The sequence below is a fragment of the Glandiceps talaboti genome, chromosome 15 (assembly GCF_964340395.1).
Source record: "Glandiceps talaboti chromosome 15, keGlaTala1.1, whole genome shotgun sequence".
Classification (NCBI taxonomy): Eukaryota; Metazoa; Hemichordata; class Enteropneusta; family Spengelidae; genus Glandiceps; species Glandiceps talaboti.
The window spans coordinates 1,745,998-1,890,176 of record NC_135563.1 but is presented as its reverse complement, the minus strand read 5'-3'; the positions used below and the strand labels follow the sequence as shown (position 1 = coordinate 1,890,176).

Sequence of the window (144,179 nt, the reverse complement as noted above, 5' to 3'; positions counted from 1 at the left end):
TGAAAGTCTTGAAATGTTTTGCTCTTTATTCGGGATTTTTTTGAACCAAATTAAACTTCAGGAGAAGTCATTTACCATGTGCACATCCGCATATAAATATCTTTAAGCTTTGCCACAACAAAATACACTTCCAAATAATATGTAATGCATAGCATAATTGTTTCAATTCTGGTATTTTATTATGTCTATGGTTTGACATTTTATGCTTCTAAATGGCCTCCTACACTGTCTTATTTTCAATTTTTTCACCTTTGCAGTTGTCTCCTTCCAATGCATCATTGTACCATATGATATTTATATCTCCACTGTAGTGTAGGTGACAGAAGGGGTGGCTAAAATAATGCTTGAGTTTCAATTTGCGGGGCTTAACATTTTTTGAGAAGAGAGGGTGAGAGGAACTACACCATTTGTTTAACCGTAAATTTTGTACATTTCCTAACTGTAGCTATGCAGACAAATTGCATGAGATAGTATCAAGATGACTGAATAACTTCTATCTAAACTCGACCTGAAATATTTTGCTATCATTCATGATTATATATGGTTTGTTTTATCCTTGTCAAACATTGTGAAAAAAAATGAAATCGACCTACTTACCCAATGTGATGGGGTTAGGTTACCCGTTGACCAGCATTTTTTTTATTTTTTCTGACCTTACATATGCTAAAATATATATTGTGTAAATTGAATGCAAATTTATTTACATTAGCACTTTTCTAAAGTAAGATTGCACCAAGACAATGTTCTGCCCCCCCCCCCCCCGGCATATTGGTCAGGCTACGGCCCTGCAGTGGGATAGAGTCATTACCATTGAATCTCATACCTATTATATTTCTTTTTTCATTTCTGACTGTATCTCAACCCAGAAACTGAAAAGAAATTGTGGGCTTGCCACTTTTCGGAAAATAGAATTGGGGAAGGGTGACGTTTAAACGACGGGCCGCTCCTTGTACTTACTGAAGCTCCCTTACAGATCACACCACTAAGTGGTCTGAGTTTACAGATATATTTCATGAGCCTCTATGTTAAAGTAAGGCCCACCTTTAATATGTATCGGAATTAAATCAATAGCATATTATAATGAAATCAAAATCGATATTTACATTTCATATTGAATTTAATTTTTTAAATTTATTTTATTTATTTATTATTTCCTTCAAATGACATAAATGTGAATTCAGATTACATTGAACTACGATTGCATACAGCATAAAGGAGAAACCCATTAAAAGTGGATTCTTTGATCCACGTGGCACAAAATACCCCCCCCCCCCCATTTCATTATTTCAAGCGAAAGCTCATCTCCCTTTTCCATGTCTAGTATAGCTGTATTTGATGCAGTCTCGTAGGCGTCGTTAGCACAGCATTATACACATTTATTATTTCTCTTTAAGTACACGATGGGAGCTTATTGCTTCTTCTCCTTTATGTACATTTTGATATTGATGTAATAAAAACCACTAACTGGTGAGATAAACGTTAAAATGATCCCAAATATTAGCGAAAGCTCACTGAAAAGGAACCCTCCGACTTTCATTTCCAATTGGTCCGAAGAGGGTTGTGCGAGTGATGGAATATGCTACATTTTGTGTAGGTGTAACTTGGTTTTCTTCCCAGCCTGACGATGGTCCACAGACTCGGGATGGCGATGGTTTCAAGTCACCCTCTTTCAAGGGAAATAGCTCGACACATAGTATCAAACCATCGACACACATGATTATTACTAGACTGTCGACAGTCGTTCGTGCCTTTTTTGCTACGTTTCATCTGAAACAAAGTCGTCGCCTCACTCCGTAGCACTGAATACTAATGCGTACTGATAGGAACTGCGAGTGCCGAAGGCACGAACTGTGAGTGCTCGCGCATCCGTCACTCGCTGTTCAATCAGTACGCGGTTATAATATTGCTCCGGATCGGAGCGAGGCAAGGCTTTAGTTTTAGGTAAAACGTAGCAAAAAAGGCACGAACGACTGTCGACAGTCTAGATTATTATCACGCCTTTGAGTATATTAAATATGGTAATGCCATTTGCGGTAGATCCTTAGTATGTTAACTAGTCTCTCTGCTCTTTCTATAGTGGTGTAAGGTTACTACAACTACAATTTGATGTGGAGTGAAAATATAAAAACCCTGCTTACTCTCCTTGACAAGTCATTAATGTCCAAACTTTACTCATTATGCTAATGAGATACTATAATATACACTTTACTCATTATGCTAATGAGACACTATAATATACATAGTACATGTATTACGTTTTACAAGACCTTAGGCAATGTGTTAACATTTGATAATTACAGTTGCCATTGTTTTCCATTAAACATTTGGTATATTAATTAATTAATTGATTATTAGATGAATGTCCACCTTCTGGTTATTTTTGTAATCAGTCGCGTTTGTAACAGTAAACGGACTTGAAGGTTGTCAACTATCCGAGTAATTTGATATAAGGCGTAGGCTGACCAAAATAAATGGCTATTACGTAATTTATCAGTAGATATCGTTATCATGGCAACTAATATTCATGAAATGACTGCTTTTTTAAAACTCAGAATAACAAATTATCATTAAAACCAAAATAATCATTTTTTTTTCAAACATTGTACACTGGCCTGATAATTTGCCATATGGTCACTTTAAGACAAGACAGTGTAGGACAATTTAAACCATACCTTCCGTAAGGGTAGTCTTACAATTTCATGATTTATGCAAGAAATTTATCTCTACATCTGTGATTTTTTCAAGTCCCAGTGAAAGTTAGTTGTCAAAAACGTTGTTCAAATGCCAGGAAAGCTGGCGATCCTCGACTGCACTCGGCTTTCGTGATCCTCTACATACCCGGGATATGTACACCCGTTTCCACGGCAAATAATAAACGAAATTGAAACCCGTCTATCATTGCTATTACGCATCAGAAGTTTACAACATACTTCATGGTACACATCCTAACAGTTGAACAACTTTAATATAATGAAGTGATACAGTATTATTGCCCTACTTCGTCCCTGGGTATTTAGTGTATACATTCTTGTTTCTATCGAAATTGACAGACGCTTACTCGACGCACCATCTGCTCCAAATCGTATACATGCGTGAAAGGTGTGAAGTGAGCAGATGATCGTTACTGTACATTTTTGCAATAAAGCTTACCGATGATGTGTATTTTCAATGCTCACCTCCTTGCTTTGATGTAATAATCTTCAGATTCAATGAAAATGTCAATACAAACACTTGAGACCCCTGAAAACATAGTCTTTCTCAGTTTAGAACAGCGTGTATATCCGTACCCTAGCTTCCTGGTTTATAATATTAACTCCCAAAGACGAGATGAGTACATTCTCGACGTTGTCGGGACGGAGGTCAACATCTCAACAACGTTATCCCTAATATCTTTAATACCCAACTGTTTCCTTTTTACTTTTGTGAGACACATATCTCCTCACATCACAACTGACAAGTAATTCACTACATAACCCTAACCCTAACCCCTGATCCTAAGAACCCCAAGACTAAATCTTACACTAATCCTAAACCCTAACTCTAACCTAACCCTAACCCTAACCCTAACCCGAACTGATGTTGTCGCGATGGGATGCCGCAAAATCATAAAATTAGTGAAATGTGACACCCCCCCCCCCTTATCACATTTTCTAAAATATGACACTCCCCCAAGAACCGATTTGTGAAAAAGTGATCACAAATCAACCCTCTCCCTTACATCAGACAGATATGGTCAGAGTGGATATGACGTGATATCATTAGTATTATTCATAAGGTCTGGGTAAATTCTAAATTTGTGTTAATGGTGTCCTTGAATGGTAAATCATTTTAAGTCACATATTATGAAAAGTAGAAATGATCTAAAACAACAAACAGAATAAAAATGAATGAATATATAGGATCATGATTAAACTGAAATTTGTCAGAATCTCACCATTCCAACGAAAATGTTCGCGGCTGCACAGAGCGCCTCAATGCCCGATACTCCCGTAGTGTACTGCATAACTCATGCACACACCCGGATGATCCATTGCATAACACCTATATACTGTAATAGTCCGATGACGTAGCTACAGAATATAATGACTGGCAGAACCTGAAAGGTAAAATAGGAGGGAAGTCGTGTCTGAAAGTAGGTAATCACGTTGTTGTGTATGTGTTGAGAACATTTCCAATAATTTTTCCCGCCCTTGCCCTTCCACACTCAATGTTTATCAATTGTTTTCTGTTTTTGTTTTCTCAGCTCACCCCACCTCTCTTGATTGATTGATTGATTGATTGATTGATTGATTGATTGATTGATTGATTGATTGATTGATTGATTGATTGATTGATTGATTGATTGATTGATTGATTGATTGATTGATTGATCGATCGGTGGGTGGGCGGGCGGATGGATGGATGGATGGATGGATGGATGGAAATGTACAGTTTTCCATTGCACCTACAAGTAAACAACATACATGTATAATGACGTCACTTTGACCAGAGCAATAGAATCATGTGACAACATAGTTTGGACTCTGTATATTAGAGTCCTTGTTAAGGGATAATTTCTTGTAAAATTAAAAGGGTATATGATATGTGCAGGATATAAACATATTTTCTGCCTTATTTTTGTATCATGCGAAGATTTATTGATGTTATAGCACTCACTACAAGATGTCTGATTATCACTAGTAGTAGTACCCTCAGATATGTGGCAGAGTAATGCACCCGTCGACCTAAGAGTTGTAATATAAATTCACATGTATAAAAATGTCTGTCGATTCTGTGCTCTTTTCCGTCAAAATGACGGGGTAATGCACCCGTCGACCTAATAGGGTTGTAATATAAATTCACATGTATAAAATGTCTGTCGATTCTGTGCTCTCTTCCGTGAATATGATACAAGCTGGTTTTAAAATATTTGATAATTCTGTAGAAAAATTTTGGCTCGGTTTGACCCACATAATGTTATTGACAGTTTCTTCGTCCAAGTAATAGCAATAGTTTCAGATTTTTATTTTAAAGGCACATTCGAGGTTTTCATTATTTGCGGACACTTCATAGTCGTAAATCACTAGCCTCATTACGGCAGCTCTTAACAGTCTATAAATATTCAATCATGTACAAGTTTTAATGCTGTCATCCTAGTGTTATTTCAAAATGTTTCGCCGCTGGTGGCGCACTCACGCTAGAGAGGTTGTATACGGCTACTTGACTTGTATGATGTGTTCATATATTGTTTGAATATTATTGTGTGCATACCTTGATGACGTTGTTTTACATTGTATACAAATCGACAGATTATGCCAGACCCCATGTCATCACATGGCAATCAAGGTTTTCACACGGTCTGTCATCCAGTCTGTATCTAAATGATAGGATGCTAGTGTAGATCACCATGGAAACCCTAAGTATTAAGTTTAAACTTCTAAACGTTGTCAACTTACTTTCATACATGAGAAGTGTCGTCAGAGTAGTACTGGTAGTCAGCCATGTAGATTTGTAACGCAAAATACGTTTTGCATTTAATGTTTTATTTCGTTACCAAGGGGATGTAGCTCAGCGGTAGAGCGCATGCTTTGCATGTATGAGGCCCCGGGTTCGAACCCCGGCATCTCCATTAACTTTTATTAATTTTATACATTATCAATGCATAATTTTATAATTCAATAAAGGCCCAAGATTCAATCCTCAGATTCTAACATGAGTGTTATCTTATCAATGTGCCATAACGATGACAACTTTTTCTATAGCTCTGTTAGACAACTGTTTTTACAATTTCTCGTAAACCAGAGCATACATTTTTTTAGCTGACACAACGGAAAATGTAGAAAATAAAGTGCAGATGCACTTCTCGGAGACCCGTTTTGAACTGTGGTGTAAAGAGGTATGTAATTTTACAATGATAGTTTTTCAGAACTAAGGGACCGGTCAGTTTCTTCGGCCTGGGGGGGGGTCGATTTGTAGGGGGCGTCACCCTGTTTTTGAAATTGGCAGGGGGGGTCATGCTGTTTTGAAAATTGTGGATGGGAGGTCAGCAGTGAAAAAACTAGGTGGTGTCGTGTAACCCACAATCTGATTAAATCTGATGTGGTGAAAGTGGCTACATGCTGTATTTACCTCTATTTTCATCGTTTTGTCAGTTTCCGCATCCACTATTTCTTGCGAGACTTCACAATTTTGGCGATTTTATTATTATTTTTCTCGAATACGTAAAATAGTTTAGGGTCGGCAGTGAAAAACTAGGTGGGGTTGGGTAACCGGAACCAAACAATTATATTGTTCAGGCCTTATCATACTATATATGTATTGTTTCAAGTATTAAAGACAAAACAGTGTTTTCAAAGTTTGTTTCCGATAACACGACTTCAGAAAATATGAGGTAAGTAGATGTTTTTGGGGACAAGCATGTCTTGCTTTTAATTTTCAGTGGTCCAGAACTGGGTAGTTTTAGCCATTCTCGCTTTGGTTTACTCACAGTTACTTGTCTGTGGTTTGCTAAATTAAATACACAGCAAAACTACCAGAATTACGATATTTAATAAGAACTAAACTAAAGCTGGAAAATGGTAATGATGATACTCGTGTGCTTACCTTCATATTCAATCTGTGGCTAATACCAGTAAGTTCACCATAGTCGACTAGTCTGTACAACGTGAGCAGTCTGGACGTACTGGATGGACACTGTCAACAGTGTTATTATGTGATACACATTGTTAGTTGGATATCTAATTGCTCCTTTTATGTTTCATACTTTCATATTAACTTCCATATTCATTGGAAATACCGTGTAATTTTTATGCATTTATTTCTTTTAAATTTGAAAACTATTTTGACGTTGATATCAAATCTTTAAGATCAGCACCTGTAGTTGTGGGATAAACTGCATGTGTGGTATACACTGGAACCATAGACTTTATTTATCAAGGCCATGGGGACTTCGGCCTAAGGCCTCAGTCCAAGGCCAGGGCCAGGAGTCGAGTATGCTACGTATAAAACCGTCCATGCTTGGTGCGTGGTCTTCCGTATACATGGTGACATTAAAAAGTATTTCCTCTTCATCAATGAAAACAAAGCACTGTCAAATGAGACAATGATTAGCGACAAGAAGCAAAGGAATTTTCACCACACGGTAAGTATACTTTGATTGCTCGTATCTGATGCACACTTGAATCTAAGAAGTGGGGAAATCAACAGAATGATTTATAAAGCTGTCCATCATTGAGATGTTTACGTTCTAACAAAATCCAAGATATGTCTCTAGAACTACGAAACTAGGCAGAAATTTACTCATAGTAGAACTTTCCTTAAGCCAAGTCGTGACTTCCGTACTGTCTCATTAATATTCATAAGTTCAGAAAATCTCCAACTTTGGAGAGATTTTTTCCTCCCTATTTAGTATGGTGTTGAACTGCTAATACAACTGTCAACTGTCAGGCTAGCGCTAGCGCTGACGGGCAGAAGAGCGCCACCATATACAGTCTCTCTGCCTCGGCTCCTGGGTCCATTTCTATATGACTGTTTGCTTAGCATCCTCTACTCAACAAGGACCTGATAGCATAAGTACATTTAAATCCACGGCGGTGTATATATACGCACGGATATATCGGCGGAGTGTGGACTTACGCGATCCCAGAAACCTGGGTTTTTTTTTTTACTGCTTTCATATATTATCGGTCAAGTATCTCAATATTACCGGTACTTTATTATATTCTGAAACACATCTCAGGAAAAAAGTGATTAATACATGTAGACTACATGTCCCTGTGTGTCTACATTCCAGGGTCTACAATATATCACAGACACGTAATCTTACTTATCTGTGAATATTCAAGTTTAATACATGTATATGGTAGCACTTAAAGAAAGACTACATGTCCCTGTGTGTCTATCCCAGGGTCTACAATATATGTATAAATTGTAATACATGCATTACTCAGTGAAACATAATTAGTGTGAAAGTTAGTAATGGTTTGTTTGTACATATACAATCATAGCATATAATATAAAGGACGTTTTAAAGACTCAACTTCAGGCCTGGTATCAATGCAAGAAAAACATCAACAAAATATCAAAAAAGTGTAACGAAATAAGAAATGCAAAATAGATCAGAAGATGTTAATAATGGAAGGATGGTAATATTTATGACATCTATTCTGAGAATGACTGAGTTCGTACTTCTACTATTTTGAACTTGAATCACAATTTCTAATTAAGATAAACTCATCGCTGATAGGAAATATCGACATGTGCATGTATTTCAGTTTAGGCTGGAGTCAGAATTTACGGCGGTGGGGGGGAGGGCGACCTGGGGAGAAGTTATTTTGGTCAAAAAGTTTCTAAGCCCCTCGAGCCCCCCCCCCCCCCCACTCCCGGATACACATATTTCAATGTGTAATGATACAGTACGCCCCCCTCGGCTTCAGAGTTTTACAGTATGGTGCACTGTTAAACTAACAGTAGAAATCAACTTCAGCGTCCATACATAACAATGAGAGATTTCTTTACAGATATATGTCTCACATTGGGCTGTACTTTGAGATACTGAGTCAGCAGGGGTTTACCTTTCAATTTTGATTCTGGGCAGAAAAAACATCCCTCATGATAGCTAGTGGGGAGGGTGTGTAAGTAAGAACTTCAAAAAAAGAAGGACATGTAGTAGGTCATTTAATGGCATAAAATTTCAAACCACACACATTATCGAAAGCCATAGAGTACAAGATATGCATTGCAACGTTACGAAAAATAGACACTGTATAGAACGACATTAAATTGAATAGGAAGAGAGTGCACGTGTGTGTGAGAGAGAGAGAGAGAGAGAGAGAGAGAGAGAGAGAGAGAGAGAGAGAGAGAGAGAGAGAGAGAGAGAGAGAGATAGAGAGAGAGAGAGAGAGAGAGTGAGAGAGAGAGAGAGTGAGAGAGAGAGGGGGGAGAGAGAGAGAGGGGGGGGGGAGAGAGACAGAGGGAGAGACAGACAGACAGAGGCAGAGACATACTTAGACTATATATATATATATATATATATATATATATATATATAGGAAGGCATTCACAAAAACATTCACATGGCTGTCACCCAACTCATAACTAAATATAGGTGTTAGAAGGTATTGTGGTGAAGCTGCGAGAATTTTATTTTTATTTACTCGCTAAACGACCGCTCCTGAGGTTTAATTTGGTTGACAAAATATTTCGGGGGTCCCCCTTTCAACCCACCATCAATTTTTGTCATGCCCCCCCCCCAATTTCTCCCCATCCCACACCCCTCCCCACCGTAAATTCTGACCCCAGCCTTACGTTGCAAGGTATATATTTATATAATACTATTTTGGCATTTACAAATAAAATTTCAATAAATGATGTAAATTTAAATTAAACATGATAAAAACTTGTAAATAAACAAGTCATATTGGAAAATTATGTCTCGGTTTTGATTCGAGCCGGCTAAACAATTGGATTTTGGCGATAAAAGCTTAAAAAAAGTAAAAAATAATTCAAGTTAATGCAACACTGACAAGTAGCATTATAAGCTACTTTATGGTTTTGGTTTTCTTTTTCGTTGTTTGATAAGTTTTTTCTACACTTAAAACTTTTTATTACACTTATCCTTGATGACCTTCCAAGCTGGGAAACATGTACACCTAGCGGCTTTCCAGTAACAATCAAATAAAAGTAACGTTTTACATTTTAACCTTCAAGTCAAGACTTTTTACAATTGTTTTATCTTTACTGAATAGTGATTATTGTTCGACTGTGTGTGGTATATTTGCTCCAGTGTCCTTTCAAATCGAATAGAAAGACTTCAGAAACATGTAGCTAGAACACTTTTAGATTCTGACTTTAATACACCTAGTTTACCTCCGTTTACATCTTTGAACTGGCCTACTTTTAGACAGAACGTTATTTATCATGAATCAGTATCGATCTGATTAAAATCCGATGTAGATGTCGGCTAATCGTTCATTGCTATTTTACCTTCGTTATTTTGCCTGAATTGACCTTCTTGGTACATGTTTACATTTTTTAGCCTGATCGCCTCCTCTCCTCTCTAGAGATGGCGATCAGACTAAAAAATGTAAACATGTACCAAGAAGGTCAATTCAGGCAAAATAACGAAGGCAAAATAGCAATGAACGATTAGCCGACATCTACATTGGATTTTAATCAGATTGGAATCAGTATTAATGTATAACGTTTTGAGCTATTTGTAGCGAGTGTACATAGCTATCAAACGAGATCAAGTCTAGATATGATTTCTATACACCCATTATATATTTTGAAGAAAAATTTTATCTTCAATGGTGTTAAATTTTGGAGCAGTCTTCCCAATAGATGTAAAGTCATGTTCATTTTTGAAATCTTTTAAAACAAAACGTAAGTTTTATCTTTCAAACCAGATTTTCTGTCAACTTCTCTTTTCAGTGTTTTATTTTGTAACTCTTGTTTTTTATCGTCGTCGTCGTCGTCGTCGTCGTCGTCGTCGTCGTTGTTGTTCAATCTGTTTCTGATTTTAATGTGTGTAAGTTTATTTTAATGTAAATACTGTATATTTTCCTTTCTCGATATTTTGTAAGAAGATTCTATGGCTCAACAATTTATCGAAAGTCAATAATGATAATAATAATAATTTTAATAATATAAACCTAAGTTTTCCATGTTATAAAAGTGGGCCTGTAACATTGGTATAGGGGCATTGATATTGCATGTATAGTAAAGTTACTGATGTGTTAGAGCACTTTAGGAGGTCATACCTAGTGTACAATAGAAACTTGAATTTGAGTTGTGGTGTCGATACATGTAGTGTCTGAAATAGGAAGTATAGCATCCCTTTTGACAAATTCATACTGAAGAGACTAGAACAATTTAGATTAAGTTCTTTTATAAACTATCCAATAGTATGAAGGTTACCATTACAAAACCTTCAAGTTCACTTTTGCCCCAAAGTGTAAGATAAGTGAAGCACTGATTGTGAAACAGCCAAACACTTACATGGCATGTTCTGTAACTAGTGTGGTAGCTAGGTAATACATGTATTATATGTATAATGTTATGTATAGTTATTTATGAACCCTTACATGAAGTAATATTTAAACCATTTACGAAAGAAACAGAGAAAAGAACAAATATATATATATATATATGTACCACATGCTAACGAAACTGACTGGTACCTGACATGTGTTTGAAACTGTTTGTCATGATTTGACAAGTGTCCTGGTTGGAGAGGTACGAGCAAGTTGAACAGTATACTCGAACCTGTGCATCATTTCCCTGCCAAGACATTTTTTTTCTAGCAGTAGTGGTCCGTCTTTTTTTCCATCACCCTCTCATATCCGGATTTTTTTTCAAGCAAATCCATTTGGCATCTTTTTTTCCCCGAAATCTTCCAAGCCCCCCCCCCCCCCCGGATATCAAATGGTCCACCTCTTACCACGTGCAACGGTGCAACATGCTGAGGAGTACTCCCTAGCCTGTTTCATATCAATACTCGTATTATGCGTATTGAATAATCTACGAATGGCATAACGTCATTACAAAATCGCCGCATATCATGTCATCATCTCGCATCGCAGTATTGCATATAGTCATCTCATGTAGTCATATCGCATGTAGTCATCTCATGTAGTCATATCGCATGTAGTCATATCGCATGTAGTCACCTCATGTAGTCATATCGCATGTAGTCATCTCATGTAGTCATATCGCATGTAGTCATCTCATGTAGTCATATCGCATGTAGTCACCTCATGTAGTCATATCGCATGTAGTCATCTCATGTAGTCATATCGCATGTAGTCATCTCATGTAGTCACATCGCATGTAGTCATATCGCATGTAGTCACCTCATGTAGTCATATCGCATATAGTCATCTCATGTAGTCATATCGCATATAGTCATTGCAGTATTGCATATAGTCATTGCAGTATTGCATATAGTCATTGCAGTATTGCATATAGTCATTGCAGTATTGTATTTTCGAATATTGGCAGGCATTCTACGCTATAGTATGTGTACGTTACAGAATGACTGGTACAGTGATGTCAATGAATGTCTTCAACATTTGTGCAGAAGTCACCAAAGTATTAATGTAAGAATCTCTAGTTAATCGATTCATTTTTTCTTGTTCAGCACATATTCAAGTCTTTATTCAGACGTGAGGTATATTTGTTTACTTGATAAATGTAGTAAGAACAGTTTGAATTCTAAAGGTACTAGCATTAATATTCCATTTTATGTTAGCTCAGAAGAAAAAACAATTATACATTTGCATGTACCAAAATAAAATGACACTGCCAAACATGGTTTGTACTTTTGACTTCCTTTATCAGGACGTATCTGGACTTTATATGCGTATAAAGATACTTCTGTGTGTCCCACTTGGATGTAGCACAGGGGCGGGTCAGTGTCTCAATGAAATTATATTTTCATTTACCAAAGCAATCAGTTCACGTGACACGTTTGATTGACAGTTGTCATTGGTATATATTGTTGGATTGATAGTTATATGTTTACTCGAGAGTGCTATCTTCATAAAAATCGTCTTAAACACTTCTAAATTAAATCCTCCTCACATAAAGAAAGAAGCGACCAAAAATTTGACTGCTCATATCGTAATTGAATCCCGAGAAATCAACTGTCTTATGAAGCTTTCAACAGTTAATAAACTAGTTGTCTTGCCATTTCTTGCCCTAATATGTGGATAATGTTGTTCCACCTATTTTAGACAGAGAGTATATCTGGCCTGAATTACATTTCCGCGCAAATGCAAACCGAGGGAACGAACAGCACTTAGGGAAGGGGTGGGGGCTGATGAGAAAATATTTTGTACAAATTGTTTCCCAGTTCCCTCTTCCCTTCAAGCTCACAAAAAAACGTTGTCGCTGATTTTCATTTGTGCAGTTATATGGCATACTTCCCGTATTCTGGAGATGTGCAAATGTATGATACACTAGTATAAAATAACAGTGGTAATCGACTTCAGTGTTCATACATAATAAGAGATTTCTTTATAAGTGTGGGATTTGAGGTTGGAGGTTGGATCGTAATCTATATTTGGAGATACTTAGCCAACCCCATTCAATTGTGGTTTGGCGCAGGAACAGCATACCTTGATCACCCATGGGGAGTATTCTGGAATAGGGCTCAATCATTTGGTAACCTTGCCAAAATAAACCACAGGCTAGCATTGAAAGGGTTCTGGAAAATTCATTAAACGGAATAATTTTTAACCGACACAATATGCACATTATGCAAGTTTTTCGATTTGCCAATCCCCTCTCAGCGCAACGGAGGATGTTTTTAGACATGGTATTTTTTACAAGTGTGTAAGTAATGTTTATGATAGTCCATATATGCTTTTCAAGTTACATTTTAAAGTTCCACAGATGCCGGATCGGAGAACTAGAAAGTTTACAAACCTGATGCCAGTAAATTTAATGTTTTTAAACACTGTGCCGTTCACAGATGTACATGTATAACAACGTATAGTGGTCTTTGTTGTAGTATTTTGAATATTGACTTTAATTTATCAAATTTAATTTTCCAGATTGTCCACCTGACAATATTGATTTTATATATTTGCCTCATAATGTATTTTAGATATAGTATTTTATTTGCCACAAACTCAAAATCATATCAACATAACAAGAGAGAAAGTACAAAAGACAGTGGAATAAATATTACAATTAAACTGATGGATGGATACAGAGTTTATGGCTGGACCACAGAAATAGTTTGAAACAAACTAGTCAAGTTTGTGGCCCATACTACAATTGATTAAACAAATAAAATAATCAAAGCAAAAACAAAAACAAATTTGAAATTAAAACAAAAACAAACAAAAAACAAACAAAACAAAACGCGTTCTCATCAAAAAAAATATATAACAACTGGCATTAAATGCAATGTAAGGTAGAAAAAGCTGAATTAATTTTGTAACAAATACTGTTTTAACTGAGATTTAAAAGTAGTCCTGGATTGTATTTTTTTCAATTCTTCAGGTAAGGAGTTCCAATGTTTTGCAGCTGCATACTGAAAATTGTGTTGCGTCAAAGTAAGATTTACTTTTGGAATGTAAAAGTTATCTCTCGTTGTATTCCGAGTGTGATACGTATTTGGTGGTGTGTTGAAATAGTCGTTAACTGTTTGCGGGAAGTGACCGGCCCTCAAATCAAAAATAAATAAAAAAGTATTAAATTTGCATTGCTGGTGGACACTTAGAATTCCTAGTTGCTGAAAAAGAGGGGAGGAGGGAGCACCAATATTTGAAAAAGTTATAAAGCGAATAACTTTCTTTTGAAGGTTTAAGATAGGCTTGAGAAATGTATTGTATGTATTGCCCCATATCTCTATACAATATGAGATATGGGGCAAGATCATAGAGTTATACAGCAGAAGAAGAGTAGATTTAGGTACGTAATAGCGAATTTTGGAAATTATGCCATTAATTGGAGAAATTGCTTTCCTAACGTTTTCAATGTGTGATGTCCAAAGCATATTTTGATCTAAACACACGCCAAGATAATTGGTTGACGTTACTTGTGAAATTTGTGAGCGATTGATGCCCAGACTTCCCTCCGTTTTCACCAATCTTTGCGAAGTCTTAATAATCATGAAATTCGTTTTTTCTACATTGATAGTGAGCCTATTGGCGTCGCACCAGTCACAGACTTTCCTGAAGTCGAAATGGAGTTGATCAAGCTGAATTATATTTGAGGGATTGTTGATAAATTGAAACAAGTTTGTGTCGTCGGCAAATAATCGAAATTCAAATGCATCAGTAGCGTTCACAATATCATTGATGTAAATCAGAAAGAGAAGGGGGCCTAAAATTGAGCCTTGTGGTACTCCACATTGTATTTCGCTATATGGCGAGGTAACATTATTTATACAGACACACTGCTTACGCTGGGAGAGATAACTTTTAAACCAAAGTAAAGGCAAGCCTCTGACACTGTAGAAGAATACTATGGTCTATTGTGTCAAAGGCTTTCCGCAAATCAATGAATATACCACATGTCAGATATCCATTGTCCAGCTTATTAGCAATACCAGTGATCAGGTCAACCAGGGCAAGCTTAGTACTGTGTTTTTTCCTGAAACCAAACTGAGTTTTGATGAGGATGTTGTATTTTTCAAAATATATAACAAGTTGATGATTGACAATAGATTCAAACACTTTACTGATTACGGGCAAAATTGAAATGGGGCGATAATTGCCAACATCGCATGGCGAACCTTTTTTATAAATAGGTATTACCTTGGCAATCTTAAGTAGACTTGGAAAAATACCATTGTTGAGAGAACAGTTAATTATATGTGTGAGAGGGCATGCAATAATGTGAGCAGCGTGTATAACTAAGAGGGGATTAATTGTGTCCTGACCGGTAGCTTTGCGGGGATCAAGCTTGAATATTTCTCCAAGGACGTCTTCTTCAGACACGGGGTGAAAGAAAAAGGAGTTGAGGTAGTTCCCATCCAGGTATTGTCTAAAGTCTTTGTTGCTTGTAATCTTTTGAGCAAGATTGGGCCCAATACCAGTGAAATAATTATTGAATTCTTGAGTAATATCTCTTGTATCTGTTAAGCATGTGTTTCCAGGGTTGTTTGTAGTTAATTTATCGGGAGAACATTTGGTATGTGTTTTGTTCAACATCTCTTTAATAATAAGCCAAGTTTTGTTGGTGTTGCCAGAGTCATTTGAAATTTTATTGGTGTAGTAGTTTTTCTTAGCCAACCTAAGGAGCTTCGTCAATGTATTCCTGTACCTAGTATACATATTTTTAATTTGGTTATTCCTTGGGTGATTTTTCATTTTCGAGAAAAGTTTATGTTTTGTATGTATGTATGTATGTATGTATGTATGTATGTATGTATGGATGTATGGATGTAAATAAGCCCTTTGTGATCCAGGGTCTTTTTAATTGACTTTTGTGTTCTTGTAAATGTTTTTATTCGAAGATGTCTTCTGATAACAGTATGAAATAAATCATTAAAAATATTGTATGCTTCAGACGGATCTTCGCACATGTGGACTGGTTGCCAGGATACATTGCTTAGGTCAGCTAAGAAGGCCTCTTTGTTGTAATTCCAGAAATCGTAGGTGTGTGTTTTGGTACTGTTTTCAAAAACGTGATGCAGACTTTTAATAATGCCGAAAATTGGATAGTGGTCTGAAATGTCTGTTTCAATTGTACCGGACTCAATAAAGTGGTCAGTAATATTTGTGAGGTGTTAGTAACTCTGGTAGGGGTGTTAATTAATTGTGTCATATTGTATGTATTCAGGAGAGTATTGTAATGAGTAACGGATGGGCTATCTAAAGATGTGTCAATATTCATATCGCCAAGGAGAATACAATCACGCCCGTTCACTGACACCTGATCAAGGCATGCTTCTAAACTGTCAATGAATTCATTAAAAGGTGTGTTGGGTCTTCTGTAGATAACGCCTATAACAATATTTTTGTTGTTGATCATAGTTTCCCCAAAGATGGATTCGCAGTGATTAATTTTACATGTGTTAATGCGAGAGAAGGACAACGAGTTGTGAAAATACAGAGCGACTCCACCACCTTGTGAGGCTTCACGATTACAAGTAACGAAAGTATAGGAAGGCAAATCATAAAGACAGCAATTTGAATCGGGATGTAACCATGTTTCCGTTAGAGCTATAAAAAGAAAATTTTGATCTAACATGCTTAGAAAGTTAACAAAGCTATCAAAGTTTTTTGTAAGGGATCTGACATTGCAATGTAGGAAAGAACATGAACTGTTTAAAAGATTTCTATCAGAATTGAACTGGTTGACTGTGCAAGACTTGCAGCTGTATTTGACTATGACTTCTTCGTTCATCATGAAATGACTGACATACTTAGAGAATAAGTAATCGAAAAATGTGTTTTTAATGTGCATTAAGTTAGTTTTGTTTGTTTGATATGCTTGTGTGTTTTGTATTCTTGAATTTTTCATTTTTAGGAGCCTGTAAATGGGACTTGCCGGCCTTCCGTGAAATAAATAAATAAACTGTATGTCAACGAGTTGAGTAATTGGTAACAAAATACAACACCTTATTATTCCAAGACAATAGCCCCCGTCACCACGTCCTGGTTTTCACATAATTTTATACATTACACTTTCATTCAAACGGGGGTCGACACATACATTCATAATTCATCAACAATACCGGTGCTTATCCGTCATTGCACGCATTTAGCGAGGAACGCTAGCCTATACCTTCATTACACAGTGTTCACCCCTGTGCACGTTACATAAGTTTGTATTCCTGTAAAATAAAAGAATGTGGAGAAATCAACTCCGGACTTTTGATTGGTTGTTTGTCAAATGTAACACGTGTACTCCCTGTCAAGTGATTGACCAATTTGAAACAAACAACACCTAACTAGTCTTACAAACACAATAGTTTTCCCTGCCACCACCTTTAAAGTGCACCTGGAGGGGTAGAGGAAAATTTTGATCCTCTAGGTCTGATTGGTTCATGGTTCTCGACAGGAATCTAACATCTTGGGTTGGGTATATAAATGACGCGTGATACATTTTCAAACTGTCTTTGCGACTCCAGCAAACGATAAACAAAGATGGATACTGGTATTGTGCTGCTCACCCTGGTCTATGTCGTCATAGTATATGTCCGAAGCCTTGTACTGCTGAGAGTGGATGATAGAAGAATATTCCGATGTTTGGTATGGGTTCTGGATGCTGTATGCTGTCTACTTCGCTCACTGGTCGAAAAGAGGAAGTTGGAAGGAAAAATTGCAATGTGTATCACCGTATGGATGCTGTGTTTGCTTCAGATGTTTGTTCGCTGTACAATAGAGACTGTTCGAGAATGGAAGTCAATGGTTTGCGTATTGGTTCGTCAATTTATCATGGTTTGGTCCCTGCGAGAACGTCGAAGGATGGTATATGAGATAAGTCGGTTTGCTATGTTTGTTCTTTCTGCTGCATTTGGGCCCGTTGTATGGGAATGGGGGCCATGGTGGCAATTTTGGCGCGGTACCTTTTTTGGCGGGAAGGTGGCGGCCCGGGTTGACAGGTTAGGATTTAGACGGTTTTGTCAGGAGGAAAGTTTGTCATTGGTTGTTCAAGTGGCACAGACTGTAATATTCCCCATTTTCGAAAACATTAAGAACGCAAAATACATATCAAAATTTATCTACGAATAAAAAATACAAATCAAAATTTATCGACAAACAAATTTGAATAGATACGTCATACATAGTCATGTACACAAAGTTGTTCTCGGGTACCCAGATTCCTATCAATTCAGCCACCTCCGGTATACACATTTCTTTCACAACCGAAACAATTGTATTTTGCCATGTTCAAATGAAAAATCATTGATGTTTATATTAGACTATTTACGAAACACAAACTTGAAAACCATAATTGCCTATAACCACAGAAAACCACTTCTATTTAGGGTCCCATACTAAAGTTACCCCAAAACTAGTAAACCAAATGTAAACTTAAAATAGGTTGTTCCTAGAAATACAGACTGTGCCACTTCTAATTAGGGTTCCCATTCTAAAATTAAAAACTTTCGCAAAAACTAGTTAACTAAATGTAAACTTAAAATAGATTGTTTCTAGAAATACTGACTGTGCCACTTCTAATTAGGGTTAAAGTTTTCGCAAAATCTAGTTAGTTATTTTTTTTTCAAGAAATACAAAGTTGAATCGAAATATTTCTTTCATTAAAATGCTAATCATACAAAATTAAAACCCGTGTATTTTGCTCTGCAGCGCATATTTTTTTCATTCATGTTACAAATTTAAGAGTTATTTCCGTAAAGACATTCTTCTTTGAAGATGATGAAAAAGATAAGTTTGTTTACAATATTACAAATATAGCTAATAACCACATAACAACCAACAATGTGAACCAAATTTATTTTTCGTTTTGTGATGGTCAGAACATTCATAAATTACAATACAAAATAATGTCACCGCTTCAGTTATACCCATGGTATAGTGATCAAATATATGTGTCTCAAAACCAAATTAAGGCTTATGATCTCATCTTTTTGGTCAAAGATCTATCATTAGATTAAGATGTATTCTGGATGTGTTTATCTCATCAGTGATATGCAAATTAGGGCTAAAAAGACTCAAAGTAAAAGAAAGTCTATAACAAGATGATCCAATCAGTAATATGCAAATTAGTGCCTAATAATATGTCTTTTTGGTCAAAATTCTATCATTAGATTAAGATGTATTCTTGATGTGTTTATCTCATTAGTGATATGCAAATTAGGGCTAAAAAGACTAAAACTAAGTCTATATTTACAAAGTCTATAACAAGATGATCCAATCAGTAATATGCAAATTAGTGCCTAATAACGTGTCTTTTTGGTAAAAAGTCTATCATTAGATTAAGATGTATTCTTGATGTGTTTATCTCATCAGTAATATGCAAATTAGTGCCTAATAATGTGTCTTTTTGGTCAAAAATCTATCATTAGATTTAGATGTACTCTTGATGTGTTTATCTCATCAGTGATATGCAAATTAGAGCTAAAAAGACTAAGACTAAAAGTCTATATTTACAAAATGTCTAAGATAATCCAATCAGTAATATGCAAATTAGTGCCTAATGTGTCTTTTTGGTCAAAAATCTATTATTAGATTAAGATGTATTCTTGATGTGTTTATCTCATCAGTGATATGCAAATTAGGGCTAAAAAGACTCAAAGTAAAAGAAAGTCTATAACAAGATGATCCAATCAGTAATATGCAAATTAGTGCCTAATAATATGTCTTTTTGGTCAAAATTCTATCATTAGATTAAGCTGTATTCTTGATGTGTTTATCTCATTAGTGATATGCAAATTAGGGCTAAAAAGACTAAAACTAAGTCTATATTTACAAAGTCTATAACAAGATGATCCAATCAGTAATATGCAAATTAGTGCCTAATAACGTGTCTTTTTGATCAAAAGTCTATCATTAGATTCAGATGTATTCTGGATGTGTTTATCTCATCAGTGATATGCAAATTAGAGCTAAAAAGACTAAGACTAAAAGTCTATATTAACAAAATGTCTAAGATAATCCAATCAGTAATATGCAAATTAGTGCCTAATAATGTGTCTTTTTGGTCAAAAATCTATTATTAGATTAAGATGTATTCTTGATGTGTTTATCTCATCAGTGATATTCAAATTAGGGCTTAAAAGACTAAAAATAAAGGAAAGTCTATAACAAGATGATCCAATCAGTAATATGCAAATTAGTGCCTAAAATGTGTCTTTTTGGTCAAAAATCTATCATTAGATTAATATGCATTCTTGATGTGTTTATCTCATCAGTGATATGCAAATTAAGGCTAAAAGGACTAAAACTAAGTCTATATTTACAAAAAGTCTATAACAAGATGATCTAATCAGTAATATGCAAATTAGTGCCTAATAATGTGTCTTTTTGATCAAAAATCTATCATTAGATTAAGATGTATTCTGGATGTGTTTATCTCATCAGTGATATGCAAATTAGGGCTAAAAAGACTCAAAGTAAAAGAAAGTCTATAACAAGATGATCCAATCAGTAATATGCAAATTAGTGCCTAATAATATGTCTTTTTGGTCAAAATTCTATCATTAGATTAAGCTGTATTCTTGATGTGTTTATCTCATTAGTGATATGCAAATTAGGGCTAAAAAGACTAAAACTAAGTCTATATTTACAAAGTCTATAACAAGATGATCCAATCAGTAATATGCAAATTAGTGCCTAATAACGTGTCTTTTTGGTCAAAAGTCTATCATTAGATTTAGATGTATTCTTGATGTGTTTATCTCATCAGTAATATGCAAATTAGTGCCTAATAATGTGTCTTTTTGGTCAAAAATCTATTATTAGATTAAGATGTATTCTTGATGTGTTTATCTCATCAGTGATATTCAAATTAGGGCTTAAAAGACTAAAAATAAAGGAAAGTCTATAACAAGATGATCCAATCAGTAATATGCAAATTAGTGCCTAAAATGTGTCTTTTTGGTCAAAATTCTATCATTAGATTCAGATGTATTCTTGATGTGTTTATCTCATCACTTATATGCAAATTAGGGCTAAAAAGACTAAAACTAAAAGTCTATATTTACAAAAAGTCTATAACAAGATGATCCAATCAGTAATATGCAAATTAGTGCCTAATAATGAGTCTTTTTGATCAAAAATCTATCATTAAATTAAGATGTATTCTTGATGTGTTTATCTCATCAGTGATATGCAAATTAGGGCTAAAAAGACTAACAATAAAATAGTCTATAACAAGATGATCCAATCAGTAATATGCAAATTAGTGCCTAATAATGTGTCTTTTTGGTCAAAAGTCTATCATTAGATTAAGATGTATTCTTGATGTGTTTATCTCATCACTGATATGCAAATTAGGGCTAAAAAGACTAAAACTAAGTCTATATTTACAAAAGGTCTATAACACGATCCAATCAGTGATATGTAAATTATGATCTAAAAATGTCTTTTTGGTTGTCTATAATTAGATTAAGATGTATTCTTGATATGATAATTTCATCAGTGATATGCAAATTAGGGCTAAAAAGACTACAACTAAAAATCTGTAATTACAAAAAGTCTATAACATGATGATCCCCGAGCACTGAGCAAGGACCATTAGTTTTTCACCATTAGAGTAGTTTTTGTTACATGGGAGGAGTTTTAAAAAAAAAGTTTTTATAAGAGAACTACCGTCTCCCTCATTAACCTCTGTAAAAAATAAATAAAATAAAAGCTGTAAAAATATAACTGGTGTAAACCAAAATGCTCCTGTAGGTTGCAATTGGTTTTGCTAAATTAAAACTGAATCATAAAAGTTTGATTCAATATTTATCAATTGAAATTTTGAACAAAAATATTATGGTTTACCACACTTGTGTTTCTCTCTCAATCAGAGATCACAATGTTTAGAAAAGGGAATAGAATTCATCCAGCAAAAGCACTTTTAGTCCCCCAAAGTGAGTGACTATTACAGTGGGCTCAGACTTCCAATATCTGATTTCTTTCAAAACTGGCACAAAGGTGACATGTCATTCGGAAAATATGCCATATTTGTCATCAAAAATCAATATTTTCTGCATAATTAATCATAAAACAAGCTTTATTTTGAAACCTGGCCTTGAGCTCCCATGGACTATACGGGGAAGGTCTGCTGTAAAGTCTGTATGCATATGTCATAAGGTACATGTACATGTATGATATAGGGTATATACTTTTCTAGGCGAGAAGATTTTGGATAACCCTGCCCATCTAGACTGGTTGATTTTATTTTAATTGTAGTTCAAAATATTGATATATTTTTCAAAATAATTCTTACAATTGCTAAAAGTAAGATTTCATTTCTCAAAAAATTAATTATTTTTGATCAGTTTTTAGGTATTACATCATATGAACTACCGTCTGCATGTATTATAGACCTGTATAGTATGTATTTTGAGTGATACAGTTGGTATAAGAAAGAGTCAGACCATTTTTAGGGTGTGTAGTATGACAACAGTTTGGTTTTTGGGGGTTTCAACATAGCCTCCCTATGTCATTTCACAAAGAGTTGCCCACCTCATCCTGGGATATATGGTCATGTGAACAAAATTAATGAAAGTGGTTTATTTTGCCAATACTAGTTCAAAGAAGCACACTTTAGATAAATTTTCTTTGCCGGCCCTACTATTAAATTCTATCTTAATAACAATAATGATAATAATAATAATAATAATAATAACTTTAGGGTAATAATAATAACATATAATAAATAATCACTAATAAGTAATAAGTACTAATATAATAAATACTAATGTATGATAAATACTAATATATAATAAATACTAATATATAGTAAATAAGCACATAATTAGGCACCAATGACTGTTAATTTCTAATTCTCCTTTCATAATTAATTGCACTTAAAGTTGAAATAGTATTGGCATTATGGATTACTCTCATTAAACATGTTCATATGACAGGACAACTCTGTGTGAAATGATACTAGGAGGCTTTGCTAAGATTACCAAGCCCTTACTGTTGTCATACTACATACCCAAAAATGGAGACACTTTCTAATACCAACTTTATAGCACAAAATAGATACTCTACAGATCTATGATAGATACAGGCAGCAGTTTGTACAATGAAATAGCTAAAAACTGACCAAATTAATTGTCATTTGGAAAATGAAATCTCACTTTTAAGAATTGTAATAATGTTTTGAAATTTATAGATTTATTCTAAGCTGCAACTGAAGCAAAATCTATCAGTCCAGCTGAGCAGGGTTTTCCAAAGTTTTCCAGCCCAGAAAAGTATACAAAAAAACACTGCTTTCCAGCAGACCTTTCCCACCTATGGGAGTTGTGCACCCCCCCCCCTCCCATATTACTTCTGCAAAAAAAATTTAATTCTCTGAGATAGGACAAAAATACACATTTTGATAACACATACAAATTCTACCCACTTTATGCAACTTTAGTCAGTTATTATTTCATAATCAATTTAATAGTATAAAATGTTTTTGCTTGACTTATTCTCATTGGCTTTTCTAACCATTGGGGTCGATTTTTCAGGGAGAAACAGTAGAACAATAAAAAATCAATTAATTATACTGTATTTGCAAATTTATACACACAGTTCTTTCTTTATAGTGGTTTCCCAAACCTGGGCAAGTTTACCTTCGTCAAGATTTGATTTCTTCCTTTCACCCCATTTCATAAAAAAATATTGTCTACAAATTATAACCTTGAAAATTTAATATCAACCATATGGGAGCACTTTGGTAAATGTAATTTATATTGAATGTATTTTTTCATTATTTTATTAAATAAAACACAATATATTAACCAAACTGTATTAATACAATTTCCATGCAAGTTTATTTTCAGGAAGCCAGGCTCGACAAAGATGGACAAATGATGGAAAATGTGAGTCGAAAAACTGTCTTTTTAATATTTAATATGTTTATACATTGAAAGTTAGATTTAGAAACTTTATTTCTATTTGATTGTCATGTCTGCAATATAAAATAAATTTAGAAAATAATATAATTGCATTGTGAGTGAATACTTCAATTCTTATACTATTTCTTAAATTTCTTTCTTTTAGCCTGTGGTGATAAGAAGACCCAAGACTGATCGATGTATTTGATTATTACGATACTGATGTGTATTTTGCATTTATGTATATCTATTAAAATGTAATTTATGTATTGAAATGTATTTTTAAGTTATTTTATTAGTAGAACTTTTGGAGGAGTTTAGAAGAACAGAAAAACAGTTTCAGACATCAGCACCAAGTAAGTTTTTTGAGTTTTTTTTAGTTTGTATGGCTGCATGAATGATTGCTCTTTTAACTATCCCACCTCACCCCTTCCAACATACGTACATCAAATACACTATCATTTTTGCGTCTCCGGCACCAATTGTCATATCTGCGCCATCATCTACCTCGCGTTTCGGTCCGCAGTCTTCGCTGCACATGATCATATATTACATATTGACATACACAAACAGCACTCCTCGATTTTTGTTATCCCTTTCCGTACGTCTGGTTTCTTGTGGATTTTGGTTTTCTCTGACTAGGTGGGTCTCTAGGGTTGATTACTTTGTTGTTTGGTTGGTTGGCGTTGGTTGGTTGGTTGGTCGGTTGGTTGGTTGGTTGGTTGGTTGGTTGGCAATGGTTCGTTGGTTAGTCCTTTGTAGGTTTTACATATTTTTCACTTGCTGTCTATGGCCTTAATCTCTCATACCAACACACATAAACCTCACAAACCTCCGCCGTGTCGCCATCTTTATTTGCCATCACCGTTGTGCGTCATATTCATTACAACAATACAATAAAGTCCCCCATTCATTTTAACTTTCTGTATGTATGTTTGTATGGTTTAGAGTTATAATGGCACATTCCATTACAACTCTTCATATTCGCAGTCAAGCATGTGCATGTATGTTAACCCTCTCCCCCCAAAAAAAACAAAAAGTATGTGTCCTTGAATGGTGATTCAAATTGGCAACAAAGAATTGCTTGGCAGCGATGACACCCCTAGCATTGACTAGATAATATGGATTTTAGAGTAATCAATTTCCAATGCGGCCTAAATTCAACTGCATACAGAGCTCAGTAGAGCTATCAAACATTTAATCCTCTTTTTATCAGGGGGGTGGGTTGGTCAATTTCACTACAAACATTCAAATTAAACTCTCAAATCCAGGGGACCATATAGCCAGAATTACCATACGAGTATGACTACATTCTCAGTCTAAATAATTGTTGGCATAAAAATGCTACTAATGACTGAGTGAATTTAAGGTACTGTCGTCTTTAGTGTATCCATGGCAGTGTATTTCAAGGCAATATCTATTATATGGTACGTCTACACAATATCAAGTATACATCACTTACACCTAAAAGCTATGAATGGTAAGCGTCATCTAGAAGTTCTTTACTTATCTTTGCTGTTCATCTACAATTGATCTGTGCTGTCATGAACACAGATGAAAAGTGATGTAGCCTCAAATATTCATCTGAAAGTTGTTCATAAACTGATAAATTTTCATCAAGTCTTCATCAAAGACAGTCTTCAATATTTCAACTTACTAGCCAAGTCAAATTCAGAATTTTTTATGACAAATATGGCCAATATTTTGTCATCATTGCAAAGGTCACAAAACAAAGCAATGACAAGGTCTCAAAGCTCATTATAAATAAAATGGGTATTAAGTCATTTAATTTAGGTTTCTATGTATTAAGCTACCAGACTGAGCTTGTGCACAAAATGTGAAGTTTGACATTTGTGCCAGGCTTGGTTGAAATTGGTCTATGCATCTCTGCTGTATACTGTGCACTATGATTAATGTTTGGCTATTTGACCTTGAAGATACAGGTCGAGGTCAAAGGTCTCAGTCTCAGAAAGACCATTATCAATAATATGGATATGGATAATATAACACTCAAAGTGGGTCACTATTACACACTTCAATAATAGCACTCGGTATTAAATAGCACTATTGCAAGAAATGTGGGAATTGAATACTAGCATCCATTATTAAATAGCACTATTGCAAGACATGTGGGAATTGAATACTAGCACTCGGTATTAAATAGCACTATTGCAAGAAATGTGGGAATTGAATACTAGCACTCGGTATTAAATAGCACTATTGCAAGACATGTGGGAATTGAATACCAGTACCTGGTATTAAATAGCACTATTGCAAGACATGTGGGAATTGAATAATAGCACCCGGTATTAAATAGCACTATTGCAAGAAATGTGGGAATTGAATACTAGCAACCGGTATTAAATAGCACTATTGCAAGAAATGTGGGAATTGAATACTAGCACCCGGTATTAAATAGCACTATTGCAAGAAATGTGGGAATTGAATACTAGCACCCGGTATTAAATAGCACTATTGCAAGAAATGTGGGAATTGAATACTAGCACCCGGTATTAAATAGCACTATTGCAAGAAATGTGGGAATTGAATACCAGCAACCGGTATTAAATAGCACTATTGCAAGACATGTGGGAATTGAATACTAGCACCAAGTATTAAATAGCACTATTGCAAGAAATGTGGGAATTGAATACTAGCACCCGGTATTAAATAGCACTATTGCAAGAAATGTGGGAATAGAATACTAGCAACCGGTATTAAATAGCACTATTGCAAGAAATGTGGGAATTGAATACTAGCACCCGGTATTAAATAGCACTATTGCAAGAAATGTGGGAATTGAATACTAGCAACCGGTATTAAATAGCACTATTGCAAGAAATGTGGGAATTGAATACTAGCAACCGTTCATGTTGTACTTAAAAATAGTGACCCCCCCTGCAATTCATCCACAAAACAATCCCCCCCCCCCTGACAAATATAAAAACACAATGTCCTGCCCATCTGTTGACAGGAAACACTCTTTTTGTTCACGCACACTGCATATATAGTTAATTTTACATGTTACATTTTCAGTAATTTTAATTTTTATACTATTTTTTTATAACATTAGCATGGAACTATAACAAAACAATAGATGGTTACAAAGGCCAAAGAAAATGATTATCAAAATCTTGTGAAATTAAAATGCTTTTACTTTTCTAAGTATGAATGAATGAATGAGTGACTGTTGTTCTTATAACCCCCTCTCCAACCTACACATTTCAAATACTACCCGTATTTTCATCATCATCGCCATAAACTACCTCACGCCTCGGTCCTTTTTTGCCATCACTACGCATGACCACATATTACATATACACAAACGGTTCATCTTTTTTCTTTTTCTTCTCATTTTGGGTTGTCCTCAGGTTAGGTTAGGTCAGAGGGTCGGTAGTTTGGATTATTTTCACTTGCCTGGCTATGGACTTTCTCTCATACTTAACATCCACAGACACAAATTTTGCACTTCCACCACTGTCACCAATTTCACCACGTCTCCGTTTGCATTTATCATCTTCGCTGCGTCTTCATCTGCATTCGCCATCCTTCCCGCGTCTCCACCTGTATTCGTCATGTTCGCCCTGTGTCATATTCAAGTTATTTTTACACCAACACCAACACAAACTATAGGTTTTCATGTTTGAGAGTTATAATGGCACCATACCCTCATAACTCCTCACTATTGGCTGTCAAGCATTGTGAGTGTGTGTATTAAACTTGCCCCCCCCAAAAAAAAAAAAAAAAAAATTAAATAAATAAATAAATAAAAGTAATAAATAAAAATAAAGGAAAAACTGTGGCCTATTGTATATAAAAGGGTATGTATGGCAACTCAAAGGAAGCGACAAAGAATTGCTTGGCAGCAATGATACCCCTAGCATTGACTAGATAATATGGACGTTAGATTCAATATTTCATGCGCCACATTTCAACAGAGCTCAGTGAAGTTCTACCAACCCTGTACATCATATCATTGGGATTAGGAATGGACAATAAAAATATCAAGGATCTAACGTTCAGGGGACTTTTTTGCCCGACTTGCCATATCATAACGGTACTCGGTATATACCAGTTAATCTAGATGACTGAAATAAATGAAATAAAATATACCATAAGTTCTATAAATAGTCTATACATATAATGACCAACTGAAAGTACTATCGTCTGGCTTTTGTGGCTGTCATTCAAGGCAATTTCTATTACATCTACAAGATATCAAGTGTACATCACCTACATCTGACGGCTTAGAGTGTTAAGTGTCTTCTCTAGGGTACTTACTTTTTATTATTCGTCTACATTTGATCATGATGTGTGATGATGATGAACGTAAGTGTAGTCTGTAAGGTACGCCGTGATGGGGCGCCCTCACACTTCAGCCAACCCCTCCCACGCCGGTGAGGGCGGAACGTCAGGACGTATCTTACAGTCTAACGTAAGTGACACACAAAATTAATTATGTATGCGTAAGAGCAAATGACACACATCTTATGGCAAATGACTAGCGTATGGAAATAAATGACACACATAAGGCAAGTAATGTACGTATGACCACAGGGGCGTGTAATATTTCTTAGATTGTTGTTTTCCTGGTCTACAGACTAGATATAACAACCTTTTGACTATATATTCCTACCTGTAAGTAAGGAAAAAACATTTCCGCTACTTTAGAGATTGACACATTTGTAGCAGCAGGATTCGTACGATATTTTCCTAAGAAAACGGCGATCCAGGGCGGCAATCTAAGCAATAATACGTGCCCTGTGCTCGTGACTATAAATGACGCACACACAAGGCGAATGATGCACACATGACAATAAATCTAAATGACACGCATGACTACATGAGATGACTACATGCGATATGACTACATGAGATGACTACATACGATATGACTACATGAGGTGACTACATGCGATGTGACTACATGAGATGACTACATGCGATATGACTACATTAGATGACTACATGCAATACTGCGATGCGAGATGATGACATGATATGCGGCGATTTTGTAATGACGTTATGCCATTCGTAGATTATTCAATATGCATAAGGGGTAGACCATTCGATATCCTGGGGGGCTTGGAAGATTGGTGGAGAGTCATTTTTTTTTTCCCACCTGCTTGCCTGAGAATTATTTTTTTCTCCTTTTCCTATGCTGGCAACTTTTTTTTTCTTTGCTTCTTTGAGATATCCGGATTTTTTTTACGTCAATGTTGAACACCTACATTTGTTGCCACAATTTTCTGTTTGGTTTTGGCACACGGTAATAGAGAGAGTAAAAAGATGCTGTTCTATCACACACATATTATATTTAAAAAACTACATATTTCATACATGGTGACACACTGAAAATACAAATCGGAAACTTGATTGGTGAGCTCAAACATTCAGATAGACCGGTCAGTTTCTCCAGATTGGTGGATGGGGGGGGGGGGGGTGTCAGTGTTTTTTTTCCCATTGGGCCGACAAAAAGTCACTGACCCCCCCCCCCCCCTGAATAAAGTTTCATAGCATCTGACAGTAAGTTGTAGAGGGAAGAGCTTTGAGACTGGGATATGTCCACCTCTTGTGCGAGTGTCTGTGAATGGGGGGGGGGGGGTTCTAGCCGGTCTCCCCCTAGAAAACGGCCTGGATGATTTTTACTTCTAAAGGCAATGTTTAGGCTATTCACAGACACTTTCAGACAATAATTTACAAATTTTACAAGACAGCTCTAACATGTAAAAAGCAACTCTGTGAGGTTGAAACATTTTTGAAATAAAGTTTCATAGCATCTTGACAGTAAGAGTTGGAGGAAAGAACTTTGATTTGAGACTGGAACATGTCTACCTCTTACGGGGGGTTCTCGGGGGTCCCCCTAGAAGCCCTCGAGGTTTTTTACTTCTCAAGCAATGTTTAGGCTATTCACAGACACTTTCAGACAATAATTTGCAAGCTTTACAAGACAGCTCTAACATGTAAAAAGCAACTACACATGGTTGAAACATTTTTGAAATAAAATTTCATAGCATCTTGACAGTAAGAGGTGGAGGGAAGAACTTTGATTTGAGGCTTGGACATGTCTACCTCTTATGGGGGGGGGGGGGTCCTAGGGGATCTCCCCTAGAAGCTTTTTAAGTTTTTTTTTTACCAATTTTGGTGAATCTTATTGTTGGTTTAACGAATGAGTGGCCTCTGGGGTGATGGAGTCCAAGGCCCCCCCCCCCCGCCGCCAGATCTGCAGTTTTTTGTTTCTATTTAGGCGATTTTTAGGTTATTCATAGCCTCTGAGATATATATTGCCAAACATCGAAAAGCTAAAGTAAATATAACTTTTTACATAAGTTTTCCATGTTATAAAAGTGGGCCTGTAACATTGGTATAGGGTCATTGATATTGCATTTATAGTAAAGTTACTGATGTGTTAGAGCACTTTAGGAGGTCATACCTAGTGTACAATAGAAACTTGAATTTGAGTTGTGGTGTCGATACATGTAGTGTCTGAAATAGGAAGTATAGCATCCCTTTGACAAATTCATACTGAAGAGACTAGAACAATTTAGATTAAGTTCTTTTATAAACTATCCAATAGTATGAAGGTTACCATTACAAAACCTTCAAGTTCACTTTTGCCCCAAAGTGTAAGATAAGTGAAGCACTGATTGTGAAACAGCCAAACACTTACATGGCATGTTCTGTAACTAGTGTTGTAGCTAGGTAATACATGTATTATATGTATATTTTTTATGTATAGTTATGTTTGAACCCTTACATGAAGTAATATTTAAACCATTTATGAAAGAAACAGAGACAATAACAAATATTATATGTACCACAGGCTAACGAAACTGACTGGTCCCTGATATGTGTTTGAAACTGTTTGTCATGATTTGACAAGTGTCCTGGTTGGAGAGGTACGAGCAAGTTGAACAGTATACTCGAACCTGTGCATCATTTCCCTGCCAAGACATTTTTTTTCTAGCAGCAGTGGTCCATCTTTTTTTTTCCATAACCCTCTCATATCCGGATTTTTTTTTCAAGCAAATCCATTTGGCATCTTTTTTCCCCCAAAATCTTCCAAGCCCTCCCCCCCCCCAGGATATCAAATGGTCCACCTCTTACCACGTGCAACATGCTGAGGAGTACTCCCTAGCCTGTTTCATATTATTACTCGTATTATGCGTATTGAATAATCTACGAATGGCATAACGTCATTACAAAATCGCCGCATATCATGTCATCATCGCAGTATTGCATATAGTCATCTCATGTAGTCATGTCGCATGTAGTCATCTCATGTAGTCATATCGCATGTAGTCATCTCATGTAGTCATATCGCATGTAGTCATCTCATGTAGTCACATCGCATGTAGTCACCTCATGTAGTCATATCGCATGTAGTCATCTCATGTAGTCATATCGCATGTAGTCATCTCATGTAGTCACATCGCATGTAGTCATATCGCATGTAGTCACCTCATGTAGTCATATCGCATATAGTCATCTCATGTAGTCACATCGCATGTAGTCATCTCATGTAGTCATATCGCATGTAGTCACCTCATGTAGTCACATCGCATGTAGTCATCTCATGTAGTCACATCGCATGTAGTCATATCGCATGTAGTCACCTCATGTAGTCATATCGCATATAGTCATCTCATGTAGTCACATCGCATGTAGTCATCTCATGTAGTCATATCGCATGTAGTCATCTCATGTAGTCACATCGCATGTAGTCATATCGCATGTAGTCACCTCATGTAGTCATATCGCATATAGTCATATCGCATATAGTCATTGCAGTATTGCATATATTCATTGTAGTATTGCATATAGTCATTGCAGTATTGCATATAGTCATTGCAGTATTGCATATAGTCATTGCAGTATTGTATTTTCGAATATTGGCAGGCATTCTACGCCATACACATACCTTTATAAATCTGTTTTAGGTTTAATATTATTTTCAGCTTTGTAAAGGAAAAATGTCCATATTTTCCATGATCCTTATAAAAAAAATATAAGCTTATTTCCATAAGCTCAAACGGATATATTTTATTGACAAAAGGACCAAAAGGCACAAGTCCTCTAAATTGTCTTTCACACAATGCTGTATTATTGTATAATATTAAACCCCTTTATAACTTGTAATAATAGTAGTAATAATAATAATTGATAATAATAACAGCAACAACAAATGTTGACATGAGTCACCATACTAATAAATCTTGTATCTATAATCTAATACATATGGCATTGACGCTGTGCTAGCTACAGACTAGAGGGCGTCTGTTTTCTGACACTTCTTTGAGACAGTTTACAGTGGGATAATGCTAGCATATCGTGGCCGTGAAAAGGTAATTAGGTGTTTTACGCGTGTCTTGAAAATGGCCTGCATTCTGTCACGCAAACATTTCCCTCCCCGTCTGTCAAATAGTTTGCACCAAGTACTTTTCTATTATGAAATTAATTAGCATAACAACGGTAATGTCGAAGGATTGTATGGCAGCAAATTCCTGAGTTTTTCACCAATCAATTACGAGCTACGAATCACGTGGTACAACCGTTGTCGTCCATGTTTAAGTGCTTCAACAATATCTGATAAATTTCTGAGTTATTTCTGTTCTTAGTCAGTGGAGTATGGATTATGATCAGCGCTAAATAATGCGGCGAGACTGTCAACGATTTCTTGGAGACAAGTACAGCATTCATTTTATCGAACCAACCCACTCTGATTATCGGGAAACCCTGTGTTGACACCACGTACGCCAACTGCGATCATCGATGTGTGTCACTGTTAGTTGGTAAGCACAAGTTGTTGTCATCTACTAATTTGCTGCAATTTGCCATGACGCAAGTCGTTTCCTGAATCAAGAACGCCGTGTTTTCTGTATCAACGTGAATATTTACACTGTCGATACGATTCAATCAGTATCAGTGTTGTTTAGCGAACAGGGAAAAATTCAAACTACTACAACGGCAGGCGTTACACCAACGGGGTGCCAATGCTCTAGCAAGGTAAATGTACGCACCTCAAACAACTCTTACATCGATCGATTAACTGGTCGCAACTTCTAAGATGCACCAAACGAGGCGGAAGAAAAAACGGCCCGTCATGGCGAAGTTAAAAACTGTTGAAGTCCCCCGTGGACGTAATGGGTATGGATTTACATTAACAGGCCAATCTCCTTGTAAATTGAGCGCTATAGTAAGGGGCACGCCAGCCGAAATGGCAGGTTTAAAATCCGGTGATTACGTTATGGCTGTCAACGGGGAAAATGTCGCAAAGCTGTCACATGAACAAGTAGTAAAACTTATTGGTGTGTCAACGTCGATCCTTAGGTTGACAATCGCGGAAAAACCACGTCATGATACTGATTCATCGGACGATGAATATGTTGTGAACAGGCCTAGACCAAGATCACACCCACGAATGAAAACCCGAACACCCCCTACACCAACGAATGACCAACTAAGTGGCATAGCTAGGGTAGATAAAGTCGTTGAGGATCTTTTCAGAGGAACATTATTTGGAAACCCTAAGAAGGTTGCAGAGGCTGTCGAAGAAACGGACGAGGATGAAGAAAGTGACAAATGTGATGTAGATTGTAGACTTGCACCCGGACACCTCAGCCCTTTTAACAAGTCGGGCAAATTCGAGGTTTTCTTGAAGAAACCTCAGAAAGTGTATGAACGTTCAGTGTGGACTGGAGACGCGTTTGATGATGAGTTGATGACAAAATCAAGAAAAAACAAGCACAAATATTCAGAAAGGCATCATTTACCTAAACCACAAAAACATGTGTATCACCATCAACAACTTCAAATAGAACAACAACAACAACAACAACAACAACAACATTATTCAAGACATTACATGTCCACTCCAGACCCAGCAATGATTAATCGGCCTATGTCACCATTAGAAGTATCCAGTATTTTGTATCCATCACTCCAGCCACATGTTAGTGCTGCAGTACCTTTAGACATTGACAATGAACTTGATGAGGATGATTTATATTTACGTGTTGTTGTTGGATATTTGGGGTCAATCGAAATCCCAGCAGATGCTAATCTTCAGACTGCCAGTTTGCAAGCTATCCGTAGATGTGTTCGACGACTGAGAATGGAACAGCGTGTACACACACTGGTAATGATGGAAATCACATTAGAAGATGTAAGGCTTGTTACTCCAAACAGTGGAATTGTGGTGGTGTACCCGGCAGAGAAGTTGGCATTCAGTGGAGTATGTCCAGACGATAAACGCTTTTTTGGACTCGTGACTATGCATGGACTTGAAGAGAATCCTGAAATGGGGCATGTTGACACGGACAGTTATGGTAGTTCATGTCATGTTTTTATTGTGGATCCAGACATTAGTCAGCATCATATTCACGCCAAGAAAGCTGTCAAATTTGGCATCCCATGTACAGTTGATCTTGAAACTAATGGATGTGTTGAATTTCCACAGTCATCGAAACCAATTCTCCGAACACTGGCAAAATTGTACCAGGACCGACACAATGGATTGTACGTGAATGAATTACAACGAGCTCAAGTTTATATGGGAGGAGAGTACCAACATGATGCAAGGAGGAGTAATAGCAACAGTAGCAATAGTGACAGTGGCATTGGATACTGTCGAGATTCAGAGGGTATGAACGGATCCGGTTCTGGTGACCGTGTTATGGTTGTTGATGTCCCCAAGAATGGCAGTGGCAATTACAGTGCTGAAGACGGTATTACACCAAATAGATTGGTTGTAAAGGCTGATGTCATGTCACACCCATCCAGTGATCCATACTCAACAGCTTCCTCAGCAGACAGATCAGCTTTCAATACACTCCAAAATGATGCAACAATTGATATCACATCACGCCTCACGCTCCGTGCGCGCCCTGATCCAAAAGGCATAGAGCGGCCCATCTCAAGGATGAGTATGTATTCCAATATGGATTCCAATGATTCCAGCAATAATCAAGAAACAATGCCGAGAACGAAACAGAAATCTAAAGTTCATGAGCTGCAAACTGCTAGTGGAGACATCATCACCAAAGCAGAACCTGCTGGTTTACCTCCTAGTGGAAACAACAGATTCTCTATGTATGCAAGGGTGGATAACACAGCACATAGAGGAGAACTTGCAAATGCACACGGCACACTTCAGAAGGAAACACAACGTGTTGATCCAAGGAGATATTCAGATGGACGTATGCTACTGACAAGACAGGTGAGATACTACTATCAATTGTAACATACATGTACTATGTAGGTATTTGTGGACATACATGTATAAGGGCTAAAAAAAATAATTGTTTGGTTCCGGTTACCCAACCCCACCTAGTTTTTCACTGCCGACCCTAAACTTTTTTTTTACGTATTTGAGAAAAAAATAATAATATCACAAAAATTGTGATGCGGAAACTGACATCAACTTAAAAAAGAAAATATAAAACTCTTCTTCCAATCTGTAATGGCCGAATATCTGATAGGAATAAATAAATAACACAGAGACCATTTGGAAAACAATGGAAAACCGGAACTTGACACTCACACATGAAAAAATATATATAATAAAATAAAATAAAAAATCTACACGTACCTCCCTACTTATTCTAAAATTAATGGATTGCAAACATGTAGTATTTAATTGATGGAGCCTAAATGAAAATAATAAAATGAACTTAATGAAGTTCAGCACACCCACTCTAAATAAATTTGTTGTTTGCATTCATGTTCCCATAATCAGAAACTAAGTTACAAGTAGTGAATATATCAAAGAGTTTGGTGATATTTTGATATAATTTTCATCCCAAGAAACCTACAGAGCAAATTTTCAACTCTATTGGCCCAGAAGTTTTGGAGAGGAAGATTTTTGAAGCATTTTTACTGAACATTATATTTTTAGACCTGATTTGGATATGAATGACCTTGTCAATTTGCCTTGGAGAAACATACATTAAGTTGTACATGTACATCTGTTTCTGCTCATCCCAAGACACCTACACAACAAATTTCAACTCACTGTGAAACTTGTATTAAATTTATTTAATAATGCACAAAATGGTTTGAAATGTAGTGGAATATAGGCTACATGTAATTGATAGGGAAGGTGAACACCATGTCAATGTATATTAATGAACTCCTTGGCCTTCTTTCTACCAGGGATAACTGTTTGTACACACAAACTTTACAAGTTGGCAGGAAATACAGGATTTGTGCTCCCCTTCCCTCATTTTTCCCCTCTTGCATACACTCATACAGAGGGAGACTCTGGTCATTTTCCCTCTGTGCATACACTCATACTGAAGGAGAGAATATTTCATGCTGTGATTCATAATCGGTTATAACTTTTGAATATCAGATCTTTATCGATAAATATGATTTGGTAGTGGATAACTGCTGAGTGTGCAATTTAACTACTGTATTTTGACATAGACTTGATACATGTATGTACTATCATTTGATAGTGTGACTGAAGTACAATAAATATACTACCAGAACAAACAAACAAGTCAGCAAGTAAGGAAATAAACAAAAAAAAATTGTCACAATCAGTTTGACTATAAAACTGAATAGACAGTTATAATTTAATACCTAGTATAATCTTAAGATAGCTACTATTATATAGCAATAAATGTAATATATTATACATGACATGTAATTGATTTACATGATGCTTGGTATTTAGTACATTTAAACCAAACTTTTAAGTACTTCAACTATGAAGGAAAATATTTGAGGGCTAATTTATTCATACTGTGATACTGGTAATTCCACAAATATTTAAAAATATTTATTTCCAATACATGTTTCCAAGAATCCTCTTTACAGGGGTAAAAGCTTCAGTTTATATGTTTTTGGGGTGTATTTTTTACTGCATATAAAAGGGTATTCAAAGTATTCAACTTACATCTAGTATACTTAACTATCACTTAAAAATGTAATAAATAAACTCAAACCTGGTATTAGGATAACTTGTAAATGATCCAATGATGTCATTTATTATATGTTGGGTGTACACTAGTAGTACTAGTAGTTGTCCATTCTATTTACAAACTGTCTTTTGTGATTTTTTGTATTTTTATTGTTTGTTTGTCACAAGTGTTTTGGGTATATATACAGTCTTTCTGACCTGTCTTTTCTGACTGAAGTGTGCTTCTGCCTTCATGATGATACTACATAATTGACAAATCATGATAATAATGATATTAAAGATACAGACTATTGCCGTCTCTTGATTTCTGAAATGTTGGTGAAACTTGTATATGCTATTATATATTCATTGTGTTGCTACTGTTCACATATTACATGTGAACTAAAATAGTTGTTATTTGATATACACATACATCCTGTATATCTCATGTTGTGAATTGATTTTGAATTAGTTGCTGTACAGTGTACATGCTAGAAGTTGTCTAGGGTCAAATGTTATTCTAAGGGTATGGCAGATATTTAACACAACCAAGATATCCCTCCTTAAGGGGGCTGTCTGTTTGACTACATGTACATGTGTAGACAATAGCCATCTTGGTCTCTATCCAAAATTCCAGTCATTGTTGTCCAATGTGACCATCGTTAGACAATAGTCAATTTTATGAAGGTCCTGCCTCCAGCGTTTCATAAAAAAGGAAAAGTTTTGTTTTTTTCATTCTGTTATTTCAGGTCAGTTTACTATGACATATTTTTTGTATAGAAACAGAGATGTCTTTGTGAGTTGTTAGCTTATCAATATGATAGCTGGTACTGTGTGATAGTCCATTTAGAGGGTTAACGACCCTAACTAAGTTCCCTATAGACACCAAAATACTCATATAGTTCAGTATAAAGTCATACTGACATCAACTGTTGGAAGTACTACGCTTCTAAAAAGATAAACAACTGTCTTGTTTCTCGCGGTTCCTTTCGGTGATCTCCATTGCTGAGCTGCGTTTTTCAGGCCATCTTGAACTCAATCGTCAAAACCTGATAAAAGATGGTAGGTTGTCCAACATCGTCGTTTTTTCTACGAGTCATAGATTTTATTGCCTGTAAATGGGGAGTCATTGTTTTCATACTTCCCTGAGGACAATTCTAAAGGTTATCATTTCAATACTGACATTCTTGATGATTCTTTTTATGTGTCAAGTACTTTGTTTCAAAACAACAACTCTTCAAATGTTTTACTGGTACCTAGTAGTAGAAGAGTCAGGCCTTTGTTTTCACTATTGATCTGTTGTTGAATTCCCTGCTTTGTACTTTTACCTTAGTGTCAACTGTATGGCCTTCCAGTGTAAATACTTTGTACTTTGTCCAAAAACACATTCAGTTTGACAAAATCTGTAATGACAGGTTGATACATATAGATAAGTAACACCAAGTTATTTTAGTATTTATTTTAATATCCTTAATTACATATGTAGCTAACATTTTAACAGTTTGTATCTTGCTAAATCAAATATGTCTGTAATACAATGTAGGTGACATCCACATTTTTGTGATTGTCTGGCCTAGCTATTCATGATTGTCTTGTTCCTATAGATTTCAAAATCAGCAAAACCAAATACTTTGAAACAAGACACTTTGAGCAATGAGTCATTAAGTCTCACCAAAAGAAAATGGGTGACAATGTTCACATTTTTTTTGTTTACCATAAAGTATTTCCAATATGTTCAGTTCTGTTATTTAGTGTGGTTACGTGCATGAAGACATGTTTTTAGCAGTCCCTCACTTTCCTGCAACATAAAATTAATTGGTAAAAGTTTTCAGTACAATAGATAGTACCCTGTCCTGAGTGAAAGTAGGACTGGCCTAGTGATTGAAATGAATCAGTTACTTCACAATAAACCATTTTGAGAAAACTGAGGGAAATCCAAATATGAGTTATTCATGTTATTCATATGCAAGAAACTACATGGTAACGGTTTTTCATTTCCAAATTTTATAGTGTTTTCTGTTAAACTATGAAAAACATAGCTGTTGTTTGTCTTTTGTGATGTGTTTTTAAGCATCTAACCAAGGGCTATAAAACTGGGAGTGATTTACAGTCGGTGTTGGCATCTCAAATTGACTATTGATGAGTACCAAGGGACAAAGGGCAGTACCTTAACACAATTCTGTGCATACCAGTGATGCAGAAACCATGATATACTCAAGTTTCCCTTAAGGTGGGTGGGTACTATCAACAAATAAAACAGCTATGTTGGCACTGGTAGTATCTTTTAAGTAGGTTTATGTAAATAAACCAATTAGGTCAATTACTTGTCAAAACAATAGAACTGTTTTAGTGAACTTTAACTTGTTGGCAAGTTTATAGCTTTATAACAGTATTGGCTCATTACATCATAGACCCTTTGGTGTAGGGGTTAGGGCTATGATTACATGTCAGATGAACTACACAACATGTAATGCCTGTCACATTATGTCTAGCCTTTGGTTACTTGTGATAACAAATAAATTATGCTATTAAATGCTATCAGCTGTGAAGGGAGAAATTAAGTGATCCGTATTCTAATTATCCAAGTATTATTACTTTAATACATGTCTTTTCAGTTTGAAATGTTAAACTTTATAGTATGTATATCTAATCCAAAGTAGTAATCTATACTGATAAATTCACACTTTACCCTTCCCTTTAAGAAAACAAGTTGTACATGTAGTCAATAAGATCTAGCCATAAACTTTTAGAATTCCTGAATTGAATTCATACATTTCCTTATTCTTGATCATTATATTGGGTGGGTAACTCCAGTAAAACACCAGGAGACCTCAATTTGATTTAACCAACTTACTGCCCTTAACAATTCTGACAATCCCAGGATGTGAGATGGCATCTTGTAGTCTGCAGTTACAACTGTACATGCAAACTCAACTGGGGGTGGGGTGGGGATGCCGGCAAGGGAGAGCAGTTAGAACAATGTCTACTAGAAGGGAGGGGGTAAGAACAATGTCTACGAGAAGTGAAGTCACATCAATTAATGTAGTCATTACAGTGAAGTCACATCAATTAATGTAGTCAGGACAGTGAAGTCACATCAATTAATGTAGTCAGGACAGTGAAGTCACATCAATTAATGTAGTCAGGACAGTGAAGTCACATCAATTAATGTAGTCAGGACAGTGAAGTCACATCAATTAATGTAGTCAGGACAGTGAAGTCACATCAATTAATGTAGTCAGGACAGTGAAGTCACATCAATTAATGTAGTCAGGACAGTGAAGTCACATCAATTAATGTAGTCAGGACAGTGAAGTCACATTCACATGTACATGTTTATTGCCAAAGTAAACCGAGGTGCTCCTACCTGCTCAGAATTATTTGTCCCGAAATAAATAGCAATACTATCAGCTGTTGTTTATTTGCTAGTATAATGTTGTCATTTTTCATATTGTGTGTCTTATATTGATGATATGGTAAATTTTGAAATGGTAATGGTGAATTATCTGTTATAGTTTTTCAAGGGACAAAATAAGTTGATAAAATCTCCATGAGTTCCCTCAGTTATTTCCCAACAAACTAAGTTACGGTACTTACTTACCCAGTGGTACTAAGTAAGGAAATTTTGTCAAGTTTTATCAGATTTCCTACCTTTGTTACCAGGGTTCAAAGACCGTCACAAACACAAACTATAAATGTCTTGTAATCAAGTACAAAAATAGTGAGACTTTCCCACCTGTAGTACAGAACAGCTTAGATTGTAAGGAAAAGTTTTGTAGTTTTTGACATAAAAAGAATTTGAACTTGAACTACAATGAGTAACTGATTGGCAATAGGGTCAAGGGTCTGGCCACAGTATTTGCAGGGTACAATAAAATGTGCTTGTGTGTTTTGTGATATATATTCCAAACATTTAAAGACCGTATTTAATTGACTATTGAGGAACTACCATTTATGTGACAAGGTGGTGTATTTTGTAATTATTCCCTTCAAACATTTAAAATGTTTGCTCTCAGAAGTACTGGCTATACATGTGAAGTATTGTAAGTCAATTAGTTAGTAGTGTGTAATGGGTGGCAATAATAATTGTTTGTGTTAGCAATTAGGAATCACTTTTTGTCAAGGTTTGAAAACCCATTGTAACTTATAGAATAATTTTGTAAATTTTACACAGTATATTCAATGAAACTCAGGAGTGGAAACGCAGGCTTTGGCCCATACAGTGTTGTTGACTCTTAGTGTTTTACTAGTCTACCATTACGAGGAGATACTATACAAACAGTTTACTACTAGTGTATAAATGCACATATTTGACAGCATAGGTCATGATCTTGGGATTAGGAGTAGCTTGAAAAGAAAAATAAAGGTTGGAGAGATAAGTATACAAACAATTTGACATTGTCAACCAATGTCTAAATGTACTGTCCATAGTTTGACAGTGTCTGACACCATGGCATACAAACCTTTATTGTTTGTTGTGTATACAGACATTGTCAAGAACAATGTTATACTTTGAACTACAACTAGTACAAGTAGAACTTTGAGTCGTAGTACTTGGGTAGCCTTACGATGTCTCATTGGAGTAGTACTTGGGTAGCCTTACCATGTATCATTGGAGTAGTACTTGGGTAGCCTTACCATGTATCATTGGAGTAGTACTAGGGTAGCCTTACCATGTATCATTGGAGTAGTACTTGGGTAGCCTTACCATGTATCATTGGAGTAGTACTTGGGTAGCCTTACCATGTATCATTGGAGTAGTACTTGGGTAGCCTTACCATGTATCATTGGAGTAGTACTTGGGTAGCCTTACCATGTATCATTGGAGTAGTACTTGAATAGCCTTACCATGTGTCATTGGAGTAGTACTTGGGTAGCCTTACCATGTATTATTGGAGTAGTACTTGGGTAGCCTTACGATGTCACATTGGAGTAGTACTTGGGTAGCCTTACCATGTATCATTGGAGTAGTACTTGGGTAGCCTTACCATGTATCATTGGAGTAGTACTTGGGTAGCCTTACCATGTATCATTGGAGTAGTACTTGGGTAGCCTTACCATGTATCATTGGAGTAGTACTTGGGTAGCCTTACGATGTCTCATTGGAGTAGTACTTGGGTAGCCTTACCATGTATCATTGGAGTAGTACTTGGGTAGCCTTACCATGTCTCATTGGAGTAGTACTTGGGTAGCCTTACCATGTATCATTGGAGTAGTACTTGGGTAGCCTTACCATGTATCATTGGAGTAGTACTTGTGTAGCCTTACCATGTATCATTGGAGTAGTACTTGGGTAGCCTTACCATGTATCATTGGAGTAGTACTTGGGTAGCCTTACCATGTATCATTGGAGTACATGTGAGACATTGGTTTGATCTGTCGTTGTGAAAAATTCTCCTGTCATTAGTAAACTTGTCAGTCTTTGTTTAGCCTCAGGTTAATACTCTAAGCATTCAAATCAAATCAAACACAAATAAATATACTCAAATGTAATCATAAATTTTACTACCAGGTGAAATACAGATGTATTTATACAGAAATATAATTTAAAGCTATCCAATGCTGATATACTACAATTGTTGAATAGTTGCAGTAAAGGAAAAATGCAGTGACCAGCAAATCTGAACATTTATGATTTTTTTTTTTTAAAGATTTCAATAAGTTGGTGCATGCATTCCTTTTAAGACAGGATTCTAAATGCATAGGCATTTCTGAGTGAGAAATTGTTGTTACTGTTGAACACTGCCCAAAAAGAATGTTGGTAATTCTTTGTCTAGGCAGTCAAGGTGTATAGGGGTTAGCGTAACAATGGAACGTGAATGCTTTGCAATCTACTGAACAGTGTTATGCTTTCAACAAGTGTCTGTCACTTGTCGTACACTAGGATATGCTGAATAGAATTTAGTATGATTCAGTAAACCATGGACACATTCCTAGTAGATCCCAGCAGAGATATTTGCCATGGTTCTGTGACTGGTGTATAAACTGTCATCATTAGCAAGACAAAGATGTCTGTGGCTTTGCAGTGTACAAGTAAATCAGCCAATCACCTAACCAATTTACTTCTGAAAGTCTTACTTTTACATAACCTACTCCACCCGTATTGTACCAACAAGCTAGCCACAATGGCTGTTATCAAAACATGCAAGAAACCTAACTGTTATCTGGCTTTGTAATGGCACAGGTACATATGCATTGTTCTCCTCGGCAAGGAAACCATTCATTTACTATTTGTATGTAGGTTTTTGGACAACTGGTTTTTGTCAGTGGTTGGGGTGTTTTGAACATTATCATTGTGTGGGTGTTCAAGTCATGAATACAGGATAACACGACAGGTCACACTGTGTTGCTGACATCACTGTTTACGTGTTATTGTGTATTATAAATGTGATGGGTAGTATTATATTACAGCCATAGCTACATGTCATTGTACATGTATTAATTAATGACATGACTTTAAAAATGAGAAATAAGAAATGTGAAAAAACAGACTGATCTTTTGTTAATTTCTAACACGCCAAGTTTTGTGTATTTGTTTTGTGCACTTTTTGTATATCACATGTATAGACAAATGTTCACACTCATTACTATTTCCACTCTACTCATTTTAATAACAGAATCTGCTGAATGTCATCAAATTTCTATGTATCAGTCATAAAAACATATAATTCCAGTCACTCTGGTGATCTGGGTCAAATTAAGAGGTCATGTAAGGTGGCTGTCAGGGACATAGTGTACATAGAGTAGTGTTGTGTAGTCTGATTGTGAAACCTGTGTATGTCATATAAGGTGGCTGTCAGGGACATAGTGTACATAGAGTAGTGTTGTGTAGTCTGATTGTGAAACCTGTGTATGTCATATAAGGTGGCTGTCAGGGACATAGTGTACATAGAGTAGTGTTGTGTAGTCTGATTGTGAAACCTGTGTATGTCATATAAGGTGGCTGTCAGGGACATAGTGTACATAGAGTAGTGTTGTGTAGTCTGATTGTGAAACCTGTGTATGTCATGTAAGGTGGCTGTCAGGGACATAGTGTACATAGAGTAGTGTTGTGTAGTCTGATTGTGAAACCTGTGTATGTCATATAAGGTGGCTGTCAGGGACATAGTGTACATAGAGTAGTGTTGTGTAGTCTGATTGTGAAACCTGTGTATGTCATGTAAGGTGGCTGTCAGGGACATAGTGTACATAGAGTAGTGTTGTGTAGTCTGATTGTGAAACCTGTGTATGTCATATAAGGTGGCTGTCAGGGACATAGTGTACATAGAGTAGTGTTGTGTAGTCTGATTGTGAAACCTGTGTATGTCATGTAAGGTGGCTGTCAGGGACATAGTGTACATAGAGTAGTGTTGTGTAGTCTGATTGTGAAACCTGTGTATGTCATATAAGGTGGCTGTCAGGGACATAGTGTACATAGAGTAGTGTTGTGTAGTCTGATTGTGAAACCTGTGTATGTCATGTAAGGTGGCTGTCAGGGACATAGTGTACATAGAGTAGTGTTGTGTAGTCTGATTGTGAAACCTGTGTATGTCATGTAAGGTGGCTGTCAGGGACATAGTGTACATAGAGTAGTGTTGTGTAGTCTGATTGTGAAACCTGTGTATGTCATGTATTGTGTGAATAAATGTACTCATACCTCTCACATACCATTTGTATGTATACATAAAGGAATTAGGGTGTAGGCTACAATTAAGAATGGTACTATGCTTTAAATCTAATGGAATAATGATAACACAGTTTCTCTACTCAATTCTTGTCTGACTATGAATACTACTGGAATTCATAGCATAACATTTATACCAGAATATTTGCATAATACTATAAGTATAATATTTGGCATGATAAAATACAATATTGAATCATTGATATTGACTAGTGACATACATACATGTTTTGAAGTCATGTGTTAAAATTCAAGATATGAAGTTTTGTAATTGTTTACAACAGCAAGGAGTATCTGAGTTTAGGAAACAAATTATTGGCTAAAATGTATTGCTAAGTAGTTAAAGTTTTAGGTTATGTTTTATTACAAAGAAAAAATTCCCCTTAACCCAGTCATTAGCCAGTTGTACTACTGGAAGAGATGATGGTAGAAAAATACAACTTGTAGAATATGAATTTTTTGAATTTAATTTTGACTTGACATTACATTAATTGCATGTCTTTGTTGTGGCTATATACTAAATATACTAGAGATATTGTGTATTTGACTGAAACAAGCCACCAATGTATAATATAACAATGGATGTCATCAAACTTTAGAGTGAGTGATTTAGTATGCATGACAAAGTGTTCATCAATGCTACTTGGCTAATATCAAGATTTACATTTAGTATTGGAATTGATTGTAGAAACTGTATGAATCCATGTTTCTAGGGACATTCTCAAAGATTGATGTTGATATTATGCATCATAACTGTACTACTACTACTACTAGTCCCAGCTAAGCAGTGGACAGTGTTACCACTGTTTACATGACCTTTAACCTCCAAGTTCATCTAGATATGCAATGCATACAGGTATAGGTACAGGTACAAAGGTCATTACAATCTGACTTTGTTAGTTTGTCTGGTTCTCAGCCTGTATTTCTGTTTAGATTGAACTGCCTGTCAGATCCGTTCAAAATTCTTAATTTACAGGCTACAGACAAAAAAGACAGACTCATAAGTTTTGTATGGAATCTACCACTACCAGTCATCCCCTTTACCCAAAGATTCATGTAGCTCTGTTGTGGGTACACTGTAAGGTAGAGTTTTAATAAATGCACAAATCTAGATGAGTTAAAGTTTACCAAACCAAATGTCACTTCTTGTTTTTACTACACCAACTGTTTCTAATATGGCTAAAACATACAGACCACATTCATTAACCGTGCCATAGAATTTACACGTACATCTACCACAAATGAAAATTCAGAAATCAGATTTGACTGTTAAATAGTGAATTGTAAATATAGCCTTGAAATGGTTGTTAATTGGTGATTACTGTAAGTAAGTAGTTGACTTGTAGATCTTGTCATTGTATACAGTCACCATGTCATCCTAATTTACACTGACTATAGTAGCTAAGATTCTATATTCTTATTATCCCCTACTTTTTACTTTGTAGCATAAGGAAAGGAAATAAGATTTAAACAGGTGTAAACAGGTAACAAAATGAGGAATCCTTTCAGAGAGGGATTCCTTATTGTTTACATGTAGTCCAAAAATTACTCTACTTTGGGAAACCTAGATTAGAGAAAACAAATTTCAACAAGATTCCTTGAATTCAGAAAATTTTTGTGTGGATTATGACATTGTCAGATTAAAATACCAAGTAAATATACAATATGGTGTATGGGATTTTTTGTTTTGTTTTTCTGTGAAGATCTTGGTCACGCCCATTGCTGTAAATTTGCTGATGCCTGGAGGCAAAGATCTGTGTTGTTTGGCTTTTAGCTATTTGAATGCAAAATGAGATGAGAACGGTTGTATGGTTGGGTTTTGTAGTTGTTTGCCCTGGAGGTTGTTACCAGTTTCTAGCTATCATTCTCAAGGTTTGTGTCTTTACACAAGGATGATTTAAACTTCAAACTTGTTTCAATATGTGAAGAGTTATATTGTTTTTTTCCAAGTGGAATAAAATTTGCCATATTTTCCAGTAAATCATTAGACCCATGATAGGAAGAACTTTGCCAAATGTTTTTATAATTATGTAAATTTTAATGTGTTACTGTATTTGACATTTCAGGAACACTGAACAAAAAGTAGAGAAGTACATTTCACCTACATGTACCTACTATCACTTGAAAGTTGACAACACAAACAAAAGTAATAAGTTTGTTAAGTTGCTTCCAAAACAACAAATGATAAATAGACGGTGTTTATTTGTGTCTAAGGGTGACTTGCATATTTTAGCAATCTCAGGTACGAATGGCAATGTCACACCCTGTACTTACATGTACATGTAATCCCCAGATTAGACCTGCTCCGTTGCAAGCCTTCTTCCAGTATAACTAACTACTAGGTTTTTTCACTGCTATATCTATTGTGGTCCGTGGAACTCATAGAAACAATTGACCAAATGTTAGTCAGGCATAAAACCCCAAATAGCCAAATGTGTCTAGTAGTAAAGAAACAATTACTCTGTAAGAACTGGATATGATACCCTACACCTGAGTGCTGAAATGCACACTGTAATTTGCATAAAATAAATAACTTTAAAAAGCGACCAAAGTTCGTAAAATGAACAAGTCAGATGTGTTTAGCCATACTGAATGTCATATTGATGTCACTGTGTTTCATTTTGATGACTAACTTAGCATTAGCACCACTTTATTTCTCAAAAGTTCTACATTTTGCAACAAATTTGTTTTGCCAATATTTTGTTGTTGCTGTACCTCTTTGGTCTGTGTCTAGATATATCTGAGAATATAACAAATTAGCAAGTAAACAGCATTTTAACTTTTAAATTGTTTGTTTGTAGATATCACTAAAGTTGGAAGTCGTAGGAAATCATGCAAGCAATCATTATTGAAAACAAATAAGACGTGGACTTGTGTGAGATGTAAAAAAAAGGAGAAAACATATGCCTTTGTTTTTTATTTGTTCACCAACCAATACATTGATTAACACTGTCTATAATTAGTTCACCAACCAATACATTGATTAACACTGTCTATAATTAGTTCACCAACCAATACATCGATTAACACTGTCTATAACTTGTTCACCAACCAATACATTGATTAACACTGTCTATAACTTGTTCACCAACCAATACATTGATTAACACTGTCTATAACTTGTTCACCAACCAATACATTGATTAACACTGTCTATAATTAGTTCACCAACCAATACATTGATTAACACTGTCTATAACTTGTTCACCAACCAATACATTGATTAACACTGTCTATATTTATTTCACCAACTAATACATTGATTAACACTGTCTATAACTTGTTCACCAACCAATACATTGATTAACACTGTCTATAATTAGTTCACCAACCAATACATTGATTAACACTGTCTATAATTAGTTCACCAACCAATACATCGATTAACACTGTCTATAACTTGTTCACCAACCAATACATTGATTAACACTGTCTATAACTTGTTCACCAACCAATACATTGATTAACACTGTCTATAATTAGTTCACCAACTAATACATTGATTAACACTGTCTATAATTAGTTCACCAACCAATACATTGATTAACACTGTCTATAATTTGTTCACCAACTAATACATTGATTAACACTGTCTATAATTAGTTCACCAACCAATACATTAACACTGTCTATAACTTGTTCACCAACCAATACATTGATTAACACTGTCTATAATTAGTTCACCAACCAATACATTAACACTGTCTATAACTTGTTCACCAACCAATACATTGATTAACACTGTCTATAACTTGTTCACCAACCAATACATTGATTAACACTGTCTATAATTAGTTCACCAACTAATACATTGATTAACACTGTCTATAACTTGTTCACCAACCAATACATTGATTAACACTGTCTATAATTAGTTCACCAACCAATACATTGATTAACACTGTCTATAATTAGTTCACCAACCAATATATTGATTAACACTGTCTATAATTATTGTATAAACACATGACAAGGTGGCCTTTTTCAGGTTCTAATCCTGTCTGCAAAAAATAATACAATCAACAAATTCTGAACAATTTGACAAAACAAAAACAATTCATTAATCAACATAAATTTCAAAGTAAATAAGGTCCGCCTGTTTATAAAAACCAACTTGTTGTTAGTCAGTTTTGATAACAAATTACATAGTATACATGCAGATATTTTATTTGACTTTATTACTAGCATGAATACAGTCAGTTCAAACGTGATGGAATAGCACAGTGTTTTATAATATGACCTCTATAGATCACTAAACCCAATGTAAACCATTGCTGGTAAAAAATCAATAAAATGCCTGGAACTGTCATCAAATAGTAATGAGTCATCTGTAGTGTAGAAATGAACAATACAGACATCTTATTGTTTATGTATGAGGTAGATTAGTATATAGATGTATTATACTAGGTACATTACATATTGGGGTATACTATCACCAGTATACATGTATTATAGGTACATTACATATTGGGATGTACTATCACCAGTATACATGTATTATAGGTACATTACATATTGGGGTGTACTATCACCATTATACATGTATTATAGGTACATTACATATTGGGGTGTACTATCACCATTATACATGTATTATAGGTACATTACATATTGGGGTATACTATCACCAGTATACATGTATTATAGGTACATTACATATTGGGGTGTACTATCACCATTATACATGTATTATAGGTACATTACATATTGGGGTGTACTATCACCAGTATACATGTATTATAGGTACATTACATATTGGGGTATACTATCACCAGTATACATGTATTATAGGTACATTACATATTGGGATGTACTATCACCAGTATACATGTATTATAGGTACATTACATATTGGGATGTACTATCACCAGTATACATGTATTATAGGTACATTACATATTGGGATGTACTATCACCAGTATACCGTACATATATTATAGGTACATTACATATTGGGATGTACTATCACCAGTATAGATGTATTATAGGTACATTACATATTGGGATGTACTATCACCATTATACATGTATTATAGGTACATTACATATTGGGATGTACTATCACCAGTATACATGTATTATAGGTACATTACATATTGGGGTGTACTATCACCAGTATACATGTATTATAGGTACATTACATATTGGGATGTACTATCACCAGTATAGATGTATTATAGGTACATTACATATTGGGATGTACTATCACCAGTATACATGTATTATAGGTACATTACATATTGGGATGTACTATCACCAGTATACATGTATTATAGGTACATTACATATTGGGATGCAGTGTTCTCCCCAGGATTTTGTCACAAGAGGGGGGAATTGTTGCTGAGTGGAGCGAAGCACTGCGTGCGCTGGGGGGTGGTCAGGAGGGGGGTTTCCCCCCCTCCTGCCTAGGAGCTTTTGCAATTTGCATCTTGAAATGGTGGCTTTTGGTGGCACTTTATTTAGCCATTTTAACCCACTTTAATCATGTGAATTTCAACACAATTGAAGTGTCAAAGTGAGTTTTGATATCTTAATGTTTAAATAGTGACAGAATTTATCCAAATTTACCTGTGTCAAAAAAAATAGTTTTTTAATAGTTTGTCCTAAATTGTTACTCAAATAGCTCTTTTTAACACAAATGCTGAAAGAGTGTAACAAAACAAAATCTTCAACTTTCTGTAAAAAAATTGCAGCAAATTTCAAGATGTTTCAGGACAGCTCGACAGTTGTAGTGTTTACTACAAAACGAAATCCATTTTCAAGAGCTTCATTGCATCATCACCATACCACTACCAAAACAAACAAAAGTCAAACACATAAGGGTGAAGATAACTTTGCCTTTATGCATAACAGCTGAGTAACTTGTCTCACTTCTGTGAGAATTCTCCTGTCTTTGTAATTTCCCCATTGGTGACTGCTTGTTCAAAGTAAACAGTGTCAGATTTGGTCCATCTATTGATATTCCCATAGTGATTCAATTCGTCTAAATGTACTGTTTTCTAGTTGACTTCTCATTAAATTTATCATTTAATTCCCGGACTTGAGAACTGCTCAGAATGACGGACCAGTATTTGCGGTGACGCAAAACCATGCGTATTATACCGTACGCAATGGAAATTAATTTTATGCATATTTGATCGAACGATCCGTATCCTATACGCAACGAATTTTGTTACATTTGCCATACCCCTCGACTGACGATCGTACTATACTGAGTGAGAGTCGATTGTTTTTATTTTGATACATAATATTATTATAGACCACTAACGAACTTGTACCCTGGCCCTGTTACAGTCAATGTAAAAAAGACGCAACACTAATGTTGCAATTTTTGTTGCCATTGTTGTGTCTAACTGGAAAATTAATAGTACATGCCAAACACAGCTGCACATGTTCAAATGGACAGTCAATACGTCACGCTCCCACGTCAAAAAAAACCTCACACTGTAAGACATGCCTAGCCATGATATAGTTCTCTTCAGCATGTTCAGTTTTTTTTACGAAAACAAAAATAGTCGGTGACAATACGTCATGGCAGTTTCAGTTAGCACAGGTCTTTTTTGAAAGAAGGCGAAACCGCTTCGTGTCACTATGGGTGGTAATGAAGTCAATCAAAAGAAAATGAAATAAAACGAATCGGAATACATAGTTTTCAAGTGGGACAGGTATCCGACAAAACTTTCTGCTACGACGACTCACAAGATTGTGAAAGGTCAAAGATTGTACTATGATGACACACGCAACGTCCGAACTATTAAACTAAAGGGAAGGGACAGAGGGGAACTTAGCGTTCAACTTCAATACTGACGTAGCCATGGAAAATCTTACTTGCGTGTTTTTATATTAAGAGAAGCAATTCATAGACACAGCGACTCTGGAAACCATAGATTTTGTAGTACATTTAGTGTACACGTAAAAACAGACCGTTCCGAGACTTTTGTCACGGCCCACCTATCCATGAACAATGGAATCGCCCACATTGACACCACGTGTTTATCTGTGTTGAGGCCATCGCATCTCACCCGATATCTCCGTAAGTTCGATCGTGGTTCGATGGGTACGAAAATATTAGCCCATTTTCGTTTCGATTACAATTCAATAAATAGTTAAGGAACTAGAATGTACCATTTTGTTCATTTTAGTGACATATTATTTAGTATCATCTAAGTAGTGTCGGTGAACAACACAAGCCTTTCAAAGTTTCGCATTTCATTTTGTTTTTGTACCATAAACTCGAGACAGTGTGTGTTTACATGCAAACAATCCCACGATCTGAGTTCAAGTTCGCCCTGAAAAGGGCCGACGTGTAAAATATTCCGTGTACCTCCTGATCTTCATTGAGCTAAATGACGGAGGAAAGACATGTTGACTGTTTGAAAGCAAAAGAATGAATGATAAGTTTGATGAAAGTATGCGTGAATGTGATTCGCACGAAGTTTGACATCAGTGACAGTAGCCTCTTTACCGAGATATTTGACTTTCCAAAATGGCGACCATGAGATCGTAGCGAAACCGCGAGAGAAGTAAATCGTTTTGCCCCGTTTGTTGAAAAAATATTCAATTCATTTTTTTTTTCGTCAAAACTTACAAGGGGGCGCCAAGAATTTACAAGAGGGCGCGGCGCCCCTGTTACCTTGTTCAGGGAGAACACTGGGATGTACTATCACCAGTATACATGTATTATAGGTACATTACATATTGGGGTGTACTATCACCAGTATAGATGTATTATAGGTACATTACATATTGGGATGTACTATCACCATTTTACATGTATTATAGGTACATTACATATTGGGGTGTACTATCACCAGTATAGATGTATTATAGGTACATTACATATTGGGGTGTACTATCACCAGTATACATGTATTATAGGTACATTACATATTGGGATGTACTATCACCAGTATACATGTATTATAGGTACATTACATATTGGGGTGTACTATAACCAGTATACATGTGTTTTTTTCTTCCCTTCCTTTATTTGTAGAAGCTTTACAAATATTAGAAATCCTAAGGAATGGTGAAAATGCCCAGATAATATTTGTATTCTGATTATTATCACATGTATTGATGGGGTTGAACTAGATTAGTTGGCAGACAACTATTTGATCCCCTTTCCCATATATTTATTTATGTTAACATACTCTTCACGGACCTGTATTATCATTATTTTGTATCTGGGAATAAAGTCATATATTTATATATATATCAACATAAAGTGACATTAGCCACTTATTCCCCTATTGTTTACATGTATACTGGTGATAGTATACCCCAACATGTACTGTAGCTACTACAACAAAACAAAACAAAACAAAACAAAACAAAACAAAAAGTGAATACTTAAAGATTTTGACTCAAAAAAGAAGAAAAACAGAGACAAAGACAAAACATTATCTCTCTCCCATAAACACAAACACCCATACATGTACATGTACACAAATATATACAACAAATCAAATTGTCATAAAAAGTATTTTTACCTAGTGGACTGTAAGTATTGCTTGTATTCTAATTTAAATTCACACCTGCTGTACAGGTGTATAGATTGATAGCAACCCTTACATCAAGTTGTCAAAACCTATGGCATGAAGGAAAAAATGAATGAATGTAAATACATGTAGTTCAAAGTAGGCACTGTTTTTGCCAAGGGTTGAGAAACTCTGTAACAGATGTTACACAAAGGGAAATAAATGATTTATAATACCTGACAAACTCTGGTAAAATATGTGAGGAACTAGGATGGATTTTACTTATATTGTAACTGACCTTAAGTTAAATTTCATTACAGAACACACCGTTAGATGTGTTTTCATGTCTGTTGTATAAGTTTCTTCATTCAACAAACATTATCACTTTGTTTTCATCATTCAACAAACATTATCACTTTGTTTTCTTCACAAACATTATCACTTTGTTTTCATCATTCAACAAACATTATCACTTTGTTTTCTTCATTCAACAAACATTATCACTTTGTTTTCTTCACAAACATTATCACTTTGTTTTCATCATTCAACAAACATTATCACTTTGTTTTCATCATTCAACAAACATTATCACTTTGTTTTCTTCATTCAACAAACATTATCACTTTGTTTTCTTCATTCAACAAACATTATCACTTTGTTTTCATCATTCAACAAACATTATCACTTTGTTTTCATCATTCAACAAACATTATCACTTTGTTTTCATCATTCAACAAACATTATCACTTTGTTTTCATCATTCAACAAACATTATCACTTTGTTTTCATCATTTAACAACCATTATCACTTTGTTTTCATCATTCAACAAACATCACTTTGTTTTCATCATTTAACAAACATTTTGTTTTCCTCATTCAACAAACATTATCACTTTGTTTTCTTCATTCAACAAACATTATCACTTTGTTTTCATCATTCAACAAACATTATCACTTTGTTTTCATCATTCAACAAACATTATCACTTTGTTTTCCTCATTCAACAAACATTATCACTTTGTTTTCATCATTTAACAAACATCACTGTTTTCATCATTCAACAAACATCACTTTGTTTTCTTCATTCAACAAACATTATCACTTTGTTTTCATCATTCAACAAACATTATCACTTTGTTTTCCTCATTCAACAAACATTATCACTTTGTTTTCATCATTCAACAAACATTATCACTTTGTTTTCCTCATTCAACAAACATTATCACTTTGTTTTCTTCTTTTAACAAATGTTATCACATTGTTGTTGTTTTATGTAGGATGCAAAGGATGTGACAGGAAAAGGATTGAAAAGAAGTAAAAACAAGAAGATTTCTGATTTGATGAAAAGTCAGTCAATTGAGGTAAGTTTTATATGATTGTACATGTAGGTCTTATGTCTGCAAAGGGCTCAAAAGTGTAATCAGTGTTTTATTTAAGGGCGGTAAGTACGTAAAATCTACCGGGGTTCCCACATCATTTTACCGGGGTTCCCCACCAAAATTATGATACATTGCGTGGGAAGCACTACCAGTTTTACCCTTTTCCCCCTTTCTGTTACCGGGGTTCCCAAACCTTAGCAAAAACACTGGTAATGGTAGTCCAATGTCCACAGAATACCAATTCTTGCCATAGGACTACCAACCTTTGTAGTTGGTAGCCCACTTAGGCTGCTGCTTAAACTTAAAAGACAAGTTAATATTTACAGATATGAAAGTGTTTAATAACACACACATTTCCAATGGAATACATGTACATATGTATGGAACTAGGAAGTCTACTTGTTACCAATACTTTGGCTACAAATTTCAGAACGTGGTAGTCCACTGGGACTATGAAAAGAAAAACTTAATTTCAGGCCCTATTATGTATGTGATTATAAAGTTAGTATTTATATGTTGTATATTGTTTGCATAGAAATGTGTTGTTATGTAGTCATGTTGATGAGAAATGTGTTGTTATGTAGTCATGTTGATGGGAAATGTGTTGTTATGTAGTCATGTTGATGGGAAATGTGTTGTTATGTAGTCATGTTGATGAGAAATGTGTTGTTATGTAGTCATGTTGATGGGAAATGTGTTGTTATGTAGTCATGTTGATGAGAAATGTGTTGTTATGTAGTCATGTTGATGAGAAATGTGTTGTTATGTAGTCATGTTGATGAGAAATGTGTTGTTATGTAGTCATGTTGATGAGAAATGTGTTGTTATGTAGTCATGTTGATGAGAAATGTGTTGTTATGTAGTCATGTTGATGAGAAATGTGTTGTTATGTAGTCATGTTGATGAGTATTTCTATAAGAAATGTCACAGTATTCTTGCTTACTAGGGATAGGATTTTAGCTGAAATGGCTAGTGATAAAATACACCAAAAGTTTTGGTAGGACTACAAAGATATCAAACCAAAACTTTGAACAATAAAACTGGAAACTTCCCCTGAAAACTTAATTTTGCTTGAAAACAAATCATGAAAGTAAGTTGTGGCTAAAATGCCACCTTGTATATAATTGAAATGCACCTGGTTTAGAAATGTCTAAACATTTGGTAGGGAGTTGAAGATTGTAAAGTTGCAGAATTTTTTATTGGATGAATATATCTAAGTTTACAATATTACACAGTACAATGTTTATGGAGAGTTTTTTTTTAAATACTCACAACCAGTAATTTAGATTATGTGATATAACTTTTATTCAATGTGCTTTGTTCAGAAGTCTTGTGCTATTGTGTGTATTTACAAAATGTACTCATACCACTAATGAACAGACTAGAAACACCTATAGTATTAGGTGTGAATGGGGCTCTTAATCCCTCTTCCTACTGTCACTATCTTCCTTCAACATTATAGTACATACACAGGAACAAGTATTTCGTCTGACAGACTATCAACATCCAGTTGGGACATATCTCTTGCCCTAGCTGAGTGTAGGATTTGCTGTGATTTTGAGAGCTTTTTTAGCTCCGCTGTCAGCGAAAGCTGAAAGCGTAGCTTTAGGTATAGGTGGGTATTGAGGTATAGAGAGTAGAGTGAATCATATGTGTCCGTCAAACTTTTATATTTTCACTATCTACTCTGAAAGTGACAGTCGGAATTCTTCGATATTTGGTGTGCATGTTCCCTGGGGGGAGGCTATTCAGATTTGTTCATGCCAAGTTGATCTGTGCCATTTTCAATTTTTTATGATTTTTTTTCCAAAAATGACATTTTCATCAACTCCTCATAAACTTCAAATCAGATTGCTTTGATATCTGGTGTGTTGATGCACAGGGGGTAGCTTACTTAGATTTGTTAATTTCAAGTCAGCACGTCTTCTCTTCTATTTTTTATGATTTTTTTTTTGAAATTTGAAAAAAAAAATGAATATGTTAATGAGTATTATGACCGACGCCATATTGGAAATCAGTCCGCGAGACTTTAGGTAAAGTGTAACTTTTCAAAAGACACTATTGACGTCAAACAAGCAATGTAATATGTGCTATAGTCTTAATTCTACGCATTGTGCGCCCAAATGACAAATATTTGTTCGAAAAAGGGTTGTAAACTTCAAATCCAATTCTCCACCCACCCCTCCTACAGAATGGTTCATTCCAGTATATGCACCTCATTATCATTGTGAGAAGTCTTCCATGCCTGAACTGAAGTGTATCGAACGATTTTTGACAGAGTCAGTCGTCAATAAAAACGATAATACTCTTTCTAAAATTACCACATTTTGAAAGGGAAAGTACTTTGTGGTTCATTTATGGAGTTTTGTTTTTGTACGATAATATTGGTGGCAAAATTACAGCGTCAAAATTGCCGATGTGGTAATGCAGAACAATCCCAAGTACCCGGATGCACGAGGGACTAACCCAGAAGCAAGTCGTTGTCAGCCATACGTTACAGTGCAGTGGTAACATCGTCCGAGAAATCGCTGCGTTCAGTGTCATTATTCACAGAATTGTTGTTTTCGAGTGAAAACCCGTCTTGAATTGTATAACTCTAACATGTCAAGTTATATTTTGAAAGTTGTATCGCTAGTTTGAGACGATTTTCTCACGTACTATCGGGGCTTACTTGGACCATGGAAGTAGAACCCCTCTACTTCCATGCTTGGACTTGGACCTTACTCTAGTTCATCGGGAAGTTTAGCCAGCCCGATAATTCTTTCTGGTTTAGTTTACAACACTTTTGATTCGCAGATTTTGTTGTTGTGATGAAAAGAAATTAAAAATTAAAAAAAAGATCACTTCAACCATTTCGTTGTGTTTTCTTTATGAAAGGTAATCGAACATGAACGAGTGTTACCACTGTAACCAGGAGGGTCTATGCTGTAACGTATGGCAAGGGTTCGACATACACGTACATGCTGGTCCGCTATCCCGCGAGTCTAGTAACTTTCTGTAAGGACCAGTAAAGGTTACTAAAATGCATCCGACGGGATAGTGACTTTTCGATAGGTATATTAGGGAGCTCAGAATTCAAACCACCGGCTATATGATGAATTCACGGTCATAGTAAAATTCATTTGATTTTTAATTTGCTATTTTGACCAACTCTGGTTGTCTATTCGCGATAAAATTACGATTAGTTTGGAAACGGGGTAGATTTTCTATGATTCCGTGTCATAAAAGCATGTGTTGTGTAGTTTTCGAAAAGCACACCCGGTGGGAAAGTCGCCCAACAGGCGATCTCGCGCCATTGCTGTACTACGTGGCACTTTATTCTGGCGGGGTGTCTCTTGAAAACGGGAATAGCGAAGGATGAGCCAATCAAGTGAGACCTTTCAAATGTAGCTAATATTATAGCCAATAAAATTAGTTGTACGATGATATGTGTATAATAAGGGTAAGGCTGGCCTCAACACTGTAACAAGTAAATAGTAAAGTTGAAATCTTTGTCGCATGAATTCGTATTTATGTACGGATGCGTAGTCTTTCTGAACAGTAATTTTTAGATCAGTTAGTATTTAAACTACGTTTCTGAGTTAATTATTCGGTAGGTTATTGACGAGCTCCCTTTGTAAAAACGCTGTACAAATTGGATGTAAGTGAAGCTCAATCATAACAATGGTGGCTGTCAAAATCGAAGACGCAATTTGACCGTGTTGTTATTTCAGTGAGTTTATTCAGCAAGAAAACAACGTGTTCTATGTTTTTGTACTTCCTACATGATGTGATGATCGTTTTTTTTACCGGTACAACTTACAGCCTACAATGAAACCGCTAACTTAGTAACAGTGTACTAACACTGACATGATTCCGTGTTCCGTGTTCCGTGTTCATGTTTTGGGGCACATTTCTAAATACGCGAAACCAGTTATTGAATGTGTAGTGGATATTGATGTTCAGTTTGAAAAATTAAAATCCTGAACTTTATTTTGCGAACGGTTTTGTCATTTCTTAGTAATTATAGGGCCGACTGTATCACGTTTAACGTTTATGTCAACCCGGAAGTACATAGACACGAAAATAGACGAAGTGACTTGTACATGTAATTAGTAACAAAATTTTGCTGTAACTGCTGGTAACCTTCAAATTTATTTATTTTTATGTTGTAAATACATTCTAATATGCGCTAAGGACAACACTATAAAGACTTGCTCCATGGGAAGGTAATTTTTTGTCTTTTAAAAATGCGATAGTTAGATCAATGTGTACCAGAAATGTTATGTAGTATTTAAGCTAGAAATAAGACCACGTAACATCTTATTACTCCCCCCCCCCCCCCCCCCCCCCCCCAATTAAGACAAACTACTCACAGAAAGCAACAAAAAAAGAGAAGAAGCTCCAAAACATAAAAAAGAATAAAATTACAGTAAGGAGTTGATGATGCACAAACAACTACAAAGAAATAGACAGTTCAATTACAACACACGGTTTGAAATAAATATGGGGTTTGGAAAAGTGAATTAGAAGTAGAGCAAAAACTAAGAGAGATGAAGAGCCTAAGTGAACAAGCGAAAGCACTTAAAAATAGGACCACCAAATTTTTTGCAGGACTACTACGTTATCAATTTTACTAGTCCTGTGGGATAGTGACTTTTTTACTCCAGTGTCGAACCCTGTTGGCTGAGAATGACTCTCTTTCGGGTACTTGGGGATTGTCGCCGTACGGAAACTAAGATGGCGATTAATACATTTCTTCCCTATATATATATATCTACTACAACTAGTACAAGTTGAATGTTGTTGACTTGGTAAATTTGTTAGAAAATTGAAATTCAAATTGCCTCAAAATTATTTTAGATCCCTAGTTTATTTCATTCATCATTAAAATTTTCCAGGGTTAAAGCTGTAAGACACTGGAATTATTTATAGCCAACCTCAAAATCTTCTCTTTTTTTTCTTTTTCTTGTGTGCATTTCCCAGTCATTTTTTTTCTGAGATTTTGTGCAATTTTTCATAACAGTAGATTTTTGTTATAAAATGGTGACTATGGTATAAAAGTACAATACATTACCAACTTCTGTGTAAAATGTGTTTTATAGTGAGACATCATATGAAACCACTAACCACTTTATTGCATCGCTAAAACAAAACTGCATAGTGAAGAGCTGAAGAACTGAACCACTTCTACATGTCACCAAAATAAAAAATAAAATTTAAAAAAAAACAGCGGAGCTATTCTGACCGATAGGTCGCTTGTCTTGTTTTTATGCCCATTTCTTCATTCTGATGTTTAATGGAAAGCAAACGCTACAAATTCCTGTAACGTTAACCCAAATAGATGAAAACATGAGCAATATGTCAGTGCACTGCCCACCGCATCATGTGTTGCTACATTTGCTGGACGGAAATTGGGGTGCTACATTTGCCGATTTTGACAGAAATTGGGGTACCTCTGAACACTTCTTGGGTCTTGAAGGCTCCGTAATTAATGTTGGCGTTAGGAAATGTCTGAATTTTTGGCAGGCAAGGTGTAATTTAACAGAATAATCCACCCAACCACAGTCCCTCTATCACTCAACTTTGCGATTCAGATCTGAATGGCTTCCGTCTATTTACGTTTACGTTTAATGCAGGAAATGTAGCTTTGCTTCCAGTTAAACATCGGAATGAAAAAAATTACAAACACTGAACAAAGTCTTCAAAATTACATTAAACACTACAATTATGGCAGTTACTCATGCCCAAATATCGCGTTACTTTAAGTGATAAAAGTTAAAACGTAACATCGCAACTTCATACCTAAACAACGGCCACTAATTAGGATTAAAAGATTATTGCTACAGCAAATAAGTGACAGCATCACATCAAGGGAAACGCTGCGTTTCTAGTCTGTCTAGTAGTGGTCTGACGTATTTATCATGACTTTCCTGAAAAAAATCTAATGTAAGAGTTCACTATAATACTATAATAGTTTGTCCAACAATATTAGTTGACTATAATAGTGTCTAAGTAGACATACCTTGTTCAATTATACTATAGAGTCAAATCAGTAATCAAGTTGACAAGTTTTAAGATGTAGTACTTATCTAATTTTGAATGGGGATTTTGTTGGGTCATTGAAACTGAACAGTACTTGGTGAAAATCATTAGGAATTGTATTGCCATGACAATGCTTTGGTATGTATGTATAAGACAGGTATCAAGGCAACCTGCTAGAGTCAACCTGTCTCTCAACATTAGACATACTGTTCATAAGAGGATTGTGGCGCCTGTGTGGACTGCAGTTCATTTACATAAATTTATCTATGTCTGATAGGATATGAAATGAGTGTATTTATTGGAAATTGTTTTACTAACAAAGATAATGAACTCAGTAACTAAATTATTTATACATTTAGGAGAAAATACTTGAGATTAGCAAGATAAAGTGACTGATTGTTTTAGTTCAGATTTATGGTGCCAATATTAGTGGCACAATTACTAAAAGGTCAACAATGTATACATATTGGATGCTAAATTCCATAGCACTGGTGTATTTGATGATATCTAGTAAAGGTTATTTCTTATGTAGGCAACAATCGGTCTCTTTCAGTATTTATTTCTCTTCTTCTTCTCTTTACAGCAGAATTGAGGTTGTAAGGTTCAAAACAAGATGACCTTTATATATTGATATACAAATTAAAAATGTAAGTTTTGGTCAAAAGGCTTGAAATAAAAAATTACAGGGCAAATTAGTGTTTTAGTTTTTAGTGATGAATCTAGGGATGTCTTGATGAAGACAACTTCAAGAAAAATAATGCCATCATGATATGCAAATTATGTCAAAGAGTTGTGATTTTTATATGATCTGAAATACAATGAAACATTTGTAATTGTAGGAGTGTCTAGGTGACCCAATTGTTATTTTGCAAATTTCATCAGAGAAATATTAGCCCTTTTTCATATGAATTGATTTCGAACTGAATTAAAATGAATCGTTTCAGTTAAACTGGTTTGAAATCAGTTTATGTTCCAACATGAAATGTTAGCAATGGATTTGAATTGGTTCACTTTAATCGTGTACTCTTCCCAACATGTCAAATATGATCCTGTTTACTTGATTTGATGACATGGTCACAAAGCATTGTAGATCATTGCTATGACGACACGCAATTCAACATGGAGTATTTCATGGGAAATAACCTCGTCAAAGTTATCCATCAAGCGAGGGCTGCCACAGCTCAACAGTTATTTCTCACTTGATGAAGGGCATTTGGATAGACGAATAAGAGTTAATCATGATTGTGTTGACTGATATACTATGGCAGGGTTCGCACGGTCCTGGAAAACCCTGGAATTTCAAACCCTCCTTGGAAAACCCTGGAAAAATGTGCCCTACCCCTGGAAAACCCTGGAAAATGATCATGATCAATTGATCGATTAATATTGACGATCGTCATGTCTGTGCTCGAGCCACCCATTCATATGATTTTGAATCTCGTAAATGTGAAATGGCGAAAATATTTTCAAAGTCTTTCGCCACGGTGGTGAATCAAAATTCACGCCGATTAAACCCAGACAGTCAAACGATCGTTCCACAAGACATTTTGCCCCACAGACCGTGCCTATGTGTAGTTGAATGGGCGCTGCAGTGTTTGTTTCGATCTTGCGTATATTGCTACTCCATCTCCCAGTCGTCATTTCAGGGACATGATATTGTAACAGTCCCGCCGGGGGTAACAGTAGGTCTGTTAACAAGATTATCGTAACATTGTAGCAAGTATCAAAGCATCATCAACCACGATTAGAAATTGTTACAAGTTCGGTGCAAGAGTCGACATACTACAAGCTCAGACATGGCAATACTAGGGCTAGGGCCTAGGGAAGTGGAATTGAAATTCCGGGTTGTGGATGTACGGTTGTGACTTTTATGTCGTCGATAAATGGGTATTTGTGTTACATGTTCTAAAAGAATAAACTACTGTTTTATGTTGTCGGTTCAATAACATTCGTCAATGGTCAAGTTGAGTTGAGAAATCGCGATGTTCCGCAACTCGTGGCATCCATACATAAACATCGAGACGCAAGCGATGAATGTATTCAGTTATTCATAGCTCGAAATTTCGTTACGTAAATGACATTTTTATTCAAAATTTGAAGAAAAAAATTATTTTAGGTGACTTATAAATCTAGTAACATCAAACCATACAATAATGAGGACAAACTTTAGTGTTTAATTTATTTTTCTGGATGTGTCTGAATTAGACTGACGAATGCTGCGACTCAATCTTACACAATCAATGCACCAGCTTGACAAAACGACTACTTAGGGGATAGGACAGATGTTTCTCCGTTAATCTTAGCGTGCAAACATGGTTTTGAAACCAACATCTTGCAAAGTGTCGATTGTCTTTAAAATGTTTTGTGACATATGGGAACTGTTGTTAATTTTTTCTCGTCCACATCAGACAATTAGATGTCATTCAAAAAATATACTTTAGTGTCAACACCCCTGGAAAATGGCCAAAATCAATATGAATACCCCTGGAAAACTGACGAAAAACCCCTGGAAAGTCCTGGAATTTTGTTTTGCTTTAAGTGTACGAACCCTGTATGGGTGAAGCAATGCCACGATCAATTTGGGCCAAGTGATATAATATTGACCTTAATTTTACCTATATATGATTGAACTTTGGGATGATCGAGAATAGCTTACAACTATATACAGACTTTGATAAATACTTGATGTACTCATTTGCCAACACCTTCGCCACCTCTTAGGAGGTCGTGTCATCTAAAAAGCTGACAAACAAGACACATAATTCTTTTGTTTTTGATTCGTAATAGGAAATGGGAAAATTCGATTCGGATTGAAACAGGTTCAGTATTTAGATGATGACAGGGCTATTATTTCAAACCAAACATATAAGACAATGTGATTTGAGACCAGATGTCTTCAACACAGACCAGATGAGATATTTAAGTTTAATGACAGCAACATATGTCAATAGATAATTTATCATGGTTAACAGGGTGGTCTTGTACACAAGTAATAGAGTTATTGTCAACACCTTTGCACTTTAAACTTCAACATTGATAAGTAACTGGTATTAGTGGTAAACATTCTTTGGTGATGGAGGCATTTAGAATTCCTATGTAGCCCATAAGTTGGAGCCACATGTCTAGATAGGTGTACTTGAGAGATGGAAATCATATCCTACAAAGGTGTATGTTGTTACAAAAACAAAAGTTAACAAAAAAGAACAAAAAAAACCCAGTGAAACTGTTCTGAGGGATAGGGACTTCTTTATATATTTGTCTGACTGTGACACAGGAAGTAATTTTGCTAAAAACCAGATGAATTCCCAATACCAATGTACAAACTTATGACAAGAGGACATGCTTGGCAATTTACACTTTAAAGCTCTTGTTCTTTTTAGCTCAATTGAACTGATAAGGTTCAGTAGTACTATAGGCATGGTGTGGTGTCTGTCCATCTGTGTGTGTGTGTGTGTGGGGGGGGGGACAACTTAAACTCAAAAACCACCAGACTGATTGCCTTGGTATTTGGTGGGGACAATACTTTTGGTGTCTAGTTGGGAAATTGTTCAAATCAAAATGATCGCATCACAGGTGTGTGATTTGGGTAAAAAAATGCCATTTTTGGTCAAAAAAGTTAAACTCAAAAACTACAAGGTAGATTGGCTGAAGTTTAGTGAGGGTGCATTTGGGGGTGTATAGATGAAGAAATATTAAGCATATAATGAGGATTTTGGTCAAAAACTTATATATCAAAAGAAGTACTTGGCCAATGAGACAGAAACTTAGTGGTTTGTTTCAAGAAGTGTTATTCTGCAGATTTTCTTCAAAACATTTTGATACAACTGGCCCTAGCAACCAAGACCATACCCTTGGCAATATCCAAATGCCAAATATTTTGTTAAAATAACGACATCTGGTACGCAAGTGAGTAAACATTAAAAAAATGTATGCAGATATCCTTAGCAACCAAGACCATGCCCATAGCAACAGCCAACTGATAGTGTATTTCACACAAAGATAACGGATTCACAAGTAAGCAAACATTCAAAAGTGTATGTAAATGTGCCTAGCAGCAAGACCGTGCCCATAGCAACAGCCAAATGATCGGCTTTATTGCAAAGATAACAACAGGGATTAATAGACACGTGAATAAACATTAAACATTCAAAAATGTATGTAAATATGCCTAGCAACAAGACCATGCCCATAGCAACAGCCAAATGATCACATATATTGCAAAGATAACAACAGGGATTAATACTAATAGACAAGTGAATAAACATTAAACATTCAAAAATGTATGTAAATATGCCTAGCAACAAGACAATGTCTATAGAAACAGCCATATGATGATGTATATTGCAAAGATAACATCAGGGATTCATAGACAAGTGAACGAGCATTCAAAAAAATGTATGTCTAGCAACATGACCACACCCATAGCAATAGCCAAACATCATGTATATTGCAAAGATAACAACATTACTGGATAGGCAACTGGATAATCATTCAGCAAATGGACACCTATACCTAGCATGGATCAGCATGTGGGTAAATATTTTTTAAAAACTTTATACAGTTGTGCCACAACGCCATTGGCACAATTTTTGAAAATTGTCATACAGAAACATATATTGCTCCATGTATACAAGACTACATAAACAGCATACTTGTAGATATAATGGTGTCAGCAATGATATAAAGATGTGGTAATTAATGTCAAATAATAAACTTGGCATTTGGGAATGAACTACATAATATGTTTTTGTGTTTGCCAACACTTCAAGTTTATGGTGGGACTCATTAGTAGGTGCAGTCAACTATAAACCATGACATGATGGTATAGTATAGCTTACTGAAATGGATCATTTAAGACACATAGGATGGGCTGTCTGCATAACTAAACAGGTATCAGGTTGACCACATGGTTTACTTGGTGGATATAACATATGACCTACACTAACAGTTATCAGGTCTTTTGGATATGGACAAAATAATATTCTTATAACAGGGTCATATTATAATAACTTGATTATAGAAGGCTAGTTTTGTGCTTTTCTCATGCTAGTATCATTCTAAATATTGCTGACAAGTTGAAGCAAAGAATCATGTATTGACTTCGAATATTTCTTGACAAAATCCTGATGGATTTTTTCATATTTTTTAGTCATATTTTGTTCTTTGTGGGAGATAATTTATTAGATACAGTACAGATTTTAAATGTTTTTAAAAATATTTAGGAAAAAGCCTGGCTGTAAAATGCTTAAGTATTGATATGATCTATAAATTGATGCAGTGATAAATAAACTTACTGACAGCGTGAATTTTTTGAACAAATAACAATGACGTCAGTAAAAGTGATGGAACAGAAAGATAGTGTATTTATTGTATAATACAGATTATTTGATATACTGATAGATAATACTGAACAGTAGGATCTGAATAGTTGAGACTACACATTGTAAACTGCATACTTGTGGTAAGTAGCACCACACAGTGCTAGATGTTGTTAGTAGCACCACACAGTACTAGATGTTACTGCTATAGTTGTAAGTACTTCATATCTACTAGAGTTTCCTAGTTTTTAGTACAACTGAACTGATAATGTTCAGTAGCGCTATAGGCATGGCAAAGTGTCTGTCTGTCTGTCTGTCTATCTGTCTGTCTGTCTGTCTGTCTGTCTGTCTGTGTGTGTTTGTGTTTGTTTGTGTGTGTGTGTGTGTGTCTGTGTGTGTGTGTCTCTGTGTCTGTGAATGTGTGTGTGTGTGTGTGTGTGTGTCACTGTAAACATCTTAAAGTCAAAAACCACTGGACCGATTGCCATGATATTTGGTGTGTATGTTACCTTGGGTGTCTAGTTGGGAAATTGTTCAAATCAAAATGATCTTACCACCAGTGTGTGATTTTTGGTCAAAAACTTAAACTCCAGTCCAAAACTACTCAGCAGATCAATCTGAAATTTCGTTGGAATGTTTTTAGAGGTGTTTAGATTAAGAATTGTACATGACATGATGATCCCATCAGTGATAGGCAAATTAGGTATAAAATGTGTCTTTTTGGTCAAAAATCTTTTATTCCAAAACTGCTGAGCAGATTAGGCTGAAATATGATGGTGGAACATTCTTAGTGGAGTTTCGATTTAAGAATTGTTCATGACATGATGATCTCATCAGTGATATGCAAATTAGGTATAAAAATGTGTCTTTTTTGTCAAAAATATATAGTTCCAAAACTACTTAGCAGATTTGGCTGAAATTTAATACGGATGTGTCTGGGGATGTGTAGATGAAGCTGTATTAGAATCATAACATGATGATCCCATCAGTGATATGCAAATTAAAATTATATCTTGAAATTGTATGGTGAATATGTTGAAACTTGATGGGGGTGTTTGTCGAGGTGTTTGTTATTCTGCAGTTATTGTTGAAAACATTTTGACACAATTGGCCCCAGCAACCAAGACCATGCATATTACAAAGATAACAACAGGGGTGGGTAGTTAAGTGACTAAAGATTCAAAAAATGTATGCAAATATGCCTAGAGCAACAGGACCACACCAATAGCAACAGCTAAATGGCAGTTCATATTGCAAAGATGAAAAGTGGGAAGTTCAGGCAAGTTAATAAAAATTCCAAAAAATGTATACAAATATCCCTAGCAACAAAACCATGTCCATAGCAACAGTCAAATACAGTTGTGCTACAATGCCATTTGTGCTATTTTTGATTTGTGTTTTACCTCCAAGTGATCCTACTGAATATTCTTTACTTGGTTTGATTTGTATGCTATCACTTTATATACCTCACATATATAGGACTGCTCACTTCATACACACTAGTACTGCTCACTGCACACGTATACTAGTACCGCCCACTTCATACATATACTCAGTGTTCTCCCCAGGATTTTGTCACAAGAGGGGGGAATTGTTGCTGAGCGGAGCGGAGTTTTTTTTGAAGCAAGAAGTTAGAACATTGTTAAAAGCCACGTTGAATTGCTTGGTTGTGGAATGTTACCACCACTGTTAGCTCTTACTTCAAGTCACTGTTGTCTTTCATGCTATGGAACCACACACATACATGCATGGCACTGTTTGCATGGATCACTTGTTGATGCATGACCAGAAACCCATCTCACTGTCATTGAACATGTTGAAAGTGTGACTTACCCTACTTTCAAAACAATGACAGAAATGTAAGAAATATGTGATGGTGAATTGTATATTAAATAAATTCCCTGCAATATAAGGCGTGACATTTTGTATATAAACATTTGACTTTTCATTAGATTCACTCTCTGTTTGCAAGAGTTGAAGTAGACTGGGTAGGTATTGGACATGGATGACTTCATGGCATTTATGTTTGTTTTCATATATTTGGATGAACAGATGTTGGTGAGTCTAAAGTTGATGTATTGTATGGTGTGGTATGGTATGAATCACAGTTTGTAGTCTACGGAAGACATAACTGTATATACTTCATATGTTATGCATTAACAAATGTTATGTCTGATTTCTCAAGGATGAATAAAACTAAAGACATTTTGCAAGATGTCTTAATATGAGGATGGGCAAAAGGCCCAAGGGGTATTGTTGTAAGGTGTAAAACTTTAAACTAAAGGTAACAAATCTGTTTTTGACGTCATCTTCATACTCTGTGATCAGTGTTCCATGATAAAGTACAACTTACTACATGTACACATTTAAAAAAAAATATGTGCTGTTCAAACGTATACTAATATATTTCATGGTACTTTAAACTTGTACTAGCAGCAAGTTGGACGTTTTTTAAATCAAGTAACCAAAGTTATATTCATTAAAATTGGTCAATTACTTATAACAAGACATTGTATCTGTTAATTAGTGGTCAATCATTATCCATAGGTAGTGTAGTGGTAAGTTTTAATGTTGAGTGAAAGCTTGGTTTTGAATTTGTCACTATTTGGTAAAATAAATGTTGCCTCCTAAGGAAAATGTATGTTGTCTAAACTTTCAGCTTTTTAAAACCTAGACTTCAGCTTTTTAAAACTAGAATGGGGTATTGGTTTTTGGTCAAAATGGGGCCTGGGGTTTCCAGCACTGCACTACACACTCACTCCTACCAGAGCTGGCCACTGGTACCACCCATAGGGTTATTGTACATGTTGTAGCTGCAGCAGGAACAGTTTTTGTGACAGTGTGTGTTGTTAGGTACAATAACTTACAATTACACTGTGAAGGGTATTGAAAGGACAAAAGTGACAATTTTTTCCATTTTTATACAAAACAGCCACCATGCTTCTGTGTATCCAACAACTATACAATATATCACTGGTCACTAAAGCCCTCTTGTGAATGGATAAATTCTAGATATAATATTGATTTGTAAAACTTGGGTCAAGTATTTTGTATAGAGTGATAATTGCACAGATGTTAGGAGATGATAATGACCAAGCCTTGAAGTGATAGATTGTAAACAGAGCAACATATCAAGTATGCTAAGAACACTTACAGTAGATTTGTCCTAGCTATCAACAAATTCTCACACATTTAGAATGTGTGAGAGATTAAAGTGTTTTGAGGTACACAAACATACATTTAATTTTGTATAGTCAAGAAGAGATTTACCATTATTTGTTGTCAACTATTAAATGACTATTTTAGTTGATTTAGGGAGGGCCTGTCTCCTGCCAAGTTTCTCTAAGTTTTCAGGGAAGGAAATCGTCAATTTGTTCTTTGTATGTTCTACATGTACATTTAGACTTCATATTTTCTCCAGTTACTAGCTTCCAAATGCAAGGAAAGCTGTTTTACTTTTATTGCCTACATTGTACATGCCAGTATTCAAATGATTTGTCAGATTTGAATGTTTGTGAGCCTACTTATTATACATGTACAGTTTGATTTAAGATAGATGTAATATGTTTATAGGTGATATCATGTGAAAGCCTAAATCATAAAACCATGTGTCTGTATGTAAACAAATGTAAATGGAATGACTACGTACATTTATTTGTTTTGAACAACAAATTGTAGATTTGTGGAATATTGCATCGTCGCAAACCACGACACCGTTTTACGGTACCATTTTTCGCAAGCCGGTCCCTACTGGAGAAATATTAGCTCTGGTTTGCGAGAATGGGAATATTGATATAGCACTAGGCAGACATACAGATGTACATACATACATACATACATACATACATACATACAGACAGACATACATACATACATACATACATACATACATACATACATACATACATACATACATACACACACACACACACACACACACACACACACATACATACATACATACATACATACATACATGTATATACACATACATTTTTATGCACACATGGACACATTTACAGGGTTATACTTTGTGGCATGGTAACACATAGACTTCAGGTTTCTAAGGTTTATAGTGTAGGAACACTTTGTTATTTGGGTGGAGTGTCATACAATAGCAACACATACACATAACTTCATTGTTACATGTCAAATACAAAACTTGTCTAGTCATCTTAGCTCTCCACAAACAATTATTATATCCTAAGTGTTCCTTCTTGTTCCTTCTGTTCTTTTCTTTATACTACTGGATATCAAAAACTTGAGTATGTATACTGTATCTGTTATAAATTGTGAACAATAAATAGTGTACTTTATTTATATGTAATTAAATACATTTTGTTCTGTTTTCAGTCCATTACTGTATCTGATGGAGGTATGTATAAACATATTTCAGTTGACATGTTCATATCTGTATTATTTATTGATAATGTTATCATTATTTCATTTATTAATGTGCATAATCCCACTCCAAATAATTTTAACCCCTTGATACCCCTCACTCTCCCTCTCATGTAATATCACCCCTCCCTCCCTCTCCGGGCCCTCTCACCTAATACCTCTCCCTCTCACCTAATCCTCCCTCTCCCTTTTACGTAGTACCCCTCCCTCTCCCTCTCACCTACCCCTCTCTGTCCCTTTCACCAAATACCCCCTCCTCCCCCCCCCCCCCCCCCCCCCTTTCTCGCTTGTACCTATTGTGGCGATATAACTACATGGACTTACTGGAACCTAATAACTACATGGACTTACTAGAACCTAATAACTACATGGACTTACTAGAACCTTATAACTACATGGACTTACTAGAACCTAATATTTACATGGACTTACTAGAACCTAATAACTACATGGACTTACTAGAACCTAATATTTACATGGACTTACTGGAACCTAATAACTACATGGACTTACTAGAACCTAATAACTACATGGACTTACTAGAACCTAATAACTACATGGACATACTAGAACCTAATAACTACATGGACTTACTAGAACCTAATAACTACATGGACTTACTAGAACCTAATAACTACATGGACTTACTAGAACCTAATAACTACATGGACATACTAGAACCTAATAACTACATGGACTTACTAGAACCTAATAACTACATGGACTTACTAGAACCTAATAACTACATGGACTTACTAGAACCTAATAACTACATGGACTTACTAGAACCTAATAACTACATGGACTTACTAGAACCTAATAACTACATGGACATACTAGACCCTAATAACTACATGGACTTACTAGAACCTAATAACTACATGGACTTACTAGAACCTAATAACTACATGGACTTACTAGAACCTAATAACTACATGGACATACTAGAACCTAATAACTACATGGACTTACTAGAACCTAATAACTACATGGACATACTAGAACCTAATAACTACATGGACTTACTGGAACCTAATAACTACATGGACATACTAGAACCTAATAACTACATGGACATACTAGAACCTTATAACTACATGGACTTACTAGAACCTAATAACTACATGGACTTACTAGAACCTAATAACTACATAGACTTACTAGAACCTAATAACTACATGGACTTACTAGGCTAAGAACCTAATAACTACATGGACTTACTAGAACCTTATAACTACATGGACTTACTAGAACCTTATAACTACATGGACATACTAGAACCTAATAACTACATGGACTTACTTGAACCTAATAACTACATGGACTTACTAGAACCTAATAACTACATGGACTTACTAGAACCTTATAACTACATGGACTTACTAGAACCTTATAACTACATGGACATACTAGAACCTAATAACTACATGGACTTACTTGAACCTAATAACTACATGGACTTACTAGAACCTAATAACTACATGGACTTACTAGAACCTAATAACTACATGGACTTACTAGAACCTAATAACTACATGGACTTATTAGAACCTAATAACTACATGGACATACTAGAACCTAATAACTACATGGACTTACTAGAACCTAATAACTACATGGACTTACTAGAACCTAATAACTACATGGACTTACTAGAACCTAATAACTACATGGACTTACTAGAACCTTATAACTACATGGACTTACTAGAACCTAATAACTACATGGACTTACTAGAACCTTATAACTACATGGACATACTAGAACCTAATAACTACATGGACATACTAGAACCTAATAACTACATGGACATACTAGACCCTAATAACTACATGGACTTACTAGAACCTAATAACTACATGGACTTACTAGAACCTAATAACTACATGGACTTACTAGAACCTAATAACTACATGGACTTACTAGAACCTAATAACTACATGGACTTACTAGAACCTAATAACTACATGGACTTACTAGAACCTAATAACTACATGGACTTACTAGAACCTAATAACTACATGGACTTACTAGAACCTAATAACTACATGGACTTACTAGAACCTTATAACTACATGGACTTACTAGAACCTAAAAACTACATGGACTTACTAGAACCTTATAACTACATGGACATACTAGAACCTAATAACTACATGGACATACTAGAACCTAATAACTACATGGACTTACTAGAACCTAATAACTACATGGACTTACTAGAACCTTATAACTACATGGACATACTAGAACCTAATAACTACATAGACTTACTAGAACCTAATAACTACATGGACTTACTAGAACCTTATAACTACATGGACATACTAGAACCTAATAACTACATGGACTTACTAGAACCTAATAACTACATGGACTTACTAGAACCTTATAACTACATGGACTTACTAGAACCTAATAACTACATAGACTTACTAGAACCTAATAACTACATGGACTTACTAGAACCTAATAACTACATGGACTTACTAGAACCTAATAACTACATGGACTTACTAGAACCTAATAACTACATGGACTTACTAGAACCTAATAACTACATGGACTTACTAGAACCTTATAACTACATGGACATACTAGAACCTAATAACTACATGGACTTACTAGAACCTAATCACTACATGGACTTACTAGAACCTAATAACTACATGGACTTACTAGAACCTAATAACTACATGGACTTACTAGAACCTAATAACTACATGGACTTACTAGAACCTAATAACTACATGGACTTACTAGAACCTAATAACTACATGGACTTACTAGAACCTAATAACTACATGGACTTACTAGAACCTTATAACTACATGGACTTACTAGAACCTTATAACTACATGGACTTACTAGAACCTAATAACTACATGGACTTACTAGAACCTAATAACTACATGGACTTACTAGAACCTAATAACTACATGGACTTACTAGAACCTAATAACTACATGGACTTACTAGAACCTAATAACTACATGGACTTACTAGAACCTTATAACTACATGGACTTACTAGAACCTTATAACTACATGGACTTACTAGAACCTAATAACTACATGGACTTACTAGAACCTAATAACTACATGGACTTACTAGAACCTAATAACTACATGGACTTACTAGAACCTTATAACTACATGGACTTACTAGAACCTAATAACTACATGGACTTACTAGAACCTAATAACTACATGGACTTACTAGAACCTAATAACTACATGGACTTACTAGAACCTAATAACTACATGGACTTACTAGAACCTAATAACTACATGGACTTACTAGAACCTTATAACTACATGGACTTACTAGAACCTAATAACTACATGGACTTACTAGAACCTAATAACTACATGGACTTACTAGAACCTAATAACTACATGGACTTACTAGAACCTAATAACTACATGGACTTACTAGAACCTAATAACTACATGGACTTACTAGAACCTTATAACTACATGGACTTACTAGAACCTTATAACTACATGGACTTACTAGAACCTAATAACTACATGGACTTACTAGAACCTAATAACTACATGGACTTACTAGAACCTAATAACTACATGGACTTACTAGAACCTAATAACTACATGGACTTACTAGAACCTAATAACTACATGGACTTACTAGAACCTAATAACTACATGGACTTACTAGAACCTAATATTTAAAGTACCATTTGTAACACACTCCAAATTGACTTTGAGAGGTACCAGTACCATCTGTAACACATTAAATGTACTATCTCCAAATTGACTTTCAGAGCTACCAGTGCCGTCTGTAGGTATCATAAGTAGAAGCAGTAGTTTGAGAAGTGTTGATAGTGCTAGAGATCTTCACAAGCAGGACGCTGGTCGTGTTGCAAGCTGGGCTGTTGGATTTGAACGATTACTGAATGATCCTATGGGATTGACTTGTTTTACAGTAAGTTACATGATACACTGGTATTCCAATGTGTTAAAGTGCAGATTTACTTCTAAGAGAAGTACACATGTACATTTTTTCTGATACTTCCAGTGTTGGAAGAAGGGAGTAGTTTCCATGTGTTCCCCATGCATTCAATATCATGTCAAGATATTACAAGTATGTTACACTGTCAGACTTTTGAGATAATAGGGTGTTAATATCAATAACTACATTATCTAGGTGTTGAAAAATTATGACATGTTGACATGAAAATCAAACTTAATCAAATCAAATCAAATCAAATCATATACAGGTAGACTTGTTGTATACCGTGTCTGTTGTTCTATGGTTGGACATTGGTTTAGAGACCACGTTGACATCCAGACTACATTTCACACATTTGACAGATCACTTATCCTATGCTGGCAGTTTAATGTAAGCCATATATTGCGTCAATTAATGAATTTCTCCTACAAGCTTTGATAAAGTGTTCTTGTGCCATGTATTTTTTTCAGTGTGTGTGTAACTGAAAGTGGATAAATGTAGTCAATACACAATCATGCATTTTGATGTTACATTAGAGTAGCTTGTTAGAGGTATCCGTATGAAGTGACTAGCTAACAGAGATTGTGAATTCCTCTGATCAGTATTTGTTATATATAGAGGAAGTGAAGCATTGACAATAGAGACAAATTTCACCTGTCATACTGTCCTTAACAGAAATCTTTGGGGTGTTTGCATTGTTTGTTTGTTTGTTCTTTTGACGTCAAATGCTTTTGTTTCTTGGATTGTAGGAATTCTTGAAGAAGGAGTTCAGTGAGGAGAATATAGCATTCTGGATTGCATGTGAGAAGTACAAGAAGATAACAGATAATGGAGAGGTAAGTGTCACATCATGATGTTTGTCATGGGTTTTGTAAAGAGCCAAACCACTGTTAGTAAGCAATAATACAAGTTTTAGCAAGTAGAACAGTAGTATTTATACAGAGCAAATTTGCAATGTATGTTTTAAGTATGACAAAAGTTGAACTACTAAATAATAGATTTATTGTAAACTTGTGATTGTCCATTTCTTGTACAGATGCAGAGAATGGCCAGAGAGATCTATCACAAACACTTGTCAAAGAAAGCTAATATGCCAGTCAATTTAGACAGTCATGCTAAGCAAGAAGTGGAATGCAAACTAGAACACCCATCACTAGATATGTATGATTTCCAACAGAAACAGGTAATGTGTTCAATTCTAGTTGGATATGTGTCTAATAAATGACCATTGTTTATTGGTTAGTATGCAGCTGATGCAAGAAGTCTCTATATTGTGTGTCTGTGTGTCTGTCTGTGTGTATCAGGCCACTTTTGTTATTGTGTGTCTGTCTGTTTACATCCGTCTGTCTATCTCACCATGTCTATTTGTCATTTCTGGAAATAAAAGAAAACAATGTAGCAATGTCTAGTACACTGTGTAGTTATATATTTGACCAATTTGAGACTGAACTTTACTAGAAATTTCTTGTACAGTTTCTATTTCAAAAGTCAAAACAATTAAAAATTAACAAAGAAGAGATTTGTTTATGTCTACCAGTACATATAAGTACATATAAGTCTTTGAAACTTTCACTTTCTGTTCCTTCTCAATATAACTTGTATCATTCTTGAAAACTAAACTTTTACCTGTTAGTGTATATATTCATCAAATTTCTTACTCTGTTTTGTAATTTTCTCTTACTAACAAAACATATGCACCTTAATTTATACTTTTTCTTTCCCATCACTATCTTTGTTGCATTATATATCCATGTTGTTACCATGGAAACAAGTATATAGTGAGCAAAGTAAGTTAAAATCCACAGTGCATCAGTTTGGTGCTGTAGAATGTGCACATAAAAACACATGGCTGGAGCACTGTTTAACTGCATGATGGTGGTCATGTGATCTGTAACTTCAAAGGTCAAAATGCACACTTGGCAAATGGGTTAAAATTAGTCATGGTGCCTCTGTCACCTGTGTTACATGTACATTGTGTGCCATTTGTACTAATTTGAATATGTGAATGTATTAAATATTTGTACTAACTGTTGTTAACCTGCATTGTGCCCAGTATTGCAGCTATTAACTAATGTACTTTGAATAAGTTTCAGACTATACTATGTTAGTACATTTTGTACACCAACTTAGCCAAAGTGTTGCCGAGGTAACAGAACCTGACACTATATTAAAAAGTATTATACTATCGGACAGATTCTGAATATTGATGGGAATATTTGTAGATGTGTCCAGTTCAAGAATTATTGAAGACTATATATGACCTCATTGTTGATATGCAAATCAAGCCTAAAAATGGGATATCTTGTCAAAAAAGAAAAAACTTCAAAATTACTACCTGCCTGATTTTCTGAAATTTGGTGGTGATATTTCTAGGGATATAGATGGAGATCTGTTAATGATACGATTATACAATCATTAATATGCATGTTATTAGTGATTTGTTGATGATACGATTATACAATCATTAATATGCATGTTATTAGTGATTTGTTCAAATTTCAAAACTACATGGTGGAACTACATTCTAAATGGAATGTCTTCTTTGCAAATTAATGGCATAGATTTCAATATCAGTTGTGCTACAACGCCATTGGCTCTATTTTTATCTTGACGGGTTATTTTTGATGTTCTTAGATTTATCCGACTATGATATTGTGGGATGTTATAATATGGGTTGATATGAATGTACACAATGCATGGCCTTGACACTACTTGGTGCAGTTCTTCTTTATTTCACCTAATAATAATAATAATAATAATAATAATGTAATAATAATAATAATAATAATGTAATAATAATAATAATAATAATAATAATAATAATAATAATAATAATAATAATAATGTAATAATAATAATATGTATGTACTGTAAGTTGCACTTCAAAGTTTGGGGTTTTGTTTATGTTTTAGCCATTTCTGGAGAGTAACATCATTTAAGACTTAACAAACATCATTTAAGACTAAACACTTTTCTAAAGGTTAAAATAAAATCAGATAAGAGAATGAATAAATTATACTTTACAGTTGATTTTTGTACTTTTTGACTGTTTTTCTTATAAGAAATAATTTTAGATGTAATATTTTGGTATTGTAACTTTAGATGTAATATTTTGGTATTGTACCCTTGATATAATGTGAAAACGCTTTCATCCATACTTCATTTAAATACAAAAGACGTGTATGTGTTTGACATAGAGGGCAGTAGTTCAATTGTGAATGTAGCTGATGCAGTGAAAAGTAAACCACAGGAGCCACTGTGAAATGATGCGCCTATGATCATTAATCAAATTTTGAATATTACATCTGAGAAAGTTAACATATTGATATAAAATCTAAACTTGATGTATGCCAGGAGTTCATATTTGTCTCCTTTTGTCATGTTTCAGATTTTTCAGTTGATGAAGTTTGATAGTTATTCTCGTTTCCTGAAGAATGAAGTATATAAGAGTTGTTTGTTAGCTGAGATGGAAGGCAAACCACTACCAATACAACAGGAAAGCCAAGATAGCATTGCTACAGGAACTGATACTGCAAGCTCCAACAGAGAGACAAAGCTGAGTAAAAAAGCAAGTAAAAAAGAAGACAAGAAGAAAAAGGAAAAGGTGTGTAAAGTTTACATATGTAGATAGTGTACAGTCAGTGATATGATGACTCATTTTACAAAGTTTACATATGTAGATAGTGTAAAGTTTACATAATTATGTAGATAGTGTAGAGTCAGTGATATGTTGACTCATTTTACATCTATTAAATAATATTTTTGTTTATACTGGATAGTCCTTTAATATATAAAGACTTGTCTCCCAAGAAGTCCAGTGAGGGCCATCCCTCATGGGTTCAGTGTTAATTTTGATCAGAATATCAACTATATTCTCTCTAATCAGTAGAATATCACCGCTATTCTCTCTAATCAACAGAATATCGCCACTATTCTCTCTAATCAACAGAATATCACCACTATTTTCTCTCATCAGTAGAATATCACCACTATTCTCTCTAATCAACAGAATATCACCACTATTCTCTCTAATCAACAGAATATCACCACTATTCTCTCTAATCAATAGAATATCACCACTATTCTCTCTAATCAATAGAATATCACCACTATTCTCTCTAATCAATAGAATATCACCACTATTCTCTCTAATCAACAGAATATCACCACTATTCTCTCTAATCAATAGAATATCACCACTATTCTCTCTAATCAATAGAATATCACCACTATTCTCTCTAATCAATAGAATATCACCACTATTCTCTCTAATCAGTCAAATATCACCACTATTCTCAATAACAACAATAAATTGAATTGCAGGAAAAGAAAAAAGAGAAGTCGATGTCTGGAGATAGTAGTATTGATACAACAGATGATGGTGAAAAAAGAAGGAAGTCCATTCTGCCATGGAATAGAAGTAAGTGTTTTATGTACTTTCTAAATTTCTTTTAACAAAGAAGAGGTGTGCTGTGTTATTGCAGGACATAATGTCAGAATGTTGTAGACAAGTGTGCTGTATTATTGCAGGACATAATGTCAGAATGTTGTAGACAAGTGTGCTGTATTATTGCAGGACATAATGTCAGAATGTTGTAGACAAGTGTGCTGTATTATTGCAGGACATAATGTCAGAATGTTGTAGACAAGTGTGCTGTATTATTGCAGGACATAATGTCAGAATGTTGTAGACAAGTGTGCTGTATTATTGCAGGACATAATGTCAGAATGTTGTAGACAAGTGTGCTGTTTTATTGCAGGACATAATGTCAGAATGTTGTAGACAAGTGTGCTGTATTATTGCAGGACATAATGTCAGATTGTTGTATACAAGTGTGCTGTATTATTGCAGGACATAATGTCAGAATGTTGTAGACAAGTGTGCTGTGTTATTGCAGGACATAATGTCCATTTGTTTGATTGTACTATCTCATATAAATGACTAGTAGTGGTCATTGTCTCAGTTACCTTCTCCCCACTATGGACTGTGATGCACATTTCAGTATCACTAAATTTGCATACAATTTGTTTTTGTAGGCAAGAGTGGAAAGAAAGTAATCAAAGCAGAAAAGAAGGAAAAGAAAGGTATGTATTATAAAATGGAATATATGTCAATCATAAAAAGACAACTCATTGAAACAAATATGACTTCATCGGTCATTATTATACCAGTATACAAATAAATTAGTTCCTAGACAGTGGTCTATGATTACTTAGTTATACAAGACAAGTTGTGTTCATTTGGATACAAGGTTTTATGTTACATATAACAATATGTGGCTAAGCCATTGGTTCAGCAGTGCTTGAAATGTGAGCAATGAAAGTCCTAATTACACCTATTTTGACAAGTATTAGTATCTAGGTACAGGTATTAGTAACTAGGTACAGGTATTAGTAACTAGGTACAGGTATTAGTATCTAGGTACAGGTATTAGTATCTAGGTACAGGTATTAGTATCTAGGTACAGGTATTAGTATCTAGGTACAGGTATTAGTATCTAGGTACAGGTATTAGTATCTAGGTACAGGTATTAGTAACTAGGTACAGGTATTAGTAACTAGGTACAGGTATTAGTAACTAGGTACAGGTATTAGTAACATGGTAAAGGCTCATGTCACTTGTCATTGATTCATAGTAAAGGCTCCTCGTGTCACTTGTCATTGATTCATAGTAAAGGCTCCTCATGTCACTTGTCATTGATTCATAGTAAAGGCTCCTCATGTCACTTGTCATTGATTCATAGTAAATGCTCCTCGTGTCACTTGTCATTGATTCATAGTAAAGGCTCCTCATGTCACTTGTCATTGATTCATAGTAAAGGCTCCTCATGTCACTTGTCATTGATTCATAGTAAAGGCTCCTCATGTCACTTGTCATTGATTCATAGTAAAGGCTCTGCATGTCACTTGTCATTGATTCATAGTAAAGGCTCCTCATGTCACTTGTCATTGATTCATAGTAAAGGCTCCTCATGTCACTTGTCATTGATTCATAGTAAAGGACTCCTTATGTTACTCATATTTTCTTAAACTGAATGAAGAACAATGTGAATAATATCAAATTATTGAGTGTACAGTGTGAACTACTCTATTTTATACAATGTCATCTCTGTTTGCAACCTATATTCAGTTTGGTGTATAAAGAATTATGTAATTGCTAAACCACATGATTGTGTATGCAATAAGGCTCCAATAACCTGTATATCTTACTGCATGTGTAGTTTGCAACCTATATTCAGTTTGGTGTATAAAGAATTATGTAATTGCTAAACCACATGATTGTGTATGCAATAAGGCTCCAATAATGAAAGCTGTACCTGTATATCTTACTGCATGTGTAGTTTTTAAAGTCAAATTGATGAGTATTTGTTATTTGTTGCAGGTGCAGTGGTAGTAGTATTAGCTGAAGAGAAAGAGAATAAAGTGACCACAAAGACAGAAAGTGTTGGTAGTACAGGGAGTAGAAGAAGTTCATTGGCAAGTGGTGATGTTAATAGATTTGTTAGAGAAGCTAGTGAAAGTAGTGAGGTAGGTTGATGTGGCAAACAAACAGTCAATTATGATGTGTGTCTTTTCCAAAAATGATTGTTCTGTACAAAAATATGACTTACTAATTCTGTGGTGCTGAATCCACTCAATGTTGGTTATTTATTCTTGTGCCTAATTCAACTAACATTAATCAATATGTCTGCCTGCCACCTCAACCATAACTCTCATATCTCCTGGCACCATACACTCAAAAGTAACATTTGCATGCTACACCAAGAATATTAACAACAATACTTACATTAGTATGCACTCTTATATATCTTATATCTCTCAAGTTGTGTCTCTGTGTCTGTGTCTGTGTCTGTGTCTGTGTCTCTGTGTGTGTGTGTGTGTGTGTGTGTGTGTGTGGGAGTGTCTCTCTGTGTGTGAGTGGGAGTGTTTGTATGTGTGCATGTACATGTCCATGTGTGTGTTGGGGTATGTGGGTTTTTGTTAATATACACATGCACATACCACTGTATGTGGTTGGTATAGGTTTGTAAATATATATTACATACATAGTGACATACATGTTAGGACAGATATGATTGTGTATCTATTACTGACTGAGTACAACTTAATAGATTTTGATCTAATCTGACATAATAACTATTATAATTGTATTGTCAAGTTCAACCTATGTCTGTTCTATGTCACGTATACTTACAAATGGATATTTTTGATGACGGCCTGAAAAACTGTTGACATAAATGTACTATAACTCTCAGTTGAACGGTGTTGTCATTTTATTCTAAATGTTGTTGAACATTTCACCGACTTATAAAAGCTAGCCACATCAGTCATTTAGAAATTCCCAGTTGATGTTTTAGAAATATTTTCTGGTTGCCACAGTATGCTAATAAAATGCATCTGTGTCATTCAGAGGTTTTGAACAATTCAGCATCTGATATATATTCTGTAACAGACCCTATAATCACCTCTGTAAGTGTATGATTTAGTTCTATAAAGCTCTGCTAAAATGACGCCATGGAAGGCCAGGTAATAGGAATAACATTTGGGTTAGAATAAATAGTTGTATGCATGAGCTATAACTAATATGTAAAAGTTTGTTGTGGACAAAGGAATAATCCCATCTAATCTTTATGACTGTACTAATGTAACAAGCTGGGATTAAATCATGGGTTCTTTAGCAAACATGTTTTAAAGGCATATACCATTTGATTAATAACTAGAGATGGATACCAGTAGCCATGGCAACAGTAGAAGTATTGAGTTATAAACCATTATCAATATAACAACCTTCTATCTTGATAAAAGGGTTGTGAAATGTAAATGAAAACACACTTGGTAATATGTCACATGATAAAAACTGTTTGCTTTGTACAGTCAATGGAAAGACCAGCTGAAAGTGATGATGGTAGCAAAGAACAGAAATTCTGCCGTGTTATTTTACCAGATAATTCCACAACTGTTATTGTTGCTAAGAGAGGGCAGTCAGTGAGGGCAGCATTAAAACTGCTATGTGAAAGAAGAAGAATACCCATTGCCTCTATGGAGGTCTATGACACTGCTACCAATGAGGTCAGTTTGAATGTTAATAAGCCTATTGAAACACACCAGTACTTGTACTACTGTACTGAAGTTAAAGAATACATCTGAATTTACCATTTGCAATCAGAATGATTACATTATTGAATAATTTGTATATCATCTTTATCACTACAGTTGTATGGTCTTGATGGAGATCTCTCATCCCTTGCTTGTAAAGAGGTACAAGTTGAAAACAGAGTCATGTTTAGGTGAGTAAACAGCCAGCAAGGTGAGAGAAATGTCTTCTTTCTCCACATATTTGTTTTAAGATCCTACTGTTATTCAATTTTATTCCTTGAGTACATTAGCAGATATCTTAGAAATTCATGAACAGTTCTTATTTTTCCAAGAATAAAATATTTGATAATTGTAGCATAGGAGGATTAATTGTATTGATTTCTCTGTACAGTTGCCCATTCTGGAGTTATGGTTACCTCTGTACAGTTGCCCATTCTGGCGTTATGGTTACCTCTGTACAGTTGCCCATTCTGGAGTTATGGTTACCTCTGTACAGTTGCCCATTCTGGTGTTATGGTTACCTCTGTACAGTTGCCCATTCTAGAGTTATGGTTACCTCTGTACAGTTGCCCATTCTGGTGTTATGGTTACCTCTGTACAGTTGCCCATTCTGGAGTTATGGTTACCTCTGTACAGTTGCCCATTCTAGAGTTATGGTTACCTCTGTACAGTTGCCCATTCTGGCGTTATGGTTACCTCTGTACAGTTGCCCATTCTGGCGTTATGGTTACCTCTGTACAGTTGCCCATTCTGGAGTTATGGTTACCTCTGTACAGTTGCCCATTCTGGTGTTATGGTTACCTCTGTACAGTTGCCCATTCTGGCGTTATGGTTACCTCTGTACAGTTGCCCATTCTAGAGTTATGGTTACCTCTGTACAGTTACCCATTCTAGAGTTATGGTTACCTCTGTACAGTTGCCCATTCTGGAGTTATGGTTACCTCTGTACAGTTACCCATTCTAGAGTTATGGTTACCTCTGTACAGTTGCCCATTCTAGAGTTATGGTTACCTCTGTACAGTTGCCCATTCTAGAGTTATGGTTACCTCTGTACAGTTGCCCATTCTGGCGTTATGGTTACCTCTGTACAGTTGCCCATTCTGGTGTTATGGTTACCTCTGTACAGTTGCCCATTCTAGAGTTATGGTTACCTCTGTACAGTTGCCCATTCTAGAGTTATGGTTACCTCTGTACAGTTGCCCATTCTAGAGTTATGGTTACCTCTGTACAGTTGCCCATTCTGGCGTTATGGTTACCTCTGTACAGTTGCCCATTCTGGTGTTATGGTTACCTCTGTACAGTTGCCCATTCTAGAGTTATGGTTACCTCTGTACAGTTGCCCATTCTGGCGTTATGGTTACCTCTGTACAGTTGCCCATTCTAGAGTTATGGTTACCTCTGTACAGTTGCCCATTCTGGCGTTATGGTTACCTCTGTACAGTTGCCCATTCTAGAGTTATGGTTACCTCTGTACAGTTGCCCATTCTAGAGTTATGGTTACCCCTGTATAGTTGCCCATTCTAGAGTTATGGTTACCTCTGTACAGTTGCCCATTCTAGAGTTATGGTTACCTCTGTACAGTTGCCCATTCTAGAGTTATGGTTACCTCTGTACAGTTGCCCATTCTGGCGTTATGGTTACCTCTGTACAGTTGCCCATTCTGGAGTTATGGTTACCTCTGTACAGTTGCCCATTCTGGCGTTATGGTTACCTCTGTACAGTTGCCCATTCTAGAGTTATGGTTACCTCTGTACAGTTGCCCATTCTGGCGTTATGGTTACCTCTGTACAGTTGCCCATTCTAGAGTTATGGTTACCTCTGTACAGTTGCCCATTCTAGAGTTATGGTTACCTCTGTACAGTTGCCCATTCTAGAGTTATGGTTACCTCTGTACAGTTGCCCATTCTGGCGTTATGGTTACCTCTGTACAGTTGCCCATTCTGGTGTTATGGTTACCACTGTACAGTTGCCCATTCTAGAGTTATGGTTACCTCTGTACAGTTGCCCATTCTGGAGTTATGGTTACCTCTGTACAGTTGCCCATTCTGGCGTTATGGTTACCTCTGTACAGTTGCCCATTCTAGAGTTATGGTTACCTCTGTATAGTTGCCCATTCTAGAGTTATGGTTACCTCTGTATAGTTGCCCATTCTGGTGTTATGGTTACCTCTGTACAGTTGCCCATTCTAGAGTTATGGTTACCTCTGTACAGTTGCCCATTCTAGAGTTATGGTTACCTCTGTACAGTTGCCCATTCTAGAGTTATGGTTACCTTTCACCTCTGATTCAGTAAATCATCATGGTTTATATCATCGTCAGATTTGAAAATGAAACCAAAATCTTGCAGACTACTCAACATTTTATTGAACATACACATTGGCCCATATAACTTTGACCTTAGGATATTTCACCATACACATTGGCCCATATAACTTTGACGTTAGGATATTTCACCATACACATTGGCCTATATAACTTTGACCTTCGGATATTTCACCATACACATTGGTCAATATAAATTTGACCTTGGGATATTTCACCATACACATTGGTCAATATAAATTTGACCTTGGGATATTTCACCATACACATTGGCCCATATAACTTTGACCTTGGGATATTTCTCCATACACATTGGCCTATATAACTTTAACTTTAGGATATTTCACCATACACATTGGCCCATATAACTTTGACCTTGGGATATTTCACCATACACATTGGCCCTTATTACTTGACCTTGGGATATTCCACCATACACAGTAGTCCATATAACTTTGCCAATGTATTTAGATGATATCAAGTCAAAACTGAAAAAATGTATTTGTCATCTTTCCATCTATCAGATAAAATCTATCATTACGTTTGATAAACACCAGGTCCTTAATAAAATCATAGCATGAAATTATATCATCTGTACTAAAGGGAGACTGATCTATCTTTCTCAATTGGTGGTTCTTTTTCTGTATCTGTAACTTTTGTTTTGAATTTAATGTATCCATGTTATTCTGAATACAATAATATTTTGAAATCATGTTTTGTAAGTTTTAACTGGTACAGTTCTTACCCAGTATGATACAAAGGGATGGTACTATGTCATTTGAAACTCAGTAGTTCCTATTATAGAATACCCCAACACAGTGTAACTCAGTAGTTCCTATTATAGAATACCCCAACACAGTGTAACTCTGTAGTTCCTATTGTAGAAGACAGAGTACCCCAACACAGTATAACTCAGTAGTTCCTATTATAGAATACCCCAACACAGTGTAACTCAGTAGTTCCTATTATAGAATACCCCAACATAGTATAACTCAGTAGTTCCTATTGTAGAAGACAGAGTACTCCAACACAGTGTAACTCAGTAGTTCCTATTATAGAATACCCCAACACAGTATAACTCAGTAGTTCCTATTATAGAATACCCCAACACAGTGTAACTCAGTAGTTCCTATTATAGAATACAGAGTACTCCAACACAGTGTAACTCAGTAGTTCCTATTGTAGAAGACAGAGTACTCCAACACAGTGTAACTCAGTAGTTCCTATTATAGAATACCCCAACACAGTATAACTCAGTAGTTCCTATTATAGAATACCCCAACACAGTATAACTCTGTAGTTCCTATTGTAGAAGACAGAGTACCCCAACACAGTGTAACTCAGTAGTTCCTATTATAGAATACCCCAACACAGTGTAACTCTGTAGTTCCTATTATAGAATACCCCAACACAGTATAACTCTGTAGTTCCTATTGTAGAAGACAGAGTACCCCAACACAGTATAACTCAGTAGTTCCTATTATAGAATACCCCAACACAGTGTAACTCAGTAGTTCCTATTATAGAATACAGAGTACTCCAACACAGTGTAACTCAGTAGTTCCTATTATAGAATACCCCAACACAGTATAACTCAGTAGTTCCTATTGTAGAATACCCCAACACAGTGTAACTCAGTAGTTCCTATTATAGAATACCCCAACACAGTGTAACTCAGTAGTTCCTATTATAGAAGACAGAGTACCCCAACACAGTGTAACTCAGTAGTTCCTATTATAGAATACCCCAACACAGTGTAACTCAGTAGTTCCTATTATAGAAGACAGAGTACTCCAACACAGTGTAACTCAGTAGTTCCTATTATAGAATACCCCAACACAGTATAACTCAGTAGTTCCTATTATAGAATACCCCAACAGTGTAACTCAGTAGTTCCTATTATAGAATACAGAGTACTCCAACACAGTGTAACTCAGTAGTTCCTATTGTAGAAGACAGAGTACTCCAACACAGTGTAACTCAGTAGTTCCTATTATAGAATACCCCAACACAGTATAACTCAGTAGTTCCTATTATAGAATACCCCAACACAGTATAACTCTGTAGTTCCTATTGTAGAAGACAGAGTACCCCAACACAGTGTAACTCAGTAGTTCCTATTATAGAATACCCCAACACAGTGTAACTCTGTAGTTCCTATTATAGAATACCCCAACACAGTATAACTCTGTAGTTCCTATTGTAGAAGACAGAGTACCCCAACACAGTATAACTCAGTAGTTCCTATTATAGAATACCCCAACACAGTGTAACTCAGTAGTTCCTATTATAGAATACAGAGTACTCCAACACAGTGTAACTCAGTAGTTCCTATTATAGAATACCCCAACACAGTATAACTCAGTAGTTCCTATTGTAGAATACCCCAACACAGTGTAACTCAGTAGTTCCTATTATAGAATACCCCAACACAGTGTAACTCAGTAGTTCCTATTATAGAAGACAGAGTACCCCAACACAGTGTAACTCAGTAGTTCCTATTATAGAATACCCCAACACAGTGTAACTCAGTAGTTCCTATTATAGAAGACAGAGTACTCCAACACAGTGTAACTCAGTAGTTCCTATTATAGAATACCCCAACACAGTATAACTCAGTAGTTCCTATTGTAGAATACCCCCAACACAGTGTAACTCAGTAGTTCCTATTATAGAATACCCCAACACAGTGTAACTCAGTAGTTCCTATTATAGAAGACAGAGTACCCCAATACAGTGTAACTCAGTAGTTCCTATTATAGAATACCCCAACACAGTGTAACTCAGTAGTTCCTATTATAGAAGACAGAGTACTCCAACACAGTGTAACTCAGTAGTTCCTATTATAGAATACCCCAACACAGTATAACTCAGTAGTTCCTATTGTAGAAGACAGAGTACTCCAACACAGTGTAACTCAGTAGTTCCTATTATAGAATACCCCAACACAGTGTAACTCAGTAGTTCCTATTATAGAATACCCCAACACAGTGTAACTCAGTAGTTCCTATTGTAGAAGACAGAATACAGACATGAATGAAGTCTGATCAACAGCAATATCATATGGCCTGTTTCTTTTTCAGAGTTGAGTTGCCAAATGTACATAAAAATGAAAATTCCAACAAAAGGATTATTGGAGTGAAATCTAAACCCAACAAAGCGATCATTGATGTTTTGAGGCCTATTATGCAGAAATATAAACTTTGTCTAGATGGAATGATTGTACATCTGAATGGTTCTCCGGTACCATTAGAGTTGAATATAGAGGTGGCTACATTAGAAGGACAGAGAGTTATAATTGAACCCTATGACCAGTATGTAGGTAAGTCCATGACCAGTATGTAGGTAAGTCCATGACCAGTATGTAGGTAAGTCCATGACCAGTATGTAGGTAAGTCCATGACCAGTATGTAGGTAAGTCCATGACCAGTATGTAGGTAAGTCCATGACAGTATGTAGGTCAATTTAGTATATGTGTTTCTAACCATAGTTTTCAATACTGGGTTTTTAGCACAGCTAAAGTTCTTAGGTTCAGTAGTGGTATAGGCATGACAAAGTGACTGTCTGTCTGTGTGTGTGGATGTGTGTTTCTAAAATCTCGGAAACAATTGCCATATTTTGTGGGTATATTGACTTGGGTGTCTAGTTGGGAAATTGTTGAAATCAAAATGATCTTACCACCGGTGTGTGATTTGGGTAAAAAAATTCGATTTTTGGTTTTAAAAAAAAAAGCATAAACTTAAATACTTTTGGGTAGATCAGTCTGAAGTTTGGTGGGAATATTCTTAGGGGTGTTTAGAGTAAGAATTGTTCATGATCCCATCAGTGATATGCAAATTTGATGTAAATATGTGTCTTTTTGGTCAAAAGTCTTTAATTCCAAAACTACTGAGCAGGTTTAGGTGAAATTTGGTTGGAAAGTTTTTCAGGGTGCTTATATGAAGAATTGTTCATGACATGATGATCCCATCAGTGATATGTAAGTAAGGTCTAAAAATGTGTCTTTATCGTCAAAAATCTATAATTCCAAAACTACTCAGCAGATTGGCTGAAATTTAATGAGGATGCATCGGGGCATGTGTATATGAAGCTGTATTCATTCAGTGGTGATTCCATCAGTGATATGCAAATTACATGTAGGTCTGAAAATGTCAGTGTTGGTCGTAAACTTGATGGTGAATGGGGTTGAAACTTGGTGAGGATGTTTCTGGGGGTGTTATTCTGCAGTTGTTGTTGAAAACATTTTAACACAATTGGCTCTAGCAACCATGACCATGCCCTTGGCAACAGTGATATGAATACATATTACAAAGATAAAAACAGGGATGGGTAGGTAAGTGAATACAGATTCAAAAAATGTATGGAAATATACCTAGCAACAGGACCACATCCATAGCAACAGCTAAATGGTGGTTTATATTACAAATATGAAAAGTGGGAAGGGTAGGCAAGTTAATAAAGATCCCAAAAATGTATGCAAATATGCCTAGCAACAAGACCACACCCATAGCAAACAGTCAAATACAATTATGCTACAATGCCATTGGTGCTATTTTTGTGACAAGCTTACTGTGTACCTAGACTGTGGAGGGAAGCTCCCAGCAGGACACACTTGTCACTTATGTCTATGGTTTATCGATATTCATAAATTTATTTGACATGCAACACATTTTTATCTGGGATTACCCTCATTGGAGACATCCATTGCCACCTGAAGTATTGCCAAGGGATAGTTGGAATAGCCAGAGTATTGCCTTCTACCAGTCACATAGGGAGAGAGACAAAACTTCTTGATTTCAAATGAAAGCATTATGAACAATAGGGATTTTCAAATTTGAAGATAGTAAAATCTTTTTTTGTTTTCAGTGGACACAGTTTTGTATGGAAGTGTGACATATAGATCGTATCTAGGACTTGATAAGTTCTTCAGACTTCTTGACTGACTTGTGTGCATTCCCTTCTAAACTCTTAATTGCCAAATCAAAATCACCCATTTATACATTATTGTCACCATTTCTTCAATATTGTGTACTGGCTGTTTTTCTTGAGATCGTAATAACCATGACATTCAACTTTGTGTTCTGATTGTAGCTGGATGTAAAAGTATGGGTAGGGCACACCTACCAAGGAATGGTAGACTCAGAAAGGCTGAATCAGTGGACAGTACACTGGACCAATCTAATGTCCATGTAGTTAATATGAAACCTGCCAAGGTAAGATGAAAACCTACCTACACAAACATGTCTAATGTGTATATTAGCTGTTTACCTTGTCTAGAGTATATCACCAATTTGTCAAATTATCTGCCTTCATGTCTGGAGCTTTGTTGTAGCAATATTTCATATTGTCTTCCATAGAGGCTTGTTTTTCTTCTCTCTTATTTTAGCCTGCTGTTCATTTATAAATTCAATTCAAATTGTTGTGTTAAAATTGTCAAGAAGCTCTCAAAATTCAACATGGAGAGTACATGCAAAGAAACTTCAAATATGGCAAATCTAAAATGTTGTGTTAAATGTTTGTGTTGCACAGAGTGAAGAAGGCCTGTCTGGTGTTGGCAGAGCACACTCATTAGATCCACTCTACCCTGGTGCCAATTCTACTCTTTCAAAGTTCATTCGCACTGGTGTTAACAAAGATGGTATTACTGATGGCGAACTAAGACAAGGTGCAGTTAGATCAGGCAAGGCAAACTGTTCATCCAGTACCACTAACACTGCCAAGATGTCAACTATATCTGGTAAAGGTGTAAATAGTCTAAGAGGTGTAAGTGAGGGCATTACTAGAGGGCCAAAAGCCAAGCTTAGTCCCAGAGAGGCTGAAGGTATGAGTATGACACAACTTATAGTGGTTTGATGGTCACTCCTAGAAACAAATGCACTATAGATCATTTGCTGTGATGTCTTCAAGCACTCATGTTTTTGAAGTGAAGTTAACAGTTGTGCCCTTCCTAACTTTTGGTGTTTGCCGTGCATTTAGACTAAATTGAGACATCCATACTAATCAAACGTATACTTGCCAAGGATTAGTAGAAACCAGTGGACAGGAGTTGTTGTATTGCCTAGAAAACAGTGGACAGGAGTTGTTGTATTTCTTAGAAAACAGTGGACAGGAGTTGTTGTATTGCTTAGAAACCAGTGGACAGGAGTTATTGTATTGCTTAGAAAACAGTGGACAGGAGTTATTGTATTTCTTAGAAAACAGTGGACAGGAGTTGTATTGCTTAGAAAACAGTGGACAGGAGTTATTGTATTTCTTAGAAAACAGTGGACAGGAGTTGTTGTATTGCTTAGAAAACAGTGGACAGGAGTTGTTGTATTGCTTAGAAAACAGTGGACAGGAGTTGTTGTATTGCTTAGAAACCAGTGGACAGGAGTTGTATTGCTTAGAAAACAGTGGACAGGAGTTATTGTATTTCTTAGAAAACAGTGGACAGGAGTTGTTGTATTGCTTAGAAAACAGTGGACAGGAGTTGTTGTATTGCTTAGAAAACAGTGGACAGGAGTTGTATTGCTTAGAAAACAGTGGACAGGAGTTATTGTATTTCTTAGAAAACAGTGGACAGGAGTTGTTGTATTGCTTAGAAAACAGTGGACAGGAGTTGTTGTATTGCTTAGAAAACAGTGGACAGGAGTTGTTGTATTGCTTAGAAAACAGTGGATAGGAGGTGTTGTATTGCTTAGAAAACAGTGGACAGGAGTTGTTGTATTGCTTAGAAAACAGTGGACAGGAGTTGATGTATTGCTTAGAAACCAGTGGACAGGAGTTATTGTATTGTTTAGAAAACAGTGGACAGGAGTTATTGTATTGTTTAGAAAACAGTGGACAGGAGTTATTGTATTGTTTAGAAACCAGTGAACAGGAGTTGTATTGCTTAGAAAACAGTGGACAGGAGGTGTTGTATTGCTTAGAAAACAGTGGACAGGAGTTGCTGTATTGCTTAGAAAACAGTGGATAGGAGGTGTTGTATTGCTTAGAAACCAGTGGATGGGAGTTGTTGTATTGCTTAGAAACCAGTGAACAGGAGTTGTATTGCTTAGAAAACAGTGGACAGGAGGTGTTGTATTGCTTAGAAAACAGTGGACAGGAGGTGTTGTATTGCTTAGAAAACAGTGGACAGGAGGTGTTGTATTGCTTAGAAAACAGTGGACAGGAGTTATTGTAATGTTTAGAAAACAGTGGACAGGAGTTATTGTATTGCTTAGAAACCAGTGAACAGGTGTTGTATTGCTTAGAAAACAGTGGACAGGAGGTGTTGTATTGCTTAGAAAACAGTGGACAGGAGGTGTTGTATTGCTTAGAAAACAGTGGACAGGAGTTATTGTATTGCTTAGAAACCAGTGAACAGGAGTTGTATTGCTTAGAAAACAGTGGACAGGAGTTGTTGTATTGCTTAGAAAACAGTGGACAGGAGTTGTTGTATTTCTTAGAAAACAGTGGACAGGAGTTGTTGTATTTCTTAGAAACCAGTGGACAGGAGTTATTGTATTGTTTAGAAAACAGTGGACAGGAGTTATTGTATTGTTTAGAAAACAGTGGACAGGAGTTATTGTATTGCTTAGAAAACAGTGGATAGGAGTTATTGTATTGCTTAGAAAACAGTGGACAGGAGTTGTTGTATTGCTTAGAAAACAGTGGACAGGAGTTGTTGTATTGCCTAGAAAACAGTGGACAGGAGTTGTTGTATTGCTTAGAAAACAGTGGACAGGAGTTATTGTATTGCTTAGAAAACAGTGGACAGGAGTTATTGTATTGCTTAGAAACCAGTGAACAGGAGGTGTTGTATTGCTTAGAAAACAGTGGACAGGAGGTGTTGTATTGCTTAGAAAACAGTGGACAGGAGTTGTTGTATTGCTTAGAAACCAGTGGACAGGAGTTATTGTATTGTTTAGAAAACAGTGGACAGGAGTTATTGTATTGTTTAGAAAACAGTGGATGGGAGTTGTTGTATTGCTTAGAAAACAGTGGATGGGAGTTGTTGTATTGCTTAGAAACCAGTGGACAGGAGGTGGTGTATTGTTTAGAAAACAGTGGATGGGAGTTGTTGTATTGTTTAGAAAACAGTGGATGGGAGTTGTTGTATTGTTTAGAAAACAGTGGACAGGAGTTATTGTATTGTTTAGAAAACAGTGGATGGGAGTTGTTGTATTGCTTAGAAAACAGTGGACAGGAGTTATTGTATTGCTTAGAAAACAGTGGACAGGAGGTGTTGTATTGCTTAGAAAACAGTGGACAGGAGTTGTTGTATTGCTTAGAAAACAGTGGACAGGAGGTGTTGTATTGCTTAGAAACCAGTGGACAGGAGTTGTTGTTTTGCTTAGAAACCAGTGGATGGGAGTTGTTGTATTGCTTAGAAAACAGTAGATGGAAGGTGTTGTATTGATTACAAACCAGTACCTTCATGGACTGGTTTGTGTCAATGATCAGCCTCTTAGTTACATGTATTGTCTCTGCAATACAAGAAAGCATGGACCAGATCTGAACACATTTTCCTTGGTTATGGATGGAAGAGACTACAATTGTTCTATTCAGAAGCATACTTTATCAGTATAACCCCCCCCCCCCCCCCCCCTCCATCAAATCACAATCACTTGGTGTGTCATTCCCGCATCTATGCTAATGGCTGTAACAGATTAACACTCGGTAATACAATATTGTCTTCCTACCATATATGGAAGTTTGAACTCATACAAACTCAAAAGTTCTGTTTAAGGTATTGAGGTTTTGCATAATCTGACTTGCATATGGCTGGCCCCACTTAAATCGACCAATCACAAGCCTAGGTGTACAGTACATTATAAGCTGTAACCTACTTTGAAGTGAAATACAGCACACACTCCCTCAGACAAAAACATTTCTTACTTTGTATGCCACAGATTACTCAAACTTGAAAAATGACCAAAAAGTCATTATCTGTTTGTCACTTAGTATTATCTTTTGTTAATATTACAAATTATAGAATTTAAATCTGATGATAATCACTTAGTAGTCACAGTGTATAGTCATAGTAACCCTACACTTGTGTGTCAATGAAATACAATGAAAATAAATGTAACTGGAAAAAAGGGAATGGGTTGTCAGGTGATATGATAGATAGTAATGGTTGATGAGAATCCTGTATTAAAGCATTGGCAATGTGATTGCAATGTAAAACTAACAAATAAAGTATATGATCTCACTCTAGAAATCTGACATACCACACACTACATTGATTGTTAAGTTTGACCTTTGGATTTGGATTAAAATCTATGTGTGAAAACAGTTATTTGGCAGAAGTATAGAATAAGATGGTCCCAAGTAATCCTTATTAAGATAACACTAATGTGAGGACCTGGGATTAAAACAAAGCCCATTAACACTAATGTGAGGACCTGGGATTAAAACAAAGCCCATTAACACTAATGTGAGGACCTGGGATTAAAACAAAGCCCATTAACACACTTTAGGAATGTGTTAATAGAGGGTTCATATCAGCTTTTATAAAAAATACCTGTGTCCAGTTTCTTTCACAGCTGATAATTTTCATTATAATTGCCCATAAAATTACCATGCCACCGATACAGCCATTAGTATTGTGTAAGAAGACACTCTTTAGGCATAGATGAATGTGTAGTATGTAGGTACATGTATAGCATGTCCTTAATGTGATGTGTAGTGTAGTGTAGTGTAGTGTAGTGTAGTACAATATAACCACGTTTGCCCTCAATGTGTGTGTAGTAACTATATACCCTCACTGTACATCATTTATTCAATACTTTTTTGAGACAGTCACAAACCCAGAAAGTAGATGTAGAAGAACACAAGTTTGAGAATCTGATATCAATCTTTTGGTATTCTACTAAATAAGGGTCATGTCTAAAATACTTCAGGGGAAGGGAAAGTTTATAAGAAAGCATAAAGTTTCACCATCATTTCCTCCTCCCTCTCTTTGCTGAAGTTCTTGGACAAACTTAATAAGCAGGATTGTTACATAAAGTGTCTTTCAAAAGATTAGGAGCTACTATAGTAAAATACAGTAGGTTGTCTGACATTTGCATAGCTTGCAATATGTTATGCCTTTACGACAGAGGCTTGGGATTGGCCATGTTTGTTTACAAATATTATTTTTAGTCCCCCAAAGTGAGGTCTGCTACAGTGGGCTCTGTCTGGTCCATCCAGCCGTGTGCCTGTAATATGTCACTCCACAGAGATGCAATATCTAATTTTTTTTCAAACCTGGTACAATGGTGACATATCATATGGTACATATGCACGTCACTTTGTTTTGCAATATATACAAATTTGACAGAATGGCAGACATATTTGTAGTGGAAAATCTATATTTCCCTCATATAGGTGGTTGACAACCCAGAGTAATGATGGATTTGTCCAATTTATCTTTCTTTCTAAACACTCGTGGAGCTCTCACCAAAAAGTTGTACCGGTACTACTCGAGTACGTTAAGGCAAGGTTTAAAGTGAGGGTGCCCTCTAGTGGGAAACATAACTGAGAACCATGTAGAACCATTATAACGACAAGATATCAGCCATTTTGATTCTAGTGCAATATTCCAACCGTCAAACAATTCTGTACTTTATCCAAACTTTTGTTAAAATTCTTGAAATAATCCATTGTTTGATAATAATACTGGACAAGTGAAATAGATAATATCAGTTTTGTTGTATATCAAGGAAAATGTACAACAGGTTCAAAACGTTGATCAAACGAGTGACTGTAAATGACATTTCAATTCGATTGAATTTATATAGTCATAGTGCAGTTAGATTGGCTTGATGTTAACAAATATCATTAACATTTCTGTTTCGATAGCTCAAAATTGAATATGGGGCTTACAATGACTCATACAAGTATCAAAGTAAATGGAAAAAATCGTAAAGAATTTAATTCAGTTTGAATGATGTTAATACAATTAGTTATATGATTAGTCCCCCTAAAGGTGGACTATTAATGGGCTCTATCTATACGTCGTCTGTCTGTCCATCCATTCGTAATACGTCATTTCTCAAACATGCAATATCTGATTTCTTTCAAACCTGCCACAATGGTGACATACTATATGGGACATATGCACCTTACTTTGTCTTTTGACATATGCAAATTTGACCATTCAAGTGTCTCCCCCATATTTATCAGATTGAGGCTATCTTTTGAAACCTTGACCTTTGACCTTCAGGGTAAATTATCAAAATCAAGCCAATTCCTGCCTATCACAGATGCATTGTAGTATTTACATATTGCAAGTTCCTTTTAAATCATATTTACAAGTACTAATATTGAAGAAAAGAACTATACACAAACATTATTTTTGGTGCTCATATCATTTTTACTGAATGGCACTCATATTTGTAGTAAAAAATTATTATTTACCGCATAACTCAAAAACTGTAATACATAAAGACTCCCTTCAAGTGTCCAATCCTATATAATTGCATGCTAGTTTTCTTCTATGACAGTTACCTTGACCTACAGTGTAGACCATCAAATTGAAAGATTCCTCAAACATCTATTCTTTACAGGGCCCGTGTCATTTGAAAACTTAACTGGCGCACAAGAAACAGTTGAGACCCACCCCCCCCCCCCACCCCCCCCCCAAAAAAAAAAAAAAAATCGAAAGAAGTAGGAAAATGAGTGATATACACTACAGATGACTGCCTACACTACACTGATATACACTACATATGACTGTGTACACTACACTGATATACACTACATATGACTGTGTACACTACACTGATACACACTACATATGACTGTGTACACTACACTGATACACACTACATATGACTGCCTACATTACACTGATACACACTACATATGACTGCCTACACTACACTGATATACACTACATATGACTGCCTACACTACACTGATACACACTACACACTACATATAACTGCCTACACTACACTGATACACACTACATATGACTGTGTACACTACACTGATATACACTACATATGACTGTGTACACTGCACTGATACACACTACATATGACTGCCTACACTACACCGATACACACTACATATGACTGCCTACACTACACTGATATATACACTACATATGACTGTGTACACTACACTGATACACACTACATATGACTGCCTACACTACACTGATACACACTACATATGACTGCCTACACTACACTGATATACACTACATATGACTGTGTACACTGCACTGATACACACTACATATGACTGCCTACACTACACTGATACACACTACATATGACTGCCTACACTACACTGATATACACTACATATGACTGTGTACACTACACTGATACACACTACATATGACTGCCTACATTACACTGATATACACTACATATGACTGTGTACACTACACTGATACACACTACATATGACTGCCTACATTACACTGATATACACTACATATGACTGCCTACACTACACTGATACACACTACATATGACTGCCTACACTACACTGATACACACTACATATGACTGCCTACACTACACTGATATACACTACATATGACTGTGTACACTACACTGATACACACTACATATGACTGCCTACACTACACTGATACACACTACATATGACTGCCTACACTACACTGATATACACTACATATGACTGTGTACACTACACTGATACACACTACATATGACTGCCTACACTACACTGATATACACTACATATACTACATAGTATGGAACCGAGTGAAACTCACATTTGCATGTGTTTTTTTGGTTTGAGTAGCATTTTAGTTAATCACATTCCTACAATAATATCTTAACAACCGCACTAAACATATTACAGGTTTAATGTGACGTAATGTTTGATACTAACAGAAAAGAAACAGGATGAATGGATCAAATGTAAGATTTAGTGATTACTTCATGCTAGAAAGATTGCTAGGTGCTCTTAAGCTTGTATATAAACATATCTTCTCTTATAGAAGGAATGCAGAAGCAAGACTAATTCTTTACAAAGTAAAAAATGAATTTGACCTTCGACAATCTTCATTGAAACTATTAATAGGTATTTTTGTTATAGTCATACATTATTGATCAATTTGAGATATTTTGTTATGTTGATATTCCAAACAAAATTGTATTATATCACTTACTGTGTATTGTTTATATCAGAGGATTTATTGAAACATCAGCAATTGATGCATCAATACCACTTTGCCAGTTGCAAAAATGTGATATATGTAATGCAATCATAGTTTTCTATGTGCCAGCCATAGATGGCTGTATTCATGGTCTATTACATGGTTGTATTGATGGTGTAATAAATGGTTGTGTTCATGGTCTAATAGATGGTTGTATTCATGGTCTAATAGATGGTTGTATTCATGGTCTAATAGATGGTTGTATTGATGGTCTAATAGATGGTTGTATTGATGGTCTAATAGATGGTTGTGTTCATGGTCTAATAGATGGTTGTATTGATGGTCTAATAAATGGTTGTATTCATGGTCTAATAGATGGTTGTATTCATGGTGTAATAAATGGTTGTATTCATGGTCTAATAGATGGTTGTATTCATGGTCTAATAGATGGTTGTGTTCATGGTCTAATAGATGGCTGTATTCATGGTCTAATAGATGGTTGTGTTCATGGTCTAATAGATGGTTGTATTCATGGTCTAATAGATGGTTGTGTTCATGGTCTAATAGATGGTTGTATTCATGGTGTAATAAATGGTTGTATTTATGGTCTAATAGATGGCTGTATTTATGGTGTAATAAATGGTTGTATTCATGGTCTAATAAATGGTTGTATTCATGGTCTAATAGGTGGTTGTATTGATGGTCTAATAGATGGCTGTATTGATAGTCTAATAGATGGTTGTATTGATGGTCTAATAGATGGTTGTAGTCATGGTCTAATAGATGGTTGTATTGATGGTCTAATAGATGGTTGTATTCATGGTCTAATAGATGGTTGTATTCATGTTCTAATAGATGGTTGTATTGATGGTCTAATAGATGGTTGTATTGATGGTCTAATAAATGGTTGTAGTCATGGTCTAATAGATGGTTGTATTGATGGTCTAATAGATGGTTGTATTCATGGTCTAATAGATGGTTGTATTCATGTTCTAATAGATGGTTGTATTGATGGTCTAATAGATGGTTGTATTGATAGTCTAATAAATGGTTGTATTGATGGTCTAATAAATGGTTGTATTCATGGTCTAATAGATGGTTGTGTTCATGGTCTAATAGATGGTTGTATTCATGGTCTAATAGATGGTTGTATTCATGGTCTAATAGATGGTTGTATTTATGGTGTAATAAATGGTTGTGTTCATGGTCTAATAGATGGTTGTATTCATGGTCTAATAAATGGTTGTATTCATTGTTTAATAAATGGTTGTATTCATGGTCTAATAAATGGTTGTATTCATGGTCTAATAGATGGTTGTATTCATGGTCTAATAGATGGTTGTATTCATGGTCTAATAGATGGTTGTATTCATGGTCTAATAGATGGTTGTATTCATGGTCTAATAAATGGTTGTATTCATGGTCTAATAAATGGTTGTATTCATGGTCTAATAGATGGTTGTATTCATGGTCTAATAGATGGTTGTATTCATGGTCTAATAGATGGTTGTATTCATGGTCTAATAGATGGTTGTATTCATGGTCTAATAGATGGTTGTATTGATGGTCTAATAGATGGTTGTATTGATGGTCTAATAGATGGTTGTATTGATAGTCTAATAGATGGTTGTATTTATGGTGTAATAAATGGTTGTATTCATGGTCTAATAAATGTTTGTGTTCATGGTCTAATAGATGGCTGTATTTATGGTGTAATAAATGGTTGTATTCATGGTCTAATAAATGGTTGTGTTCATGGTCTAATAGATGGTTGTATTGATGGTCTAATAGATGGTTGTATTCATGGTGTAATAAATGGTTGTATTCATGGTCTAATGAATGGTTGTGTTCATGGTCTAATAGATGGTTGTATTGATGGTCTAATAGATGGTTGTATTGATAGTCTAATAGATGGTTGTATTTATGGTGTAATAAATGGTTGTATTCATGGTCTAATAAATGGTTGTGTTCATGGTCTAATAGATGGCTGTATTTATGGTGTAATAAATGGTTGTATTCATGGTCTAATAAATGGTTGTATTCATGGTCTAATAGATGGTTGTATTCATGGTCTAATAGATGGTTGTATTCATGGTCTAATAGATGGTTGTGTTCATGGTCTAATAGATGGTTGTGTTCATGGTCTAATAGATGGTTGTATTCATGGTCTAATAGATGGTTGTGTTCATGGTCTAATAGATGGCTGTATTCATGGTCTAATAGATGATTGTATTCACGGTCTAATAGATGGCTGTATTCATGGTCTAATAGATGGTTGTGTTCATGGTGTAATAAATGGTTGTGTTCATGGTCTAATAGATGGTTGTATTGATGGTCTAATAGATGGTTGTATTGATAGTCTAATAGATGGTTGTATTTATGGTGTAATAAATGGTTGTATTCATGGTCTAATAAATGGTTGTGTTCATGGTCTAATAGATGGCTGTATTTATGGTGTAATAAATGGTTGTATTCATGGTCTAATAAATGGTTGTATTCATGGTCTAATAGATGGTTGTATTCATGGTCTAATAGATGGTTGTATTCATGGTCTAATAGATGGTTGTGTTCATGGTCTAATAGATGGTTGTGTTCATGGTCTAATAGATGGTTGTATTCATGGTCTAATAGATGGTTGTGTTCATGGTCTAATAGATGGCTGTATTCATGGTCTAATAGATGGTTGTATTCACGGTCTAATAGATGGCTGTATTCATGGTCTAATAGATGGTTGTGTTCATGGTGTAATAAATGGTTGTGTTCATGGTCTAATAGATGGTTGTGTTCATGGTCTAATAGATGGTTGTATTGATGGTCTAATAGATGGTTGTATTGATGGTCTAATAGATGGCTGTATTGATAGTCTAATAGATGGTTGTATTGATGGTCTAATAGATGGTTGTAGTCATGGTCTAATAGATGGTTGTATTGATGGTCTAATAGATGGTTGTAGTCATGGTTTAATAGATGGTTGTATTGATGGTCTAATAGATGGTTGTATTCATGGTCTAATAGATGGTTGTATTCATGTTCTAATAGATGGTTGTATTGATGGTCTAATAGATGGTTGTATTCATGTTCTAATAGATGGTTGTATTGATGGTCTAATAGATGGTTGTATTGATGGTCTAATAGATGGTTGTATTCATGTTCTAATAGATGGTTGTATTGATGGTCTAATAGATGGTTGTATTCATGTTCTAATAGATGGTTGTATTGATGGTCTAATAGATGGTTGTATTGATGGTCTAATAGATGGTTGTATTGATGGTCTAATAGATGGTTGTATTCATGGTCTAATAGATGGTTGTATTCATGGTGTAATAGATGGTTGTATTCATGGTCTAATAGATGGTTGTATTGATGGTCTAATAGATGGTTGTATTGATGGTCTAATAGATGGTTGTATTGATGGTCTAATAGATGGTTGTATTCATGTTCTAATAGATGGTTGTATTGATGGTCTAATAGATGGTTGTATTCATGGTCTAATAGATGGTTGTATTCATGGTCTAATAGATGGTTGTATTCATGGTCTAATAGATGGTTGTAGTCATGGTCTAATAGATGGTTGTATTGATGGTCTAATAGATGGTTGTAGTCATGGTCTAATAGATGGTTGTATTCATGTTCTAATAGATGGTTGTATTGATGGTCTAATAGATGGTTGTATTGATGGTCTAATAGATGGTTGTATTCATGGTCTAATAGATGGTTGTGTTCATGTTCTAATAGATGGTTGTATTGATGGTCTAATAGATGGTTGTATTCATGGTCTAATAGATGGTTGTATTCATGGTCTAATAGATGGTTGTATTCATGTTCTAATAGATGGTTGTATTAATGGTCTAATTATCTGTTTAATTACAGATCTCTTTGATATGCTTGCCCGTGCTCAGCACAATCGAATGGAGGACCAACGAGGGACAGCATCCAACTATGAACTTCCTGAGTTCCTTAAAGTAGCCAAATCTGTTCATGGTAATAAATTGAAGCGATCACCACCAGTTCAGAAAGACAAGTCTTCACTATGGTCCTCAAAGTCAGCTTCAGATTCAGAAAATGTGGATGAATCCAACCAAGGGCATTGTAACCAACAGAGAGCTTCTATCAATAATCCACCTCCCAGACCTCACTCTACACCCCCAGTCACACACCTACAAACCATGGAGTTCAGTATGACAGAGGGGCTGCTTCCAACACATTATGAGGCTGAATATATCTTTGGGTCAAATGATGATCGGTTGACCCCTAGATTCAATGATTCTGAAATTCTCAGTGCAAGTTACCGGGATCAAAACCCAGCAATGGAAGCTTCTTTTATGGGCTATCCAAGTTTGGCTGCAAATGGTGCAAAACCAGCATTGTCAAAAACTAAAAGTCTGAGTAAAAATAGAGATGATCTAAACAGGCTTAGTCCTAGTGTGTTTGGCAGAGATCATCTACATCATCACAGGTCAAGTCCAGTTGTTCGGTTTAATATTAACGAAACTGAAAGTGAACATGACACAACTGTGATTGAATCAACGAATGAAGAAGTTGGCGATGATTTAGACATTGACCTTGATATCACCATCACTGGATCTGAGCTGCCATTGCCATCACCGCCAACATGTGATCCAAATAAATCATGTGATGTGGATGAACCAAATTATAGCCCACCACCTCCACTTTCATCTCAGGAACAAGCAGCTTTGAATGCTCCTACAAGGACTAACAACATTGCCAGTCTTCCAAAGAACCCACCTCCAGTGCCACCCAAGCCAGCCTTGAAAGGGAAACCTGTACAAAATGAACAACAAAGTAAACCCAATACTTTGCCATTAAATGCCCCAGATACCACACTGAACAGCTCTCAGCCACAACGCTCTCCAGATTCTACAAAGTCACCTCTTCTTCCCTCACCATCAACACATGACCTCTTCTTTACTCCATCACCCTCAGACAACTCAAGTCAAGGAAGCCGGAATATTCATCCCGGAAGGACTGATATTCTTCGGACCCCTTCTCCGAGTAGACTTGATGAGGACAGATCATTAGGTAGAAGTATAATGGGTGACCAGTATTCTGTGTTGTGTAACCGACAAAGTCGTTCACGGTCCGGTATCAGTATGCCATCAGATAGTAGCAACATTTTACAGATAGGGAAGGAAGGTGATAAGTTTCGGATAACGTTTGTCTAGTAAGACAGTCTAATTAAGCAATGTCTATAAGCAATGTCTACTTAGGCAATGTCTATAAGCAATTTCTAGTTAGGTAATGTCTAGTTAGACTCTAATTAAGCAATGTCTAGTTAGGCAATGTCTGGTTAGGCATTGTCGAGTTAGGTATGTCTAGTTAGGCAATGTCTAATTAAGCAATGTCTAGTTAGGCAATGTTGAGTTAGCAAATGTCTAATTAAACAATGTCGAGTTAGGCAATGTCTAGTTAGGCAATGTCTAATTAAGCAATGTCTAGTTAGGCAATGTCTAGTAAGGCAATGTCTAATTAGGCATTGGCAAATACTGCCATTAAAATGAAATGCTTGCCTTGAATACATTCAGCAATGTCACAGTATATGTACATCCTACTATTAATCATACATACTATTGTATTTCTACTTTTGTATAGAATCTTTACATGTTTATTATACACCCCATTTTATGATGTAAAGAAATCTCAGTATTAATAATACAATACAGCCCTTATTTCTTTTGTCATACAGACATTATATAAAGTAGTAATCAAACAGCCTATATATCTGAAATTGTACATCAAGGCTATAAGTTGTAGTCTACAATATGTATAAAATGACTTTGTTCTGTATCTGAAATTAGTAATCGATTTTGTGTGAATTGTATGATATTGTATTATATACTTTAGTTGATGTCAGATGTATAACGATGGTGTGCTGAAATGTTGGTTTTTGTTGACAAAACAGTTTAATTCTAAAATAAAATATACGTACAACATTGTTTTAAAGTGGCCATATGGATGAGGATTTGGTATTTATCATAGATATTTCATTTATAAAAACAATTTTATTATGACTTCTTAGTTGAAAAATCAATGTGATACAACATAGACCAAGTCTGTGTTTGTAAGTCATTACTTTGGGAAAAAGCTAAAAAGAAATGTGTCAAATGTTTGTTATTGTAATTAAAAATCCAAAATAAATATCCATATGGTCACTTAAATACTTCATACATCATAAAGCATCCTGGAGATGTATTTCATAAATTTGACCTTTGCCCCCAGTGTGACTTCTGACCCCTATAAAAATGCTCTACATGAATAACAGGTCTAAACAAAGGACACTGGCAAAACCAAATTGAGGTATATTACTCAGTGCATGAATAGTTTCATTATATCCAAATGTATTGATGAGAGAGATAAGACAAGACCTTCATTCTGCAGCACCATGCTTTCATATTCCTTGCAAAATATACATCTTACTTCTATTTGCTTTGCTTCTGTACATGCTTTGCACTGCCATTCTATGTATTGCTTATGCATCTGTTGTACTGCCGCTCATTTTAGCATGCACACTCCCAGTGTTCGTATGTTAAGAACACGTGGATACTGTACAGGTCATTACAAAAATCATCAATTTTTATGCTTGGAAATTGGTTATTGCATAATGTCAGCCCATTCCATGAAAATTGTAACAGTTGATGGGTTTACTGTAAAATATATTTTTATTTGAAAGAAACGACAGCGTGTTTAATATATGATAACACTTTGACAAGTAATTGTCAGTAGCAAAATAACAAACTGTATATATTTGTCAGAATAATTGAGAAAAGAGAACCATAATGTTTCAGTATGGTATTATATAGTCTGTTTTATATTTGACTATCACTGCCATATTTGTATCAACATGACATTGGAACTGTACATGTACTGTACCATCAAGTTCAAAGTCACCAGTTCATTATAACAAGAAATACTGCCTTATAAGCTGTTCATACTATCCTGTGAGCAGTGAAATGTCACTTTTTTTTAACATGATTATAATCCTACATATTGTCAATAATCAACCTAATATCAGTATTTTTATATATTAAAATTGTAATATTAATATGAAATGATGACAGACACTCTTAGTATCATTACAGAAGTGTTATCCAGTTGTGCCATATTTAGAATTGCACAACTTTAAAGAAAGAGATATCTGGACACCAGTGTATTAATTTGTTTTTATTCTATTTGATATTATACCCTGCTGGATTTTATAACAATGTATTAGAGTCATATTGTACTTAAAGCTGATGTCTTCAATTTTGGGACTGTAAATATGAATCAATTTTGTAAATACAGACAATAAATAACTTTGTATATTTTTTAGGGTGGTGGCATTTACACAGTATTAATCTATGCTATCCAACTTTTTAGTCAATGTAAGTACTTGTATAAAATCATGTGCTTTTTTTTTTTTTTTTAAAGAAAAAAAGTTACAATATTACTGTATTGGAATCAGTATTATGTATTTTAGAAATGAATTGTATGGTGTGAATTATGTTATTTTTAATATCTATGATATTATTTGGGGGAATATTTAAACTATTGTGTGCATATTTGTGGTTGTTGTATGTACTCTTTCAGCTTTGCTGTCTTTCAGTCCATATATCTAATAAGACATACCTGGATCTCAACAGTTTGTCATTTCATGTCTCTCCATTTAATCGATAAAAAACATGAAGTAGCAATTAGGAGAAATATCCGACAACATTAAAGTTCAGTTGTCATACATTTTGTCATTGGTATGACTTTTCGGTATACTACACTCATCATGCCCTTTGAAATAAATAGTGCCACCCAGTGGTGGTAAATAGTAACCTTGTACAGTTATGAGGAGCTACTTTCTAAACCTGCCGTAGTCTCGGTTACACAGATGGTAGGCAGCTGAAGCGCTAACGATGAGTGTCTGGGTAAACAAGACTACGCTAGGCAAGTGTAGCCTCCCAGTGATGAGCATTTTGGGTAAACAAGACTAAACCTACCCCATTTGTTGCAACATATAAACTTCCCTACCAATTGTTTATTAAAGCCCTAGTAATTGTAACTTTTGTCCTTTGCCCATTAAGTTTGGCCTGTTAAAATTACACCAAACCTTTTGCAAACAGTTCAATCCCCGTATAGCTCATTGCTGATTTACTGCATACACTGGATTGATGTCCATGTGTAAACTGTACAAACCATTTACTTGTTTATCAACAAATTGTAAACTTGTAGGATACTAATAGGATTTACTCAATGGCCAATCAAACAACATCGAAATGTCTCAATTGGGAACAAAAATTATGTAAAACAATACTTGCCGTTACAGATCATTTGTTAGTGACCTATGCTACAATTTGATTTATCATGACAACATATATGTATGTGACTAAAGTACTGCCCACTGACTGTAAAGAGACATTAACAACCACCAGGACAGACACTACCATTTACAATGGATAGTGTGCAGGTTTATACACTAGCAAATTATAATCATCATATATGAATAAACATAATACGTTTACTCATTTTTTAAACCAACAATGTGTACAGTGTGTTTATTGTTAAATAATAGTTCGTCCCAACAGGAAAGACCCAAGGGGACTGTTATGTGGAGTCATGATGGGCGAATGGTTACCGTGACTGGCTTGGAATCTACAGGTTGCAGGTTCGAGCCCTGTCGCTGCTTTTGTTTGTTTAGGAGTGGCTAAAGTCATTGGGCAAGATTTGAACCACGACTGTGCCTCAGTCAACCCAGCTGTATAACTGGGGACCTGGTAGGATGTAGGTTGCATTGCGAAGGCTTTAATCCTATGCGATGGATTGTATGCTCCCCGGGGAGTTGAGGAAGACTAGCAGGCCGTTGTGCCGTTCTGATCTGAGCCAGGAGTAATAATTGTAAAGCGCTTTGAGCACGACATGGGAAAACGCTATATAAGAACCTTACCATTATTATTACATAGAGTCTTGTTTGTCCGTGTGTCCATCCATTCATCCTTTCGTCCGTCCATTCTCACCTGCATCTCTGACATGCATTGGCAAATTTCAACCAAAACTGGCCCAAATGCCACATACTATAGTCAGCATCTGCATGTCATTAATTTGCGACAATGGCTGAATGGTGGCCTTATTTGTCACCAAAGTTCAGATCTTGTTCACTATTCGTGGAAACTTAATTAGATAGAGACCTGAGTGTCTACACCCATATTATATACGATGAGCTTTCTAATGAGACCTTGACCTTTATGACTTTATGAATGTGACTTTATGTCAGGTATTGATATTTTTGACAACATTCTGGAAAGCATAGCGACTAGTCCCAAAACTATGTTGATACTGTCCCCTGGCTTTGCATAAAGTGAGTGATGTTATTTTGAGATGAGAATGGCTCAAGATCGTTATTTCAAACTGAACTGGTCTTCCCCTTTTTGATGCTGTTACATGAAATTCCTGATGATGTCATACCAAACGTGCCTACAGAAGAGTAGAATAATTTAGATTATAACTTGTTTTATAAACCATCTATGAAGGTTATACCATTACAAAATTTTCAACTTTCGCACCAAAACGCAATGTAAGAGAAACGTTCATTGCGAAACAGTCGACTCGAATTAAATACCTGGAGAGGTCCGGTCCCTATTCAATAAGCTAAAGCGTGCCCACCGTAAAATCACGGTCGACAACAAATTTCATACGGAAATGAACGCATTCGTTGGCACGGTGAGCCCTTTAAAAAAATTAAGTTGGAGGCCATTTAGTGGCATCAAATTTCAAACCATGTACATTTAATATTGGAAGCCATAGGGTACTTTAAAATTGTCTTCAATACCCCAATTTTACTCTCAATACATTATACAACCGTATGGCTATTTTACCTACACTTTAACTTCTGAAGAGATATTTTGGCAGACACACATTCGCTTAGCTATTGTCTGTCTCATGTATGACAGGTAAATGAAGTGAACAATTATGCAAATGCACGACTGCTCCTGAGGTTTGATTTTTTTCAAAAGGACAATTGTACGAGAGAGAGAGAGGGGGGGGAGAGAGGGGGAGGGACAATCACATACAGACAGAGGGTGGGGTGGAAGATGTATAGTTATGGATTTGTATAATCATTACTTTCTTAACTGCAAACCAATATCAACAAGGGACATTGATTGTGGTCTAATACCTTAAGGCACACCCAAGCACATTTGCATGCCAGTCACCCACCTTATCAGTGAATGTATCCTTTATGTTATTGCGGCGAAGCTGCAAGAAACTTTCAAATGTACTCAGTAAATGACTGCTACTGAGGTTTAATTTTGCATCGCCTTGCAGACCATCATAATTTCATGCCCTCCTCTCCCTCCATAAATTGTGACCGCAGCCTAAGTTAAACTAATTAATCGAGAATCAATCCCAGAATCCTGTTTACTGACTGATACATCATTCGCTGGCTATGGAACCCATTTCCATGGTGACTAGGTGGCCGACAGGATCGTGACACGTACCTAGATGCCAGCCCCAACCGCGGAGATCAAAGACTTACCTTTGTGGAAAACTGGGGAAATTCCTACCGTAATTTCAAGCAATGTTAACTATCTAGAACTATACCATGTCCTACTTTCTAGTATTGTAGTATTGCTACACAGTCACGTGTTTCCCGAGATATGTTTCAGTGAAATATCGATATAAACTATTTATGAAAGAAGTATTAACAATAACACAGATTTCAAGTCTCGTGTAAGTCTACAAACCGAGAAATATATTTGGCGGTCTGTGGACATATATTACGTGATCCTAGAAACCCGTTTTACCCCTTTCATAATATTGCCGAGTATCTCAATATTATCGATATTTTATTGTATTCTGAAACATATCTCGGGAAACAAGTGCCTGTGACCAAACTATGCTGGCAATTTCAGAACTTACATGTACTTTTAAATTAGGAAATTAATTGGCTATCTCAGAGTTCATTAGAGAACTATATGCTATAAAAATGGACTGTTTTCAGACAACATGCTGATACTTCTGCTACCATTACAATGCGCAAATCACAATGGAAGTCATAATCATATGATCTGTACATATATGTGCTGCCCTGCAACGCCCTCCATTATACCAGTAATAGTAGAAGTTAATTTGTTTGTACTTGGTATACATTGGTAGGGACACAGACAAGGAAGTATGTCTTCTTTGTCTGTGCTAGGGACAACAAGTACTCTTCATCTGGTATCAATTACTTGAGTGGTGTATGCAAATTATATCAATTACTTGAGTGGTGTATGCAAATTATATCAATTGCTTGAGTGGTGTATGCAAATTATATCAATTACTTGAGTGGTGTATGCAAATTATATCAATTACTTGAGTGGTGTATGCAAATTATATCAATTACTTGAGTGGTGTATGCAAATTATATCAATTACTTGAGTGGTGTATGCAAATTATATCAATTACTTGAGTGGTGTATGCAAATTATATCTTGAATGTGCTTACTCAAGTTTTTTTGAATATTTTGAATTACTCCCCACCTCCATCCCACACCCCAAACTCACACATTTACTATAAATACTATAGTAGTATAGTATAATATTTCCTACTGTGTATGCAAATCACATTGCAACAGGAACTGGTATCATATTGACAGTTGCTGGTAATAGGCTATGTCTTTCAGTTAACATTCAAATATTTTGCTTGTTACAGTATGCTATCTATCTAGTCCTGCTTGCATACGGAGTAAGTCGTCCCTTCCTTCTCCGTCCTGCGAAAAGCCAACCATGAAACCTGGGCTTACCAGAAACACACCCTGTGGTTAAATATTAGCAATAAATCGACTATTTAGTGTATAATAACAGCCACATGCGTTATTGGAGTTTAAATCCATGTACTGTGGTTATGAATATATGATATGATATGGTGCAGAGGCTGCTGTCACATGGTATATTATATAAATTTATTAATATTACTATAGATCCATTGCACAACAATTTTTTTGAGCTCCCCAAAGTTTTTAAAGTAACATGGACATCAGCGAAGAATTTCAGAAATGGTGCAAGGAGTGGGGACTTGGGACAAAGACGATTGAGCAACATAGGAAAGAGGACATTGGATCCACGAAGACATTACTGGGACAAGCCATTAGCCAAGCAAGTGGACTTGTTATCAAAGAGAACCAATATTTACACATGTGATGATGGGCTCTTACATAACACAAGTAAACAGCTGTAAAACCTCTATTCGGCCGTCTGCATGGACTGCAATTGAGGCAAACCTTATCTCCGTCTTATATCAGTTGTTATCAATTTATTAGGCTATTATAAGTAACGCTACAAACAGCTTTAGAGATGCAAACAACTTTTATGACACCCGTTTTCGCCAGGCAAGCCCGCGGGTTTGTTGCACTTGGACCGCTAATGGTTTGTGAATGTCATGATATACGATGGATGAAGATGATATCAAAGAAATGTCCCTACCACTTGGGTATGCTGAGGCGGGCATGCCGGGAACTAAAAGACATCAGAGTTGAACAACCGGAGTCCATCATTAGAGGAAAGATCAGTCAAAGCAGTGGCACGCTTGCAACACCTACCGACAGTAAGCCCATAACAACAAAAGATGTAGCAAATGATAAGGAGCTGAATAAGCGGTTGGAAAATCTGGGAAACGAGGCCTGATACAATGTAACTGCATATATGGCTAGGAGCAACACCACAACCTGCAGTTACAACAAAACGGGAAAAGAAATGTGTTTCGACTACCCAGAATCCTTCAGGATGCGGACGGAGTAAGTGTAATATATGTATCGAAATTGCCGGGTGCGAGTATATAAGTAAACCACACCCACAGTTTCCACACAAACAAACCAATACCCACCCACCTCAAGTTGGGGGCGCTCAACAATAGGATGCGATTACTAGTCCATTGAAATGCTGCATTCACATTTGGAAAAGAGAACTGGCAACTGATTTCGACCGTGACTTCGTTATTAATGGTATTAAAAATGGTTTCGAAATAATTGACTTAGAATTTTACCTCGCCTTGGCTACAAAATTCCCAGTTCGGTGGACCAAAAATCACACCCTCAACCGCCGTAATTTCAGGGTTCTGCCTTTAATAGGTACTATGACCAAGTGGACGTCCCGATCAAATATGGCGGCGTTTGTAAGGTGGAAAGGTTACGATTTCGACACTTTTTGTCATCTGAGCAGGGAATACTGTCGTCAGAGGATGGAAAAACAAGTATATATTTGATCGATTGCTGAAATTTGATCATTGGGTACGTAATTATTCTGTAATTGGTGCGGGTGCATTTTGCTCCCGCACTCGAGATAGGATTGGTACATAGCTCTTTGCAGGACGGTGTTGAGGGTCATGCCAGTAATCTTGACCCGTGCACCGTCTGTAAGCAGCACTATATGCCATCATACATATCACAGGGATGGGGGCACGACGTTACTGGAAAAAACAATGACATTGGTTTACTTCTGTTTGCCAAATGGATTTCATATACGCTAAAGCACAGCTTTTGTTATTCTTTTTCAATTTTGTTAATGCTGGGAATTGCTCCCAGCGATTTTCTTTTTATGGAGACAGATACAAACAATTCTCCAGAGAACCATACAGGTTTGGGATTACGTGACACGTTCCATATCACGTCCCCGTACCCCCGTGGAACTGTCAAGGTTTTCCTAGTCAGTCCACAGGTTATCCCTAGGCCCGGCAAACAGCACCTTCTGGCTCCGTGTGAGTAAAATATAATCGTCCCCAAATATATTACTCCGGGAGTACCCTATAAATTCACACTCGTTTTGACATGTGAGTGACACAGCCTACCCATCAACTCTGCTGAACACTCACCATGGATTTTGGTCGGTCACAGAAAGATCCCCTGTTTCCAGTGGGAGTCGAACGATTTCCCAAATTTAATCCTGAGTGCTAGCACAGCTTTTGGTTGCGTAATTCAACCCAGGAATTCAAATAATTAAGATGGTTGTGCTTATAATTCTACTGAGATTCAGTATGGTCAGGAGAGCTAAGCTAAGCTATGAACTATGGTTGATTACATATTGAAGCACAGCTGTGCAGGAATGGGTGAGGTCACAGGGGCGTGTATTATTGCTTAGATTTCCGTTTTCTTAGGAAAATATCATACGAATCTTGCTGCTACAAATGTATCGATCTATAGTACTACGTATATAAATATGATAATATCTCTTTCCCTATACAGGTAGGAATATATATTCAAAAGGTTGTTATATTTATTCTGTAGACCTGGAAAACAACAATCTATATATGCAATATTACACGCCCCTGTGGGTGAGGTTGCATGCAGGATAGGGTAGTAAACGTCATTCCCATATCAAGCAAGTTAGAGTATTACCATTACTGAAGAGCTAGACTGTAATTATAATTATTTCAATAATAAAGAATAAACAGTACAATTCCTGATTCCGGAGTGTCCATGTTACGTGGTAGAATTGTCCATTGTTCATGTTTGAGTTGAAAACTGTCTAAACTTTATCTATAAGCTTAGACTTTGTAGAACTACCATATATTCTTTAATATTCTGCACAAAATAATATCAAAACATATTCATGTCAAAACAGCTCGTCGCTCTAACAGCATTCGTAAACCTTGGCTAACTAATTGCCTTGTGAAATCAGTACGTACCAAACATAAATTATTTACACTAATGAAAAATAACCCCAACAATGATCGTTACAAAACAAAGTACAAAAGATACCGAAATATTTTAACCAAGCTCCTCAAGTCTGCAAATAAACGCTAATATTCGAATAAACTACGTGTAGCCTAAGGCAACTCAAACAAAACGTGGCAAGTTATCAATGAATTACTGAACAAAACATGTAGTCCCTCGTAAAATAATCTCTAAGAAACCGACAACACATACACTGACAGATAGTACCGACATTGCTAATGAATTTATTGACTTCTTCACAAACATAGGCCCAAATCTTGCATCCAACATTACCTCCACCACAAATTTCGAAAAATTATCTTGGTGGAAACTATCCTAACTCTTCCTTCTTCAAAGTTCCATCCAGTCTCAGAACAAGATGTTTTAAATGAAATCAATCTCTTAGATCCACGTAAAGCTGTGGGTCACGACTCTATTCACCCTAAAATAGTCAAGGAAGCTGCACACATCATTTCTCATCCTTTTACCCATATTATCAACTGTTCATTGAGCCAAAGGATATTCCAGATGCATTAAGAAAGCTAAAATTACTCCAATCTATAAAAAAGCAACTACAGACCAATTTCAATCCTCCCAATCTTTAGCAAAATTATCGAATCAATTGTAAACAAACAGCTTATAAATTACCTTGAAACTAAAAACATTCTTTTACCTACACAAATTGGATTTCGCAAAAACTATAGCACAAAATGAGCTCTTATAGACCTGGTCTCTGACATAATCGAGAATTTAGATAATGGGTTTCTTACTTTTGGCATCTTTATTGACCTTAGAAAGGCATTTGACATTGATCACGATATTTTAATCTGTAAATTAGAACATTATGGCATCAGAGGTATTTCACTACAATGGTTCAAAAATTACCTATCAAATCGTCAACAATCAGTTACAATCAATAACGTATCATCTCATGATCAATACAAAACAATTGAATGTGGTGTCCCGCAAGGATTGATTCTTGGCCTTATCTTGTTCCTAATTTATATAAATGATATTGCAAATTCTTCCAACTCGTTTCAGTTTAGATTCTTGGCAGATGACACTAATTTATTTCAGTTTATCAAAGATAGGTATGTAAATCTTTCACAAGCAAATTCTGATTTCCAAGAGGTTTGTGAATGGTGCCGGGCGAACAAACTTACCATCAATATAAAAAAAACCCACATTATATGATCATAAAAAATGCCCGTAAAGAAATTAACATCGATGGAGTTCTAGATATTGATGGTAACCAAATAGATAACGTTTCATCTACAACATATCTTGGAGTTTCTCTTGACTCTCAAATGAACTGGAAATGACATATTCAGAAAGTTGTTAATTCAATTGCCCCAGAGCTTGGCCTTATTTCACGACTTCGACACTATGTACCGAAATTAATTCTGTTAATATTGTATAACTCATTAATCCTTTCCCACTTGAACTACTCTTGGAACCAATTCTTCTCATACAAAAGAAAATCATGGGTCTAATGACCTTTTCTGACATACATGCCCACACTAGCCCCTTATTCAAAGACCTTGGTATTTTAGATGTCCATAAATTATGTAAATTTCAAACCTGCCTTCTTATCTTTGACATTCACACAATCAGTATGCCCATGACATACACCACTATTTCGATGTTGTTCCTCATGTGTACCCTACCCGGTTCGCTACAAATGACAACTTTTACATACCCAAAATAAACTTAACATGAAGCAAACATAATTTTAAATATGCAGCCACTTCTCATTGGAATTCTCTCCCTAGCTATATCAAAAATATTACTCACAGACGCACCTTCAAAAATACTTTAAAAGAACATCTTCTTGCTAAAAATTAATTCCTTTCAGTAACTTCTACAGAACTTGTATATGTTATTGACTATTACTGTTATTTTCATTAATTTCATTTCATGTGATTAGTTTACTTATAAATATACTATGTGAGATTTTGTTTTGTTTTCTTCTTTGAAAAGTTACACATACACATATTTTATTGTATTTATATTATCAGGGCCATAGACTAGACTAGTTCTGTTTGAACTATTTCTATGGCCCTCACCATAAAAATGTTTTCTTTTCTTCTCAGTTGTGTATCATTTTCCCTTTGTGTCTGGTGAAAATAAATAATATAATAATAAAATAATAAGTGAAATGCAATAATAAGTGAAATATCAGCAAAGTTAAATTTAGGAATTTCAAGTGTAAAGCTAAGACATTTAAACGGGAGAGAAGGTACACTCAAAATAAATGCATGCACGTAGTGTCCAGTGAACTATACTATAGTTACCAAATTCCTGTCAGATATTCATTGTAAAAAATGATACATGTAATATGTCGGAAAGCTCATCTTTTCATCTTTCACTCCGGCCTTAGTAACTTTATAGTTTTCCTGATCGCTGCCACTCAGAGGCGCTGGCATTAGACTTATCTATGGTTGTCAATAAATCGTAAGGAAATTCATAACCAAATAATTTAAAATCAAGTTCGTATAATTTGTAAAGATTAGTGATATTTTCTCTGGAAACATAACTAAAATAGCTAGAATAGATATCATCTCGAGAACTATTTGTCACATGACTCGCAGACCTTTCCAATTTTGGGAAATGTATTCTTTGGCTTGCATTAATGCGATTCAGGACGTAGAGGGCATCATCTTGAATACTCTCGAACTTTCCTATGATGTCAAAGTGTTGGTTACATACGTCACAGTTCAAGTATTGTGGCCTCCAGTGCATATTAAACCGTTCAGGGGCATCGGTCCGATCTAAAATGTATTGTATGAATTCAGGAAATGTTACGTCATCGCCAGTTTCTAACGAATGTTGTGTAGCATTCCATCGATATTGTTTGATTATTTTTGTGCCGAAATTTCGTTGATATTTAACTCCCCATTCATCCGGTAATTCAAATTTATTCCTGTAGGCCGATAGAATGCGTTTAAATGGATGCCTAACAAAAATAAATCGAGTGTAGTTTAAGAATTGATCATTATTCGTCATGTTCACGGTTTGATAAAGTTCGCCATCTTTTCCCAACACTTGGAAATGTTGAAGTTCTTCAGTTGTATTCGCTATATTTTCTAAAACCAGAATTACCCTCTTCCAATTTGCTTCAGCTGCTTTTGCCACTGGGCAATATAAGAACCGGTAGTTTTGATCTATGACGAAATTTCGCGTTCCAACCGTTGTGAACTTCTTTCCGGCGTCTGATAGAGATTTTTGGCAGCGACTATGCAGAAGTTGACTTCGACTTTGTTGTATTTCATCAGAAGTGACCACATTACTTAAGGGGTACTCTTCATCATCATCCAGGGATATGTCTGAGAACAGAACTGATGTACGATATTTCTATTTAGAAAAAAAGGAGAAATTGAGTAATTCCTGTATTAGATATTAGATTCACCTTGACCTTCAATCACTCTCCATTCTCATAATATTATGTTCTCTATGTTGCCAGGAGTATCTTACCTGCTGCAATAATCTATGTTATTGAACTGAACACACTCAATGCTGAAAATAATGTATAATATTATTATAACAAGTACCCTCGTAACAATTCAATGAGTATAAATATTTGTAAACTAAAAGGGGTACAGTCCAAAAATGAACGTTTTGATGGTATAACCTAAAACCTGGGCTGAGTTCTTGAGTTGGACCAATGGGTAAGGTTCTTGGGCTGGGCTCTGGATAAATGGAATGGGATTATAGTCATCAAAACGCACCAACCACTATTGCAATGATTGTTTCTTTCTGTCTGTTATTCTTCAGAGTATTGATGCGTAAATTGAGGTCAAAATATAGGGAGTGTCAACGTTTTTACTGGGAGGGGTCTGGAGTGTCAACGTTTTTTACTGGGAGGGGGTTTGGAGTGTCCTATATTTCTGATGACACACTCGGAACAAAAAGAATTAAACCAGTAGCCATCCCACCCACCTACACTTTCTAAGTTGTACTATATTGTATAGGATATTGTATTGTATCATACTACACTGTACAGTAATTTTCCCCGCAGTTACGGTCAAGAAATGAGAAAGCGAGGGCTGGGGTCGCTATCGCTGATAGTTTTGTACATGTTTAACATTGTCGTTGTGGTCACTATAGAAATATGGCATTCTATTGAAAAATCTTAAAGAATCCCCTGGAAAAAATAATAGACAATCCCTAATGTAACTTTGAAGTGCTTTGAAGAAACAAAACAACCAACCCATTAGTTTTCCTAGCCCAAGGCCTTTCCCAGGAGCCCAGCCCAAGAGCCCATCCCGGCCAGGAGCCCAGCCTGGTAGCCCAGTACAGGAATCCAGCCGAGGAGCCCAACCCAGGAGATTTGTCCATGCCTAAACCTACCAACTTTTTGTGTGATTGTGTACTCACTTCAAGACACAATTAACATGAAATACGATTCTAGATTAGGTTTATGTAAATATCATTTAGATGAGAGGAACTGGGACGACTTACACCTTGTAACTTTATGATAGGTTTTCTTCTTATCACCAACTGTTGAAAACTGACGATAGCCGGGTGATTGAAAGCTGTAAGACAAAATATATGTAGATGTAACGTGTTCAAGTTTATATGTAGATGTAATGTGTTCAAGTTTATATGTAGATGTAATGTGTTCAAGTTTATATGTAGATGTAACGTGTTCAAGTTTATATGTAGATGTAATGTGTTCAAGTTTATATGTAGATGTAATGTGTTCAAGTTTATATGTAGATGTAATGTGTTCAAGTTTATATGTAGATGTAATGTGTTCAAGTTTATATGTAGATGTAACGTGTTCAAGTTTACATGTAGATGTAATGTGTTCAAGTTTATATGTAGATGTAATGTGTTCAAGTTTATATGTAGAGGTAACGTGTTCAAGTTTACATGTAGATGTAATGTGTTCAAGTTTATATGTAGATGTAATGTGTTCAAGTTTATATGTAGATGTAACGTGTTCAAGTTTATATGTAGATGTAATGTGTTCAAGTTTATATGTAGATGTAATGTGTTCAAGTTTATATGTAGATGTAACGTGTTCAAGTTTATATGTAGATGTAACGTGTTCAAGTTTACATGTAGCTGTAATGTGTTCAAGTTTATATGTAGATGTAATGTGTTCAAGTTTATATGTAGATGTAATGTGTTCAAGTTTATATGTAGATGTAACGTGTTCAAGTTTATATGTAGATGTAATGTGTTCAAGTTTATATGTAGATGTAACGTGTTCAAGTTTATATGTAGATGTAACGTGTTCAAGTTTACATGTAGATGTAATGTGTTCAAGTTTACATGTAGATGTAATGTGTTCAAGTTTATATGTAGATGTAATGTGTTCAAGTTTATATGTAGATGTAACGTGTTCAAGTTTACATGTAGATGTAATGTGTTCAAGTTTATATGTAGATGTAATGTGTTCAAGTTTATATGTAGATGTAATGTGTTCAAGTTTATATGTAGATGTAACGTGTTCAAGTTTATATGTAGATGTAATGTGTTCAAGTTTATATGTAGATGTAACGTGTTCAAGTTTATATGTAGATGTAATGTGTTCAAGTTTATATGTAGATGTAACGTGTTCAAGTTTATATGTAGATGTAACGTGTTCAAGTTTATATGTAGATGTAATGTGTTCAAGTTTATATGTAGATGTAATGTGTTCAAGTTTATATGTAGATGTAACGTGTTCAAGTTTATATGTAGATGTAATGTGTTCAAGTTTATATGTAGATGTAACGTGTTCAAGTTTATATGTAGATGTAATGTGTTCAAGTTTATATGTAGATGTAACGTGTTCAAGTTTATATTGATGTAATGTGTTCAAGTTTATATGTAGATGTAATGTGTTCAAGTTTATATGTAGATGTAACGTGTTCAAGTTTATATGTAGATGTAATGTGTTCAAGTTTATTATGTAGATGTAACGTGTTCAAGTTTATATGTAGATGTAATGTGTTCAAGTTTATATGTAGATGGAACGTGTTCAAGTTTATATGTAGATGTAATGTGTTCAAGTTTATATGTAGATGTAACGTGTTCAAGTTTATATGTAGATGTAACGTGTTCAAGTTTATATGTAGATGTAATGTGTTCAAGTTTATATGTAGATGTAACGTGTTCAAGTTTATATTGATGTAATGTGTTCAAGTTTATATGTAGATGTAATGTGTTCAAGTTTATATGTAGATGTAATGTGTTCAAGTTTATATGTAGATGTAACGTGTTCAAGTTTATATGTAGATGTAATGTGTTCAAGTTTATATGTAGATGTAACGTGTTCAAGTTTATATGTAGATGTAATGTGTTCAAGTTTATATGTAGATGTAACGTGTTCAAGTTTATATGTAGATGTAATGTGTTCAAGTTTATATGTAGATGTAATGTGTTCAAGTTTATATGTAGATATAACGTGTTCAAGTTTATATGTAGATGTAATGTGTTCAAGTTTATATGTAGATGTAATGTGTTCAAGTTTATATGTAGATGTAACGTGTTCAAGTTTATATGTAGATGTAATGTGTTCAAGTTTATATGTAGAGGTAACGTGTTCAAGTTTATATGTAGATGTAATGTGTTCAAGTTTATATGTAGATGTAATGTGTTCAAGTTTATATGTAGATGTAACGTGTTCAAGTTTATATGTAGATGTAATGTGTTCAAGTTTATATGTAGATGTAACGTGTTCAAGTTTATATGTAGAGGTAACGTGTTCAAGTTTATATGTAGATGTAACGTGTTCAAGTTTATATGTAGATGTAATGTGTTCAAGTTTATATGTAGAGGTAACGTGTTCAAGTTTATATGTAGATGTAATGTGTTCAAGTTTATATGTAGATGTAATGTGTTCAAGTTTATATGTAGATGTAACGTGTTCAAGTTTATATGTAGATGTAATGTGTTCAAGTTTATATGTAGATGTAACGTGTTCAAGTTTATATGTACATCATTTCTATAAACTATAGACTATACGCTACACTTTCTAAATTCATCAAAAGTGACAGAAATATCGACTTGTACTGATTTGCATTGTTTAAGAAATAATATATTATGTCTGTGTCACATTAAGAGTCCTTGGAAGGAAATATTACACATCATTACATTTACCAGCAGGGTAGCATAACAACAGAAAGAGTCGATGGAAACAATACTTACAAGCGGCAGCATGCTAGTATGGCGACAGAAAGAGTCAATTGAAAATATCACAATCATCAGCAGGGTAATAAGACCCCAGAACGAGTCAGTGGAAAATGTTACTCTTACTATGACAACAGGAAGAGACAAGTGCTAAAATATTACACTTACCAGCAGGGTAGTATGACAACAGGAAGAGACAAGTGCTAAAATATTACACTTACCAGCAGGGTAGTATATATGACAACAGGAAGAGACAAGTGCTAAAATATTACACTTACCAGCAGGGTAGTATATATGACAACAGGAAGAGACGACTGCTAAAATATTACACTTACCAGCAGGGTAGTATATATGACAACAGGAAGAGACAACTGCTAAAATATTACACTTACTAGCAGGGTAGTATGGCAACAGGAAGAGACAACTGCTAAAATATTACACTTACCAGCAGGGTAGTATGACAACAGGAAGAGACAACTGCTAAAATATTACACTTACCAGCAGGGTAGTATGACAACAGGAAGAGACAACTGCTAAAATATTACACTTACCAGCAGGGTAGTATGACAACAGGAAGAGACAACTGCTAAAATATTACACTTACCAGCAGGGTAGTATGACAACAGGAAGAGACAACTGCTAAAATATTACACTTACCAGCAGGGTAGTATGGCAACAGGAAGAGACAACTGCTAAAATATTACACTTACCAGCAGGGTAGTATGACAACAGGAAGAGACAACTGCTAAAATATTACACTTACCAGCAGGGTAGTATGACAACAGGAAGAGACAACTGCTAAAATATTACACTTACCAGCAGGGTAGTATGACAACAGGAAGAGACAACTGCTAAAATATTACACTTACCAACAGGGTAGTATGACAACAGGAAGAGACAACTGCTAAAATATTACACTTACCAGCAGGGTAGTATGACAACAGGAAGAGACAAGTGCTAAAATATTACACTTACCAGCAGGGTAGTATGACAACAGGAAGAGACAACTGCTAAAATATTACACTTACCAGCAGGGTAGTATGACAACAGGAAGAGACAACTGCTAAAATATTACACTTACCAGCAGGGTAGTATGACAACAGGAAGAGACAACTGCTAAAATATTACACTTACCAGCAGGGTAGTATGACAACAGGAAGAGACAAGTGCTAAAATATTACACTTACCAGCAGGGTAGTATGACAACAGGAAGAGACAAGTGCTAAAATATTACACTTACCAGCAGGGTAGTATGACAACAGGAAGAGACAACTGTTAAAATATTACACTTACCAGCAGGGTAGTATGACAACAGGAAGAGACAACTGTTAAAATATTACACTTACCAGCAGGGTAGTATGACAACAGGAAGAGACAAGTGCTAAAATATTACACTTACCAGCAGGGTAGTATGACAACAGGAAGAGACAACTGCTAAAATATTACACTTACCAGCAGGGTAGTATGACAACAGGAAGAGACAACTGCTAAAATATTACACTTACCAGCAGGGTAGTATGGCAACAGGAAGAGACAACTGCTAAAATATTACACTTACCAGCAGGGTAGTATGACAACAGGAAGAGACAACTGCTAAAATATTACACTTACCAGCAGGGTAGTATGACAACAGGAAGAGACAACTGCTAAAATATTACACTTACCAGCAGGGTAGTATGACAACAGGAAGAGACAACTGCTAAAATATTACACTTACCAGCAGGGTAGTATGACAACAGGAAGAGACAACTGCTAAAATATTACACTTACCAGCAGGGTAGTATGGCAACAGGAAGAGACAACTGCTAAAATATTACACTTACCAGCAGGGTAGTATGACAACAGGAAGAGACAACTGCTAAAATATTACACTTACCAGCAGGGTAGTATGACAACAGGAAGAGACAACTGCTAAAATATTACACTTACCAGCAGGGTAGTATGACAACAGGAAGAGACAACTGCTAAAATATTACACTTACCAGCAGGGTAGTATGACAACAGGAAGAGACAACTGCTAAAATATAACACTTACCAGCAGGGTAGTATGACAACAGGAAGAGACAACTGCTAAAATATTACACTTACCAGCAGGGTAGTATGACAACAGGAAGAGACAACTGCTAAAATATTACACTTACCAGCAGGGTAGTATGACAACAGGAAGAGACAACTGCTAAAATATTACACTTACCAGCAGGGTAGTATGACAACAGGAAGAGACAACTGCTAAAATATTACACTTACCAGCAGGGTAGTATGACAACAGGAAGAGACAACTGCTAAAATATTACACTTACCAGCAGGGTAGTATGGCAACAGGAAGAGACAAGTGCTAAAATATTACACTTACCAGCAGGGTAGTATGACAACAGGAAGAGACAACTGCTAAAACAACTGATGACAACACAGCCTATTACTGATTTAGTTCTGCCAACCATCCCACTCTTTCAAGCTGCAAGACAGCTGAAACATAAAAGAAATATATGTCAATCGTATCTATTTAATAAATGGTTTCTTTGGAAAGTGTAGAGGCTGCAGAATTTGCTGTGTAACCATGGCAGCATTGGACATTTCAACACAGTTTTATAATACATTGTTTGTTTACTTTGAGTAGTGTCAGTAGTATAGTGTGCAATGGGGGTATTTTTATGTAGTGTGCTGTAATGTCACCATATGGATGAAGAATTTGGATTAATGTTATCATGGCTTCCTACTTGGAAATTGCCTAGTTGAGATTGAAGAGGAACCTGGTGTACACTGAAAACAATAGCACTTCTAGCAAGCTGCAAATAAAAAAAATTAAATAGTTAAATTAACCGATGTGTTATCTTATCTTATCTTATCTTTTGAAATATGTAAGATATAGTACTTAAAACACTTTGTTTTAAGATAACATGTACTATACATGTAGTAAGTTCTAAATTGGTACATTTTCATAACATGTTACTGTTCTGATATTCTAGAAAAAAACATAGCACATGTGGGCTCTGTGTGAGTAATCGTCCCCGATTGTTCCTGGAGTCCCTTCGTACTCGTCTCAGTTGTGAGTGAGACACGACTGAATGGTACAACCTACTCATCGAGTCTGTAGAATACACCCTTGGGTTGGGCTCAGACCTCTGTAGTCGTCTGAGGATTGGGTCGGTCACAGAAATATCCTCCGTCTCCAGTGGGATTCGAACCCTTTAAATCTCCCGACTCCCAACTGAGCTCTAACTACTACGCCACAGAGATCATCGTCCACGGATATGTATATAAAAATGTGAGATGTCAGCCAAGACTCAAGAGTCTTCACAACAGTAAACTCACATGTAATAGTCATTGTCACTTGGAAAAGTTCATTGGAAAAACGGTGTACCGATACAATGCCAACATTATCGACTATGTGTTTGTCTTTATAATTGGATATTTGATGACAAGAATGAATTGAGGACAATCAGCACGTTCACATAATTGTACTGGTATAAAAACAACTTGTCAACGTTTGCTAATTTATTACCAATGAGATGTCCTATTATTGTGAATGTTGGATTGTAATATGAAAGTACATAAATGTTTGCTATGCGTGTGTTTCGCCAATCACAATGACAACGATAATTGTAAAACATAATTTACAGTTCTACTATTGATCAATATTTGGAGTAATTGGTCAGCCCATTGACACCACGCCATCTGTGGACGTATCTGTAACTTTTCAAGTTCTGTGATCCAAGCAAAGACAGTACGACCTATTACATGTAAATCCTCCTAATTAAAAACGAAATAGCAGACAGATTGTGGAAAACAATATTAGAGAATCTATCAAAACAAAATATCTTGTTAAAACAAGGCAACCATATCAAAGGAGAGTATAAAACGAACAACACAACAATTGAGTTAAGTGAAATATCGAAGCCTCTATATCATATACAGTTTACAAGTAAGCATGAAATGTCTTGTCTCAGTTAATTCATCGTGTTGCATAATTTGCAATGAATGTATTAAGGCATATTTGGTGTTGTATCTGTATCTGTATCTGTATCGGTATCTGTATCCGTACCTGTATCCGTATCTGTATCTGTATCTGTATCTGTATCTGTATCTGTATCTGTATCTGTACCTGTACCTGTACCTGTATTTGTATCTGTACCTGTACCTGTACCTGTATCTGTATCTGTATCCGTATCCGTACCTGTATCTGTATCTGTATCCGTACCTGTATCTGTACCTGTATCTGTATCTGTATCTGTATCCGTACCTGTATCCGTATCCGTATCCGTACCTGTACCTGTGTCTGTACCTGTGTCTGTCTGTCTGTCTGTCTGTCTGTCTGTACCTGTACCTGTATCTGTATCTGTATCTGTATCTGTATCCGTACCTGTATCCGTATCCGTACCTGTATCCGTATCTGTATCTGTATCTGTATCTGTATCTGTATCTGTATCTGTATCTGTATCTGTACCTGTATCTGTATCTGTATCTTTATCTGTATCTGTATCTGTATCTGTATCTGTATCCGTATCTGTATCTGTATCTGTATCTGTATCTGTATCTGTATCTGTATCCGTACCTGTATCCGTATCTGTATCCGTACCTGTATCCGTACCTGTATCTGTATCTGTATCCGTACCTGTATCCGTATCTGTATCTGTTTCTGTATCTGTATCTGTATCCGTATCTGTATCTGTATCTGTATCTGTACCTGTATCCGTATCTGTATCTGTAACTGTATCTGTACCTGTATCCGTATCTGTATCTGTATCTGTATCTGTATCTGTATCCGTATCTGTATCTGTATCTGTATCTGTATCTGTATCTGTACCTGTATCCGTATCTGTATCTGTAACTGTATCTGTACCTGTATCCGTATCTGTATCTGTATCTGTATCTGTATCTGTATCTGTATCTGTACCTGTGTCTGTACCTGTGTCTGTCTGTCTGTCTGTCTGTCTGTCTGTCTGTCTGTGTCTGTGTCTGTGTCTGTATATGTATCCGTACCTGTATCCGTATCCGTACCTGTATCTGTATCTGTATCCGTACCTGTATCTGTACCTGTATCTGTATCTGTATCTGTATCTGTATCTGTATCTGTATCTGTATCTGTATCCGTACCTGTACCTGTATCTGTATCTGTATCTGTATCTGTACCTGTATCTGTATCCGTACCTGTATCCGTATCTGTATCTGTATCTGTATCCGTATCTGTATCTGTACCTGTGTCTGTATCCGTACCTGTATCCGTATCCGTACCTGTATCTGTATCTGTATCCGTACCTGTATCCGTATCTGTATCTGTATCTGTATCTGTATCTGTATCTGTATCTGTATCTGTATCTGTACCTGTATCTGTATCTGTACCTGTATCTGTATCTGTATCCGTACCTGTATCCGTATCTGTATCTGTATCTGTATCTGTATCTGTATCTGTATCTGTATCTGTATCTGTATCTGTACCTGTGTCTGTACCTGTGTCTGTATCTGTATCCGTACCTGTATCCGTATCTGTATCTGTATCTGTATCTGTATCTGTATCTGTATCTGTATCTGTATCTGTACCTGTATCTGTATCTGTATCTGTATCTGTATCTGTATCCGTACCTGTATCTGTATCTGTATCCGTACCTGTATCCGTATCTGTATCTGTATCTGTATCTGTATCTGTATCTGTATCTGTATCTGTATCTGTATCTGTATCTGTACCTGTGTCTGTACCTGTGTCTGTCTGTCTGTCTGTCTGTCTGTGTCTGTGTCTGTGTCTGTATATGTATCTGTATCTGTATCTGTATGCGTACCTGTACCTGTATATGTATCTGTATCTGTATCTGTATCTGTATCTGTATCTGTATCTGTATCTGTATCCGTACCTGTACCTGTATCCGTATCCGTACCTGTATCTGTATCTGTATCTATATCTGTATCTGTATGCGTATATGTATCTGTATATGTATCTGTATCTGTATCTGTGTCTGTGTCTGTGTCTGTGTCTGTGCCTGTACCTGTGTCTGTGTCTGTGTCTGTGTCTGTGTCTGTATCTGTATCTGTATCTGTATCTGTATCTGTATCTGTATATGTATATGTATCTGTATCTGTATCGTAGACGTACAGGCACCAATACCATCAAAGTACTTAGCGGTCCTAGTGTTGATAGCATTCAGTGCAATTTTGAAGGCCTGTGTGTTGAGGTAGTGGTAGTGTTTTGGGATATAATGAATGTCGATAGCAGTCTTTATTTGTGGTTATCACTTTGTATTTATGAATGCCTGATTGCCTGGTATGTACTGAACGTGAAGTATTTGATGAATGGAGGTATTCGGTAATGTTGTTTGGTGTGAATGCGTGAGTCTCTTTGCATATTGTGATTAAGCTTGAATTAGCACATCGGTCCTGAAGGGATTCCCATTTGAGTTTGTTTATTATTATAGCAGTGATTCATGATTCTCTCCTGCATCACCTGTTCATCTATAGACATTGTGTTCATTTCTTTCATCACAAACACATTCTGTTATTTGACGACATGAGTAAACGAAACGAGATTTAATGTTATGTCAAATGTAGCAAATAACCCGATTATTCTGGGAATTAATTCATATTCCTCTAGCCCTTCCCTTTGTAAATAACTGAAGGCTCCCTTAATAGTTTTCTAATTCAGATTCCATTGTGATCTGGAGAGGGTATTTGTATTTAATAGCTGAACATGTTAAAATAACACCAGTAAAGCACACTTTAGTCCTCTCGAATTTCAAAAAATACTTTAGAGACCCTCCCGTACTAGTCACCCCCACTCTGCTCCCTCACACCGCCTACTTTATAATTTTACCGGCTACTTTTTAAGTAAGCTACATCGATTATGTATGTATGTATGTATGTATGTATGTATGTATGTATGTATGTATGTATGTATGTATGTATGTATGTATGTATGTATGTATGTATGTATGTATGTATGTATGTATGTATGTATGTATGTATGTATGTAATGTATTTATGTATGTATGTATGTATGTATGTATGTATGTATGTATGTATGTATGTGTGTGTGTGTGTGTGTGTGTGTGTGTGTGTGTGTATGTATGTATGTATGCATGCATGCATGCATGCATGCATGCATGCATGTATGTATGTATGTATGTATGTATGTATGTATGTATGTATGTATGTATGTATGTATGTATAATCCGTAGTTATTTGTTGTCGTATGTTATTCCCTTTAAATCGCAGTATATCGAAAACTTTTCAAGAACATGTCGACTGTATTCATTTCATTGTTTTTATGATGATCAAGCAATCATATGTTTCATACGAAAATACCTTGTGTCACTGGTATTCCTAATTCACACTTTCCATAACCTTACCAGAAACAATAAAATACACTTCTATATTTCCACTTTTCCCCTTTTCATGCTGACGCGCGTCCAATTTGACACACTTTTCCTTTGAGTTTGCCATGAGCGACGCGCCCAATGTTGAATATGGGCGGGACATTGTACCAATGGTGTTTGCATATCATTTGCATATTGTTATCTATTTTATTATGAGACTTTTAGAAATTATTCTAAAATGTTGCAACCTATAAAAAAATAAAAACACTCGTTTCCCACCAAACGGTTTAAATTTGCTATCATTATCTCCAATATTACATAATATCAAATGGTTTATTTCTATGGTAATGTCACATTAATTTTAGAAATTTATCATGGTGGCAACGCCATGACGTAATACTGTATTTCAAATATTTCAGTTTGAAGTTGCAGGTACAATGTCTAAATAGACGTATGGGACTTATGGTTCAATATGAATATCAATTCAAACCTAATTCATTGTGTAATTATACGTAAGTGGTCAACGCGCCGTAATTATTTAATTGTAATAATAACTATGGGAATGTTTCTTTATACCAATGTCCTACAAAATTTCTCGTTCAACTGTTATTACGTCATGAGCATATTACGATATCATCATGTACAGGTATTCAATTCATTATTAAACTGAAGAAACTTCGAATATTACAAGTTACGTCTCATTCACTTCAAAACGTTATATTTGTAACCTTGCAGCAAACTCACACTTGACGTCTGCACTGTTTGGTAGATAGATAGGTGTACTTTCATCGTTTGTCATCACAGAATAAACTTATGACGTGCGTTCGACATAACATGTTTTAATTCTGACCATTCATACGGTGGTAACAGTTTGTGTGTTAATGTCAATTCAATTTAATCATTCGCTGTGGACGACACTTTTTCATGCTTGGTGTTCTTCCAAATAGGTAGATTACATCAAACATGCCAACTCTCCCCGCTTTAGTATACACAACTCTCCCGCTTTAGTAATCGCCAAATTTCAATAACAAGCACACCTAGGGAGCCTTCAGTAATTACGGGGGGGGGGATTAGGGGTGAGTCACTTTTTACAAATCGGTTCTTCAGGGAGGGCTATATTTCAAAAAGTGGGATGAGGGTAGATTACATTTTACCTTGACTAACTGTATTGTCTAACTTAACATTATTTTGTGATTATGGCATCTAACTACATATATGCATAAAATAGCTGTATGCAAACTCCATGCAACATAGTCAGTAGCTGTACACTTAGTGACCCTCAAAAATAATATCATTTTCACTGTTGACACTGTAATTTGCATTGTTATTAGCTACGGATATGGGGTGTTCAAAACAAGTTTCATTTTTACTATAGCATCCCTGTAACCATGGTAATGAACAGAGCAAAGTTGCCTTAAATTATGGCTCTATGCATACACTATGCAAATTCCGTGCATGTAGCTGGTAGGAGCACATTTAGTGCCTCTCAAAAAATAATATTATTTACTGTTGACACCGTGCTTTGAATTGTTAATAGCTATGTATATGGTGTGCTAAGATCACGTTTCACATTTACCATATTATCCTTGTAACCATGGTGATGAACAGCCAAAAGCTGCCCTAAATTATGGCTCTGTGCAATATAGCCCGTAGGTGCACACTTAGTGACCCTATAAAATTGCTATTAGCTATGCAAATGAGATACTCTAAACATGTTTCACTTTTACTATAGCATCTTTGTAACCATGATAACGAACAGCCCGATGTCTTCACATAGTGATGGTAGTAGTTGGGGAAATAACCAATGCCTTTTGCACTTTCAACACGGTGGCAGCATTGGGATTAATTCCTTTAAACCATTGATTCTGGGACTAGTGTCATTTTCCATGTCCGATAGCATTTAAACCATGTTTTATGAATATTTAATAGTTAATATTTAATATTTAGTATTTAGAGAAAGGAAATCGAGGGAGGGTCACTTTTTAGCACGACGGAATCGGGGGAGGGTCACATTTTACGCAACAGCATGGACCTGATTTCCACAGCCCTACCGTTGCACACATAGAAGACATTTCATCAATGGTCAACGCTTTAGTGAGCAATATTCAATGTTCAATATTGTGTAACTTCCAATGGCAATGCAAACACTGACGCTTTGAATACCATATACACATGTATTACCATCTATAATTGATTCAGTTATAGTTGACACCAGTCGTTTGATCTCACCGCAACTGAACCATCACTAATGTCTTTAAAGGAGAACAAAAACCAGACTGATTTCATTTTGTTTTACACATCTTTATGCTTAGGGGACCCTGTCACTTTCACCAACTTAGCGTCAAGCCTCACCTTTGGAATATAGTTATAATAAATACAGACAACTGGTTAGAAGAGACCGTTTGTACATTTGATTTTGAGAGGTATTCTGGAAAACAAGAAAAGTGAGGTGCTCCTAATCTCTTTAACTCTTGCCCAAAGATTGCTGAGGTAATTGTTTACAGGAGTTAGCAGCTCTTTGATTTGTTTGTTACCGAGGATGTTTCGCTCCTTTGTACAGAAGGCCTCTTCTAAGCCAGATTTGTTGATATATCATGCCAGTGAGGTCGTACGATGCAGAATTGGTAAAGATGACTTTTCTGAGTCCCTATGTATTACGAAATGATGCTAAGCTAACATCGCCTTAAAGTCAAGTCTTGATTTACTACATTGCATATAGTTATTGTCTCTACAGCTCAGACAACCCATAAAAGTAAATTAATAGACGTACACCAATCTCCAATCGTGGGTCATAATAACATGACGTCATCAAATGACGTTGGAATTCTTTAGAAGATTAAAATAAAGCATATCATTTACTGTTAAAAAACGCGTAGTCCATGTTTTAGATGTACATATTATGTAGGCGACTGGAACAAGTGTTAGTAATATTCACTTTGACGCTGATATAACACAAATAGAGCATTATAATACAAAATTGATTTCCTAAACACGAACGAAAACTGTCACACATCATTCCAAAACTCTCTTATGTAGGTGTTTGCACCTTAAGATTGGGATATCATCTTTTGGAGTCATACACCTGTGTATTATGTATATTACTACGTGTTTATGTTCTAAAAATGAATTAGATGCACATTTAATGAGATGACACAACACAAACACCAAACATATAAGTTTCCTGTGAGACTGTCAATTGATATATTTTATATATCCAAGATACACAATGACTTACCTTTAATGTACACAGTCGTTGGAAGATAACGAACAACGTCCTTTAATCAGAGCTTCAAACTAACCGATGCAAACTTTTGTGACATGTAATATGGAATCATCTAACTGTGTGATTGGTGTTACCACCGCCACTGTCACCCATCTGTTTGACTCCCATGGTAGCAATTAAAGACACCAGACCATTGAAAAAGGCTAGTATCAGCCATTATTAAAAATGACACTACGGTTAAAACATATGTTTCGCATCCATTTCATAACGGGAGAGTTGGAGAAAATGATGTCAATGATTGTATTAATATATTATATTCGTGGTCTAATCTTGGATACCTAGTATTCACCATATTGCCACCAGATTAAAGTCTCTTTAGTTTGTCAAATTAACACCAAATATTGCGCAACGCAATTCTTGCGTTCAGTGCGTTTCTGTGACACGTAAATAACTACAAAATCGCCATTAATGGATTTCTTTTCAAGAGCTGGCTCATACTCCTATATCATTATTTTGAATTACTGATATTCGTATTAGCAATGTCAACGATGGAATTTACCATCGTGTCTTTTTTTCAAATACGACGAAAAAAATATCTAGATGAAATGTCCCAATAGTAGCTAAAAGAGAGGTTTGCATTTTCGATTAAAGATGCTTACAGAAATTACATTAAATTGAGTTTGAATGAGTTTCAATTATCAAAGAAAAACAATCTAGAATTGTTTCATATTGGTCCGAATTGATAACATATGAACAACCGTATTCTAATATAATTTTAGAATCTAAGAATTGGACATCCTAATCTGTTGAGATTATCGAAATTGTGGTTGACAGTACAACCATTTCTAGTAAACATAACTAATACTTCCACACAGTTCATTCATGACTGTATGCAACTTTTAACAAGTTGGTAGATCCAGGGATGTGTCTTTGTAATCACCAAATTGTAGTCCAGCGTTTTTGAAATAAAATAGCAGTCCGTAGGCCAAGCAAATAAAGCTGCATGGCAGATGTCTTTTGGTCACAATATGTGTTTGGGATACTAGTGCTCATCTACTAGTCTATCAATAGCAGGTAGTGAAATGGGAAATTGAAAACAGATGGCATGGCAATCATGTAAAGTAAATTGTTAAACATCACACCATTCAACATAGACAAAGGAAAACTTGTTTCTCAAATATAACCATATTTACCAACTGATATTAAATTTGTATTTCTTTTTGTATTGGATTCGTGCATTACTTCTGCATGTAAACACTTGAAGGGAATAATGCCAATCATCGCTATCTCCTAATTTGATTTTCCTACCATCGATGACAGATGATACCAACAATACAATTATGCAATGTTCATTACACTACTATATTTCAATACCCCTTCTTTGCGTCATTGCTATGTATGTATGTATGTATGTATGTATGTATGTATGTATGTATGTATGTATGTATGTATGTATGTGTGTGTGTGTGTGTGTGTGTGTGTGTGTATGTATGTATGTATGTATGTATGTACCAACGTACGTACGTACGTACGTACGTATGTATGTTTGAGTGAGTGAGTGAGTGAGTGAGTGAGTGAGTGAGTGTGTGTGTGTGTGTGTGTGTGTGTGTGTGTGTGTGTCAGATATGTCTATTTAAGTTTCTGTCTATTTAAGTTTCTGGCGATGATTGAAGGAGGAGGAAATCATGCTGGAACCCCTTGGAATTAATAGATTATTTACATCATTTCCTGTCTAACTACGCTTATTCTATATTTAAGGCATATTCTATAGTGTTCTTTTTGGTACCATGTCGTGCCTTGAATTCGTTGATAAAAAGAAGTTTTATTCGAAACGTCGGATTGCATCGATTTATTCGGACTGTCTCACTCGTTCCATATGCATTTCTGTCATGTATGTATGTATGTATGTATGTATGTATGTATGTATGTATGTATGTATGTATGTATGCATGCATGCATGTCGGTCGGTCGGTCGGTCGGTCGGTCGGTCGGTCGGTCGGTCTGTCTGTCTGTCTGTCTGTCTGTCTGTCTGTCTGTCTGTCTGTCTGTCTGTCTGTCTGTCTGTCTGTCTGTCTGTCTGTCTGTCTGTCTGTCTGTCTGTCTGTCTGTCTGTCTGTCTGTCTGTCTGTCTGTCAGTCCGTCCGTCCGTCCGTCCGTCCGTCCGTCCGTCCGTCTGTCTGTCTGTATGTATGTCTGTCTGTCTGTCTGTCTGTCTGTGAGCGCATGGCTGCGTGTGGGTAGGTTGGTATGTGTGCGATCATGTGAGGGTATGTGGGTGTGGGGTAGGGGATGGGCGGGTAGAATGTACTGTTGATAAGGTTTGTGTATATACTCTTCTAGCGTTATCATTCATTGAAGTATCAAATTGACAAGAATTCGTTGTACACAATATAGTTTACATGCCGTGTGTGTTATAACACATGTCGTATCTGGCTATCACGTTGACAACAATTCGTTGTACATACTATACTTTAAATGCCGTATGGGTATAACAGTGACAATAACGAGTATACAAAATCTGTATGATTCAAAGCATAATCTTTTTAATTAAGTTATCATTAATTTCAGTTTATTTTCACGTTTTTCCTTTCCTTGCTACCCACATTTCTTTCTTTTATCACGGCGTCAATGAAGTATTTGTCTAGGGAGCCTTCAGAATTTACAGGGGGGGGGGGTAGGTCTGGGGAATTAGGTGGGTCACAATTTGGTTCTCAGGGAGGGTTATATTTCAGAAAATGCAAATTAGGGGAGTGTCACATTATATTTTGACTCATTGTAGTGTCTAACCTTTCATTATTCTCGCTTTTTGTCATCCCTTCGCTGCCACCAGTTCCTAATGATATTGCTGCCATTAGTATTAAGGTTACGGTTAGGTACCATGATATTAGCCTATATCAATTAGATTGCTGCTGACAACCATGTAATGAATTAATTGTCATTTAATGTGGTAAGAGAAGAGGGTGGGGTCTCAGGACACGTGTAAAACGGGAGCAGTTGGGTAAGATGGGATAATGTTGTGGAGATGTTGCCCTCGCTCCTGATGACATCAGGATAATTGACTTTCGAATAATTGGGAGTTGAAGCACAGCCAATGATATCCAAACACTTGTATTTATTACGTTTAGAAAAAATCCACTAGACACTATGGTAGTCTGAGATATAACGAGGTGCATCTCAGACCACTAGACACTATAGTAGTCTGAGATATAATGAGGTGAATCTCAGACCACTAGACACTATGGTAGTCAGAGATATAATGAGGTGAATGTCAGACCACTAGACAATATTGTAGTCAGAGATATAATGAGGTGAATGTCAGACCACTAGACACTATAGTAGTCTGAGATATAATGAGGTGAATCTCAGACCACTAGACACTATGGTAGTCAGAGATATAATGAGGTGAATCTCAGACCACTAGACAATATAGTAGTCAGAGATATAATGAGGTGGATCTCAGACCACTAGACACTATAGTAGTCTGAGATATAATGATGTGGATCTCAGACCACTAGACACTATGGAAGTCTGAGATATAATGAGGTGGATCTCAGACCACTAGACACTATGGTAGTCAGAGATATAATGAGGTGGATCTCAGACCACTAGACACTATAGTAGTCTGAGATATAATGAGGTGGATCTCAGACCACTAGACACTATGGTAGTCAGAGATATAATGAGGTGGATCTCAGACCACTAGACACTATAGTAGTCTGAGATATAATGATGTGGTTCTCAGACCACTAGACACTATGGTAGTCAGAGATATAATGAGGTGAATGTCAGACCACTAGACACTATGGAAGTCTGAGATATAATGAGGTGGATCTCAGACCACTAGACACTATGGTAGTCTGAGATATAATGATGTGGTTCTCAGACCACTAGACACTATGGTAGTCAGAGATATAATGAGGTGAATGTCAGACCACTAGACACTATGGTAGTCTGAGATATAATGATGTGGATCTCAGACCACTAGACACTATGGTAGTCTGAGATATAATGAGGTGGATCTCAGACCACTAGACACTATGGTAGTCTGAGATATAATGATGTGGATCTCAGACCACTAGACACTATGGTAGTCTGAGATATAATGAGGTGGATCTCAGACCACTAGACACTATAGTAGTCTGAGATATAATGAGGTGGATCTCAGACCACTAGACACTATGGTAGTCAGAGATATAATGAGGTGGATCTCAGACCACTAGACACTATGGTAGTCTGAGATATAATGAGGTGGATCCCAGACCACTAGACAATATTGTAGTCAGAGATATAATGAGGTGGATCTCAGACCACTAGACACTATAGTAGTCTGAGATGTAATGAGGTGAATCTCAGACCACTAGACACTATGGTGCGGTCGACATATTACAGAATTTCTAACAATACACTATATTTGCTGATTTATCAATATGCAAGTTGTGTCCCGTCTTCGAATAGTACTCGGTTTGCTGGGGTAGGTCTGAGATGTAATGAGGTGGATCTCAGACCACTAGACACTATGGTAGTCTGAGATATAATGAGGTGAATCTCAGACCACTAGACACTATGGTAGTCAGAGATACAATGAGGTGAATCTCAGACCACTAGACACTATGGTAGTCTGAGATATGATGAGGTGGATCTCAGACCACTAGACACTATGGTAGTCTGAGATATAATGAGGTGGATCTCAGACCACTAGACACTATAGTAGTCTGAGATATAATGAGGTGGATGTCAGACCACTAGTCACTATAGTAGTCTGAGATATAATGAGGTGGACCTCAGACCACTAGACACTATGGTAGTCTGAGATGTAATGAGGTGGATCTCAGACCACTAGACACTATGGAAGTCTGAGATATAATGAGGTGGATATCAGACCACTAGACACTATAGTAGTCAGAGACATAATGAGGTGAATCTCAGACCACTAGACACTATGGTAGTCTGGGATATAATGAGGTGGATCTCAGACCACTAGACACTATGGTAGTCAGAGATATAATGAGGTGGATATCAGACCACTAGACACTATGGTAGTCTGAGATATAATGAGGTGGATATCAGACCACTAGACAATATTGTAGTCAGAGATATAATGAGGTGGATCTCAGACCACTAGACACTATAGTAGTCTGAGATGTAATGAGGTGAATCTCAGACCACTAGACACTATGGTGCGGTCGACATATTACAGAATTGCTAACAATACACTATATTTGCTGATTTATCAATATGCAAGTTGTGTCCCGTCTTCGAATAGCACTCGGTTTGCTGAAATGTGCCTGTCACGAATTCACAATTCCCATTAAATTTGTCCAACTATACTAAATACAATCATAATTTGACATATCAAAGATGGCTGACAGTCCAAATTTCTCCGCAGCGTGACGTTTCAATTGGGCATCACGGTAAAATGTTCATACGATCCATCCATACATCCATCCTTCCATCCATCCATCCATCCCTCCATCCTTCCATCCATCCATCCTTCCATCCATATATCCATCCTTCCATCCATCCATCCATCCACCTATTTATTTATTTATTTATTTATTTATTTATTTATTCATTTATTCATTTATTTATTTACCATCTAACAGGCATTGCCCAATAACAGAAGGAGGGTTCAGTGTTAGTGCAGGAGGAAACCGCAATGCCAGGGAAACCTGCGTTGTTCGGTAGAGTCAAACTGAACGACACTAGTACTCTTATTAGAGACCGGTCAGTTTTTACAGCCGAGAGGGGGGGGGGGCGACATAACTGTACATATAGATATACAATGTATTACCTTCCACACAAGTTACAGACAATATCATGTGAATACTTAGGTATTTCACATTCTGGTCAATATGCTTCACATATATTGCACTTTGTGCAAAAGTTGAATGTTCCGTAATGGTATAGATAGTTTATAAATTTAAAAGAAGTTCATCTAAATTGTTCCACTAGGTTAATACCCATTGTATGCTTTCTATTTTTGACACTGCATGTTATTGACACTACAAATCACCACATCTCATCAAATTCCAGTTTCTATTATACACTAGGTATGACCACCTAGCATTTTCTAACATACCAGTGACTTTACTGTATCTACAATAGTAATGTCACTATACCAATGTTACAGACACTACCTGGCCCATTTTTATGTGTCATGTGAAACTTACATTAAGGGAACGACCAGTTTTTTATGGCCGGGGGTGGGCCGGTGACTTTTTGTTCGTGTTGTACTTATAAATAGTGACCCCTGCAATTCCTCCACAAGACAATCCACCCCCTGGTTTATATCATATAGGAGCAGGGGAAAAAGTTTTTTTTTAATGTTCGCTTTATTGAGCTTGTGCTGCATTGTGCGATCGTCCCTTACTTACAGTGTAGTAAATTTAATCAAACCCCGAATGGGTTTGATCCCCGACAGAAGTGGTAAGAGGCAAGTGGTTTAACATCTCGGCTACCGACAACCCTATGTAAGCGTAGCTATACACGTTCAAACAAAAAATACGGAATTTATCATGTAATTTCTGGTCTGAATCACGGCGAAACACGTGTATGTCATTGACATAGGTTGTATGGCAACATAAAAGCTTTAAAGTCTCCATTACTTTTCTCAATTATTAAGCATGCGTCGGAGCAGTAATTTATTCAGCATAATAGCCAGAAAATACTCCATAGCTCGTAACATAAGTGTGTTGTCTTCTGATATATAACTTGCATTTTCTTCGTCTTGGATGAATGAAAATTTTGGAGATAATATGATGGTATAAACAAACAATAGCAATTCATGGTTTTTACGCTTGTTGAAAATTAGTATTCTATAACATAGCAGGACTGGCATTGCATTACCCATAGACTAGTTGTACCTTTCATCTGACAAAATATGAAATGATTATACATAATTATGAGTCAGAGTTTTATCAACGGGTGATCACGTTACTATAGCTTGCTGTTGGATAGCGTTGGCAAAGTACATTCATCCACAACCTGGGGTAAAACTCTCACAGGGGTGACTGTGAGACCCCACGGGAGGGGTGGTGGTGACGACGTTAATGTCATCTAACAGCGAAAGGTGCTAAACTAACTGATATGTTGATCAAAACTTCCATCAAACGATTATAGTATCCATAGTGATGTTTATGATATCACAACATTGTAATACTCTGAGGGTCATAAACCAGAACGCATCAACGTTTATCACCGTGTATTACTATGTACAGCCAACGTAATAGAGATACACTCTACATGTACAGCTACCTGTAACAAAGACAGTCTTGTTACGCCACATGTGTTCTTTGTACAATGGATTAAATTGTATATCCAGTCTATCCGAAGGGTTATACAAACACCGTATTGACAACACATGTACACAATATTTCTTCATTTTACTGCTGGATGAAAGAACTTCATGAATCCATGCAAGTATCACCCACACTTCCATTGTGATTCTAAGTATGTTATGCTGTAGCCCCGGCTGTAGCAATGTGTTATCGCGGTCTATAACAGTCTTCAATAAAAATTGAATGTGTTCAAATTTCATATTTCTCGATTTCGATCATTCATATAGTATCCATACTAATGTCCTATCACTTTGATGTAGCACATGTCTCTTTTTATAAAAAATGAAAGACACAACACAACACAACACAACACAACACATACTACAAGATATTTATAGATAACTAGGAGTCAACACAACGTGATAGACATAGACCACAAACAGGATTTATATCTTCTTCTTTATTACCTACTTATTAAATTTTGCATTTGTAGACAAAATAAATAATACATTTTTTTGAGGTAGGTAAAAGGAGACGGAAAAATAGCTACTTGCTAATCAAGTCTGTCTCCTTAGACACTGTAAATAAAATTTATAAATAAATACATGACAAAGTATAAAGAGGGCAGTGAAAGAAAACTAAATATCTCTGAAAATATGTACATTATACATCAACATGAGTTGCAGTATATTCATATCAGGTGAAGAAAATCTTTTAGTGAATTACGAAAAACATTCCTTGATGATTTGGACCTAACATTAAGAGGTAGGTTGTTCCAGTGTATAGCTCCTGTGTATGACATTGCAAATTTACCTATTGCAGTGTTTATCCTTGGAATTGAAATATTGCCTTTAATTTTGTGATGTGTATTATAAGAGTGAGTGGGAAATGAACAATATTGTGTGACATGGTGTGGCAAATTACCGTTGAGTAAGTCGTACATAAAAGTACAAATCTGAAGTCTATGTTGGTTAAATATATTTAGAATGTGTAATGGATTAAATAGTTGATTGGAGCCTACTGTACGATCACTGGAAGTTATAGCTCTGGCTGCTATTTTTTGAGAAGTGGGTATACAAGTCAGATGTGATCGGTATGTAGAGCTCAAGGCCACAAGTTATATGTGGTTGTATGAAAGTTTTGTAAATTAACAAGAGAGTACTTTGTGGTATAAACTGACTCAGTCGAAAGATAATGCCAACTTTTTTCCTCACAATAGAGTTCACTTTGTATGCATGTTTGGACCAGTTAAGATTTTTGTCTAAGGTGACAGCAACAAAACAAGTTTCATCAACTTCATTAATTTCCTTATTGTTGATGTGTAGTCTTCCATAAAGAGCAACTTTTCTTTTGTTTGTTCGAAAGACAATGTAATTTATTTTGAGATGGTTAATAGTGAGTTTGTTTGCATTACACCATGTTACAACTTTACTAAAATGTACATCAACCATGTTTAAATTTATATTGTGACTGTTACTATCAAAAGTATGAAAGAGAATGGTATCGTCTGCAAACAAGCAACCTAAAATTAAAAAAAGTAAAAGAATGAAAAATGTCATTGATAAAAATTAGGGAAAGAGTAGGTCCCAGAACAGACCCTTGGGGTACACCACATTTAATATCAAGACTTGATGACTTATTGCCATCAGCAGAGACAAATTGGGATCTATTATGCAAATAATCAGTAAACCATTGTAATGGAAGTCCTATAATACCATAGTGTGCTATTTTAGACAACATAATTTGATGGTTAGTAGTGTCGAAGGCCTTGGAGAAGTCGGAAAATATGCCAAGTGTAACTTTGCCTGCATCTATTTGATGTAAAATGTGGTCTATAAGATTGATAAGAGATAGTTTTGTGATGTCCTAGCTTTTCCTAAATGCGTACTGGTGTTCATAAAGAATATTGACAATTTGTTCTATGACTTTACTTTAAACTCAGATTATGATGTTTTTGAATTTATTAGTGTACCTAACTCTACCAGTTCATGGCCCTCAATCGACATGTTTTAGGAGATTTTAACATTACAACAGGAAACAAAAATAACAACCAAAGCCCATAATGTTAACGTGCAAATTGGTACAAGAGCAGAATTTTTGTTACAACCGTTTTCACCCGACTGTTACAACTCGGCGTATGGACCTGACCATAACCATTCACAGAACCGTCTCGCCAGTACCGTTTATATAACTACATTTCAACGAATTTCAAACGTCTGGTATAACTAATCTGACATGACCGTTACAACTCAACGAATGGGTGGTCCGTTACCACATAGGAGTAGACAATTTACTATAGCTTGATCGTTGACTGTACGTTGCAATTCTATTTGCTATGTAAAAGAGGTACTCAAAATTTGTTTCACTTTTACTATAGTATCCTTGTAACCATGGTAATGAACAGCCCAAGGTTGCCTTAGATTATGGCTTATGGTTAGGTTTAGGTATCATAATATCAGACCATATCATCAAATCACTGCTGACAACCCATTTGTTGGCAGAGGTGGGATTAATTGGCTTAAACCATTGATTCTTGGACTAGTGACCTTTTGCATGTCCGACAGCATTTAAACCATGTTTTTGAATATTTTAACAGGGGGAGTGACATACTCACTTGAGGGAGGGTCACTTTTTAGCACGACGGAATCGGGGAGTGTCATATTTTACGCAACAGCCTGCGCTTGACTTCCCCGGCCCTCCCCCTTGTAATCACTGAAGGCTCCCTAAACGTGAACGTATTTTATGCCCCCCCCCATCAACCTGAATTGCACCAGGTGAAGATGACAGAGATTAATGATTGTACCTGCGTCGTGAGGGTTTGTATCGAATGAACACGTGCTCGATTTCAGAGCTCATTTATGTCAAAAGTGTTATTGAACTTCCACCAGTACAATCACACGAGACTATTTGCATAAACATATTGACAACTGGTTATTGATTGCACTGCCCATGACTGAATACAAAACAACGGAAGTGACATTATTCAAATTCAAACTGATGTAAAACCAAATGATAGTGCGACCAACCATAAAATTGAACCAACATTTTTTATCCATTGAATTTTTGAACCGGAAAATCACCAGTATACAAGTCTTGCAAATTTATCTTCGATACTTTGTTTCTGGCATGTAATTTGCCCGGTCATAAATATATTGGAAAACATTATGACAGATCCGCACCTGACATTGACGGATTTCATACCACCACCACCACCACCACCACCACCACCACCACCACCATCATCATCGCCACCATCATCGCCACCACCATCATCATCACTATTTATTATCTTTTAAGGGAACGTTTAATCATGTTTAAACCATGTTACAATTAATAACTAAAGCAAATGCATACAAGGGTAGCATGGCGATGGCACATAAGTGAAAGTATGGGATACTCAACGGTGCAATGGAAATGTCCCGCCTGAAGATGTTGAAAGATTTCAGAATTACAATTATACATTCTAATTATTTTCCTGAAAGAGAGTTCTGATCGAAAAACGGTGATCATCATCATCATCACCGCCGCCACCACCACCACCACCACCACCACCACCACCACCACCACCACCACCACCACCACCACCACCACCATCATCATCATCATCATCATCATCATCATCAAAACCAAACCACAACGGTAACGTCAATGACATGGTATGTTTTATTTCTCTCTTTCGGCCTACTTACACGTATATCTTTAAGTGACTAATATCATAGATGTTTATAGTTTAGCACTTACAGTATGAGAAGCGATGATAAAACACACCAGCAAAACACTTCAAAAAGCTGTAGGCCCGCATATTTCATGCCGGGCACAAAATGGAGATTGGGCTTAAGGCAATTCATATTCACAATAACATGTGTCTTTATGACAAATAACATTATACAAATACAGGTTTCAAATGATTCAAAGATATAACAACAAGTGTACATAGGTTGACAATTCTGTCCGTTTTGTTAGTGTTTCCGGTTATTGCGTGCTAGATGTTCGAAGTCCATTCTAGCACCGGGTAAGTACTGGTAAAGTTCATGTAGAACCTTGGCGTAACGAAGATCATCACGTAACGAAGCACTGTTTGTAGTGTCCACATCGACATCTTGCAAAGTGTTCAATTCGGATGATATCAGTCGAATCTGTTGATGAAACCACTATCATATTCAGAAACACATTCCACTTCACTTGATTCATCGAAAACATTTGTTTGACTAGAAATTGCCACTCAGACTACGAATTGGGCTAAAGATGTTTGAAATTGACATATTTGTTTGTATATACTAGTATGCCCGTTCTCAGTCGAAGAGGGCGCTGTCAAATAATGCGTGTTCTGTGGACAGAGAGTTGTCAACATTTTTTTGCTGTTCTTAATCGTAATCTTGAGAAGGACACCCAGCATAAAAAGCTTAAGTACGTGTAAACAAAATACTTGAATTACGGAAGTTGTCTTAGAAGACATTGAATGCAGTTATAATAAATAAAGAGTTACACAGTACACAGACTTAACAGTACTTGCGTTGCCTTTTATAACAGAAATGACTGACTTGATAATTCCTTGCCATCAGCTGTGGCCAATCTTTTCTGTTTGGTAAATCGTACTTATTGATTGCAAGCACTTTTAATGCAAAGAAATATTTCATTTTGTACTTACCAATAATTCAATCATGTTAATATCCTCACCGAGTTGCCGTACTAGTGATTGGAATTCATCGTGGAACTGATAGTGTAGATTTTCCGTTTCACGAGCCATTTCTTCAGTAAATACATTGAGGAATGTCTGGAACGTTTTTAGGTTGTTTCTGTGGAGAATCAGCAGATGTTGTTCCTGGCAGGTAAATGGAATGATAAACTGCTTTGTTAATAATCTGAATGAAATATCGATGAAAATGCAAAGATTATGATGTGTCAAATTGGGTTTTGTTGAACAAGACATTACGCGGAATTGAACACCCCCCCCTCTGTCCCCTCCTTGTCCGTATATGTTGTACCACAGACAATTACAACGTATACGGACAAGGAGGGGACAAAGTATATATGTATGTACAACCGTACTTAAGTACCACTTGTCTGCGGTTGTACATATACATACATACATAGTATATGATACATGTGTGTGTGTGTGTGTATGTGTGTGTGTGTGTGTGTATGTATGTATGTATGTATGTATGTATGTATGTATGTATGTATGTGTGTGTGTGTGTCTGTCTGTCTGTCTGCGTGCGTGCGTGCGTGCATGCATGCATGCATGTATGTATGCATGCATGCGTGTGTGTATGTGTGTGTATGTATGTATATATGTATGTATGTATGTATGTATGTAAGTATGTATGTATGTATGTATGTATGTATGTATGTATGTATGTATGTGTGTGTATGTATGTATGCATGTATATATGTATGTATGTATGTATGTATGTATGTATGTATGTATGTGTGTTTATGTGTGTATGTATGTATGTATGTATGTATGTATGTATGTATGTATGTGTGTTTATGTGTGTATGTAACTATGTATAGTCACGTGACGTGCTATTACAGTTAATGTTACACGTGAGCGACTGTATACTATTGTTTTGCCACCACACACACATCCACCCCCCCCCCCACACACACACGGACAAAGAACAATACATAGGGGAATGTATAGAACCAAAACTTTGCATTCCCCAAGTAAACGGTTACAATTACTATACTATGTCTTACCTCCATAAACCTTGATGAATAGCGGGAGATAGGAGTTGGCAGACCCTCTATCGTGAATGAGTACATATCGTGATCGCTGATATCAATGCCATCATGATCAAAGCGGACTTTTTTCTGGAGGAAAAAAAAGACTACATTTATTGAATGACGAGCGTCTACGATCAGGTGAAAACATGGTTGTAAATTGGACAAACTGAAGTAAATAAATGAAAATATAGTAAAAAGTCAACCTGAATTGGTCTCAGTGAGTGTAATCACGTAGCATAACAGATACGAGAAATATAATTCACTTACAAAGTTTTGATAAACATCTTTTACCCGTGACTGTAACTGTGCGATAGATGTAAATAACTGCCAATAGGTATCCGACACTGTGACGGATGCCGTTGACAAAGCATCGGTTGACAAGCTGGCGGTAGGCGCTGCCTGGACGACGGTAGCCAGCGCTGTCAAACACATCACAGCTATTGAGAGAGATTTGGTTGGAAAGAGGTCCATCGCTGTCAATGGTACAGGCGAGCGAACATGTTTGTTTGAAAAGGGAAACTGCCTTGAGACTGCCATCTCTGATTAATTAATTCAACACCTCGTCAATGATACGACTCTGCTCAACTAAATAAGCTGCTTTCTATCACATCTTATATAGACTGAGAATCATGTCAATTATCATGACCGGTTTAGCCAATAAAAAGGAAGTACTACAGACTATCATTGGAAAGTCTAATTTCAATGGTTTAATGTTCAGGGTTACAACACGGATCGCTCCTTCCTAGAATTAGCACACGACGTCAGTAACTTCAGTGTGCCCAGCCCATTACTTGTTTACGATTGTTTCTGTGGAGGACGTTGACATAGTATGGTAGGGTAATCGGAAAGGTTACTACGTCACAATATTTTACAATGACGTCACTGAGATGGTAACCAAACCCACCCCGATTACCAACAAAGGAACAACAAATTACCAGATTTAAACTGAATGCCTTCCGTAAGGGTAGTCTTGTATTTTCATGATTTATGCAAGAAATTAAGCTCTACATGATGATTTTTTGAAAGTTAGTTGTCAAAAATGTTGTTCAAATGGCCGCTGCCTATTCTCAGCACATGAAAGCTTGCCATCCTCGACTTCACTCGGCTCTCGTGATCCCTAATACCCGGGATATGTACACCCGTTTCCACGGCAAATAATAAACGAATTTGAAACCCTCATAACACCAATTTTGAAATAGTGAAGAGATCATATTAAGTTATGTAGGCGAATTCTCCAGCATGATTGTCTCCAAGTGCGATCTTAT

At 35.9% G+C, this 144,179-nt stretch overlaps 3 protein-coding genes and 1 non-coding gene across 5 annotated transcripts; 2 read left to right on the top strand and 2 right to left on the bottom strand.

Moving 5' to 3' along the window:
- The first annotated feature begins 5,536 nt into the window (after positions 1-5,536).
- Positions 5,537-5,608, top strand: Trnaa-ugc (transfer RNA alanine (anticodon UGC)). The gene has a single exon. It is a non-coding gene; the product is annotated as a tRNA-Ala (tRNA).
- Positions 5,609-32,517: 26,909 nt separating this feature from the next.
- On the top strand, positions 32,518-106,122 carry LOC144446162 (regulator of G-protein signaling 12-like). Of its 2 annotated transcripts, none has more exons than XM_078135897.1 (16): positions 32,518-35,165; positions 54,272-54,355; positions 70,069-70,090; positions 73,904-74,064; positions 74,841-74,927; positions 75,128-75,274; positions 77,480-77,695; positions 78,415-78,511; positions 79,129-79,176; positions 80,474-80,619; positions 81,967-82,161; positions 82,306-82,379; positions 87,593-87,831; positions 89,601-89,722; positions 90,039-90,189; positions 101,470-106,122. In XM_078135897.1, exons 1-16 carry the CDS (start codon positions 33,015-33,017, stop codon positions 102,780-102,782), a joined length of 5,253 nt encoding a protein of 1,750 aa, XP_077992023.1. In that variant the 5' UTR covers positions 32,518-33,014; the 3' UTR covers positions 102,783-106,122. The 2 variants fall into 2 exon arrangements, with proteins under 2 accessions (XP_077992023.1, XP_077992022.1); XM_078135896.1 differs by having other exon boundaries at positions 90,039-90,330.
- Positions 106,123-112,539: 6,417 nt separating this feature from the next.
- On the bottom strand, positions 112,540-129,999 carry LOC144446603 (carbohydrate sulfotransferase 11-like). Its single transcript, XM_078136405.1, has 4 exons — positions 129,923-129,999; positions 121,740-121,852; positions 116,726-116,799; positions 112,540-115,618 (listed from the first exon to the last, which is right to left on the bottom strand). The coding sequence occupies exons 2-4, from the start codon at positions 121,825-121,827 to the stop codon at positions 114,650-114,652; spliced, it is 1,131 nt and encodes a 376-aa protein (XP_077992531.1). The 5' UTR covers positions 121,828-121,852; positions 129,923-129,999; the 3' UTR covers positions 112,540-114,649.
- A 10,833-nt stretch (positions 130,000-140,832) lies between these two features.
- LOC144446683 (uncharacterized) lies at positions 140,833-143,518 on the bottom strand. Its single transcript, XM_078136502.1, has 4 exons — positions 143,182-143,518; positions 142,888-143,001; positions 141,836-142,009; positions 140,833-141,323 (listed from the first exon to the last, which is right to left on the bottom strand). Exons 1-4 carry the CDS (start codon positions 143,449-143,451, stop codon positions 141,147-141,149), a joined length of 735 nt encoding a protein of 244 aa, XP_077992628.1. The 5' UTR covers positions 143,452-143,518; the 3' UTR covers positions 140,833-141,146.
- Between the last annotated feature and the right edge of the window lie 661 nt (positions 143,519-144,179).

What these genes read in the sequence shown, in the direction of transcription:
- LOC144446162 (XM_078135896.1), top strand. Translation starts at nt 33,015, where the DNA reads ATGCACCAAACGAGGCGGAAGAAAAAACGGCCCGTCATGGCGAAGTTA. An exon ending in AGAAAAGAAGGAAAAGAAAG is followed by an intron (nt 79,177 to 80,473) that starts GTATGTATTATA and finishes TATTTGTTGCAG; the next exon opens with GTGCAGTGGTAGTAGTATTA. An exon ending in TTAATATGAAACCTGCCAAG is followed by an intron (nt 89,723 to 90,038) that starts GTAAGATGAAAA and finishes TGTGTTGCACAG; the next exon opens with AGTGAAGAAGGCCTGTCTGG.
- LOC144446603 (XM_078136405.1), bottom strand. Translation starts at nt 121,827, where the DNA reads ATGGTTGGCAGAACTAAATCAGTAATAGGCTGTGTTGTCATCAGTTGT. An exon ending in GTTGTCATACTACCCTGCTG is followed by an intron (nt 116,800 to 121,739) that starts GTAAGTGTAATA and finishes TTTGTCTTACAG; the next exon opens with CTTTCAATCACCCGGCTATC. An exon ending in CTATCATAAAGTTACAAGGT is followed by an intron (nt 115,619 to 116,725) that starts GTAAGTCGTCCC and finishes TTTTCTAAATAG; the next exon opens with AAATATCGTACATCAGTTCT.
- LOC144446683 (XM_078136502.1), bottom strand. Translation starts at nt 143,451, where the DNA reads ATGGCAGTCTCAAGGCAGTTTCCCTTTTCAAACAAACATGTTCGCTCG. An exon ending in AAGATGTTTATCAAAACTTT is followed by an intron (nt 143,002 to 143,181) that starts GTAAGTGAATTA and finishes TTTTTCCTCCAG; the next exon opens with AAAAAAGTCCGCTTTGATCA. An exon ending in ATTCATCAAGGTTTATGGAG is followed by an intron (nt 142,010 to 142,887) that starts GTAAGACATAGT and finishes TTTACCTGCCAG; the next exon opens with GAACAACATCTGCTGATTCT.